Here is a 144,179-nt window from a genome sequence, read left to right on the forward strand (position 1 = left end):
CAAAAATGAGGGAATTCCCACTATAAGGCCTGCATTACAGGAAATACTGAAAGACATCAGCTCACCTAAAACAAAATGACCAAGAAACAAACAAACAAACAAACAAAAAACTTAATTAGGAGGAAGGTGAGTATCAGGCAAATAGAAGCAGAGAAGTGCAACTCTTACTAAGAACAGGGTATTATAAGCTTAAATAATTATAAGAGAATTGCTATAGCAAGATAGTAATGAATGTTCAGCATAAATAGGAACAAATTGAGATAACAATGACTGAAAAGGAGAGGATTCAAAGACCCAAATTCGCAAAGGGGAATGGAGATAAGACATGTGCATGCAGAGGAAAATGGACGACTGCATATATATAACTAGATTTTAGATATTCATAATGGTAACCACACACCAAAGATCCAGAACTGAAGTATATAACATAAAACAAGGAGAACCAGAGGAAAAACCCACAAAAGCCAACCAAAATAAAGAAAACAGAAACACCAGTACAAGGAAGCAATGAAAACACCAAGCTACTAGAAAGCAGAAGATAAAATGGCTATGAGAAGACCTCATATTTTAATAATCTCCCTAAATGTAAAAAGATTGAACTCACCAATAAAAAGACACAGAGTTGCAGAATGGATAAAAAAAGCAAAACAAAATTCAACCATATGCTGCCTCCAGGAGACACATGTCAGTTCTAAAAACACATACAGACTCAAAGTGAAAGGGTGGAAAATATTTCAAGCAAAATGCATTCAGAGAAAAGTGGGAGTAGCGGTACTAATATCAAACGAAATAGACTTCAAAAAAAAAGGTAAAGAAAGATATGGAGGGTACACTTCATAATGATTAAGGGAATCATGCATCAAGAAGACATAACATAGATATTAATATAGACATAGATATTATTATCTACGCTCCCAATCACGGAGCCTCAAAATATGTAAAGCAATTACTAACAGAACTAAAGGGAGAAACATACCAAAACACTGTCGTAGTAGGGGACCTAAACACCCCATTGTCGGATATGGACGGATTTTCCAAACTGAAAATAAATAAGGAAATAACATCTTTAAATGACACATTAGACCAACTGGACATAATTGACATTGACAGAGCCTTCTATCCCAAAACAGCTGCTTATACATTCTTCTCTAGTGCACATGGAACATTCTCAAAGATCAGCCACATCCTGGGACACAGAGATAGCCTCAACAAATATAAGAGGGTTGAAATGACACCAACCATTCTCTCTAATCATAATGCTTTGAAAATAGAGATCAGCTGGAAAAAGAAAGCAGAAGAACCACAAATACATGGAGATTAAACAACATGCTACTGAAGAACGACTGGGTCAGGGAAGAAATAAAAAGAAAGATCAAGAGATACATAGAAATGAATGATAATGACAGTAGAACATATCAAACTTTTGGGATATGGCAAAAGCAGTCATAAGAGGAAAGTTTATATTATTACAAGCCTATCTCCAAAAACAAGAATGAGCTCACATAAACAACTTATCATTTCATCTTTAAAAACCAGAAAAGGAAGAACAAATGAAGTCTAAAGTCAGCAGCAGAAATAAATGAAATTGAAAACAAAAAGTGATAGAAAAAATAAACACGACAAGGAGCTGGTTCTTTGAGAAGGTTAATAAAAATGACAAACCCCTGGCTAGACTCACTAAAGAAAGAACAGAAAGGACTCGAATAAACAAAATCAAGGATGAAAGGGGGAAAATTACGACTGACATCGCACAAATACAAAGGATCATGCAAGAATACTATGAAAAAGCATATAACAACAAATTTAATAATCTAGAAGAAATGGACCAGTACTTAGAAAAATACAACCTTCCTATACTGAATCAAGAACTGGAAAATCTAAATAAACCAATCAGAAGTATGGAAATTGAAACAACTATTAAAAACCTACCAAATGTAGAAGTCCAGGACCAGATGGCTTCACCAGTGAAGTTTACCAGACATTTGAAGATTTTATACATATTCTCCTCTAACTCTTCCAAAAAATCAAAGAGGAGGCAATATTTCCCAACTCATTTTATGAGGCCAATATTCCTCTGATACCAAAACCTAGTAGAGATAATACAAGTGTACAGATGAAACTTATTAGATTTCATAAACCAATGTCACCATTTAAAAAACCCTATAAATATCAAGTGAGTTTAAGAAAAACTCATATCTAAGGCCATGCCACCTTGAACATGCGGATCTCGTCTGATCTCTCGAAGGGTAATTAGGGTCGGACCTGGTTAGTACTCGGATGGAAGACCACCTAGGAATACCAGGTGCTGTAGGCTTTAAAAAAAGATAAAAGAAAAACTCAAAATATAATCAACACACAAAATTAATCACGTATCTATAAACTAGGAATGAAATTAAGAAAATATTTACAGCAGCCTCAACAATTAAAGACAATTAAAGAAAACAATACAATTTATGATAGCTCAAAAAGGGAAACAATTAGATGTGACTTTAACAAAAAATAAACATAAAATGCATGTAGAAAACTATAAAATGCTCATTAAGGAAATCTAAGAAGATGTAAAGAAATGGAGAGACAAGTAGTGCTCATGGATTTGTAGCATCTATATAGTTAGATGACAATTATGCCCAAATTAATCTGTAGATTTAACACAATTTTAACCCAAATTACAACAGGATCTTTTTTGTATTTATAGAAAAGCTGATTCTATAATTTATAGGGAAATTCAAAGGAATAAAATAGCCAAAACAATTTTGAAAAAAAATATATTTGAAGGAATCACACTACTGGAGATTAAGATTTACTTTAGAGTTATCAAGAGAGTGTGATTTTGGTGAAGGGATGACACATAGATCCTTGGAAAAGAATGGAGGGTTTAGAAATAGACCAATAGAAACATGGTAAATTATTTTTTGCAAAGGTACAGATTCGATTGAAAAATAACAGTTCTTTTAACAAATGGTGTGCATACTAAAATCATAAAGAGATTTTACTATACTTGTTAGAATGGCTAACATAAAAAAAGTATGAAGTACACCAAGTGCTGGCAAGGGTGTGGAGCAAGTAAAATTTTCACATGTTGCTGGTGAGGAAGCAAAATGGTACAGCCACTTTAGAAAATATTCGGCAGTTTCTTATAAACTTAAACTTCCATATACCATGACTATTTATGAGCAATCCCACTGCTAGGCATTTCTTTTGAGAATTTAAAACTTCCATTCACACAGAAACCTGCACACGAACGTTATAGCTGCTTAAATCATCATCTCCAAAAGTAGAAACCACAAAAATGTCTTTAAATTGGTGAATGGATGAACAATTTGTGATACATCCATACAGTGAAATACCATTCAGAAATAAGAATAATGAACAAGTCATATATGCAACAACTTGCATAAATCTCAAAGGTGTTAACCTAAGTAAAAAAAAAAGTCTGTCTCAAAAGATTACATATTCTTTGCATCCATTCACATGGCATTTCAGAAAAGAAGAAACTAGATTGAAAGGGAATAAATGAGCCTTTGCCAGGATTTAGGGGTGGGGAGGACTGTGAAACTAAAATCGAATATCACAGGGACTTTGGGAGGTTATGGGATTGTTCTATTATCCTGATTGTGGTGTCATTACAAGAATCTATGAATGTGTTAGTACTCGTAGTATTGTATAGACCAACAAAGTAATTTACAGTGTGTAAATTTTAAAAATAAATCTTTTTATGTATCCAGGTGAAATGAATGTCTACCTGTATAGTTAAGTAAAATATTCATGGTGCAACAATAGCTTATGTCATATGATGTTGTCTGGTAAAAATGTAAAAAATATGTGTGTGTGTGTGTGTGTGTGTGTGTTTGCTTGCACAGGTACAAAATATCTTTGAAAGAATAAACAACTCACTAGGTGGCTAGGATCCAAGTAGAAGATGGAAATATTTTATTGCATACCATTTGTCTCCTTTTTTGTAATTGTTTTTATATTATTTTTCATATCTTTATTATATGATATATACAAAATGATACATGTAATATATTTATAAATTATAAACAATGATGGTATTATGAACCCTTCTGAACTATTTCTCAAGCCAAGGGCAAGATTATTATTAATAAATTTCCAGCTATGAAACCCTTCCATGCCTCCTCTCATCACCTACCCTACAGGTAAACACCATTCTTCAATCTGTATGTCTTTCTTTTTAATAAGTATGTGCTTCCTTTTTTTAATTGATTTAAAGTTTTATCTCATTTTATTTTATCTCTCTATGGGTTTAAATTTATCCATTTTTTCTTATTCTATTTTATACTTCCCCTTCCACTGTTTCAGTGGTAACTTTTAAATATTTATTATAATTATTAACTTAACAATGTCAACTTTAAAAATATATTAATATATTTTAAATATATATTAATATATAAATATAATATGCTAACCTTTCTCCCAAACAATTCAATTCTGATATCCAATTCTGAGTTATATATTTTTGTTCAGAATATTTGAATCACCATTTTTTCAATTCCACAACTCAATCCTGATTATTATGTTTTCATATATAAAATGTTTTTTTAGATTGACACACATTTTTATCATTTTATTTGTTTTCCATTCCTTCTAGTTTTTCAGACCATCCTTCTGGGATGATTTCCTTTTATTCTGAGGTGTAGCCTGTAGGGCAGTAATTTTCAATCTCCTCTGGGTATCAGAAACACTTTAGGGAGATTTATATATATATATATTCTTGACCTCAGCCCTAGAGCTTTAGATTAATTTTGTCTGGGATAGGGCCCAGGTATTGGTGTTAAAAACAAAAAAGAAGACAAAGGCTCTCCTAGTGATTTTAATGGGGACCCAGAGTTGAGAACTACTGTTTTATAAGTACCATATTTATTATATTATTTGGTTTATTGCTTGTCTTCTTCACTAAAATGTAAGTTCCAAGAATGTAAGGATTTTTTTCACTCTTTACGTATGTATCTATGTTGCCTTGAACAGTGACAACCATGCAGTAGTTGAATGACAAATATTTGTTGAGTGAATGAAAGAAAGTGATAAGAATAGGATACATGAGAGAAGCAGAGAAGAGGAGTAGTTGTCTGGTTTTGGTCAATGACTGGAAGGAAAAGTCAGCCAGGTTTCATGAAAGAGATAAAATGTAAGCTGACTTTTGAAAGGTGAATATGAGTTAGCAGAGTGTGAAAGCATAGAGATTTGAGATCTTGGTGTACTTTCTAAATTATAAGCAGTTATGTGAGACTTGGACTTAGGGCGGGGGAGGCTGAGTAATGAGCCATGAGGCTAGAGAGAGTTAGACTATCAAGGCTTTTGTATACCACGGTAAAAAGTTGGGATTTAGGGAGAAATATGGAGGGTCTGAAATAAAATAAAATAGTGATCCTTGTGACTAAGAGAAGTGGTTGAAGTCTATAAATGTTACTCATACATCACCCTTTCAGTGAGCCCTTCTGTAATGGCAACATCCCCCTCCCCATGTACATTGATATTGTACTTACCTGCTTTGTTTCTTCATAGCACTTGTCACCATTTAGCATGTATTTTCTTAAATATTGTATTATTTAACACAAAAATGTATATCCTTTGAAGGCAGAAGTTTGTGTCCAATTTAGTTATAGGTCTACCCTCAGGGCCTAGTGCATATTAATTGCTCAATAAACAATTTGTATGGCATGGAGGGAGTAAAAAATGGCCATGTTTCAATGCCTCTGGATTTCTGGTAATCCACTGGCTATTTTTTCCAGTTCATTTCCCAAATGCAATTAATTCTTAATAGCATAAGCTCCTAATTTTCTGTATCTATTCACCGATTACCACAATATCCTCTAAACCATCCTCTCTGCCTCCAGATTGTACAAGTATAATACATTTTCTATATTTTGGTTTAAAATATTACTATATACTTTCTTGCCTAAAATTTTTTGGTTTTTTGTTTTCCTCATAATTAAACTCAAACTCCATAACATGGAATGCAAGGTTCTTCCTTCTCAGGCCTTTTCTTATATTCAACCTCTCCTCTCATCATGGCTCCTTCCACACTATACTTCAACTCCACTGACATTCTTCCCTGCCATTCATCCATTCAATTATTTATTCAACCTTGAACAAGTCTTTATTGACCACCCTCTAGAGACAGGTTTATTTTAGGATTTTAGTGTTCACTAGTCAATAGGATAGCCGGAATTCCTACATTGTCTTCTCTCCTCTTTACTGATTATTATTGTTATGTTATAGTGATTCTAGCTGTTTACGTGTTTGTTCCCCCTGCTGTTTGGAGGATGTTGAAATGCAGGACTGTGTCTTAGTCTTTATATTAGCAATATTAGGAACAGAACCTTACACCGAGTGGTTGTTCAGATCTATTGGTTAAATGAAAAGGTATGTCAAATGTCGAAATGTACTATAAAAATGTTAGCAAAAGGAAGGAACTTGTGCTGGCCCCTGTCATTGCCCTGGGCACATTTTGGTCATTTATTTATTCAGAAAACATCAATAAGCACCTATTTCATGCTAGGATCTTATCTCTTTAAATGTCACTTTTAGCCCCTACACTGAGGGCTCCTAGTGCAATGCCTCTGGGTGTAGCATAGTGTTTGAGATAGGGTAGGTGCTCAGTATGTACTTGTGGACTGACTGAAAATAACAATAAAAGAAGAACTGAGGTTCCGGTTTTGAGACCAGGATTGCGTTCTGTAGGAAGTGGCAATAGGTAATTCAATGTCGAATTTTTAATCATAGTAAGGATTACTCTTATTACTGTACTGAAACTTTTTGTAAGTTTTCATTTTCTTCATTTCGTTTTTTGAAGAGGAGGGAGTATGTAAGTATACAAGAATGCTTTCTAAACGAGTTCACTTTTATTTATTTGGAAATTTTAATATGGTATGTAACTCTTTGGAAACCATTCTAAGACAAAAATGATTCAGATTTAAGAAAAAAATCTTGAAATCGAAGTATGCCACTAATAAAAATGAACTCATCCCCTGCAAAACGGTATGCCAGTAAACTGGTATAGTAAATATGTGACTGTAGACATCTAAGAGTTAAGGGACTAAGGGTAAGGGAGGTATTTTAAAAGCTGGATCAACAAGGCTAGGTGACAAATTGGACATGAGGGATTTGGTGGAATATTGCAGTTCCCGGGAGGAGGAGAGTTAGGATTTGGAAAAAAACGTTTACTGATTTCCAGCCGGTTTACATTTCTATCTAGATGCTGATCTGGTGAGAGAACCAATGAGCTAAAGTATTGCAAGAGCATGCCAGAGAGGCACAGGAAGTTGCCTGGAGTGAAAGTGGGGGGAACGTGGGTGGCGGCAGAAACTAAAGCTTCCGCCAAACAAAAGAAAATAGCACTTCCGGTCACACCGTCCTCGGCCACGGCTTTCTTCGTCAAGGTGAGTGCAAAGGAAGGGAGTGGTAATTCTCACAAGTGAATCCCCAAACGTTGCCAGAGAAGCTTTCTTCCTTGCTTCAGGGTGGAAAGAAGAATTCATCCCTAGAGTATGAAGGATGTTTCTGACGCTCCTGGTTATAATCGCCTCACTATCTCCTAATCCTCTGGAGAATACAGGCTGTTATCCACGCCCCCTTCTGACCCTCGTGGTCCTTTTATCTATCCTTGTTCTTCACCTCTTCTCTTTATCTCGCATCCTCTTCCTGAGCTTTCTGAGCCTGAGTCACTCCCTCTACCACAGATTACTTTGCTGTCACTTACTCCTACCTTTCGCTCCGCCCCCTTTAAGCCTCAGAACTTTTTGTAATCCCCTTTCCCCACTCTGCACCTACATTCTTTCTTTTTTGCTCCTTTCTGACCCCAATATTTTACATCCCTGGAAGGCTTATTTCTCCTGTCCCCATCCTTCAGAGGCCAGTGAATTATATACTTTACAAAATCAAATGTGACTTCAGTTTCAAGGTCAAGGTGATTTTCTTTTAAAAATAAGCAAAGAAACAAATTTTAAAGCCCTAAGAGACAAAAGGATGTGTTCAAATTATTATGTCATTTTATTTATATTTTTACTCTAAACAAAATTACACATCGGATAGTGCACTGGTTTCAGCCCTTTACTCATAACATTTTTTTTTAAATTTTAAATTGTGGCACAGAACTGAATCTCCACTGTGTAATAGAGTGGCAAGCATAGCAGGTTTTGCCTATAACCTGATGTCAACTTCCAGAAGGTGGAAGCTTTCCCATTCCTTTTAGAACCTCTTAGAGCAGAAATGGTTGATAGATACAACATCCAATTACAGATGTATTATTTCATGAGTTGGGTTTATTATGCAAATACTTTTTTGGTCTCTGGCAGTAACATTGAATTGCAAGCTGGCAGATTTGTTAAAAGATTTTTCCTAGGAGCTTTGCAAGTGTCTATTTTGATGCATTGTGAACAGCCTTCTTTTCCCATTTGTTGCAATGTGAAATGTATTTTTCTGTTTAATTTATCATGTGTAATTTATCCTGTGAGAATATTAGTTAATGATCACAATTTACTATTTCAATTCTTTACCCAAGAGAAGGGAAATGATCATTAAATTTATAATGAAGTTCAGGGTTGTTCAGGCTCTAAGAGGGAATTTAACCAAGTATTTCCTTGAACAAACAGTTTATTACTTCCTCCTCTTGTAAGTAGTGTAAAAAGAGGTAATTCTTTTTTTCTAGGCCAGGTATAATTTTCAGTTTAGAATAAACAATGAGGCAAAGATATTATGACACCAAAACACTTAGGAACTTTTTCAAAGCGTATTACTGATGTCTCTAATTCTCAATTCAGATGGTAATTACACAAGCTTTAAATATCATCACACTGGCTTCAGCCCATTGTGCATCCATCCATCTACTTATTCAATAATTTTTATTAAATAAATTTATGTGCCAGACAGTGTTCTGAGCATTGAGGGTATAACAGTGGAAAATAAAAGCAAACAAACAAAAAATCCCATAAATTTGAAAATGTCGTGTTTCCTTTTTATTTGTCTCAAGATAGTTTTTGATTTCCTGTTTGATTTCCTTTTTGTGCCATTGGTAGTTTAGTAGCTTGTTATTTAGTCTAGTCTCTATGTATTTGTCTTTCTAGTTTTCTTCCTGTAATTGATTTCTAGTTTCGTGCCACTGTTGTTAAAAAATATTTCAGTCTTCTTGAATTTATTGAGGTTTGTTTTGTGGCCTAATATATGATTTATGCTGGAAAATGTATACTTGAAAAAAATTATATTCTGCAGTTTTTGGATGAAATGTTCTGTAAATGTTTAAGATGGCTTTGGCTAATGTGACATTTAAGGCCACTATTTATTAATTTTCTCTCTGAATGATCTACCCATTGATATGAGTGGGATATTAAAATATTATCATATTGTTGTGAATTTCTCCTTTTATATCCATTAATATTAGCTTTATATATTTAGGTGCTCCTATGTTGAGTGCATAGATATTTATGATATGCCCTCTTCTTGAATTGACCCTCAAAAACAAAGTCTTTTAAACTATAGCTGAGAGACAGACAATAAATGAATATATAATAAATATGTAATAGGTTGTTATGGGGAGGGGCTATACAATTTTAGATTGGATGGTCAGGAGGGCCTCCTGGTAAGGTGACATTTGAGCAGAAACCTAGAGGAGGTGAGGGCATGAAAACAGGATATACCTATGTTAGTGTCATTTGTTCGCTTTTGTTCTTACATTCCCCACCCACCCATGGTCACTTTTCTGCATAGCATTAATGCAACACTGCATACTCAGCTAATCTAATCCATCGACATAAATTCCTTATAGTCTCGTCCTCCTGGCTAGCTAGCTTCTTCCTACCATTTAGGTGAATTGTCAGTTACCAGCCCCTCTAGGAAAACATAGCTCTATCTCCATTCTTAATTTATTTCTTCGTGGAGCACTGTGGCCTATCCTATAGCATATTTGTTTACCTCTCTCATTGCTCTTATCACTGTGTCTTCATAATATGTTGCCGATAGATGTTTGGTATGGTAAATGGAAATGAATTCGGTGCTTGTTTGTAACAGACAAGCTTTTAAATATAGTTGGCCACCTAATGTTAAAAACCACCCTCTAAGGTCAGTATTATCATTGCCATTTTACTAATGATAAAAGCAAGACTCAGGTGGATAGTTACTTGCTAAATGGTAGTGGAATTCATGGAGTTAAGGTCTATAACAGAGATCCCCAGCTCTTGGACTACAAACTGCAGACCAGTACCAGTCTGAGGCCTGTTAGGAACCAGGCTGCATAGCAGAAGTTGAGCTGTAGGGGAGTGAGTGAAGCTTCATCTGTATTTGTAGCTGCACCCCAGTGCTAGCATCACTGCCTCAGCCCCACCTCAGATCATCAGACATTAGATTCTCATAGGAGCACTGGTCCCTGGTGACAAAAAGGTTGCAACCACTGGTCTATATACTCATTCCTGGTTCTTTCTTTCTCTCTGTCTCTCTTGTTAATGAGAATAGAAACTATGTAGAATGTCTTATTATTTTATAGGATATAATCTGGATATGGAAATTTCACTTTTTAAAGTTCGCTTTCACAAGTCAGACTATATCAAGTGCTTGAATTACTTCCTAGTTATAAATATTAAGAGTTGAGAGGCATGACGACTTTTTTCACTTGAACATTTTCTAATAAAAATTTAAACAATAAGTTGAAGGAAGAGTAAAGCGAATACTTGTATACTCTGAACCTAGATTCAGCAGTTGTTAATTTTTGCCTTGTTAGCTAACTTGTTCACTCACTTGCTCACTCTGCCCATCTATCCATCTATCCCTTTTTCAATTGAGGCATAATTTTTTTTATCTATATTTCGATCTATCAATTTTGGCTGAACTATTTGAGATTTACAGGCATTATTTTTAAGCAACGTTAAATACACGCAGAATTGTGCACAAATCATAATTGCACAGCTCAAAGCATTTTCACAACATAAACATACTTACATAACTACCATGGAGACTGAGAAATAGGACACAATCAGTATCTGAAAGACCTTGAATGTATTGTCTCCCAGTCACAGCTAAACTCCAAATTAATGACAATTCTGGCTTCTATCACTGTATAATAATTGTACCTGTTTGGGTATTTTATAAAAATACAATAACATAGTATACATTTTGTGTGTGTGTCTAACTTTTTTGGCTTAAGATTTTGTTTTTGAGATTCATCCATGTTATTGGGTGTAGTTATAATTCCTTCATGCTCATTGATATATATTCCATCCACTATGTGAACATACCACAATAGATGGGCATTTGGGTCATTTCAACTTTTGGCCTGCAGACAGTACTGTAAACATTTTAGTACATGTCTTTTTTTGATATATGCACACACATTTCTGTTGGGCCTATACCTAAGAGTAGAATTGCTGAATACAGGTTACCTATATAGTTAACTTTAGTAGATAAAGTGATGGGACTTAGAAACTCAGAAGAGAAAATTTTAAGAGTTCCAGTTGATCAGAATATAGTCAGCACTTGTGATTATCTTTTCTTTTTAAGAGAAAAAGCAGCCATTCTGGTGATTATAAATGGTATCTCATTGTGTTTAATTTGCATATTTCTAATTGATTTTCAGATGATCTTTCTACATATTAAGGATGTGAATACTTTTCTAGATTTATTGCAAGTCTTAGTTGCTTGCATTTTCCATTTCTTAATGGTGTCTTTGATGAACCAAATATCTCAATTTTAATATTGTTTGATTCATAGTCTTCCCCTTTATGGCCAGTACTTGTTTGTCCTGGTTAAGAAATCGTTATCTTTCTCTAGGTCACGTAGATATTTTTCTATGCTGTGTTATTGTTTAATCTCTCATTTATATTTACAATTAATTTGATTTTTGTGTATGTAGCCAGGATAAGTTATGGGTGTGGTTTCAAGGCCCATTTCTTTTGTCAAAATGGACATCCAGTCAATGCCATACCACTTATTGAAAAGATTATTCTTTCCCTCCTATAGTGTCATCTTTTCCACAAATCATGATTAGGTTGTATATGTGGGTTTGTTTCTGGATTCTGTTCAGTTTGGTTTATTTTTCTCCTTGTATGAGTACCACTGTCATAATTAATGACTTTATAATAAATCTTATGTATGGTCATTAAGTCCTACAGTTTTGTTCTTTTTCTTCATTAATACCTTGATTATTCATGATCTTTTGAATTTCCATTTCCATTTTAGAATCAGCTTGTTAACTTCCACAAAAATTCTTCTTGGCATTTTAATTGAGATACCATGTAATAGATCATTTGGAGGAGTACATATTATGGCACTGTGCCCCTAAATATTTCAGCATTCAACTCCTAATATTAGAAACATTTTGTAAATAATTTAATTACTATGATTTCACCAAAAATAATAATTTCTTAATATCAACTAATACTTAATCTATTTAAAATTTTCCCCAACAAGCTTTTTATAACTTGTATTTAAAACCATTATCCAACCATGAATATTGTATTTTGTATTTGAGATTTATTGTTGTTTTCTCTATTTTATTGAACTATGGATATTTATATCTTTAGTACTTTTCGATTTATTTCAGTAATTATTTCTTCTGATGTTCAAACTGTCCAGTCTGGAAGGGGCGAGTTGGCTCCCCTTCACATTGGCCTCTGTCTTTTTTCTTTATTAGTGAAATTTTCAAATATATTTTAAGTAGAAACTGGTAAAATAAACATGCACATATCCATTCCTGAGCTTCAACAATTAATACCATTTTGCCAATTTTGTTTGAATCTTTTCACCTCACCCACTTTTTTCACTGCTGTATCTTAAAACAGTCTCAGGCATCATGTCATTATACAGGTGAATAACTGATTATGCATCCCTGGTTCATAGATGCATTGTATTAAGTAACCACTAGACATTTATACTTAATAAGATTAACAATAACTCCTTATATCATCTAATACTCAGTTCATATTCAAATTTATGTCTTTTTACAGTAGCTTTGTTAAATTTGTATCTAAGCAAGGGCTGTTTATTGCCATTGGATATTTTTCTCTTAAGTCTCTTTTCCTATAAAACCCTCTATAGCAACTTCTATTTTAAAGAGCATTGATTTATTAGAGAAACGAAGTCATTTGTCCTGTTGACAGATGGATTTGGATGATTGCTTCCTTGAGACTGCATTTGTTTTCCTAGCCCCATGTTTCCTGTTCACTGACATTTAGAACTAGGGGCTTGATTGAATTCAGTTTAGGTTATTTTCTATCGGAAAGGATCGTTTTCAGGCAGTGATATGCACTTTCTGTTGTATTTCATCATGTCTGGTTTTACCTTTTTAACTGATATTGAGATTGATTTGTGTTTTCAGATGTTGTTAGCCTGATCCTCCATTGTGGTGTCTCCTACCAAACTTTCTCTTGTTGGGTTGAGCAGCCATTGAAAATAATGGTATAAATTCATTATTTCAATAGTGGTTGAAAAATAGTATTCTAATTCTGTCAACCCTTCTGCACTTATTAGGTGGAATTATTTTATAAAAAAGACTTTTCCTTATAGATCCTTTTTTTTTTATTCTGAAATATATTTCATGAAAAGATTCAGTATAAATGCTTCTTTCTTTCATTTATCAATTTTCAGAGTAATGAGTTGGTTTCCTAGAAACATTCATTGTTTTCTTTAATAACATTTATTGTTTTCTTTAATAATAACATTAAGAATTCATGAATTTTATGTATTTAATGTGTATCTATTGTGAGCTCTCTCTCTCTCTCTCTCTCTCTCTCTCTCTCTCTCTTTAAGGCTAGGTGACTTTTGGCTGCCCTCACAGATTGTAAGGATCATGTCAGTTTACAATCCCTTATTTTTTACACTTATAGCACCTGGTCTTCCTAGATGGTTTCCCATCCAAGTACTAACCAGGCCTGATCCTGCTTAGCTTCCGAGATCAGACAGGATCGGGCTTGTTCATGGCTGTAGACAATGATCTTTTTTAATGCTCAAATTGTGTCATCTTAGAAATTAGGACCCTTTTCTATTTGCCTCCTGTATCCTCTTTACATGATCTCATTAGATCTTGGATTCCTTGCTTTTTTGGGGGAGGTTCCTTTAATTTCCTTCCCTCTCCCACTTCCACCCCTGGTCTATGGATGTTGCCTTCTCCCCTTAAGAACTGAATCTCTGAAGGCGGGTTGTCTCCTCCCACATGCTCTCACCCGGCACCTGGGGCCTTGCGAACCCAGTGCACTCAGGGGGCCTGGCATACCAGGATATGGTCCGTGGCTCCACCTGGGGCGTGAACACAGGACTTTCTGCGTGTAAAGCAGACATGCTAACCACTACACTATGGAGCCACCCAGCTTCCTTGCTTTTTGACACAAGATATTTATATTCATCGTGTACACTCCCTGCCCACACCCTGGAATCAGCCATTTTGTGAGGAATCATAAATTCTTTCAGTAGAGACTGGTACTTAGAAAGCAAGATGTGAGTGCTCAGGGATTGTTATTTTTTAGTGCCCTTTAGTGCCCTTTTCCTCACTATTTTGAATATATTTGAACGGCTCCACCAGCATTCCATTGAAAATTAGCTAAGCGTGGCTGTCATTTGTTTCTTTAATCATTCATTTAGCAAAAATTTATAGAACACTTATTAATATGTATCTAGTCTTATGCTGGGTACAGGGGATATGAAGGTAAACCTGAATGGTTTCCTGTCCTCAATGAAGATCCATTATAGAGGAGATATGAGTAAATAAACAATGTCTAAAGAATATGATCAGTACTATGGTAGGCATAGCTAAATGGGGGGTGACAGGCTGTGGGAACACAGAGAAAGCATCTGAAATTGCTTTAGAAAGAGGAGATAATGTGTGATATTTAATGAGTAGAAGAGATATGAAGGTAGATGAGCTATGAAAACTGAAAGAGGTGGAAGGATCTCGATGTATTCAAGGGAAGGCATCTATGTAGTTGGTTATAATTAGAACAGTAGTTTCATATAGGGAAGGAGAAACAAAACTGAGGCAGGGATAAAGGCCAGGATGTTGAGACTCCCAAAGGCCAGGCCAAAAAAACAGATTTCACTCTGAAGACTATGAGGAAGAAGTAATGGAATTGTCTTAAGCAAACGAGATATGCAGTCTCCCTTGTGATGTATGATGAGACACTGGGTGGATAAATGGGAGTCAGGCAGTAAGGGACTGGTAAGGATGAGAGAGGTATAGCTGTCCAGGAGAGATACTGTCATGTTACACTATGTGTGTATGTGAGTGGTGTGTGGGAGAGTTGTGTGTGTGCATGTATATGTGTTTTATAATGTTAAAATATATGCAAATTATAGATATATGTACACACACAACTCTTCCATATACCACATGACTCTTGCACACACGTACACACACACATAAGATGCAGTGTAACATGACATTATATACATATGTAATATATAATATATATAAAATAGATCTGTGCATACATATGTACATATTGTTGTATGTCTATAATTCTGTATGTGCATGTATATTCATGGGTTGTCTCATTGCCACAGGTCTAAAATAGACAATATTTCAGTGGAGAAACATTTCCCAAGGAAAGCAGAAGAATGGGAAAGGGTTAAAGACTCTCCTTGACCAAACTTTAGTCATGCTCCTTTGAGCCCTCTTTTCAGCTAAACCTTATCCCTGGGCACTGTCTTTGGCTTGGCAGTTTTAGAAAGAATCTTGCTAATTTACTGAGAATCACCCCACCCTTAATATCTGATCACCTTGGTCTGCCTTCAGCAAGAATCCTAAGTCAGTTTATCAAGAATCTTCCTATCCTTGATGTCTCTCCTTTTAGTAATTTTCTACCCACTGACTCCTCCCCCACCAAAAAAAATGTTCTCCTTGGCTATAAATCTCAGCTTTCTTTACTGTATACAGATTTGATTTTAATCTCTCTCCCCTTTTGCAATAGTCTTGACACCTATCACAATAGGCCTTAATAAAGTCTTTCCTACCATTTTAACGAGTGTTGAAATATTTTTTTTCTTTAATAGGCCACATCAAAACTTTTGCTCATTGTGCTCTTCCTCTTCAAAGCTCCACCAGTTTGCACAGAGGCCCAGTTGTATACCTTTGAGTAAACTGAGAATTCAACTTCCTCCTCTTCTTCCTGGGATTTAAGAGTATGAAGAAAGTGAGGCAATTGCTCAGCTTCTTCCTCAATTTAGAATGTAGCTTTAACAGTTGTCTCTGGGAGGGTGGAATGACAATTGAAGATGCTTACTTCTTTTTATGTGTTTCTCTGTCCCAGGTACTTGTATACTAATGAGCATGCATTGCATTCATTTTTTAAAACTATTATCTTGAACTTTTTAATATAAAATATGAAATTTCTCTACATGATTATATAAGATGTAGACTGAGAGAGTTCTGTTAGATGAGGGTTTTAGGGGAAACCTGGATAGTGAATGTATATGGATCAATGTTTGCAAAAGCTAAAGTGCAGAGGGCCAATAATATAATTGGTGAAAGTGTTGATGAAGTGAGTGTAGACTACCATGTCAAGAGTCTTGTCTATGAAAAGTAGAATAGATAAAAGGTGGTGTGTGTGTGTGTATTTAGGATGAGAGATTGGAACATGTTTATATGTTCTTCAGGGGAGGAGCTGATAAAAACAGAGAGGTTGACAATATAGGAGAGAAAGAAGATAACTGGAGAAGCAAGATGTGAAAAAGATTTGGAAAGATTGACCATGAACAAGAGAAAAGGCATCACTTCTGAAGTTGGAGTTAAGGAGATTCAGAAAGACATGTTTTTGGGGTTTGGAAAAGGCAAGAGATTGAGGGAATTTCTTTCTTAGTGCCCCTAAATTGCCCCTGAATAAAGTAGTAAGGACAATCTGGAGTGTGAGAGGAGATGGCCAGGAGCCAGAGGAAAAAGGAGGAAAGTTGCAACCTTGTTTAGGAAATGTGAGAGAAGATTGATGGGCAGTAATGGACACTTGTCTGAGTTGGAAATAAGGTGTTTTTAGTTTTTTTTCCTTTTCCAGGTGTGCTCAGCTGCCAAGAAGTGGGATGAAAGAAGACAGACATTGAGTTTGATTTTAGACTTGTGAATACAGTGGTGGTGATTGTGGTTGGTGGAAGGTTTGAGGGGATAAGTAAGTTGTTGAGGTTACCGATGAGATTTGATCAGGTTGTAGAACATGGGATCTAATCTCATCATAGAAGAGTGTATTCTCAGGAGGATTGTAGGGAACCAGAGAAAGACAAGCTGTGTGAATATGTGGGTGGGTGTGGGGGAAGTTGTATAGCGGTTTCAGAGCCCAAAGAGTGGATATTTAAAAGGTGAATGGCAGACAAGACATTTCAGTCAGAGTAGAATATTAGAGCTTAAGATTTCAGAGGAGAAATAGTTCTGGATGATGAAAAGGTTCAGTGAGTGGGTAAGTTGAAGTAGAGAAGGTCCAGGAACTGTGAAGCTGAGGTGATGGACAAGTTAGCCATGGGATCATCAAATATAGTGGGAAAGATAGGGTATAAGAGAGGAGAGGAAGGCGAGGAAGATGCTATATTATGTAGAATGGGTTAATGTAGCTGAGAGGCAGATGGTATGACAATCAAAGGAGAAGAGATTTTCATAGCAGGGAGGAAGATTTAGGGAATGGAAGCAGCAAGGGCCAGAATGATTAGTTGCCGTTAACCAGTTTTGTAGCAGACCCCTTGGATGGCCCTCTATTGGTTTCAACTTTGTGTCTGCTTCACATTTTTTTTCCAGTGACCAGGAAAGGACTGAACTGGCGCTAAAATCTTGAATGTAATTGGAGCTAAGATAGCATTCTATATCGATTCCTATAGTTGGATGGACTTGAACAACTGCCCTAAGCAACTTTAAGAGAAATGATACTGCTGGTTAGACCCTGGCTTGCCCAGGTATTCCTTTCCAAGAATCCTATTGCAAACAAATGTGGATAGCCAGTTTCCATAGCTTTTACAGAAAGGGGTGGATGCTTTTTATATTACTTTGTTCCTCTTCTCAGAAAGATTGAGAAGGCCTTGGATTCATTCTTTTTAAAAAAAATTGCTTTTAAATTGTGCAGCATAACAAAAATACCAAAAGTTGCATAAAATGTCAATGTACACTATAATGAATGATTATAAAGTAAACCCCCATGAAAGAACCTTCCAGGACCAAAAAGAGAACATTTCAAGTTACCTAGAAGCCTCCAGTCTTACCCCTGTCCCTCTCCCAGAGGTAACCATTTATCCTGACTTTACTTTTATGGAAATCACTTCTTTGTCTGAGTATACAGACACACATGCACATACACACCTACTTATGCACATTGCTGTTCATAGACATTTGGATTGCTTTCCATTTTTGGCTGTTGTGAACACTGCTGCCCAGAACATTGTTGTACATGTCCCCTGTGGCACATGTGCATGAGTTTCTCTAAGATGTATATCTGGGAAGACATTACTTGTTAATAGTTGATGCGTATCTTCAACTTTACTTGATAAATGAAAAAAAATTGATATGCTAAAGAATTGCACCAATTTCGACTCCCACTAAAAGCATATGAGGATTCATATCTTGGTTCTTTCTTCTCCACAGTCTTGAGGCCAGAAAATTACCGGTTGGAGATAATTAGGGTTAGCCAGGACCTGTTATTTGCTGTGGCTTTGGGGTAATTGGTTATTATTTCACATTTCTCCCAGAACAATTGCCCTTAGCCACTTCAATGGGCTTCCATTGGAGAACCTTGGTTTGGTACTTTCTCAGAATCTCAAAGCCCAAGAATTGGGCCCCAGAATTGAATGTGGCTGCCCAGCCTCTGAGGCCACTTGAGAATTCTGGAGACTGAGTTAGCATCCTACAATGCCCCTTTTGTGGAAGGTCCAAACAATTGAATTTAGCAATTAGCCAGGGGTTCTGTAGGTGAGCTCTGACTCAGCTGTCTTCTTCAGACTCAAGGCTCAAGAACCAGAACCAGGAGGTGATCAAAGATAACCAGCATCTGTGGAGGCAGAGTGTAAAGACAGGGGCAGGGGTAGCTTAGATGACCCTGTGTCTTTGGCGAGTTCTTGAACAACCATTTTTAGCCAGCTCCGAGGAGGGAGCTGGCTTGTTCTTTTCTTTCCCAGAGTCTGTCCCTTAGAGAGTCTTCCTTAAGGAGGGCTCTGGCTTGTTTATTTTTTTTCCCAGAATCTCAAATACCAAGAACCTTGGCTGGTTTATTCCTATGGCCAGCTAGAAGTGAAGATGTCTGGGTTAGCCTCCTAGAGCTTCATCTGATATTTGTTTGTTTATGGCACACTGTTACTAACATGAATTTTGTAGGAATACATTTGTAGTGATTAAACATTGTCTATGAGTTAATCAACTTTTGGAAAATTGACAAAATGTTCTATATGGAAATGTGAAATGTTATATATATGCATTATTGATTTTTTAAAGCTAATGGAATAATAATTCCAAACTTTAATAAAAAATAGTATTTAATGTACTTCTTGGATCTGACTATTTTTTTTAGTTATTTAGCTAATATTAAAGCATATTTACAATTAGGAAATGCTTATTTCATGTTTTAGTTCACTGTTTCTTTTTACTATTATTATTTTTGCTTTCTCTACACATGTCGAGAATTTGACTTTTCAAAATGTCTTTGAAAACAATGGTATAATTATTATGGCTCTTCATTTGATATTCTTTCATCCTTTGGCTACTATTTGTGTCAGGTCTTTTAATGATCCAATGGCAGTCCCTTACATACTCACAAGACGAAGTTATTCTAGAAAACATGTCGTCTTTCTTTATTAGTAATTGGACACTACACTAATCCTGTTACTTCTTACATGTTGCATTCTGTTCTTTATCACATGGAAACCACCTGATAATGTCTGTGTGACAAATATTGTTTATTTGGCATATCAGTGAGCCTCAGCTTACCAATGGGGAATTTTGGGAGCAGGGGTGTGGGAGAATCATCGGGCTTAGGAGAGAACTATCTCATTTATGACTAGGAAGTGAAGGAGATGTTCTATAAATCAATGAAGGGTATGAGTGAGCTTATTTTTCAAAGTGGGGGATTCTAGAGATCACGAAGGAAAGACTCTAGGTAGGAAGGAATGTAGTGAACCTATAGCTTCAAGAGAAAATGAGTATGACTTCCTACTGTTCATTCCTTCTCTTTGTCTTCTTGGTTATCAGAATATTTTCCCAGGATCCTGGCAGGTAAGAAGTATGAGTGAACAAAGGAGGAAGTCAGAAGGTGAGAGAAGGAACTGTACACAGTCTGAGAATGTCAGAAGTGCTAGGATACCAGTGGGCAAGATAGATTGATAAGAAGCCTAGAAAACTTAGATAGACCATTAATTAATTCATTAATTAATCAGCCAATCAAGTAAGTAAAAATGTAGTAATCTAGACTCTGCTGGATGATGAGGACACACGGTTGAATTAGATGTATTTTCTAATGTCTCTGGTGGGTGAGATATACACAGAAGTTGTAACAGGGAGTACTGTGATGGAGAGACCAGGGTGTGGTGCTATCAGTAGAAATATGGAGGAGAGTCCTCTAACCCATCCTAAAGGCTCAGGGAAGGCCTCCTGGAAGGCACCATGTTAAGAATTTAATTTTACATAGAAGTAGCCACTAGCCACTAATTTGGCAGTGGATGAGAATCCTCTGAGTGGGGACCAGAGAGCAAACTGTCATTTAGAATATGTATAATAGCTGCTGGATACATCATCTAGCCTTGCATTTTGGAAATACCTGAATAAATGGGCAGATGAGAGGCCACTCTATGATCTAGTAGAGCTAGGGAAAGGGGGCAAGTAGAAAGGAATAATTTCATAAATGGTTAAATTTATGCTATACTATTGATTACTTTAGCCCTCATGGAAGAGCAGCTTCTTCTGTTTTCCCCAATATACCATGAAATTATTATCATTTTCTATATATGCCATGTGTTTTTCATCTTGTTTAAGGGATCTTTTTTTTTTTAATGCCTACAGCACCTGGTCTTCCTAGGTGGTCTCCCATCCAAGTACTAACCAAGCCCAACCCTTCTTAGTTTCCAAGATCAGACAGGATTGGGTTTGTTCAGGGTGGCGTGGACGTAGAAGGGATCCTTTTACCTGGTTTCATAAAGGTGTTCTATATTCTCCTGTAAAACTTTTATGATTTTTTCACAAATCAGTTTATGGTCCACTTGGAATTTATTTTTGTTTATTATATGATGTAGAGATCTTCATTTTTTTCTGGATGATTAATCAGTAGCTCCAGGACTGTTTACTAGCTAGTCTAGTGTTTCTCCACAGATTTCTAATGCTGTCTCTGTAATACACTAGATTATAAGATGTGTCTGCTTCTAGACATTCTATTCTGTTCCATTGGTCTATTTGTCTACTCCTATACTAATACTATACTGTTAATTATTATAGCTTTGTAATGCATCTTCATATTAGGTAGGGAAAGAGCCTTTCCTTGTTTCTCTTCTTCAAAAGTATATTCTTTGCCTTTTATTTTTTCATATGAATTTTAAGACAAGTTTAACATGATCTGTAAGAAACACTGAAATTTTGATCAGAACTGCATTTTATTTACAGATTATAGAGACAGAAATGGCACCTCTACAATTAAATATCTTTAATCTAAGTATTTTTTATGTCTTTGAAAAAAGTTTTATAATTTTCTCCGTAAGGGTCTCACACATATTTTGTTAGACATATTTCTGTGTACCTGATAGTTTTTATTGCTATTACTAATGTTTTTAAATTACATTTTGTAATTGTTTGTGACTGGTATATGGAAATGCTTGATTCTGGTGTATTGTTTTTATTTTTATTTTTATTTATTTTTATTTTTAATTTATTTTTTCTATTTTCTAATTAAAATAGTTAATATACAATATTACATTAGTTTCAGATGTACAACATAGTTATTCAGCATTTATATACCTAATGAAGTGATCACCACTATAAGTCTAGTAACCATCTGACACTGTATAAGGTTATTACGATGTCGTTGACTATTTTACCTGTGCTGTACATCACATCCCTGTGGCTTATTTACTTTATAACTGGAAGTTTGTATCCTATTCTCCTTCACTTTTTTCCACCTATCTCTCAACCCATTCCTCTTTGGCAACCATCAGTTTGTTGTCTATATATGTATATATGAGTCTGTATCTGTTTTGTTTTGTTTATATTTTTATAGATTTCACATATAAATAAAATACAGAATTTGTTCTTCTTGGACTTACTTCACTTAGCATAATACCCTCTAAGTCCATCCATGTTGTTGCAAAGGGCAAGATTTCATTTTTTTATGGCTGAGTAATATTTCATTGTATATATGTACATCTTATTTATCCATTATTCTATTGATGGGCACTTGGATTGTTTCTGTGTCTTGTAAATAATGCTGCAGTGATAATCGGTATATTAGATTTAGATCCTTACACCTTGCTAACCTCTTTCTTCAGGTCTGATTGTTTGTTTTTAGATTTTATTAAGTATTTATATAAACTTTTAAGTATTTACATAACTATTAAATATTTATGTAAACATATTATAAGTTCATGAGTCATAAGTATACAGCTCAATGATTTATCATCAAGTGTAATTAGTGAATAATTGTAATTTTACCTTTCAGTCCTTATATCTTCATAATTTGATGTTATTCTGTATAAAATAAAGTAGAATTTCTTTTTCTGAAATGATGTTACTACTAAGTATCCCTGAGGGCTTATGCTCTAATTAGCTGTTTTTAATATGTAAGTACTTTTGAAGTTATTAAAGAAAGGAAATTGCCTTTACTTGGAAATGCCAACAGAAGTTAATAAAAGAGCCTACAGGGTGGTGATATTTCAGTTAGTTGACCATAGCCCAGGATTTGGTCTTCAGCATTTATGAAATGCTGAAATGAAGTTTGATGACAAACAAGTACAAATTATTATATTGAGACTAAAGTAGACATAGAGATAAAAACACACATCCTTCATCATATATCCAAAGTCCCATATGCCATGTAAGGTAACATATTCACAGGATCAGGACCTAGTATATGTATTAGTATAATATGTTTTTTTCCAGTGACTAGAATACTCAGGGCCTCTCTACAGGACATGTCAGTTCCGGTACTGGGGTACTTGGGAAGTGAAACCGAGAAAACAGTGTATTGCTTACTGTGAACATGGAATCAAAGCAAGGAAGGTAGAGAATCTTACAAACATGGAGTCTTTTGTGCAGATATGAGTTATTTGATGAATGCATTTGGATAGTCTGCCCTCTTTTCATCACACCCAAGCAGTGTGTGAGGCAGGCAGCTAGATGTAGTGAGAAAATATTGACCTTTGTAGACAGTCGACAGGGATTTGAATCCTACTTCTTTGTGCATTGATCGACTTTAGGCAAGTTAGTTCTTGAGAGTTTCATTTTTCTCACTGGTGAAATAGAATCATGACACTATTGATTTAAAAGAAATATATCCTTTCAAAATATTTGTTATATAGTAAATCCAAGAGAATCGTGGGTTTATATTTGTTTATCCATGCCTGTGGGTGAAGAGGAAACTGTCAATGATCCTGTCCTAATTTGTCAAAATGATCTTAGAAGTATTAATCTGTTTCCAGATATAGAGATGACAATTGAAAATTTGTCACCGGATGTATTAACTTCCTTTTGTCGTAGCAATAAATTATGACAAACATAGATAATAAATACAGATTTATTGTCTTACAATTCTGGAGGTCAGCAGTCCTAAAATCAAGTTGTTGGCTCCCTCCAGAGGCTGTAAGGGAAAATGTTTCCTTACTTTTTCCAGCTTTTAGAGGCTGCCTGTATTCTTTAGTTCATGGTCCTTTTTTCCATCTTCAGATCCAACAGTATATATAGCATGTTAAACTCTTTGACTCTGACCTTCTTTCATTGTCATGTTTCCTCCTCTGACACTGATCCTCCTCCTTCCTTCTTATAAGGGCTCTTGTAATTACATTCAGTCCATTATGATAATCCAGGATGATTAACCCATCTCTAGATCCTTAATCATATATACAAAGTCCCATTTGCCATGTAAGGTAACATATTCACAAGATCAGGACCTAGAAATCTTGGGATGGCCATTATCTGTCTACCACACAAGGTTAATGAATTACCAAGTAAGATACCTGATTAGTATTACACATTTCTTTTATATGTCATTTTCATAGAACAAAGCATCTGTTTCCGAAGTTATAGGAGTCTCACAAAATGCCTTTTTTAAAATAATACTTCCAAGGAAAGATATATATATATATATATATTAACAGTGAGTGAGTGGAACCAGTTGATAACAGTTATGAATATTCCTAAGTCTCCATATTGTAAAAGAGAACCATATTGACATCTTTATTAAAATTATCAATTTAACATCTTTTAAATTTAGATTATTTGAAGTAATGGGGAAGCAAAATCGGCTCCGCCCCTCCATTGCTGCAGGGAAGAAAATATAGAGCCTTCACATCTTTTTAAGTTTCCTTTTGTTGATTGTGGAGATCTGCATTTATAAAGGTAGGCTCTGGAATTTCATTATCTATTTTTAAAGAAAAAACAGTTCTGGAGCTCAGTTTTGCTTGTAGAAATGGAAAAAGGGCTGAAAATGACTTTTTTATTTTCAGTGAAATTTTGTATTTTGTGCCTTGTACAGCAGTTGTTAAGATGAGGTTTGTTTACTTTTACAAGGCCCTGACACCTGCTTGCTGAACAAGAGCAGTTTTTCTTTTACACTTTTTTTGTACCTTACACATTTTTATCTCTTTGTCCTGTACCCTAATGATTTCCTTTGACCTGTCTTAAATTTTAACAAATTATTTTCTTTTTTATTGATGTAACATAGGTTAATAATATTATATAAGTTTCAGGTATATTATATTATAATTAGCTATCAGTGCACACTATCATGCTCACTACCAAAATGCTAGGTTTCTATCTGTCATCATACATTTGACCCCCTTTACCTATTTCACCTTCCTCCTCCCCCACCCCCTTTGCATCTTTTAACTTCCAATCTGTTCTCTGTATTTATGAGTTTGTTTTTGTTTTGTTTGTTCTTTGTTATTTAGATTCCACATTTCCACATATGAGTGAAATAATACAATTGTCCTTTTCTATCTGACTTATTTCACTTAGCATAATAATCTCAAGATCCATCCATGTTGTCTCTGTGAGGGCTAAAAAACAATTAATATTTTCCTCTCACCTTCTAAGTTCTAGCTGGGCTAATAATCAAATTAACTGATTGATTAACAAGAGAAAATAAAAATTTTAATGCATGCACATGTGGAATTCACATATGCATGAAAATTCCAAACACAGTGAGGCAACATTGGGTCTAGCTGACATTTGGACAAAGGAGAAAAGGGGGAAATAGGGGAGGTCTTAGAGTTCAGAATTGCGAGCAGGTGATTTACAGGTAGTTGAGGAAGAGGGGAACACACATGGCAGACAAGTTCTTGATAGGCAACTCAGGAGCAACGGAACACAGGGTATCTAGCTGAAGCTTCGCTATTTACCAGGCCACTGGCTGAAGCTTCACTATTTACCATACTTAATTCAGATCAGGCTAAGGCAACATCCTAATACTCCCTTCCTGAAGCAGGTTTTTCTTGGACAGAAATGGGGAGGGTGAAAGGTTCCTTCTGAGTCTTGTCTCTTAATAAACAGATTAAAAATCAGTATCCCGAAAAAGGCAACTTCATGGTGGCAAAACTTTGGTTTCCTTCATCACAAATGGCAATATTTCACCTTTTTTATGGTTTAAATTGATAGCTTTTTATCCCTTTTCATTTGAGATACTGTATTTTATTCTAAAAGTTTGATCAGGTTTAATTATGGTATACTATTTGTTTTGGTTTCCTGCTGTTTGGAAATATCTTCAGGTGTGTTATTGATTTCTTTATCCATAGTAAAATAGTTATAGTTTGTGTTTGCTAACCCCAGGGTTTGAAGTCTTTTCTGTTATCAGCTGATCCTGCTGATTTGCTTCTTTATCTAATTCAAAGCTCAAGGATCCCGGGGCAAGTTATGTAATTCAACCTGAGTTGCAAAATGACCTGCTTTCCATCCATTGTAACCCTGAGATGGGTAGCCCTTTAGGGATACAATCTTATCATAGAGAGGGTCTCCTGTTGGTTTTCCTATTCTGTGTTTTTCTGGGCTTTTTAATCTCTATCTCCTTTGCTTTTCAAAGCAACCAAAATGAAACTTATTTGGGGGGGGGGGGGGAGGGGTGGAAGGGAGAATGGACAAATGTGCTCAGGGCAGAAATTTGCCTCCCAGCTTATTTACTTCTTTAGGATCCCCTTATCCCATGGTGTTGCCCTGCCTGATGTTTCCATATTTTTATTGTGCTGTTCTTTTATTCATTCTATGTAGATGCTACTTCTTTTTCATCAGGATTTTTTAAAGTTGTTTTCAGCATGAGAGTTTGTCCAAACAACCTGATGGGCAATTACCAGAACTAGAAAAATTTCCTATAACTCTTTGCTACATTTTCTTTGACATTAGATTTAGGCTCAGAAATTCTTATTACTTTTGGGATTTTATTTCCTTTATTTTATAGTGGAAACATCTAGTGCTCAGAAAAGTAAAGATACTTGTCCAAGGCTACATACGAATAAGTAATAATATTGAGACTTGAGCTCTATTCAACTCTGAAACCTTTGTGCTTAACTGGTCTAATGCACTGTATCCTTTGGATCCCACTGTAAAAGTTCCTGAATTGTGGGACATCTTTCTTCTAAGAAGAGAGTAAATGACTCATTGTATTTTCTTTATCAGGTTTTATTCCTCAAGGCCGACATTCTCCCTACCTCTGGGAAATACATGCATTTCTATGCCTCTTTCACAAGGCCCTTGCCTGTTCCTAAGATATCCTAATAAATAAGAGACCTCCTTTCAACACCCTCCCTCTACCTTTCAGAACAGAATTTATGGACATTCAGTACCCTAGCTCTAACCACAAAGTTTCATTTCTGTTTCAACTGCAGAATTTTCTACCTCAAAAGACCAAAATGAATTCCCAGCTGAGTTTGGACAGAACTAAGGACAGAGGGATCCAGGAAGAAATCTTAGGTGAGAGAAGGAGGGAGAATGAAACAGGTAGGGGCTTACGAACTTTACAGCTTTGTTAGATACTGTTAGGCAGTTTTGAAATATTGGTCGATGAATGTGCACAAGGCACCTTACATGGTAGAAGACACAGGAGCTTTGGACCCAGACACATGAGTTGACTCTCAGTTCCCCTACTTACTAACTCTAAAATATTTGATAAGTCAGTTTCCCTCTTTGACCATCAATTTCTTTATGTATACAATTGGAATAATAATACCTATCTCTCAAGGTTTCTATGTGAAATATAGATAATGTATTTCAGTGAAGTGTTTATGTTTGGTACATGCTCACTAAATAGTTGTCATAGTTGTTAATCATTGTTGTTGCAACTGTAGGGGCAGAAAAAATTTCCCTTCTTCCTTTCTATGTCCTTTGGCTGCTCAATTTAATAATTAAATTGATGTAAGATCAGATTAACAGGAGAAAAACTAATTTAATTTTGTATATACAAGAACCACATCAAAATATAAGACTCAAAGAAGTGACCAGAGCAGAAAGCTTTAAGAAGCTTTTATAACTTTTAGACAAAGAAAAGGTAAATTTGTGAAGAATTGACAAGGCAGACAGGTTTGAGCTGGGGGCAATAAATGGTAAAAAATTAACAAGGTTTGTTTATACAGGCTTCTCTGCCCTAAATTCCCTATCTCTGGTGATAAGGATGCCTTCTACCTTTCCGTTACAGGGAGGTACTTGTCACATGGGAGATTTATCTCCTGCTTTCAGAGGGACAAAGAGGATCAGAGTATCCCTTTTTTTACCCACTGTTTCTCAAGTACCTTTATTTCAAAATAGTCTTCCAGTGTATCATATTTTTGGGTGACATTCTGAACCCCTATACCCCTCTCAAATTCGTCTGGTGGGTGCCATAACATCAGGCAAGAAAGAGTTCTTTCTTTTCCTGTTTTCTTTGTGGTCATCTTTTATTTGCATGTCAAGTTACTTCTCCCTTCTCTAATGCTTCCCCTTTTGTAGTACCCTACAAATGAATCACTTGCTTTCTACCTTTCAAATCCTTGCTTTTTGCCTAGTTCCACATATTCAACACCTCCTTTGTTCAGATAATTTCCCCATTTCCCTACTCAGTTGAATCTCTTTCATTGTCTCTGCATTGATCTCCAAACAAACCAGTCATCCTCATATCACTGTTTCTCCTAGTCCATTTCTCCCTCTGTTGGGAAGTCAGCTAAAAATACAACAAAGCCATCAAGTTATTGGGTCTTAGCAGGCCTTAATTTCCTGATTAATTTTCTTTCTACCTTATATTGGCAGCTTCTTTTATTCAAGTAAAAGTTATATATTTCTTTATTATTTTAGACTTTGTGTATGGTTATATTTTGTATTATGAAAGTAGAGACATGCTCGTGAAAAATTTGGAAAACAAAACTATAAGGAAGGAAATAAAAATCTATTTCATTACCTAGAGATAATTACTATTAACTGATATATACAGTTTTGTATCTTGCTATATTAGTTTGCCAGTCCTGCCATAACAAGGTACCACAGACTAGGTAGAAAGAGGAAATTATTAATTCTACTAGGTGGGATGAAAGGTATGTACATGTTGTCAGTGTTAACTGCTGGTGCTGAGGAATAGAAGAGAGTCATTCCAAGCAGTAGTGATATGAGCAAAGAGACATTATATGAAATAATTTAGTGTTTACAGTAATTTTATGGTATGTTCAAGCAGTTTAGTATAGTTGGAACATAGAGAGTGAGAGAGGATGTAATGAGAAGGAGATAGTGGCCAGATCATGCAGACCCTTAAATGCTATACTAAGAACAGTGGGGAGATATTTGGGGATTTTAATCAAGGGATTAACAGGATCACATTTGCATTTTAGAAATATTAAGTGGATGAGAGTATGTTGGATAGACTGAGGACAGGGCTGGGTACAGAGAGATTAAATCAGAGGCTATTGAAAAAGAGGAGAGATGTTGAAGCCTAAGTCAAAACAGTGGGAATGAAAAGAGAATATATATATATATGAGAATATATATATATATATATATATATATATATATATATATGAGAAATTAAGAACTCAGTCACTAAGTAGACATAGGGGCTGATGGAGAAGAATGAATCCAGGATGTTCCTCCGTTTTCTTTCTGCTTTGGTTGGTTGAGAAGATATAAAAGCCATTTCATGAGCCGGAGAACTCAGAATAAGGAGCAGGTTTGAGGGGGAAAATGATGAGTTTAATTTTGAATGTACAGATCCTGAAGCACCTTTGGAATGTCCAAGAATTATCCAGTAGGCAGTCAAGAATTTATTCTGCAGCTGTGAAGTAAGTAGAGTTACAGATAGATTTGGAAGTCATCAAGTATAGAGGTGGTTTTAATTAAAGTACGAATGAGATTGCCCTAGAAGAGTGTGTGGAGCGAGGACAAAAAAAAAAGAAGGTAGGCAACATCCAGGGCAGAATCTCAGAAACAGGTATTTTAAGGAAGAGCAAAGAAAGCTGAGAATGAGCAGCAGGAGAGGTTGGAAGGGAACCAGATGAAATACTACATTCTAACTGTGCCCTCTCTGGCCATCTGAGTTTTCTTATCCAGAATGAATGTCCTCTCTCTTGTCTTCGGTCTTCCTTGTTCCTGACTATTTTGGACCCATAATTTCCATTTTTACTGTACTTGTGGGACCGGAGCTACTAGGTTTCCTGGCAGTCACCTCTCAAGTGTAAAACTCTTCTTTGATTATTGCTACTATTTAAGAGCAACTTAGAACATACCCTACCAAATGTTGAAAAAGAATAAAAAGCAAACATTGGGGGCCCTTAATTCTCTATATATGTGTGCCCCCACCTCTTTTGATTTATTCTGTTAGCCATTTTAATTTCAGTAAATCCAAGTTCTCATTGTATCCTTTTCCTTTATAATTAAATAGCTCCCTTTATAATAAGAATATGTTTTATTTCGTATTTTTATTATAGTAAGTATAATATATGGATATAATATATTCTGTATTATAGTAAGAACTATATTTGGATTAAAAACCAAATAGTAACAAAAAATCGCAGTATTTACCTTTACCCCTTCTCATCCACCAGGGTCAAATACCTGAAGTAGCCAACTTTGAAATATATTAGCTGTTTCTTTTGGTTATCTCAGTAATTCTAAACAATATAGCTCTACTATTATTTCTTGAGTTACTAATTTCAGAATTAGCTGTTGATTTCTCTTTATGGTAGATTAAGATTAAACTCTCATATTTTCTCTCCTACTTCCCTTCCTCATGTTTCTAATATAGTTATAGCATATATTTTGGTTAATGGTAATGTTTATATTCTTGTGACTTCTCGTGATTGTGCAAACATTGTTTACTACAGAGACAAGTAGTGAACTGTGATTACACTTCTTTCCTTGTACAAATTGCTTTCATTTCTAGAGTTAATAATTGCTTTTAATCTGCATATTTTTATACTTATCCTTTCCATGAGATATACCATGTTTTTTTTTGAAACATGCTCAAGTAAGTCAGACTATTTTCTGGAAGTCCCCTTTCTAGAGCATTCTCTTCTGTTCCAATCTTGACTAACCCTGACTCCTGGAAGCTTTTATATTTCCATTTTATCACTGATATTCTGAAATTCCATGATGTTGTCTGGATATTTGTATGTCTGTTGTGCCAGACACTTGGTAGACTCTTTCATTTTGCATGCTCTTGTACTTAGGCTCTGGAAAATTTTATTATTTCTTTAATAATTTTCCAGCTTCATAAGGACATATTTTCATCTATTTTATTTATTTATGTGTGCCCAGTGCCTAGAATAATGCCTGATACATGATAGGCACTTTTTATTTGTTGAATAAATTTATTACTATTTACATTTAAAATAATGCCAATAAACCCATCATCCAGGACAAGAAATAAAACATTAACAGTACCTTAGTCCCTTCTTCTCCAATCACACCCTTCTGTCTGCCTCGACCTAGAGATAACACTACCCTGACTTCTGATTAACAATCCCCTTGGTTTTCTTATGGTTTTATCACCTATATGTGTGTCCTTAAACAATATGTTATTTAGTTTTGAAAAAATTGAAAAGCAATCACGAATTTAGTTGTATGAGAAAAAGGTAGTATTGTCCCTATTAGATAAAGTCCTCCAAGAAAACAGAGATTATGAGTCAAAGAGTGACTTCAGCTTCCATAAGAATTTAGTAAAGCCATTTCTGGGAAAATTAGTGTATGCAATCATAAAATTTAGTGTTACTCATGAAAGTCCTATGTCCATCTAATTTTTCTATTGTAGGTAATTTTTTCCTTCTGTCTATAAGCTTGTAAGATGTTTTCTTTATTCTTTGAGTTCAGGAATCCGTTCAGGGTATGCCTAAGTGTCTTAGAATGTAACCTCCATGAAGGCAGGGATTGTTGATTGTTGTTCACTAATATATCTCAAGTGCCTAAAACAGTGCCAGGCACATAATAGGTCCTCATTAAGTGTACTGATTAAATTTATGAATAGAAGCATAAATTAACAAATGGATAAATTAATCAGTCAATGAATCAATCTTGTCCAAAATTCAGAGGGCCCACTCTTTAGTTCGGGATAATTTTCTTCTATCATTTTTTAAATATTGCTTCCTTTCCCTCTGTTTCTTTTCTCCTTTAACACCCCATCCACCCAAACCATATTAACATGGTAGGTCCCCTGGAACTACCTAAATATATTAACTAGTCCCTTATTGAATCGATTGCTTTATAATTATTATTATTATTATTACTTTTTGCTCAGTGCTTTCATATAAATCTTACACTTGATTTTCTAGTCCATTAATTCAAAGCTCATCAAGGACCTTCATCTTTCATTCTATTTTTTAATTGGGTTTTTTAAGCTTTGAGCTCCAGAAAGTTTTTGTTGTGTCTGTACTGTACTTGACTTTCTTTAGGTCTTCTTACTTTTCACTCAGGTTTTCATATATCTTGTCCAGTAGTATTGTTTCATTTCTCTTTGACTTCTGAGATATTGTTTGTTTATACTTTTGTTTTTATGTATGATCACTTTGTGAGCCTTGATGTAGGTTTAAAAAAGTATATTTGGGTCAGTACCGCTAGAACAGTAAATATGTGTAGTATAAAAAGTATTCCTATGCAAAAAAGATTACCTGCAAAGCTGAATCATCACATTGCTTTATTTCCAGAGAATGGTTGTCATTTCTTTACAACAGTGATTGTCCTATGGTAAAACTATGACAATTCCAATGTTTGGGACTATTTAATTTGGACACAAACTATACTCTGAAATGGTGTTCTTTCACTGAGAACAGACAAAGTATTTAAGTTTGTATGGAAGGGTTCCAAAGCTAGCACAAAGATAGCTAGCAAAAAGAAAGAGAGCAAGAATGACTGTTAGATCTAAATTTCCAGAGAACTTGTTTTAACAAGAACAGCCTATCAGACTAAATTTTAGTTTTTTATTCAAAGGGGTTTTTCTGCCTCTCAAAAAATGATTCACTTATGTGTCTTTCTTTAATAAGGCTTCCATACATCTGGATGAATATCTAAACCCTTTTCTAATATTCCATATAAAGGTTTGCCACCCCATCCCATGAAAGAGCTCTTTTAGTTATGCCCTCCTAGGACTTAGCAGTACAGCCAAAGAAGACATATCCAACTAGTGTCTACTCCCCACCATCTTGAATAATTAGGTAGCACCACCATATTATGATAACTCTACCCCTTAAACATTTGGACTGCCTAATCCAGGGGAAACCAGGAGTCTAGGTGTGGTAGACATACAATTTCCTTATTTAGACCTACTCTTAATTACTGCCAAGTGTTTGTCTCAAGTGTTAATCAATACAAAATTTTACATAGAAAGTTCTCTGTATTAAAATTCATATAAAGCCAGTAAAGAGAATTTACATGATATCAATGGTCTACATAGTGTAGTAATTGTAAGAGATCAACATGTATCACTTATCTTCTTTGCTTAGGTTCAGAACTAATTGAAATATGAATTTAAGAATCAGCTAGATGGAGATCAGAATATTATTATCATTAGTAAATAAATATGATTTGAGAAGATCATTTTAGTGTGGACTTCCTAATACTGGACTACAGAATTAGGGAGACTTACTCAGACAATTGCAAACAGTGCTGAAAAAACACAAGACTCCAGGCCAAAATTAGGCCCCCTATTGCATGGCAAGAAGCCAGTCAGAAATTATGTTTTCTATAGGCATACAGAACCCTGAGAGAAGAGCAGAAGGCAAGAGATTAAGCCAAGCACACTCAGATATTTCTCTCAAACATAATAATCATATAACTCATTCCTCCCTCTGTGAGAAGAAAAGCAGGAGTGTTAGTCTAGTCAAAGTTCTTCCACATGGAAATATGAGAAGTCAAGATTAAGGGTTCCTTCTAACACAGCTCAGTGGTATATTCAGTATTGCCATTTGTTTGAACCTGTCTATCTCTTCAGGGCCAAAAATATCACAATTTTGGTGCAACAAAAAAAGCTACTAGGATATTTTAGGAAAACTTAAGTATAGTGCAAATAGCTTAACTGCATAGTATCATATTAAAGACATATCAATGGAATATTTAAAACTCTCATCTAAATGCTATAACAAAACATGAAGAAATGCTTCTTAAAGGCAAATGTATGAAAAGAAATACATTCAGAACTATCTACCAAGTGGTAACACTACATATTGTATGTACCTTTTGTGTATGATGTTTCTTTACTGGCTTTACTTAGAGCTTTGAAATAAGGCTTCAAGAAAGACATTTCTCCATTAATCTGGGTTCATGTAATATCCATATATTGAGAAAGTGTGGGGATGAGGGTGGAGGTGGGAGAAAAGAGGAGAAAGAAAGGGACAAAAGAGAGACAAAATGAGGAGATGTCAAGGGATGGGAACCATGTGTAAAATCGTAGATTATCTGGGCCATGTGTTTGATACAAAGAAGGAGAAAGTATTGAGAGTATTGACAGCAGGGGTGATGTGTGCAAAGTATGTATGATGATGGTGACAATGCGGACAATGTGAGTAATGGCATAGAATGGTATGAAGTCATTGTGAAAATGAAGCAAGGCAATGTAAATGATAGTGACAGTATAAGATCAGAATGTGTGTGATAATGGTGGCATGGACACAGTGTGTGTCATACTGTGGAAGATGAGAATTGTGCATATGTGTGTGTGGTTGTGTGGGAGAGTGGGAAGGGAGAGAGAATAGTGAGAAAGAACACATTGATAATGATACACTGGGATCACTATGCATGTGAAAATATGGATGGGGCATTTCAAGTAATAATAGGAGGATGTAGACATAGGTGGAATGGGGAAAGTGTAATGTGGTGATGGAAGATAAGTATGTGGTGTAAGTGATAAAGTTATAAAGTTAGTGTGTTTGTGCGTGTGTGATACTGGGGGAAGTAAGAAGTGTATGTATTTGTGGAGGCAGATAGGTACAGTGAGAATGTATGATAATGGGGGAATGGAAAAATGCATGATAATTTGGAGTGTGGAAATCATGAGTATATGAATGGGATTGTTGAATAAAGTGTATGATATGGAAAATACAGAGTTTCAAAGTGTCAGTGAGGAATAGGAAGTGTATGTGTGCGAAAGTGGAGATGATGTGGATGTCAATTCTGAGTCTGTATAATATGGAGATGGCATAAGCGTACGGGAAAGAAGTTTTAGAGGATGTTGAAGATTTTATAGTGGGGATGTGAACTGTATATATGATAGTGGATATGGGCAGACATTGTCATAATGTAGGGATGAAGTTAATGTAGTTGTGACCATGGGTAATGGAGATGGTGTATGTGATAATGGGGGTTGGTTAGAGCTAATTGTATTTGACGGTGAGTATCATGATATCGTATGGACTTTGTGTGTATAATAGTACAGGATAAGATGGCATGTGCAGAAATGGAAATAATAGAGACAGTGTATGTGTCAGAGGGATAGTTTGGAGAATTAGGAAAGTGCAGGGAAATCATAAGTCATAAATCATAGTCATTATCATATAAGTCGATAAGTCATAGAAGGAATTATGTATGAATGAGAGTGTATTAAAGACTGTGTGTGTGAGAGAGAGAGGGAGAGAGAGAGAGCGAGAGAGTGCGAGAGAGAGAGAGAAAGAAAGAGAGAGAAGAGCAGGGGTGAAGGGAGGGAGGGAAAGGAGAGAGATTTCCTATATTGTGATGGGCATTTGGAATTGTATTTGGCTATGAGTAATAGATCTGAAAATGAGTTGCTTAAAATGATGAGGGGATATCTTTATCTTACCTAAAACAAATCCAAATTCAAGACCTTCATGATTTCATCAATGTCTCGGGCCCCTCATATATATTTTTGGTTCCATGATCCTTAGTATGTGACTCCCATCTCTCAGGTGCTTCAGGGTTTCAGGATGCCTACTGCAACTCTAGCCATCATTTCTGCATTCCAGGTAGGAAGATGAGGAAGAGGAGAGGGCAAAATACCTTGTCAGTAGAATTAGTTTCCTTGATATGGAGCTTTCCGCAAAATCTTACCAAATAATTCTCACCTACATCCATTAGATAGAACTGTGACGCATGGCCACCATTATCTACAAGGGTGTCTGCAAAATGCAAATTTACAGTTGGGAACATTGTCACCCATAATAAAAATCAAGATTTATTTAGTAGGGAAGAAGAGATGTTTCATGGGTTACAGCCAGTAGAGAAGGAGAAGTTGAAGATATAGGAGAGGGTATAATTAATAGATCAGAATCCCAGAGGTGGCAGATACAGACAGGATTCAGGGTGCAGGGCCACTCTATGACTGGCACAGTTTGAGATGCTGAGGATATCATGGTAAGCAAAAACAGACATGTTTTCTTTACATTCAAGGAGGTTGCTGTCTTGTGAAGATGACAGATATTAATTACATACCCAAATATTTGTGAAGTTGACCCTGTCATAAGTACTGTGGAGGGTAAGTAAATGTTTCTCTGAATAGGTTTAAAGAGGATTTGATCTTTTCAGGAAGGTCAAGTAAGGAGGAAGTGATGATTGAGCTGAGACCAGAAGGCAGATTCAGAAATAACTGGTTGATGGATGGATGGATGATTAGGATGGAGGAAAAGTGTTCCCGGAAGAGGAAACAGAATGAACAAAGTCATTTATGCTCTGTTTTTACATTTTATTTTATGTTTATTTCATGTAGCATATTTGCTTTTTTCATGTCTTCAAGTTCAGTAATCTTTACTAGTTAATTTCATCCATGTATTTTTCAGATATTATGATTTTTGTCACTAGATATATGATTTGCACCTTACTAAATATATCTAATTTCTCTACTTAACATGACCATTCTTCTAGCTTTTGGACATATGTAACAGAGTTATAATAAATTTTTAAATGTACTTGCCTGCTAAATATAACATTTATGTAAATTTAGTTTGTATTGATTGATTTTTCTCCACATGATGGATAACTTTTTTCCACTTCTTCACATGCCTAATTATTTTTTTATCAGATGCCAGGCATTATGAACTTTACCTTTTGGTAAAATTTTGGTAAATTTGTACCTTTTGGTGCTAGATATTTTTGTATTATTACACATCTCCTTGAGCTTTATTATGAAATACAGTTATTTGGAAGCAGTTAAATCTTTTTCAAGTCTTGCTTGTAAGATTCAGTAGGCAGGACCTCTTTTTTTGGTATTCTGTTCACTGAACACTAGCCACCTTGGTCTTTCAGCCTCTTGTCTATGACATCTCAACTGGGCTCTGACTGTATTCTACCTTATTGCACCACATATTGTAAACTTCCAAGTAGAAAAGGCTCACCTCATTTCCCCATCTCTCAGGGATCACTATTCTTCATGGCCTGATGTTCATGTCCAGTGTTTTGAAACCCATTATTCCATATTTTTGTCCCACCTTTTTAGTGTCTTTTTTTCAGATTGGAACATAAATCCAGTCCCTGACTTGCCTTTTAAGAAGCTATATGGTGGAGACTTATATAATTTCTTCCCTTTTCTTTTTCCTTTTCTCTCTTCCTCCTCTCTTTTTTGAGCTGGTCGTTTTCTTCAGCTGCCAAGTATCAGATATAAATAACAGCTGTACTTTTTATCAGATGAGGCTAAAGAGTCTGAACAAGAACAATAAATTCATTCAAAATCAGGGATTTGAGGAAGAATTTGGATCACAGGGAAAGTGACCACATATTCCAATGGTTGCTCTTCATGACTCCAAACTTAAAATTCTGAGTGTAAAGACAAGCTAAAGAGGCAAATTAGCCTCCCTTCAAAGGATAAATGTTTAAGACTTGGAATAGATACTCACAGAGTTGGCTCCCAGCCTTGGAACTTCCATGACTGTAGTATAAGAATAAGTGTGCTCTAATCTCAGACACTGTCCTACATGAGGATGAACAAATACATTGGACAGGCAGCCCATGGTGTGGGTTACATGTTCATAGCTTCAGCCCAGTTTCAGAGATTATAAATCACCAAAAAGGTCATGATGGTGAGAAAACATGTGCGAAGAACATTGAAGAGCCAAAAGATGTATTAATATCAGACAGCATTTTCAGTTGAAACATTATTTTAGATAAAAAGTTCATTATGTGATGTAAATAATATACAAATCATAATTTAACAGATGGGCAAGAAGAAATCATAGCATGATTATAACACCCTTTTCTAACTGAATGACAGAATAATTATATGAAATAATGGGTCCTTCTTGAAACTTCCACATATATATTATACACTGAGGCCCCAACATAAAGTATTATGGTGCCTCAAAACAAGCACTACAGAATTTTTAAATCCTCTTCTATGTTTTCTGGACTGGAGCTGGGCTTTAGCCAGGCTTCATATTTTTTTAACATTAGAGAATTTATCAAGTAGTAATTTATCAAGAAGTAAACCCTATGAATATAGTGATCATGGGTGATCTTTCAAACCAGAGTTCAAATGTTATTTAGTATAGTTGAATACACAGTGAAGAGAAGCCATAGGAATGTAGTCAGTGCAGAAAAGCCTTTAGAAGCAAGTCAAATCTGAGTGATCATCAGAAATTTCAATCTGAAAAGAAACTGTTGGATACCCAAAATGTGATAAAATACTTCCCTCTGTTCTTATCTTATGAATATTTTCCCAGTCTCTCTAAGTGATCCTCTGGATCCCTCCTCAAATGCCTTTGCAAGGGAGTTGCATGTCCCTGACCTTCAAGGGAGGAGAAAACACTCTTTCCCAAACCAAGGACTCACAAACACTACAAATTCTTCTCTAATTCTCTCTAGTCTCTATGTAAATTTGGCCTGAAAAGAAATGGAATGAGTAATCAATCAGTAAGTAGCATGACTAGTCAGCTGTCCCTGTGTAAGCCCTAAAGGACTGTGTTCAGAACTCCCTGGTGGCTCTCTTTAGAGTTCGAGGGTACTTGGAGAATATTTTTTTTAGCTATGTGTCTTTAACCAAAATTCTGGAGCCACTATAAAGTCTCTTTCAATATCATGTTAAATTTGTATTGTGTTTTCTTACTTCATACTGCAAAGAAAGCATGCTTCTGTCATTAAAAATATAAATCATTCAGATTTTATAATTCTCTACTTAGAACATAATCTTCAAAGGTAAATTACTGAGAAAGTATAGATATATTTTAGGTCCTAAAACCACATTTCCAAATTAACTTCCAGGAAGGTGAATATTTATTTGGCTTTTCGATAGAGAAAGACATCCCTAGCATTAAAAAGATGGAAGAAATGACACTGGAAAGAAAGTAATGGTTTACGTTGTTTGCCTATATCAAGAATTCGTAAACAAAATTAAGAAACAAGCCACAAATGAACAATATATTTGCAGCACATATGATAAACATAGGTTAATATCCTTAGTATTTAAAGAACTCTCACAGCAGAAGTACAAAAGACTAATAAACATAGGAAAGTACGCTCTCCTTCCTTAACCATGAAAGAAATATAATTTAAATCAATTAAATATCATTTTGTCTAGCAAACTAGAAAATATATTTTTAAAGCAGATGCTCAGTACTATCAAGGGTACGTGAGAACTCTTCTACATTACTGGTGTTGATAAAAATCTTTCTGGAAAGTATCTTGGTCTTATTGAATAATGGCTTTAAAATAGTTCATACCACTTTGACCTAGTAATTCCATTTCTAATTATATGCTATAAGGAAATAATTGGAGATAGGCATAGCAGTTTGTGGCAGGAAGGGGGGATCACAATGACAATCTAATGAACAATGGAAAATAAATGGAAATAATGTTTTTGTTAATTAGTTAAATAGGTAAAAATGTATCATGGGATATTACATAGTTATAAAAAATTTACAAAGCCTTTTTAATGTCATAGGATATGTTATGTCAAAATAATTGTGATGTAACATTATGTGCTAAAAACAGTTTCAGATAGCGTATATTAATTCTCATGGCACCCATGGGTAGGTGTATGCAATGTTGGAGTTGGTATGGACCATTTCCCCAATGTTTTTCAGATGATCTTTGTTTCACAAATGAAACAGAAAATTCCATAAGCTGAAGTATATAGTGATTTATCTAAATCCAGCTTCCTATCAGTTATAGTTATTGTTAATGCTTCATAGTTCTGAAATTAAGCAATTCATAAGTTTTATATTGATGCTGAACCTTGAGGACACATATGGAACTAAGTTATATTCCAGATATATGAGAACATTCAGATATACCTCTGAATTTTCCAGTGCAAATGACAGAGGTATATGATTCCAGAGGCAAATGATATCTAATGAGATATCAAACAAATATCTTTAAGCTATGGTTCGGAGGTGCTCCTTACAAGTGTCTTTATATTGTCTTTTCTGATAACCTTCTTATTAATGAAATGTTCATTTCTGTGGTGATGGGAGTGAAGAATTAATTGGAAGGGAATTGTGCAGTTTAAAGGAAGATGAAACCTAGTTAAGTCTATGCCAAATTAATTTGATGTAATCTTGAGATGTCACTTTGCCTGATGTCATGATGCAGATTGGCAACAAAAACTCACTAAAGTTTCTTAAAATTGTGCAAATCTGACTGGACTCAAATTTATGTATATTAGACTGAGATCCATTAGTCCTCCAATGTAGGTAATACATGTGTTTTTGCTCATCATTATTACTCCAGCAGTTATCACAATATATAGCATCTAGTAGGCATGCTTTAAAATTTATGTAAATGCATATATGTAAATAAAAGAGATAGAGTCAAGATAGCTCCAGTCCAGAAAACATAGAAGAGGGATTTAAAAATTCTGTAGTGCTTGTTTTGAGGCACCATAATACTTTATGTTGGGGCCTCAGTGTATAATATATATGTGGAAGTTTCAAGAAGGACCCATTATTTCATATAATTATTCTGTCATTCAGTTAGAAAAGGGTGTTATAATCATGCTATGATTTCTTCTTGCCCATCTGTTAAATTATGATTTGTATATTATTTACATCACATAATGAACTTTTTATCTAAAATAATGTTTCAACTGAAAATGCTGTCTGATATTAATACATCTTTTGTTTATTAATTATGTGCCATAATTTATTCCATCCTTTTATTTTTATCCTTGTTATATGTTTGTTTGAGAATTGCCTGTAGTTATTTAATAATAGAAAAATGTATTTCACAAATTTCCTTTGATCGAAGCATCCCGATTTTATCTATAAATGGAGTTTGGATTTCCTCTTTGAAGGAAAGCTTCTTTTATCCCCTACCAATGTGCTTCCTATTTTTCTCTAGTTCCTAAGTTTCTCTCCTGTATCATTTTTCTTCTACCTGAAGAAAATCTTTTAACACCTCTTACAGGGCAGATCTACTGGTGATGAATTTCTTCAGTTTTTATTTGAGAAGGTCTTTATTTGTCTTTCACTTTTAAAGAATATTTTTAGTAGACAGAAATCTAGGTCTGTAGTCTTTTTCTTTTAGCATTTTAAATGTTTTGCACCATTTTCTTTTTGCTTACATGATTTCTAATGAGACGTTTTCTGTAATTATCCTTGGTCCACTATAAATAAGGTATTTTTTCCTCTGGCTTCTTTCAAGATTTTCTCTTTGTATTTGGTTTTCTGCAATTTGAATATGATGTACCTTAGTATAATTTTTTAATATTTACCTATTTGGTGTTCTGTGAGCTTCGTGGGTCAATTATTTGTTATCTTCATTAATTTTGGGAAAATGTTAGCTATTATTATTAGTAATATTTCTTCTGTTTGAATATATAAATTTGTCTGCTATACTCAGCATTTATTTTCTCTTTCTTCTCCATCTGGTGTTCCAGTTATACTTATTTTGCATCTTTTGAAATTGTCCAACAGTTCTTGAGTATTCTGGTTTTTTTTTGTTGTTTTTTGTTTTTTTCATTCTTTTTCTTAGACCTCTAGTATAGAGATATATGTCAATCTTACTAGGACTTGGCCTTGTTTAAAGTTTCCTTTAGCAATATGTGTCAGAGGCTCCCTATTCCTCTAGTGTCCTTAATTTTCTCTCCTCTCTTGGTTTTGGGCTTCCTTAAGTACTCTTCCTTAGAGAGTCTTTGCCTTGCAGCTCATTCAGCTATAATCTAATGTTGTTATACTGAAGCCCTATTGTTGTGGTGGTATGGTATGTAGGAAAATGAGTGTTTTGTAATATTCCAACTAAATCTCACTGTTTTAGTGGGCCTATGACCTTTATAAGTATTTCTTCATGTATACCCATTCCCCCTCTGCCCAGTTCCTGCCCCCACATCAGGTGAGACAGGAAAGCTGGTGAGAGGAATATCCTTCCTGCATGGCTCTGGGATGGGCTCTGGTAGTCTTTCTTCCTGGAAAGTCAGTCTTTTTTATGAGAAGTCCCTGGTCATATTTTACAAGGATATTCACAGAGACTCTTCCCCTAGTCCTGCTAGTGCCACAAGGGTGTCTTTCTTGAATCTTTGCGGTGAGAACCTGGTGAGAATCCTAGAAGTAAAGCCCATGAAAGTATGCTTCCTTCCTCCCAGACATCCACTCCTAGGAGTTTCTCATTCTCATTCTAGTCCACATTCAGCTTCCAGAACTTTGTCAAAATTATCATTTAAGTGTTTCTACATGTTTAAGGCTCTGATGACTTCTGCTTCAGGTAGGCATATCTTGACTGTGACTCTGTCTTTCAAATTTGAGGAACGCAGTTTGCTCTGAAACCTTATTTCTCTATCGGGTCCAAGAAAATTCATTGATTTTTAGTTCATCTGGCTTTTTTCATGTTAGCACTTTTTTTCAGGGCTCTATCTCCAGCCTTACATTCTGTTTGGAAGAAAAGCAGGGGAGAAGCAAGGAGTTGGTAGATATTATAGGCCCTTTATTCCAGGGGTGGGAAGAAACCCCAGATATTTCTGTAAGATCCTCTGGCAGTGTGGCCTTGTGCCTCACTTCCTGGGTAAGGCCAGGAGAGGACAAGACTACAAAATAAAAATGGTTATGTGGTGTCTATAGGCATTCTTAACCTTAGGCCTCCTCCCATAGTTTCCTCTGCTCAGGGGTATCATTGGAATATAAGAATATGTTAGGCAAAGACAGCCTCACAGAGATGAAAAGCACCCAGCATATGATAGGAGTCCCAGAATATTTCCCATGTGTATGAGTGGCATATGACACCCTCAGAGTCAGGCCCCAAGGGGACTTTGTAGTAAAGAATGAGGCTCAACTCAACAGCTACCTGCTTGGACAGACTTTGGTGAACCAGCATGGATACATGATACTCAACAGTATAACCCATCCTGATGTTTTGACACTAAGATCCCATAACTTAGTCACAACCCCAAAGAAAGAAGTGAGAGAAATTCCATACTTCTGGAGATGAAGTTTCAATGACTCAATAGATTGGGAACTTGATATAGAATTTAAATTGAGTTGGAGAGAAAAAGAAAAATTACATTTCCTGCAGACTTGAATTTGCAAGATAATATCCATACCTGATGAACAACCAGCAGCTGAAAGGATGTAATAAATGCTGAGTATAGCAGACAAATTTATATATTCAAAAGGTGGGGCATATGGCTAGTTGAAAACCTGCAGTGGTCTTATCTCAGGGCAAGAGTGACATCATGTGAGAAGTGATCTCTGATATTTTGATGGGTACCAAATATAAAGGGAACTGGGTATTTGAGGGAAAAAAAAGAGAGCTGACATTCAACATTCTTTTGCAGAATGTTGAATGTCAGCTCCATTAGTGAGGTAACTTTACATCATTTTTTCTCCTCCTCTTCCTCTTCCTCCTCCTCCTCCTCACCCTGTCTTTATCCCTTACTTCAAATGCTTTTCTTTTCTCCCTAATGATTTCCTCTACTCGCTTCTCTTTCTTCCTCCTCTTTATTTTCCTTTCTTCTTCATCTATTCCTTAACCTTTCTGTCTCCTCTCATTTTCCTGTCACTCTCTTTCACCTTTTACTAAAGATTTCCATGGAAAGAAATCATTTAGGACAACAAAATAAGTGCTATATATAGTAAAAGAAGTGATAAAATTATTTCTTTTTTCTTATAGTATGATTGTACATTAGAAATCCCAATAGTTATAATTTTTTTAAAAGCACTAAAATTGGGGACTTATGTTCCCAACAGGAATGGGTAAATGGTGTATATGTACTTTTCTCTATTTATCCATGAGCATTATATATAAACCAAACTTGGAAAAACCCTGAAAGTTGGAGATAAAATGACATACTCTCTAGGGGTCTTGGCTCCCAAGGCACGACTTGGTGGTGAGTTCCTTGGCTTTATATATATATATATATATATATATATATATATATATATATATATATATATATATATATATATAATGTCCATCCCAGTTAGATGCTGGAGAAGCTGGCAAACTGGAAACACCAAAGAGCACAGAGCACAAAAATAGTCCTAACATAAGTCTGCTCTCTCTATATATGAAAGATAAAGACAACATAGCAAGACAAAACAAAAATTAAGACAATAACTGCTTTACTATAGCTAAATTCCAGAGGAAAGTCTATGGCCTCACCCCTACCAGCAAAAGCCACCTAGAGACCCTGTACTTCCACCCTTGCCAGACTTTGAATGAGGTCTCAGAATCCCTGACAAAATGTCAGAGAAGAGCAAATAGAGAATAGAAACAGCCCAGTCCTCACGATGTCATAGACCATTTGGGGAGCCTGGATCTCCATTTCTAATGGATGATAATGAGAGGCTCCCTTTCACTTAACCAATGGAGTGGTGTCAAAAGAAGACCTAATGGAGAGTAAGAATTTTTATCACCACCCAGCACTAACAATGGTACCCATTCACCATGTAATTAGGCACCTACGTCTCTCCCAGTCAGGACGATATTAGAAAAAGCTTAACATGGAGCTGGAACTCTCACTTAGCCCTCAGTAACAAGGAACTGTCCCTCCCAGGTGTCAACGGAGGCCAAATAGATATGTGCAATTTCACCCACAAGTAACAAAACAGAAGATTTAAATGAGATTCAGATCTTCATAATAAGCAAAATACCCAAGATTCAATCATATCACTTATCACATCAAGGACTATGATAATCATAACTCAAATGAGAAAAGACAGTCAACAAACACCAACACCAAGATGATACAGATATTAGAATCATCTAACAAGGATTTTTAAGCAGCAATCATAAAAATGTTTTAATGAGCAATTGTGAGCATCCTTAGACCAAATAAAAAAATAGAAAGTCTCAACAAAGAAGTAAAAAGTTTCCAAAAGAAATAGAAAACATAAAGAAGAATCAAAAATAAATTTAATAACTGAAAAATCCAATAAGAGAACTTAAAAAGAAAAAAAACTCAGTAGATGAGCTCAACAGCTGACAAGATGACAGAAGAATGAATCAGTGAACTTTAAGAATAATAGAAATGATCCAATCTGAACAAAAGATAAAAATATAGACTTAAAATCAAAAATGAACAGAGCCTCAGGCACTCAGACTGTTATGAAAGATTTAACATAGGAATCATCACAGTCACAGAAGAAAAAAGATGAAGGATGGAAAAAGTGGCTGAAAATCTCCCAAATTTGGAAAAATACGTAATCTCATAGATTCAAGAGGCTGAGCAAACTCCAAACAAGATACAGTCAAGGAAATTCACATCAAGACAAATTATTTTCAAACTTCGAAAGCTAAAGGCAGGAATAAAAATATTTGAAAGCCACCAGAGAGAGAGAAATGACACTTTACCTATAGGAGAACACCAAACCAATGACAGCAGATTTCTCATAGAAACCATGGAGACCACAACATTTTAAAGTGCTTTAAGAAAAAAACTATCAACCTGGAATTATATACTTGATAAAAATATTCTTCAGTAATAAAGAAGAAATCAAGACATTTTCAGAAGGAAAACTAAAGAGAATTTGTCACTAGCCTACCTGTTCTGAAAGCATGGCTAAAGGAAGTTCTCAAAAAAGACAAGAAATGATAAAAGAAAGAATCTTGGACCATCAGTAAGGAAAAAAGAACAACAAAAAGTAAAATATGAATAAACATAATAGACTTTAAAAATTTTGTTTTATTAGTTTCAAGTATACAATACATTGATTACATATTTATATAGTCCTTGAAACAATCCCCCTGATTACTCTACCCTCCCTCTGGCTCTACACATAGCCATTACCTCAGTGCTGTCTACATTCCCTGTGCTGTGCTCCTTAACTCCCTGACCCTCTATCAACTACCAGTTTCTACTTCTTCAACCTCTCACCACTTTCTCCCAGCCTACCACTCCCTCTGGCCATGACCCAATTGTCCTCTATATTTGTGAGTCATTTTCAATTCATTTGTTCTTTCTGCTCCTTAGATTCTGCATATCAGTGAAATCATATAGTATTTGTCTTTCTCTGGTTTATTTCACTCAATATAACCACCTCTAGGTCCATTCATGTTGCTGCAAATAATAGGATTTCATTTTTCTTTATAGCTGAGTAATGTTACATCATATATAGACTTTCCTTTTCCTCTCAAGTTCTCTAGATTGATGATTGAAGCAAGAGTTATAACTGTAGTTCTCAATTTATGTAGAAGAAATATTTAAAACAATTATATATTTAATATAAATTATAAATATAAATTCTATTATAAATGTCGGTAAAAATGTAAGCAGAGTTAAGGTTTCTCTACTTCTCTAAAATGGTAAAATATTGACACAAGTAGACTGTTGTACATTACATATAATAGTGTGATACCTATATCAACTATTACAAAAGTCTAGCAAATTTATATACTCAAAAGCATTACAGATAAATCAAAATAGAATTTGTCTTAATCCATTTGGACGACTATAACAGCTTGCCACAGATGGCATAACTTATAAACAACAGAAGTTTATTTCTCATAGTTCCGGAGGCTGAGAAGTCCAAAATAAAGGTACCAGTGTGGTCACAGTTGATAAAGGCCCTCTTGCTGGATTATAGCTGGCACCTTCTTGCTGCGTCCTCACATGGTGGAAGGGGCTAGAGATCTCTCTAAAGCCTCTTTTATAATGCACTAAGTCCATTCATGAGGGCTCTACCTTTATGACCTAGACAGGCTCAAAGGTTCACCACCAATTAAATCATCTTTGGGGATTAAGATTTCAACATATGAATTATGGAGGGTCACAACATTCAGACCATGGCAGAATTCTACAAAAAAAAAGTTTAACTAACAGGAAGTTAAAAATATGAGTAAAACGGAAGTGAAAAATAGAGGGAAAAAAACATAAAACAAAAATAAAAAGGCAGCACGAAGCACTAATATAGCATAATTTAATTCTATGTAAATGTTCTAAATACACCAGTTAAAAGACAGATTGGCAGAGTGGATAAATGCACATTACCCAATTATATGCCGTCTATAAGAAACTCAGTTCAAATATAATGATAAAAGTAGGTTGAAAATAAAAGGATGTTAAAATATATTCCATACAAATATTAATCAAATGAAAACAGTAGTGGTGATAGAAATAGGAATGAGACTTCAGGGTGAAGACATTTACCATGGATAGAAAAGGATATTACATAATGATGAAAGGATCAATTTACCAAGAATACATAGCAATCCTAATTGTCTGAACAGCAAACAACAGAGATGCAAAATATCCAAAAGAAAAACTGATAGAACTGATAGTAAAAATAGACAAATCTACACTTATATAGTTGGAGACTTCAACATCTGTCTCTCAACAATGGACAGAACAATTAGAGAGAAAATCAGCAAAGATATAGAAGAATTCAACATCATCAACCAACAATCTGATCAATATTTATAGAACATGCCACCCAACAACAGCAGAGAGCACAAAACTCTAATGAAAAAATTTAAAAAGATCAAAATAAAAGGAAAGACGTACTTTATTCATGGATTAGAAGAATCAACACAGAAAAGATATTAGTTCTCCCTAAATTGATATGCAGATTGAATGCAATTATTATCAATGTCCCAGCAAGATGTTTTATAGATACAGATTATTCCAAAATATATGAAAAAACGAAAGAACTAGAATAATAGGTAAAATAATTCTGAAAAAGAAGAATGAAACTGTACCCAGTTTCAAGACTATTATATAGCCGCAGTAATCAAGATTGTATGATATTGGCGGATGAATAGACACATAGATCAATTGAACAGAAGGCTCAGAAATAGGCCACGCACAAGTACAGTCAACTAATTTGTTACAAAGTTACAAAAATAATTCAATGGAAAGATTGTCTTTTAAACAAATTGTGCTAAAATGGCTAGTATCCATAATCCTGCCACCCATATCTCCCCAAATGTACCTTGACCTAAACTTTACTTCTCATTCAAAATTAAATCTAAATGTATGATAAACTTCTATATAAAAGTTAAATTCATAAATCTTTTAGAATATACCATTGGATAAAATTTTCAGGTCCTAGGTCTTGAAGAGTTCTTAGAAATGACATAAAAACCAGTCTTTAAAAGGAAAACAAAATCAATAAACTGGACTCTTCAAAATGTTACTTTATGACTCTATTAAGAGGATGAAAAGACAAGCTACAAACTGGGAGAAAATATTTACAAACCGCATATCTGGCAAAAGATTCATGCATAAAATATATAAACTCAAGATTCAACACTAAAAAGAATAAAAAAAAACCAATCCAATTAGATAGTGGGCAAAAGGCATGAAGAGACATTTTGCTAAAGAGCATACATGGATGGCAAATAAGCATATGTAAAAATGTTTCACATCATTAGCCATTAGGGAAATGCAAATTAGAACCACAATGAGTTATCACTGCTCACTTATCAGAATGGCTAAAAAGTACTGACAACAGATGCTGACAAGGATTTGGAGACAGTGCATCACTCACACATTGCTAGTAGGAATGTAAAATGATAAAACTACTCTGGAAAAGTTTGGCGGTTTCTTATAAAACTAACATGCTCTTATTCTACAACCCAGCATATTGCACTCTTGGGCATTTATCCCGGAGAAATTAGAACTTATGTTCACAAAAAAATTGTAAACAAATATTTATGGAAGCTTTATTCATAATAGCCCCAAATTGGAAAGCAATCAGATGTCCTTCAGTGGGCGAATGGTTAAGCCTGCTGTGATACAGCTGTCATGGAATAGTATTCAGCAATAAAAAGGAACAAATGATTGATACACAAAACAACTTGGATGTATCTCACAGGCATTATGCTGAATGAAAAAAATCTGACTCTAAATATGATGATGATTCCAATTTTATAATCTTAAAATGTTAAAATTAAATAGATGGAGAACACATTAATGGCTGCCATGGTTTAGGGATAGTGGAGAGAAGTGAGTGTGACTATAAAGGGGTAGTACAGGGAAATCTTTGTGGTGATAGAATACTTCTGTATCTTGATTGCTGTAATTACCATAGAAACCTCTATATGGGATAAAGGGACATGGAACTATACACACATGTCATATCAATGTCAATTTCCTGGTTTTGATATTGTATTACAGTTATATAGATGTACCCATTGGTGGAAACAGCTGAAGAGTACATATGATTTCTCTGTATATGTTTGCAATTTCTTGTGTATCTATAATTTAAAAATAAAAAGCTTCTAAAAATTGTTTAAAGTAGCAGAATTAATAAACTAATTTGCTAAGAGCCTCTGGCACAGCAGTATTTCGAAAATCATGCCAAATGTGTTAGCCAGTTACTGCCACCACTGAACACTGAATGGATGCTGCCTTTGGCCCTGCTACCAATGCTGCTTCTAAAAACTAGATTTTTCTACTGACTGCTGCTCCTACCAACACAGCTATGGCATTGGATTCCATCTTTCCATCTTTGAATCAATGTTTTCTGACCAAGTGTTAGGTTGGTGTTGTGACTGTTTGTGCAGTTAAAGAGTTGGCTCAGCAGGTCTGGGATGTTCAAAGCCTGTGTATTCCACAGAAAAAATTTTTCCACATTCCAAAGAAAGGTCTGGCTCTTGACAAAGTCTTGGGAGATAAGCTCTAAGTCCTTGAACTATTCTACCAGATTAGAGTGTCTTTGTTCGCCTAGGGCTTTGGGCCATAGCAGAGAATTTATACTAACAGTGCAATTTATACTGGGGCCTTGGACTTTGTGGTATTAGTTTGACTTTTGCATATGCTGGAGACTGAGTAACTAAGGTCAGCTACTCAAGTGTCCCATGCCTACAGACTTATCCCCAGTAAGATCCTGGGTACCAAGGGTCAGGCAAGCTTCCATGTTTGTCACACATCTTGCTGGGAGAATTAAATACTGGCCATACAACTCCAGTGAGAGAGGACAACTGGAAGCTCATGCCTGGTCTTGTCCTGGACTCTGCCCTATGTGTTTTTAGCTTTGATGATTTAAATCAGTATCCTTTCACTGTAATAAGCCATAGCCATGAGTATAACACCTTTTCTGAATTCTGTGAGTCCTAGCAAATCATTGAATCCAATGGTGGTCTTTAGGACCCTGCCATAGTGGTAGATCCTATAGATCATATTCTCTTACTTGATAAGGGAATGTGAAAAAATGAATATCTGGCCGTTGTGGCTTTTGCAGTTGTAACTATTATGTAATAGATTATACACACTGTATTATCTTACTAATATGTGAAAAAATTGAAATACATCTAGCCCTAAGGGTTTTCAATAAGGATTTTTGTAGGACTGTGTAAAGAAGTCCTAAAAGTTAGTAAGTCAAAGTCAGACAACACAAGAGAAATAGGTAAAAGACTTACACAAATACTTCACGAAAGAAATTTAATAGGTCCATTAATATATGAATATGTGTTCCACTACTTACTTATTAGAAACGTAAATTAAAACCAGAAAAAGAACCAGTAGAACACACATCGGATCAGCAAAGAAATTGGAAAGATTTTAATACTAAGTGCTATAGAGTATGTCAGTCTTACTCCCAGGCATCTGATGTCATAGGAATAAAAAACATTAAGCATTAAAATATAAAAATATACGTACAAGTATTTTATCATATTGTTGTTTGTATGTGCCAAAAACAAAAACAGACAAACAAAAAACCCTGAAACTAAAATAAATGACCACCAGTGGGGAAATGATTGAATATATTGTGGTACATCCCTATCTATGAAATATTACGCAGCAGTGTTAAAGAATGAATCATTGTTAGGCTAGCATTAACTAAAACAAGTCAGATGCATTAAAGTGTTTATAATCTTATTTTTTATAAAACAAAGGATGACGTTTTGAACACGGAAGGATATAAAAATGGTTGTTAAAATGCATGTCTGGCAGATGAGAGTAGAAGTGAAAGAAAGGAGTGGGAGGCAGTAAGCAAAAGCACGATTTAAAATATGGCATATATAATTCCATTTATATAAGAATATGGATAAAGTGTTATGTCTAAATCTTAATAGCAGTTATCTCAAGGTAGTGAGATTTGGAGTAATATTCTCTTAATTTCTAAAATATTTAGGCAATGTTTGCATTTTTAATAATTAATATGCAATATTTGTATAATGAGAAAAAGTAAGTGAATTCATCACAGGAAAGAAAAACAATATGCTTCTCAGGTTTCTTGTTTGAGCAAAAGGGTAGATGGTGGGATTCATTCATTCATTAAATATTTTTTGAGAATATCAAACACGCCAGGCATCATTCAAGGCCCTGGGGATACAGCAATGAATAAAAAAAAGAAAAATCTATCTCCTCAAAAGACTTTTAATCTAATGTGGAGAGAAGAACATGACTAAAGGAGAAATACACAATGTTAATGAAGAGAATATATAGAGGAATCAGTTTGTGACCTGTTAATTTTGAAAACACTACCTGAAATTTATACAATGTTACTAACCAATGTTACCCCCAATAAATTTATTTTTTTAAGAAAAGATAATAGATACATATCCACTTGAAGAAGAGATGTAGGCAGTTGGATTATGGATCTGGGATTCAGAGGCCAAGTCAAGACTGGAGATATAGATATGGAAGCAGCATATAAAATAGTGTTTCAGACCTTTCTGAGTCTGATCACGTCTCACTGCAGACACTTTACAGAGGAAGTGCTGAGGAAAAACAGGCAGCTGACAGGGGAGGTTGCTATGCAACAGATGAGGGAAGTCATCCAGCCAGGCAGAATTGATGTTGGCCCTTGGGGACCAAATACTGTGGGCTTTCCTAGCATTAGCTTCCTTTCACACTCAGACTCCTGGCAGGAGCTGATGCCAGAACAAATGTGAAATGTACAAAGATCTGCCTTTGATTTTTGGAAAGTGTTCAGTTTGGGTCACCTCACATCTGTATGTCATTTTCTGCCTTTTTGAGTCTCTCCAGTCATTCTGGAAGGACAGGGGCATGTGTGTGTCCTTGGACAGGACCCCAGTATGTGCTCCTTGCACTTCTGTTTTGCATATTGAGAAGCCGGGCTCAGAAAAGTGGAGTGACCTGAGTGGGCTCACATGGCTACTAACAGCCTGGCCCAGCACTTTATCCCAGGAATTGCCCTGGAAGGAACCAGGACAAACATTTACTCTGAATCAGGGCTCGCCATGGCTCAGACACACAAGTGATTGTCCCGGCTGCTCCAGCAGGTGCCACGAAGACCTCAGGGACAGCGCGTTTATGCCACTCACGAGAAAAGGCCTGACAGTCAGAGTGGGGAGTGGGCCCCTTGCCTCATACACCAGCTCAATATACTGTTTCTGAAGTGGGCCTCTATTCTATCCCTCCCCTCTCATGGTCCCTCCAGTCAGGTTGGCATGCATCTCCGCTCCCTTGCCCAGCACCAGTTAGGTCACTATTAAGGAGGTCTCTGTGGAATCTCTAATTTCAACAAGTGCTAGGCTCCTGCTAAGCTCATGTACTTTGGGGCCCAGGAAAAGAAATGCCCAGAGAAGATACACTATTGGAGGTAGAAAAAAGTTTGCTGGAGTGAACCCTACTCTGTGTAGGATGGACTCAGGTAGAGTAGGCAAGGGTGGGGGTGTGGATCTCTACCTGTGTCCTCCTAGGTGCAGATCTAGAGCTTAGGTCTCAGAGAACACAAACTTATCTTGTTTGGGACAGATGTTGACAGGGAAGCGGGGGTGGGGAGTGGAGCTTTCACTCAAATGAAGAGGGGAGGGCGTCTCAGTCCTCAGGCCCGCGCTATTGGAACATGGGTTTGGGAATCAGGAAGAGCCCCAGGCCCACATTTTGGATTTTTTGTTTGCTGGCTCTGTGGCATATCTATGCCTCAGCATCTTGATCTGTAAAATGGAGACATTTGCCTCCCAGGGCAGCTGCGAGAGAAGGAAAAGCCCTAGCAAAGATCATTCTGTGATGTACAAGTTGTGCCCTTCCCTCCCCTTCTCCCTGCCTCCACACACAAAATAAGCCCAAGGCTGGAACTGCACAAAGGGCAAGAAAGAAGCTAATGTTTTTGAGTCTCGGAGCTTTTGAGAGGAATCATGTAGAGTCACGTGGCGAGCAGACTTTTCCTACCTCCAATAGTGTATCCTCTCTGGCATTCCTTTTTCTGAGCCCCAAAGTAGAGCCTAGCACTTGTTTCAGTTAGAGACCCTACATCGAGACCTCCTTAATAGTGACCTAAGCGGTGCTGGGCTAGGGGGTGGAGATGCATGCCGACCTGACAGGAGGGGCCCTGAGAGGGGAGGGATAGAACCGAGACGCATTGCGGAAAAGATAGGGACCTGGTGTTTAGGGCACGGGGTGGGACCTAGAGGCACAGTGCATCTGTTTTGGGGAGGGGATGTTGAGGAAGGGGAGGGATTGTTGTATACTGTAGACCTGGTTGGTGGTGGGGTGGTGTGTTGGCAAAGGGGCGGCACTGCCTCCCGCTGCACATGCGCACCATGGTATTCAGAAGGAGGCTTTTGTTGGGAAAGCGGCTAGGACTCTTATTTGGTCGGTCTGCTCTTGCACATGCGCACAATCGTGAGGCGGTGGGTGGTATATTAGGCGAAGAGGCGGGGTCGTTCTAGCTGCCGCGCTGGCATTTTCTCCTGGACAAGGAGAGGGTGCGGCTGCTGAGAGCTGAGCACTGCAACCCCGATCCTCTGAGTCGTGAAGAAGGGAGACAACGAGGGGGTTGGGGTTGGGGCCTGAGGCAAGGTGAGAATTAGCCCCCAGACAGGGCATCTGCCCCCTGGTGCGGGCCCCCCATTTTTCATCCCTATTCCTTTACCCCAGATTCTGATCCCCTTTTCACTCCTCAAACCCTGATTCACACCCCTCACCCAATCCTACCTTATTCAGAACCCTCGTTTGCTCTCAACCCTTCCCATCGTTCAAAATCTCCAGATTTCTCGACCTCGATCTGCACTGTTAATATGATTGATCTATTCTTCCTTATTCGAAACCCATTCAATTTCCCAAGTGCGACTGCCAACCCAATCCCTCTAGATTCAGAAGAACTCTTATATGCTTTTTGAACTCTGATTTGAAGCTTCTCCCCATAGTAGCTTCTCGAGATTCAAAACCTCCATTTGGACACCCATTCACATTTCCTACATCGATCCAGCGCATTCTCCTCACATTCAGCACCTCACCTGTCCCCACAATCAAACCCCAACCATCCCACCCACAAATACGGTTCTTCGTATTTGTCCTCCGTAGTATAACACCCGGCTCCTCCTCCACACCTCCCCCCAGGCTCTGCTCTTGCCAGAGGGACAGAAGCCATGGCTCAGAAAATGGACTGTGGTGCAAGCTTCCTCGGCTTCCAGGTGAGATCTCCACTCCTCCCCATTTCCCCAGCGGACAGTTCCCCCTGGGCCCCTAGCTGCCCAAACTCCTAGATTCGATTTGCCCTCTTCGTGCTAGATACTGTCGTCTTTCAAATTCTCAGGGTTTATCGAGGGGGGAGGGGCGACCCTTTTCAGCCATCAGTCCCTGCTAAGAGAAAGGGGAGACCCTGTTAGTAGTCAGGGCAATCTGCCCAGATAATGCGGGTTGGATAAGGAACCATTTTTCCCATAGTCCTGACGTTTGTAGAGCAGTCTGCCACCCCCTCCCCCAACTTCCTAACTCCGCCCTCCGTCTCTCTCTCATTCCCTGCTCTCTGCGACCCCCCCCCCATCCTCAAGTCCTCACGGTGACACCCTCTCACCATCCCCAGTCCAGAGCTCCTACCGCACACCGCTCTGCTCTAACCTCATTCCCTGATCACCCCACAGTTCCACTTTGCCCCCACTCCTCTTTCCACCCCACCCCTCTTTTAGTCCCTGCTCCAATCAGCCCCTGCCAGTTGTTTTGTTACCACTACGACTCCCTTGCCTTCCTTCGTCCTTTGCCAGCTGCCGACATCTCTACCTCAGCCCTCCTCTTTAAGCGCCAACCACCCTACTGTACCTCCCTTGCACTGCTCTACCTACTCTTTGGCTCCTGCTTCGGAGGCCCAGAGATTTCATTTTTCCCCCTGTATTTGCAGGCTGAGGCCTCCGTAGAAGACAGCACCTTGCTTATGCAGACCCTGATGGAGGCCATCCAGATCTCGGAGGCTCCACCTACCAACCAGGCCCCAGCAGCTGCCTGCGGACTGAATTCTATTCCCCAGAGTTCACAGCCCCCAGCAGCCAGTGAGATGGCTGATAATCAGGTTTCAGCAGCTGCAGCTAAGCCTAAAACAGCCTTTAAGGCTCAAAATGCCACCACAAAAGACCCAAATGCTGCCTATGATTTCTCTCAGGCTGTTAATGCCAAGGAGACACTGCCTAAGGCAGCCTTTATGACCCAGAAAGCCACCCCAAAGGGCCCAAATGCTGCCTATGATTTTTCCCAGGCAGCAACCACCAGTGAGTTAACTGCAAACAATTCTGAGATGGCATTTAAGGCCCAGAATGCCACTACTAAGGTGGGCCCAAATGCCACCTACAATTTCTCTCAGTCTCTCAATGCCAGTGAGATGGCCAACACTCAGCCTAAGACAGCCTTCAAGGCTTGGAATGATACCACTAAGGCCACAACAGCTGATACCCAGACACAGAATGTTAACCAGGCCAAGATGGCCACTTCCCAGGCTGACATAGAGGCCGACCCAGGTACCTCTGAATCTGATGGTGCAGCTGCACAGACATCAGCAGATGGTTCCCAGGCTCAGAATCTGGAGTCCAGGACTATAATTCGGGGCAAGAGGACCCGCAAGGTGAGATCCCTGCTAGCTGCACTTTGCTTTGGGCTCTCTCTTCTCTGAGGTTATTTGTTCTAAAAACAGAGTTATCTATGTTTATATTTATGTCAATATCTGCCTGTGTTCAGCTAGATTATAAGGGATGATAAGGTGAATGTGATAATTCCTGCCCTCTGAGTGTCTGAGTGTTCACACACACTGATTAGAGATGAGACATAATATATACATCCTGTATGTAATTCAGTTTTCATTTTGATAGCAGTCTCCACATGTTAGGTCTTGAGCCAGGCACATTCACACAAGTTATCTCACTTTTTAAATCTTCAAGGTACCTCATATGAGTTAGGGATGATAGCCTCAGTTTTACAGAAAAGGAAACTAAGTCTCAGAGAGGTGAAGTGACTTGAGTGACTTGTCCAGGGTGGTACAAGCAGAGCCAGTGGTGGACATAGGAAGAGGAGCAGCTTCAGACCCCACCCTTGGGTTGCTCCTGGCCTGGTTCAGAGATGAAACTCCTGCTTGGAAGACAGTGAAAGACAAGCCCAGGACTCAGGGTGACAATTGGCTAGTGGGTCAGGCTGTCACTCACAGGTGAGGGTTTTAGGGGACCTTCCTGGAAAAGACGGGGTGAAGACACAAACACCTGGTGACTCTGGACCTTCCTTCTCTTTGATGATGCAGATTAATAACTTGAATGTGGAAGAGAACAGCAGTGGTGATCAGAGGCGGGCCCCACTGGCTTCAGGGACCTGGAGGTCTGCACCGATTCCAGTTACCACTCAGAACCCCCCTGGCGCACCCCCTAATGTGCTCTGGCAGACCCCATTGGCCTGGCAGAACCCATCAGGCTGGCAAAACCAGCCAGCCAGGCAGACCCCACAAGCACGTCAGAGCCCCCCAGCTAGGCAGACCCCACCAGCCTGGCAAAACCCAGTTGCTTGGCAGAACCCAGTGATCTGGCCAAACCCAGTGATCTGGCAGAACCCAGTGATCTGGCCAAATCCCATTGTCTGGCCTGGTCCAGTTGTCTGGCCAAACCCATTGGCTTGGCAGAATCCACCTGGATGGCAGACCCCACCTGGATGGCAGACCCCACCAGGCTGGCAGGGTCCTACAGATTGGCAAGGCCCTCCAGACTGGCCGCTACCACCCGACTGGCCACTCCCACCCGATTGGCCACTTCCCACGGATTGGCCACTCCCACCTGACTGGATCCCCACCGATTGGCCAGTTCCACCTGACTGGCAGAACCTGCGACCTTCACCAAACCTGCGACCCTCTCCCAACTCACGTGCCTCACAGAACCTGGGTGCCTCACAGCCCCGAGATGTGGCCCTTCTTCAGGAAAGAGTAAGCACTATAACTCCTCAGTTACTTCTCCTCTCTTGTCATCCTTCCTTTTATAACTCAACCTAAGTTTTCTGTAAATATAACTTTAAAGATTTCCTTTTCCCTTTCCAGGCAAATAAGTTGGTCAAGTACCTGATGCTTAAAGATTACACAAAGGTGCCCATCAAGCGCTCAGGTAGGCATCCAGTGCCCTCTTCCAGGTCTTTGCCCTTATCTACCCCTTCCTTTCAGTCCCCTCCTTCCATGGCTGATTCTTCCTTTTTTCACCCTTGAGGACACTGACTGCACTTCCCAGCAGGGCTGGCAAAGGAGCTGCAGCTCTGTGGCCCCTGCTCAGCCCAGGTGTTCCCTCCTCTCTCCTACAGAAATGCTGAGGGATATCATCCGCGAATACACTGATGTTTATCCAGAAATCATCGAACGTGCGTGCTTTGTCCTGGAGAAGGTAAGAAGGCAGCCCTAAGAGAAAGGAATGATGGGGAAAGTCATGATTTTAAAGACTCATGGGATTCTTACTGGGAGTTTAGAGCAAGTCTCACAGGAAGGTGAGCAACTTGAGTGTGGGTAGCTTATGCTGGATTTTGTAATTTCATAGTCTGTTTTCTTTTCCCTGTAGAAATTTGGGATTCAACTCAAGGAAATTGACAAGGAAGAACACCTGTATATTCTCATCAGTACTCCCGAGTCCCTGGCTGGCATACTGGGAACGTAAGATGGGAAAGGAGGTGGAACATTGCCTTTCTCAGTGGTGCTTTTTTTTCTGGAGGCAGGTCAGGTCCAAGATTGATGGTCACATAGAGGGTCACAGGCAGAGCTGGGTAGAATTATCATCCCCTAGCCGAGGAATACTGGGGAAGCTAGATGGTTAAGCTGCCTGGGGTGTCATGTGCAAATGGCTGCTGAAAGCATATTCTTTTTGTACTCCTTTAGGACCAAAGACACACCCAAGCTGGGTCTCCTCTTAGTGATTTTGGGTGTCATCTTCATGAATGGCAACCGTGCCAGTGAAGGTGAGTGGCTGGATCTGCAGCTGGGGGTCGGCTACAGCCTGATTTCCATGCTCATTTTTTGTCTCTTCTCTCCCCTTGCCTCCCATTGCAGCTGTCCTCTGGGAGGCACTACGCAAGATGGGACTGCGTCCTGGGTATGATTGAGCTCTCTCGTCTTTTGCCTGTTTATACTATCCATTGACAATAGAGAATGGTCTCAGGATTTCATCAGCCTGGTGGTCTAGGGATTTTGGGGAGGTACTGAGCCCAAGAATGTGACCTGGGTAGATGGGGAAATAGTCCTGAACTCTGCCTCTTCTCTCATCCCTGACCTCTGTGTTGGAAAGCTCTTTTCTTTGGGCAAGGTCATAGTCTCTGATTATGGCTTCCTTTTTTTTTAACTATTAGAGTGAGACATCCCCTCCTTGGAGATCTAAGGAAACTTCTCACTTATGAGTTTGTAAAACAAAGGTAAGTGATGGCTGAGGGGATGTGTCTGGTCCTCATGAGTTCAATGTGCTAGTCAGCCTCAGAAAGTCCTTCCCATGCCCATTTCTTACACTAACTATACCTATACATATGCATACAGAAACACACGTCACTCTGAAGTATTTATTGAGTATATTCCTTGTGTTCGAATTTTTCTACAGTTTAGTTATCTTGCAAGCGAAGTTGTCCACCATTCCCATAGTAGACATCTCCAAGGCAGGGTCTGGTTAAGGTTTTTGCACTGCAGTGTAATCATTGCATTGGGCCTATCTGTGGCTCACTGACAAGATTGTAAGAACCTGGAGCTAGAACTGTGACGGGGTGGGATTAAGTGTTGTCCTTTCTATGGCCCTACATAAGCCTTTATTGCAGCTCTAGGAGACTGCTAAGTGTAGTAATGCTGACGTAGGAATTCAAATGCCTGATTATTAAGAGGGTCAGTACTCTGAGTGTGTTTAGGAATGAGTCTTGGGGGAGCGGACATTGCTACCTGGAGTTTCAAAGTCTAGGACTATTAGGCATTAATGGACTACCAATCTCCTTGATATAAACAAATATCTTCTTTCTGTTTCTAAGGTACCTGGATTATAGACGAGTGCCCAACAGCAACCCTCCTGAGTATGAGTTCCTCTGGGGCCTCCGTTCCTATCATGAGACTAGCAAGATGAAAGTGCTGAGATTCATTGCAGAGGTAAAAGAGAACCTGCTTCAGACTTGATGGGTCAAAGGGTGAGGTGTGACTGGCTAGGAATGGTCCAGAGCAGGAATGCAATTTTAGGTATTGCACACGGTAGATGCTGCATTACTAATGGTATTTGATGTTATTAAACAAACAGCACAAAGTGGGGTGTTAAATACGTAGTAGGTGCTTCGTAAATATTAACTAATACTATTATGGGTTTTGTTTTATTTTCTATTTCTTATCTCAGGTTCAGAAGAGAGACCCTCGTGATTGGACTGCACAGTTCATGGAGGCCGCAGATGAGGCCTTGGATGCTCTGGATGCTGCTGCAGCTGAGGCTGAGGCCCGGGCTGAGGCGAGAACCCGCATGGGGATTGGAGATGAAGCTGTATCTGGGCCCTGGAGCTGGGATGACATTGAGTTTGAGCTGCTGACCTGGGATGAGGAAGGAGATTTTGGAGATCCTTGGTCCAGAATCCCATTTACCTTCTGGGCCAGATACCACCAGAATGCCCGCTCCAGATTTCCTCAGACCTTTACTGGCCCCATTATTGGCCCTGGTGGTACAGCCACTGCCAACTTTGCTGCCAACTTTGGTGCCATTGGTTTCTTCTGGGTTGAGTGAGATGTTGGGTAGGTATATCACTTTGGTTTGGGCAACTTGGGTCATTGGGAGATGTAGGGTATGTGTGAATGTATTTATGTGCACAAGCTGGGAGTTGTAGGAAACCTATGGCGGGGAGATGAGAGTAGTATGGGGAAGCACTGTTTGGTATTTATATTTATTACTATTTGATATATATAGATCTTTAATTTTTTTTCTTATGTTCACAGATATTGCTAATCAGTTGCAATAGTCTTTCCCCTGAGTGAGGCTGAAGCCTCGGAGTCCTTCTAAACACAGCTATCTAGAGAGCCACATCCTATTGACTGAAAGTGGCATGCAAGATAAATTTATTTGATGTTCCTTGTCTGTTGCTTTTTTCCCCTTGTGTGCTGTCAAGTTTTGGTATCAAAAATAAACATTGAAACTGCAAAGTGAAATAGTCGTGCTCCCATTTTTCCCTGTGTTTGGGGAGAGATCAACATGTCTGCATGGGAGAGACAGAGCCTCAGTTCTAGCCTGAGGCATAAATCAGCTTTTCACAGGTGGAAAAGGGAGTTGATTGGCTAAATGGATTAGGAAATGAAGGAGCAATTAGTAAGCATGAGTGTTAATGAGATCCAAAAACTAATAGGGTTTATAAATGCCATTTAAGTGATTCATATGTGAAAGATATGTTCCTAGGTGTCCTGGAGTGATGCTGAAAGATGAAGTAATGAGAAAGGGTATAGATGGTCAAACAGTTATATTTAAAGAGACAGGAGGTAAAATTCCAGGTAATGACAAAGTTCAGAGAATGGGTGGTTGAAGGGGAGATAACTATTCCCAGAGATGATGTTGCTGGGACTCCAGGGTGTTGGTTGTATTATCCATGTGGAAAATGAAATAACTCCAGGATGGGGCAGGAGTAGAAGCAGAGAACAGTGAGCTAGGTACCAAAGTCTCCTGTATAATAAGGAAGATCTCATACCCCTAGCCACATTGCTCACAAGGCCCCCTTCTCACCTCTGGAAATGCTACCCGTAGCCTGTCCCTCTAGAAAGGCCTCACAATCCCCATGCCACAGGACCAGGGCCATGTCTCAAAGACAAGGTCTTAGGGACAGTGGAGCCGGCACAATGGCTTCTTCCCTCCTGCAGGGAAAAAGAAGAAACTTTGTTGCTTAGAGAACAAGAATTGAGAAAGACAAAGCTCTATGCAGAGCTAGACAGCCTTTTGGCTGTAACTGTAAACAGGGACCTGGCTGGAGCTGCAGGTCTTTGCTGAAAGCAGAGCTCTCACTGAGGATGAAATTAGGCTTAGGCCATAACTTCCTCAGTGCCTTGGTAGTACCTAAGCATGTGGGCAAGGGCAGAAGCAGAAGGTCCTGGGATAAAAGAAACCAAGAGCAAAGGCAATTTAGTCTCCTGGGAAGGACTAAGTGGGCGGGGACAGTGTCCAAGACTTCTTCAGGTTCTCTGGTGATATCCACATTCTGAGAGAATTAATAGGAAGGAGACAACAGTGTGGAGTTCCAGCCCCTCGTCTGCTGTCCTCACTGTTAGTCTCCCCTCCTTCAGATAGGCCTGGATCCTGACTTTTTTCTCAGGCAGGCCTTGGGGAATTTTAGCCTGCGTCCTTATTGGCCCCGCACCTCTATGGTACCTCCAAGTCTGGGCTGTGGTGCCAGCATTTCTGGGTGCTGGTTATTCTACTTGATGGTGTGAAACACACAAGCTCTGTGGGACTAGGGTGGCCTTTCTGTGGGGAAGGGTGCTTTCATCTTGTGCAACCTATTCTTACTCAATCACTTGCCTTTTTGTTGGCCTTTGACACAAGAATGGAAAAAAATGGTTTATGTGATTTTATACCCAGGGCAGCATCATGATCAGACTGTTTCTGTCTTTGTGCTTTCTATCCAGTTTTCAAGTTATCTTCTCCAGTCTCCCTCCAGTTCTGTGAGTCTCTGATATCTTTCTAATAAAATCCATTTATTTATGCTAGCAAAAAAAACAACCTTTATAACCAGTTGATATGTTGAGGCCAGCTTGCACCTGTGTGCACCTCGTCCTGCCTTTGCATGCAATAAAATTGGTAACTTGAAACTGGTCATGCTAGGATTATTTATTCCATTAAAAATCTCTAGCACCAACTAGAGATTTTTTTGTTTTGTTTTGAGAACCAATTGTTAACCATTTACCAACACCACATTGCTTACAATCAAAATCTTAAGTGATGGAACATATGAGTATATGGAAAAGGGCTGGGATACTGTGAGCTCTAGGAGGACAGAAGCAGCAGGATGTTGTAGAAAGAAGTTGGATTTTGCCATCAAAGAGCCCTATCTTCTAATTCTACCTTTTCCCAGTAGTGTGATTTTAGGCAAGTATTTTCTTCTCTCTCTGTCTTACTTTACTTATCTATGAAAGTATATGATAAAAATACAGCATTTGGCAAAATATAAACAACAACAACAAAATCTAGTGCTTATTAAATTTCCATGAACTCCCCTACATTTTCCAGCCACCTTTGAAGTTTTATTTGGGTCCTGTGACTATTTCTAGCTAATGGGTAGTCACTACTAGTCCTGTGATCTGTGCACTGCCAGGACAACACCTAAGAGCCTGTATATGTTCGAAATAATGTGTGCCCAGCAGAGTCCTGGGGGAGGGTCCTCGAGTAGGTAGTTGGATGTCCTGGTGGAGGTGGAGGTGGTAATGATAGGATGAAAACAGAGAAAAACTGTGGCATCTAAATTGTGGGCCTGGCCCCAACTTTTTTTGTCTCTGCCAGAGCACTGAACTACAAAAGGGCTCACGTGTAGAACGAGTTGATCTTAATAATTTGGTTTGGTGTGGAGAGGGGCAATTGAAAGACATAGGCAGATTGCATTGGGGGGCCCAGGCCAACGGTGATAAGAGGAAAAAATGTAGGTTGGGGCTAGATTGAAGAAAAACCTCAAAGACAAGCCTCAGCAGCTTAGACTCTCCTCTGGAGCATTAGTCAGCCCAGCACATGATGTCAGTTTTTTCATCCACCAGTTTTAGTATCCATTGATGATTCTTGCCTCATTCAATCATTACCATGTGTTTTGTCCAGAGATGACTTTCTATTTTCATCATCTGTTCTACTTTTTAAGTAGAATTCAAAAAAATACTGTAGATTTTTTTTTGCTATAAAGAGATTTCCCTTCTCATGCAAGAATGTATGTGTTGACTCATTGATTATTATTCTATTAAATACATTATATTTTTTTACTAAGCTTATTTATTTAAATATGCAAATAGTTACAGATTTCATTAGTTAGTGGAGACCCCTTCAAGTTGACTCCTGAGTCCATTTGATACAACCCCATCATTTTTTGAGCATTTCTTATTTTGGGGCACAGCAAGATGTTACATACATATTTTGTATATTTCCCATACATTTCACCATGGACTTCTGTTTATTTTTCTAGTGGCTAATGGTATTTATAAACCAAGACCTGGGTGCTAAGTGTGCTCACTGCTATTGAGGTATCTATCATTGCTACTAGGTCCTCTCAGAGGACAGATCTAGGAGATGTGTATGTCCATATTTTAATCTATTTTATATTCATATTAAAAACCATGGATTCGTACTGTTACCCCAATTCCAGTTCAACACAGGATTCATTTCAATCTTCTCCCTTTCAATGATTATAACCCCCTTTGCTGACAGGGAGAAACTTAGCTTCCATTATCCACTGTGTATATAATTTATTTATGTGCTCAATGTTAGTCTGCGCAGATATCATTTCTGGAATTTTTAACCCATGCTTTTTGAAGAAAAATCAAATCAGCAACAAAAACAACAATGAAACTATTTCAGCCGATTTTTATTGTTAGTCCTGAGGCATGTAATACAAATACTTTTCAAGAGTCACTTAGGGCACTCTTGCTTCCAGAAATATGGAGCAAACATAATTTTTTAAAAATTCCTTCCAGGAATAAAACTTTTAGACGGTAACTACCAAACACCATAGAAAAAACTGCAGTGCATCCCAACCCCTACCTCCTGTGAAGTTCAAGTAGAGAGCCTAGATTTCTACCTCTGCATGGATGTAAAGAAACACTCCAGATTCTGACCCTGCCAGGGTGATGTCAGAGAAAGGTGAGTGGGGAGCCAGAACTTTTATCCTCTCTGGGTAAAAACTAGTTCCACCCACCACCTCAAATGTCATAAAGACCATGAGGAGAGACTGGACTTCCATTCCCATCCAGCAGTAATGAAGAGCCCTTCCCCCTTCTAATTTTGGTGGTGTTAGAGAATAGCTAGTGGAGAGAAAGAAATTGTACCACCTCTAGGGTAAAGCGTCCACCTTGCCCCCAATCCATGGCAGCATCAGTGGAGACAATGCGAGGAGCATAGACATCTATAGCCACTCGGCAACAGTGAGGCACTCCTCCATCCCCACTGGGGTGGTGTCAGGGAAGGCCTGTAGGGAACCAGGACCATTATTACCCCTTATCAGTAAAAAGGCCACCATCCCATTATATCAGGCCATATGGAGTGCAGTAATAAGGCTTCTGCCTCTCCAAGACAGGTTGGTATCAGCAGAAGCCTAATGGGAGTGCCGAACTCTCAACCTTGCACAGTAATAATAAGGAGTCTCTCTTGCGCTCTGGGTATCAACAGAGGCCAAATGAAGAAACTACACTTCCATTCCTACCTAACAGGAATGAGGCAATGCCACCTTTCAAATACTGGAGCAGTGTCAGAGGAAGCCTGCTAAAACATAAGCTTTAAATAAGATAAAGAGTCTTGTCACAAAATATCTTAAATTTCCAGAAATTCAATTCATTTTTTAAAAATGTTCTCTTTTTAATTATTTATTTTCATTATTTTATATTGTAACAAAATACACATAGAACTTACTATCTTAATCATTTTAAATGTACAATTCAGTGGTATAAAGTACATTCATATTGTGCAACCATCACCACTACCCATTTTCAGAATTCTTTTCACTGAAACTCTGTACTTATCTAACAATAATTCCCCATGATACAGCCCAGGTAAACACTATTCTACTCTCTATTACTATGAATTCGGGTTTTTGGTTATTTTATTAATTCTACGTATAAATGAGTTCACGCAATATTTGTTTTTCTGGTTCTGGTTTATTTTACTTAGCCTAACACCCCAGATCTATCCATGTTGTCACAAATATCAGGAGTTCCTTCTTTTTAAGGCCAAATATTACATAATGTATATAATATTTTCTTTATCCAGTCAGCTGTCCATCTGTTGATAAACACTTAAGTTATTTCCATGTGTTGGCAGTCATGAATGATGCTGTAATAAACATGGAGTTGCAGATATCTTTGAGATAGTGATTGCATTTCTTCAGATACAAACCTAAAGGTTGAATTGTGAAATTATATGTTACTTCTATTTTTAATTTTTTGAGGAACATCCAAACTGTTTTTCCCAGTGGCTGTACCAATGTACATTCCCACCAACAGTGCATAAGGAGTCCCTTTTCTTCACAGCCTCTCCAACACTTCTTATCTCTTTTTTTAATAATATCCATTCTATTGGTATGACATAATATCTCATTGTAGCTTTGATTTCCATTTCCCTGATGATTAGTGAAGTCGAGCATCTTTTCATGTACCTGTGGTTCATTTGTATGTCTTCTTTGAGGAAATGTCTATTCAAGTCTTTTGCTCATTTTTAAAACATAGGATTGTTTTTTTCTTTTTTGTTATTGAGTTGAATGAGTTCTTTATATATTTTATTTATTTTATATATTTATATATTTTTTTCAATTACGGTTGACATTTAATATTATTTTATATTATTTTCAGGCATATAGTATATAAATTACAAAGTGAACCCCCTGATTTATCTGTTACAATACCTGGCACTATACATAGTTATTACACTATTATTGACTATATTCCTTATGCTGTACTTTACATCCCCATTTTGTAATTATCGATTTGTACTTACTGTAATTACTATTTTGTAATTCCCAACTTGTACTTCTTAATTCCTTCATCTTTTTCACTCAGCCTCTCAACTCCACCCCTTTATCTAATAACCATCAGTTTGTTCTCTGGATCTATGAGTCTGTTTCTATTTTGATTGTTTATTTTCTTTAGGTTCTAAAACGTAAGTGAAATCATATAGGATTTGCCTTTCTCTGTTTGATTTATTTCACTTAGCATAATATCCTTTAGGTCCATCCATGTTGTCTCAAATGGTAAAGTTTCATTTTTTACAAACTGAGTAATATTTCATTGCATATATGCACCACTTCTCCTTTATCCAATTGTCTATTGAGGGGCACTAAGACTGCTTTCATACCTTGGCTATTGTAAATAGCATCGCAGTGAACATGGGGGTGTGTGTGTGTGTGTATATATATATATATATATATATATATATATATATATATATATATATATATCTTTTCAAATTAGTGTTTTGGATTTCCTTGAATAAGCACCATAAGTGGAATTACTAGGTCACAACATAGTTTTAGTATTAATTTTTTTTAAGGAACTTCCAAACTGTTATACATGGTGGCTGTACCAATTTGCAATCCCACCAACAGTGCATGAGTGTTTCCTTTTCTTCACATCCTTGCCAGCATTTGTCTTTTGTTGATTTATTAATGATAGCCAATCTGACAAGTGTGAGGTGATATCTCATTGTGGTTTAAATTTGCACTTCTCTGATGACTAGCAAACTTAAGCAACTTTTCATATGTCTACTGGCCATCTGTATATCCTCTTTGGAGAAATGTCTGTTCAAGTCCTCTGCCCATTATTTATCTGGGTTGTTAGTTTTCTTTTGGTGTCAAGTTGTATAAATTCTTTATAAATTTTGAATATCAACCCCCTGTCAGATGAATCATTGGAAAATATCTTATTTCATTGATCATATCAATAAATACAGAAAAAGCATTCGACAAAATCCAGCATTCATTTACGATAAAAACTCTCAGCAAAGTATTAATAGAGGGAATATACCTCAACATAGTAAAGGCCATATATGACAAATCTACAGCTACTATCATACTCAATAGAGAAAAGCTGAAAGTGTTTTCCTTATAATCAGGAACAAGACAAAGATGCCCACTTTCATAATTATTATTCAACATAGTATTGGAAGTCCTAGACACAGCAATCAGACAAGAAAAAGAAATAAAAGGCATTTGGATTGGAAAGGAAGAAGCAAAACTGTCATTATTTGCAGATAACACAATATTATATGGACAGAATGCTAAAGATTTCACCAAAAAACTAAGAGAACTGATAAATGAATTCAGTAAAGTAGCAGGATGCAAAATTAATATTTAGAAATCTGTTGCATTTTTATTCAGATGAGTGGAATGTTTTTACTATCAATGTTTACTTTATTGACATTCAATATTATTTTATATTAGTTTCTGGTATATGCAGTGGTTAGACATTTATAATAATTTATAAAGGGTTTCCCCCAAATGGTCCAGTACCTACCCAACACCATACATGGTTATTACAGTATCATTGACTATATTCTATATGCCATACTTTACATCCCCATGACTACTTTGTAACTATCTGTGCTTCTTTTTTTTCTTAGTTTCAAGTATACAGTACATTGGTTAGACATTTATATAGTTTATTATATGATGCGCCTAATGGCTTCTCTCCTCTGGTTTTCCACCTAGCCAATGTATTAATGCTAACTGCATTCCCTATGCCATGCTCCCCATCCCTGTAACCATCTATCAACTATTAATTTGTACTTCCTTAAACCTTCACCCCATTCTATCAGATCCCCAAGCACCCTCCTCTCTGACTATCACCAGATTGTTCTCTATATTTGCGAGTCTGTTTTTGATTAATTGATTCTTTTTGTTCTTAGATTCCTCATGTAAGTGAAATCACATGATATTTATCTTCCCCTGTCTTACTTATTTCACTCAGCATAATAACCTCTAGGTTCATTCAAGTGGTTGAGAATGGTAGGATTTCATTTTTAATGGCTGAGTGATATTACATTGTATATATGAACCATAACTTCTTTATCCAATCATCTATTAATGGGCATTTAGGTTGCTTCCATATTTTGGCTATTGTAAAGTGTGCTGCCGTGAATATTGAGGTGCATAGATCTTTATGAATTATTGTTTTTGTTTGCTTTGGATAAATACCCAGAAGTGCAATTGCTGGGTCAAAAGATATTTCTATTTTCAATTTTTTGAGAAACCTCTGACTGTTTTCCATAGTGGCTGTACCAATTTACAATCCCACCAACAATGTATGAGGGTTCCCTTTTCTCCTTATCCTCCGAACACTTGCTATTTTTTGATGTATAGATGATAGCCATTCTGACAGGTGTGATAACTCACTGTGATTTTAATTTGCATTTCTCTGATGATTAGTAAATTTGAGCATCTTTTCCTATGTATATTGGCCATCTGTATTTCCTCTTAGAAGAAGTATCTGTATAGGTCTTCTCAATTTTTAATTTGACTGTTTTTTTGTTGTTGAGTTGTATGAGTTCTTATATATTTTGGATATTTACCTTTTATCAGATATATCAGTAGAGAATACATTCTCCCAATCAGTTGGTTGTCTTTTTGTTTTGTTGATGGTTTTCTTTGCTGTACAAAAACTTTTTAGTTTGATGTCATCCCCTTTGTTTATTTTTTCCTTTGTTTTCCTTGCCTGGGGAGACATATCTGAAAAGATTCCTGTAAGTTACATCAGAGAGTTTACTGCCTATGTTTTCACCTAGAAGTTTTATGGTTTCAGGCCTTACATTTAAGTCTTTTATCAATTTTGAGTCTATTCTTGTATGCAGTGTAAGAATGTAGTCCAGTTTCTTTCTTTCTTTCTTCTTATTTTTTTCGCATATATCTGTTCAATTTTCCCAATACCATTTATTGGAGAGACTATCTTTACCCCATTGCATAGTCTTACTTCTTTTGTCATATATTAACTGAGATTTATATCAGGTAGTATGATACCTCCAACTTTGTTCTTCTTTCTTAAGATTGCCATGGTTATTCAGAGTCTTTTCTGGTTCTATATAAATTTTAGGATTATTTTTTTCTAGCCCTCTAAAAAATGCCATTGGTATTTTGATAGAGATTGCATTGAATCTGTAGATTGCTGTAGGTAGTATGGCCATTTTAAAGATGTTGATTCTTCCTACCTATGAGGACAGTATATGCTTCCGTTTATTTGTATCTTCTTCAATTCCTTTTTTCAATGACATAATTTCCTGAGAACAGGTCTTTTACCTCCTTGGTTAATTTATTCCCAGGTAATTTATACTTTTTGATGCAATCAGAAACAGGATTATTTTCTTAATTTCTCTCTTTGAAAGTTCATCACTGGTGTATAAAAATCCCACTGACTTCTGAATATTTATTTTGTAACGTGCTACTTTATTGAATTCATTGATCAGTTCTAACAGTTTTTTTTTTGGTGGATTTGGTGGAATCTTTAGGTTTCTCAATATATAGTATCATGTCACTGGCAAATAATAAGATTTTTACCTCTTCCTTTCCAATTTGTATATCTTTTATTTTTCTTTCTTGTCTTATTGCTGTGGCTAAGACTTCCAATATAATCTTGAAGAAGAGTGGTGAAAATGGGCATCCTTGTCTTGTTCCTGCTCTTAAGGAAAAAACTTTTAGCCTTTGTCAATCGAATATGATGTTAGCTGTAGGTTTGTCATATATGGCCTTTATTATGTTGAGGTATGTTCTATCTATTCCTACTTTTCAGAGAGTCTTTATCATAATTGGATGCTGGATAGTGTTGAATGTTTTCCTGTATATATTGATGTGATCATATGTTTTTTTTAGTTAATTTATTTTTTATGATGACATTGGTTAACAAAATTCAATACGTTTCAGCTGTACACTTTAACAGTAACACATATATATGTTTACACTGTGTGTTCACCTCCCATAGTTAGATTTCTTTCTTCCAGCACATATTTGACCCCTTTTACCTTGTCTATCTCCCCCCTCTTACCCTACACCCCACCTCTGGTTACTACTAGTAGGGGTCTTCTTCGATATGTTACCATCTTCTTCTCCCTGGCTTCCCTGAGAATTCTGTCTTTGTCATTGATTTTTGATAATTTTAATACAATGTGTCTTGGTGAAAGCTTTTTTGGGTTGAGATAATTGGGTGTTTTGTTGACTTCTTGAATTCCAAGTTCCAGCTCATTCATTAGATTTGGAAATTCTCATCAACTACTTGTCTGAAAATGTTTTCTAGTCCCTGTTCCTTTTCCTCACTTCAATAATGCCCATTATTTTTATTTTTCCTGTCCTGATGGTATCAGCTAGTTCTTGCATTTCTTTTTTATTATTTTTTATTCTTTGGTTTCTTTCTTCTTCCTTCTGATTTATTTCTAGATTTCTGTCTTCAATATCACTGATTCTTTCCTCCATTTGGTCGACTCTGTTTCTATTTTGGTTTTCAACTCTTGCGGTGTGCTTTTAATCTCAAGAAGTTCTATTCAGTTCTTTTTGAAGGTTTCAGTCTCCTTGCTAAAGAACTCATTCTGCTCATCTAGTCATTTTTTCAATTCCTGAAATTGTTGTTATGATTTGTTTCAGATCTCATTGAGTTTTTTTCAGAAGTACCATCCTGAATTCTCTGTCATTTAAGTTGCATATTTCTAAGTATGTAAATTTATTTTCTGGAGATTTTTCTCTTTCTTTCTGAGATGCCTTGTCATCTTGTTTGCTTATGGTGTTTAATAGACTATTTCTTTGCCTGGGCATTAATGGAAGTGTATTCTGTTGTTTTTCTAGAAAGAAGATTTATGATATAAAGTTCTCTCTTTAGCCTGCTGCAAAGAAGGCACTTTTCTTTTGGTTTCCAGTACATGGCATCTAAGCCTCTTGCTCCCTGCTTTATATACAGCCTTAATAATGCCTTTTTTTTCTTATAGATGTTTAATCACGTTCACTACTTTGTCTCAGTCCCTCTTAGTGTTAGCGACAGTTTTGGTAGCATTTGCTAAGATTCCCCTGGGCTCCACAGTTTTCAGTCTTGGAAGATATTTTTGGGAGGGGACCTCTGGGTTGGGGATGGAGACTGCAGCTCAACCTTGGTTTTGCAACCGTGGCTGGTAAAGGTCAACTGTTGTTTTTCTACTCTCCTGCTTCTCTGCTTTCTGCCCTGATGACTGGGCCCTGCCGCTAGCTCACAACCCTCCCACACAGGGCTGTTCAGGGAACTTGCCTTCTCTTCTCCCCCTCCTCCTACAGGGAGCTTCATTGGCTGTGAGAGGTAGCTTCTTTATTTCTCCCAGTCCACTGCTCAACAGCTGAGGTTCTGACCTATGGTAGCTCTTATGCACCGATCCCAGGCTCAGGCATGCTTGTGTGGAGTTTAGGTGTTTATTGTTGAGTTTTAGATGTTCAGCTTATTGCTGTTTCAAGAGGAAAGATCTGGGGATGTTTCTCACTTCACCATGTTTTTCCAAACTCTCAATATCTTGTTCTTCTTTTCCAAGGAAGGCCTTCACCAAGTTTCCTTTTCCTGAGACTGCCTGAAGATTTTGGCTACGCTCATTGGGAGGATTATGATTTAGATTTAATGATGTCACTCAGTGCTCCCAAACTTCCTTCGGTCAAAATCAAATGCAAATCTAATCATATGGTTTTATCTTTCAATTTGTTATTGTGATGTATCACACTAATTGACTTGTGGATTTTGTACCAAACTTTCATTACAGTAATAAATCCAATTTAACCATGATGTATGATATTTTTAATGTATTGCTGAATTTGGGTTGCTAATATTTTGTTGAGGAATTTTGCATCAATGTTCACAGGAGATATCAGCCTTTAGTTTCTGTTTTTGTAATGTAATGTATTTGTCTGGTTTTGTATTCAAGGTAATGGTATTCTCATAAAAGTAGTTACAGAGCTTTCTCTCTTCTTGAGGTTTTTTGAATAGTTTGAAAAGAAGAGGTGTTAACTTTTCCTTAAATGTTTGATAAAATTGATCTATGAAGCCATCTGGCCAATAACTTTTGTTTTGGGGGGAGGTATTTGATTACTAATTTGATTTCTTTGGTGGTAATCAGTTGGATCAGATTTTCATTTTCTTCTTGACTCAGTCTTGGAGAATTGTATGTTTCTACGAATGCGTCTGTTTGTTCCAGTTTATCCAATTAGTTGCCGTATATTTGCTCATAGTATTTTCTCATGATCCTTTGTGTTTCTGTGGAGTCTGTAGTTATTTCTATTTCATTTCTGATTTTACTTATTTGAGTCCTCTCACTTTTTTTCTTGATGAGTTTGGTTAAGGGTTTGCCAATTTTGTTGATCCTTTCAAAGAACCAGCTCTTGGTTTCATTACTCTTTTGTATTGTTTTTCTAGACCCTATTTCATTTATTTCTGTTCTGATTTTTATTATTTCCTTCCTTCTACTTACTTTGGGTTTCGTTTGCCATTCTTTTTCTAGTTTTTGTAAGTGTAAGGTTAGATTATTTATTTGAGCTTTTTCTTGTCTCTTGTTGTAGACCTGTATCGCTATGAATTTCCCCTCTTAGGACTGCTTTCACTGTGTCCCATAAATTTGGAGTCATTGTGTTTTCATTTTTATTTTTCTCTAGGTAGCTTTTAATTTCTTCTTTGATCTCACTGTTAAACCATTCATTGTTTAGTAGCATGTTATTTAGCCTCCATGTGTTTGTGTATTTTCCAGTTTTTTTCCCTTGTAGTTGATTACTAGTTTCATGCCATTGTGATTGGAGAAGATGGTTGATATGATTTCAATCTTCTTAAATTTACTGAGATTTGTTTTGTGTCCTAAAATATGGTCTATCCTGGAAAATTTCCATATTCACTTAAGAAGAATGTATATTTTGTTGCTCTGTGGTAAAGTGCTCTGAAAATATCTATTAAATCCATCTGGTCTAGTGTGTCTTTTAGGCCCATTGTTTCCTTGTTGATTCTTTGACTGGAAGATCTGTCTATAAGTGTAAATGGGATGTTAAAGTCTTCCACTATGAGAGAATTACTGTAATTCTTTCCTTTTATGTTGGTCAATACTCGCTTTATGCATGTAACTGCTCCTAGGTTGGGTACATATATGTTTACTAGGGTTATGTCCTTCTGATTTATTGATTCCTTTATCATTATGCAATGCCCTTCTTTGTCTCTAATTATAGCTTTTGTTTTAAAGTCTATTTTATCTGATATAAGTATCACTACCACGGCTCTTTTTAATTTTCATTTCTTGAAATATCTTTTTCCATCCCTTTACTTTCAGTCTATGAGTTTCATTTTATCTGAAGTGGGTCTCTTGTAGACAGCATCTGCATGGGTCTTGTTTTCTTATCCATTCAGCTACCCTATAACTGTTGATTAGAGCATTTAATCCATTTATATTTAAAGTGATTAGATAGATATATAGTTACTGCTGTTTTAATATTTGTATTTGTTATTTCTCTTTTCTTTTTTATCCCTTCTCTTTTTACAGAAGTCCCTTAAACATTTCTTGTAATACTGGCTTGTTGGTGATGAATTCCTTAAGCTTTTCTCTGTCTGAGAAGCTCTTTATCTCACCTTCCATTTTAATCGAAACCCTTACTGAGTAGAGTATTCATGGTTGTGGAAACTTGTTTTTCATAACTTTGAATATTTCTTGACTGTCCCTGTGGCCTGCAAATTTCCAATGAAAAATCAGCAGACATTATTACGTGGGTACCCTTATAAGTAATTAGCTGCCTTTCTCTTACTGCTTTTAAGATTCTCTCTTTGTCTTTGAACTTTGGCATTTTAATTTTGATATTCCTTGGTGTGGGTCTGTTTGAATTCCACATGTTTGGGACTCTTCGTGCTTCCTGAACTTGTATGTCTAATTCATTTGCCAGGTCAGGGAAGTTTTCTGTCATCGTTTCTTCAAACAGATTCTCAATCCCTTGCTCTCTCACTTCTCCTTCAGGTACTCGTATGATGTGGATATTGTTGCACTTCATGTTGTCCCACAGGTCTCAAACTATCTTCATTTTTTAAATTCTTTTCTCTTTTTGTTGTTCTGATTAGGTGTAATCTTCTGCCTTGTCTGCCAGTTCACTGATTCAATCTTTGGCTTCCCCCAATCTACTGTTGAATCCTTCTAGTGTATTCTTCATTTCAGTTATTGTATTCTTTATTTATGTCTGGTTCTTTTTTAAGGGTTCTATGCCCTTTTTTATGCTTACTGTCTCTCTCTTGAGGTTCTCTTTGTGCTCACCTATTCTCCCCATAAGTTTATTGAGCATCCTTATAACCATTACATTGAACTCTTTCTCTGGTAGGTTCCTTGTCTCCATTTCATTTAGCTTATTTTTTGGAGTTTTCTCCTGTTGTTTCTTTTGTGGAATGTTTCTTTGTTTTTTTTTTTCATTTTATTAGCTTCCATGTGTTCATTTCTATGTGTTGAAATAGGTTGCATTTTTAATACACCAATAATGAACTATCAGAAAGAGAAATTATGAGAACAATCCCATTTACAATTATATCAAAAAATACCTAGGAATACATTTAACCAAGGATGTAAAAGACATATACTCAGGTTATTTTCGTCTGAGATACTCTTTCTCTGTCCTTCAACTCTAAATGATAGCATTGCTGAATAAAGCATTCTTGGTTATAGATCTTGGGTTTTCATCACGTTGAAGATTTTGTGCCAAGCCCTTCTGTCCTGCATAGTGTTTCTGTTTTTGTGTTTGTTTTGGAGAAATCAATTGCCAGTCTTATGGGTGCTCCTTTGTAGATAATTAACAACTTTTGTCTTGCTGCTTTCAAGAATCTCTCTTTGAATTTAACTTTTAGTATTTTAATTGTATTGTGTCTTGGTGTGGGACTGTTTGGGTTCATCTTGTTTGGAACTCTCTGAACTTCCTGGGATTGTATGTCTATTTTCATTACCTGGTTAGGGATGTTTTCCATCATTATTTCTTCAAATATCTTTTCAGGTATCTTCTTCTTCAGGTACCCCTATGACACGGATGTTTTCACATCTAATTTTGTCCCATAAGCTCCTTAAATTATTATTATAGTCTTGGCTTCTTTTTGCCATTCTGATTGGATGTCTTTGGCTTTCCCGTCCTCTATAGTGGTGGTTTGATACTCTTCTTCATTCATTCTGTTGATTCCCTCTAATATACTCTTCATTTCAGATAATGTATTCTTCATTTCTGACTGGTTCTCTTTTATAATTTCCATTTCCATTTTTATGCTTTTTATCTCTCTGTTAAAGTTTTCACCAAGTTCATCTACACTTACCCTAAGATCATTGAGTATCTTTGTAATCAGTGTTTTGAACTCTGCATCTGTTAGATTGTTTGGCTCCATTATTCCTGGATTTCTGTTCTGTTTTCTCATATGGTTTCTGTTTCATTGTCTTCCAATTTTGGCAACCTTAGTGTGTCTGTTTTGATGCACTAAGCAAAGGTTCTAAGTCTCCTGGTCTTATTAGCATAGCTTTGTGTAGTAGGTGTCCAGTGGCACAGTCCTGAGAGGGGTTCAGCTTCAGGCCACGTTTAGCCCCAGCCTGTGCTCCTCTGGGGCTACCTGATAAGATTTAGCAAGCAATCCACAGATGTTTTTATTATAGTTGCCTCAAGAGGCCATGCCAGAAACCTAGGTCAGCTGCCACCAGTGTGAGTTCAGGGTTGGCTCAGCAAGGAACAATGGACTCACAGAAGACACACCTGGATGTGGCTTTGGAAGGGCCGTGAGTTGAGAGAGATGGAGTTTTAGGGAATCCTCCGGGCAGAGAGACCTCTGTTATCCAATTTGATGATGTCTCAGCTCTGGCGGCACTGATTCCGCACACTGGGAGTGGAGAGGGCACAACAGAGGAACAATGGATACTGCCAGCACTTCTGCATGGGAGAAAGCCTCACCTCCTGCTCTTACTCAGACAACTCAGTGGCCCTCTGTAAGTCCTTGGTGCCCCCCGCCCCAGCAGCTAACCTAAGGTTGGTGCTCAGAGCAAGTGAGTTTATCACTGTGAATGTCCTGTCACAAACACTGCCATTTTAGAAGCATCTGCAGCTGCTGGCTGCTGCTGCCACCGTAGCCTCTGTCCCACTCAGCCACTCTGACACTCCAGATGGACAGCATAGCGACCTTGCCTCCACCTGTCCCCTAGCATGGCAGGGTGATTTTTTATTTCTCTCCCTAGTTGTAGTGCTTTTGTTCACTAGACTCAAGGCAACTCTGCTTGCTCTTTGCTCCATGTTTCTGTCACAACTTTGATTTGGTCGCAAAAGGTATGAACAAAGCCTCTATCATCTATGCCATTTTTCCTGGACCATCGTCAGTCTTTGAGTACCTTTGAAATAACTTTGAAAAGAACAAAGCTTTTAAAAAAAAATCTCTGCAGTCAGGAGTCCACTTGGGTAAGATGAAGTAAGGGATATATGGTACGATTTTTCCCATTACGTCTTTTAACCAACTTGTTTCAAAGGAGTTGGCCAAGTTCTTGGAGCAGCACTTAGCCACTCCCTCAGCCCTTCCCCTTCCCCAGGGAAAAGTGCAGTGCCATAGCCTCTAGGTCTACCAGGTTTGGTGTCCGAATGCATCCAAAGCCCTGAAGCGATGGTGGCAGCAGCAGTGTGACCAAAGCTTTTTGAATATTTGGTACTTTTTAATATATTCTATCTCTTTGTTGAAATTCTCACTTTGTTCATTCATTGTTCTCCTGGCTTTAGTGAGCATATTTATAACCATTGTTTTGGACTCTGTCTAGAAAATCTGTTTTCTCCATTTCATTAAAGTTCATTTCTGAACAGTTATCTTGTTCTTTTGTTTGCAACATATTCTCTTGCTTCTTCATTATCCCTGAATCTCTATCAGTTTCTGAGTATCAGATAAAACAGCCACCTCTCTCAGTCTTGACAGACTTGTCTCATGTATGAAATGAAACTTGTCAGTCTGTCCAGCCTGAGATCCTGGGCTTTCAGTCTTTTGTGTTTGTCCAAGCCACTCTCTTTGTTCTTAGTGGCTCTCAGTAGATTAAGATGTGCCAAGACCCATCAGTGTCTCAAATGCTTGGAAATTCTCACACTTCTGTTCAAGCTCCCAAAGACAAATCAACTGTCCCTTTGGTTCCCTGTTTCAGGCTAATTGGAGGCTTGACCTTCAGGTTGCAGGTGGGAAGGTCAGAACATTAGATATATAGTCTGGCCCTTCTTAGGGAGAAACCAAAAGCTGGGTATTTGTTCCTACTCACTCTGCTAAGCCAGCATAAATGGTCACTGAAGTGCTTATATACCCATATATAACCACCTTGTCTGCGTGTGTGTATGTGTGTATGTGTGTGTGTGTGTCTTTGTGTGTGTATTCCCAAGGGACTCAAAAGTGCCAAGCCCCATTAGCAACCAGAGATAGGTGATTTGGGAACTTATTCCTCAGGTGACAGTTATAACAGTTAAGATCTTAGATATATGAACAAGATCCTTCTAGGAAATAGCTGAAGATTTCATTTTACTGTTCGAATGAGCCAGTGGGAGAAGGTGGGAGAAATGACCACCAGCTCTTTCTGCCTCCCAGAAGCATCCCAGTCAGATCCCATGCACAGGTTGGTCAAAAGCTAGGTCATCAGGCAGCAGCTGCTAAAGTATGCAGTGAAACTTCTTCCGGAGAGAAAATAGATGAGTGTTTTTGCCTGTTCCCTCTGTACAGAGCTCAGGGACATAGCTGTAGGAAGTGATCACACACCAATTTAAAAATTGATTCTTTGTTTAATATGCTACTGTGGGACTCATGAATGCCAAGTTCCATTGGCTATCAAAGCTAGGTGATTTGAGGATCCATGACTCAGTTTTCTGCCTGGCAATGGCATTTGTTAAGACATAGCTGTTGCCCCTCTGTATTTGGTCTCTGCCATGACCACTGGGGTGTGCCACATGGAATATACTGACCACTCAGTCAGGACTGTTCAGGCTTCAAAGACTGAGAACCACCACCTAACTCCCTCTCCTTGTGTCTTGCAGGGGGTTCTGGGCTGCATCTGCAGCACCAATCTCCAGATCTGTCCCTGCTCCTTTCCTTTTAATGTTGTTTTTTATCAGGTGTCCAATGGACAAGCGTCACTCAACTAGTTTCTGGATTTCTCTCAGAGGAAATTGGTCCATGTGTAGCTGCATATGTGATGTGTTTGTGGGAGGAGGAGATGTCAGGAACCTCATAGCTCAACAACCTGGTGATTTCCCATTCCTTCAAATTGTTTTCTTAATTTTTATTTTTATTGTGGTAAAATGTACATGAGATTTTCCATTTTAACCATTTTAAGTGTACAGTTCAGTGGCATTAAGTATATTTGCATTGTTTTTCCTCATCCCAAACAAAAGCTCTGTACCAATTAAACAATAACTCCAGTTTCTCCCTTAGCACTTCATAACCTATTTTCCTTCCTGTTTCCATGAATTTGCCTATTATAGGTACTCACGAAAATGGGATAATACAATAATATAATAATACAATTTTTGTTTCTTGCTTATTCAACTTAACATAATATTTTCAAAGTTCATCCATGTTATAGTATATATAAATAATTTACTCCTTTTTATGGCTAAATAATTTTCCATTTTCTGTATATACCACATTTGTTTATCTGTTCATCTGTTGATGGAAATTTGGGATGTTTCCACATTGGCTATTGGTAATAATGCTGTTATGAACATTGATATACAAATGTGTCTTCAAGTCTCTGTTTTCAATTCTTTGGGGTATGTACTCAGAGCCGTAATTGCTGGATCATATGGTAATTTCATGTTTAACTTTTTGAGGAAACACCAAAGTATTTTACAAAGGTACTTCATAATTTTGCCATATGATATAATTGCTTGAATATGACAATAAAAGCACAGAAAGCAAAAGAAAAAACAGATAAATTGAACTTCATCAAAATTAAACACTTTTGTACATTAAAGATCTACCAAGAGAATGAAAATACAAAACACAGTGAAAATGAGAAAATATTTGCCAGTTTGCATTTCTTTAATGATTAGTAATGTGCATCTTTTCATGTGCTTATTGGCCATTTGTATATCTTATTTGAAGAAATGTCTATTCAAATCCTTTGTCCATTTTTGATTAAGTATGTTCATTTTTTTCAATATTTCATTTTAGGAATTCTCTGTATATTCTAAATATTAATCTTGTATTGGATATATGATTACTTTTATTTTAAAATATTTTTTTACTTTAAAATAGTTTTGGATTTATAGAAAAGTTGCAATGATAGTACAGAGAATCTCTATATAGAATCTCTATAAGAATCTTTCTTACCCATATTCTTCTATGTTTAACATTTTACATTACTTTAGTACATTTATCACAACTAAGGAATCAACATTGGTGAATTATTTTTAATGAAAATGTACACTTAACTCAGATTTTGTTACTTTTCCCTAATGTCTTTTTTTCTATTCCAGAATCCCATCCAGGATACCACATTATAATTGGTTGTCATGTCTCAGCCTATTCTGGTTTGTGACAATTTCTCACGCTTGATTTTTTTAAATGGCATCTTTTCTATTTTGCAGTCCTTAATTTCAAAACAAAACAAACAAAAAACCCCACAACACACAACATCCACACCTTATGTCAAATGTGGGAAGAGAAGGCTTGAGACCCTTGTGTCCTGCCTTAGGCAGAAAGACAGGAGAGGGTAAAACCACTAGACATCAGTAGAGGAAACCAGGTGTGCTATGGCCATTCAGGGAGCAATGAAAACACTATACAGAGGTCACAAGGTCTGCATGTAGAAAATCTTAATCTACTTCTCCCATATGAGAGGCATCCTCATCATCCTCAAAGAGGAGGATCTTATCAGGAACAGCTGTACTGGGTTCTTCTGCTGCCATTTCATCTTTATCAATGCCAAGGCCTAGCTTGATCATTTGGTAGATGTAGTGAGTCTGAGATTCCTTACGTGAGAAGCTGGAATGAGCAGTGCAACAGCAGCATCAGCCTTGTCATTCTTGTCTGCCTCTGCCTTCTGCTGTAGAGACTCCACAGTGGGTGATCTCCAGAATATGCTGGTATGATTTCACTCTTCTTAAATTTATGGAGGATAGTTTCATATTTCAACATGTGGTCTACCTTTAAGAATGTTCCATGTGCACTAGAGAAGAATGTATAATCTGATATTTTGGAATGAAAGACTCTGTAAATATTGATTATGTTCAGTTGGTCTAATGTGCCATTTAAGGATGATATTTTCTCATTGATTTTCTGTTTGGATGATCTATCCATAGCTGACAGTGGGAGTATTTAGGTATCCTACTATAATTGTGTTTCTGTCAGTTTCTTTCCTTAGTTCTGTTAGTAGTCTCTTTATATATTTTGGTGCTCCCTGATTGGGAGCATATATATTGATAAGTGTTATGTCTTCATCATGTATAGTTCCCTTTATCATTATGAAATGTCCATCTTTGTCACTCATTATCTTTTTTATCTTGAACTCTGATTCATCAGATACAAGTATGGCTACCTCCACTTTTTTTGGATGACATTTCCCTGGAATATTGTTGTCCACCCTTTTATGTTGAGTTTATATCTGTCCTTGCAGCTGAGATGTGTCTCTTGAAGGCAGCATACAGTTGGATTTTGTTTTTTTGTCCAATCTGAAACTCTATGCCTTTTTTATTGATAAGCTCAGTCCATTTACATTTATGGTGATTATTGAAATAGAAGGTTTTCCTATAGCCATTTTATTTTTTGTTTTCTCTTAGCTCAGTGTCTCCATTATTTCTTTATCCTTGTGATCCTGCCTGTTACTTTAATTTGGTGGTGTTCTATGGATTTTCCCGGTTTCCTCTTGTTTTATGTTATGTGTCTCAGTTCTGGATTTTTGGTGCATTGTTTCCATTAAGTTTATGTAAAGGAAAAGATACACACACACACACACAATAATCCATTTTCTTCTGTGTGTACCTTATCTCCATTACCCTTTGCATATTCAGATCTTTATTCTTCTCCATTTCTGTGTTGTTGTTGTTTTGTTTTGTTTTGTTTTGTCTCAAACTATCTCTATTTATGCTGTGAGTTCAATTCTGGGTTGCAGTAGCTGTTGTCTTCTCTTTTTAAACTGTTTTTTTTTTTTACCTTTAAACATTTTGCAACATTTAAGTATATAATACCCCATTCTTGCAGTTTCCTGTTTCTGTCTGTCTGTTAATCATCCTACTCACTATTTTGTATTTTTCTGTCTTTGTTTCAGGTAGAAAAAACCCTTTAATATTTCCTCTAATGCAGACCTCGTGGTGGAAAATTCCCTGACCTTTTGTATGTCTGGAAATATCTTTATTTCTCCTTCATATCTAAAGTAGAGCTTTGCTGGATATATTATTTTTGGCTGATAATTTCTTTCTTTTAATAATTTGAATATTTGGTTCCACTCCCTCCTTGCTTGTTAAGTTTGTTAAGTTTGTTCAATGATAGTCTAATGTTTTTTTTTCTTTATAAGTTAGTTTTTCCCCCTGGCTGCCTTGAGAATTCTTTCTTTGTCATTAATTTTTGACAGTTTTAATATAATGTGTCTTGGAAAAGGCCTTCTTGAATTGAGATAATCGGGTGTTCTGTTTGCTTCTTGGATTCAAGGATACACTTCTTTCCATAGGTTTGGGAAATTCCCATTGACAGTTTGTTTGAATATGCTCTGTTTCCTTCTCCCTCTCTTCCCCTTCTGGAATACTCATTATTTTTATATTGCTTTTTCTGATGGTGTCAGTTGGTTCTTGTAGTTATTTCATTTTTTCAGTCTCAAGTCTCTCTCTTCTTCCTTTTGTGTCATTTCCAGATTTCTGTCTTTGATATCATTAATTCTCTCCTCCATCTTGTCAGCTCTATTGTCTAAGCTTGCTGTTTCATTCTTCGCCTCTTTTAATATTTTCATTTCCAGTTCTATTTGGTTCTTTTTTATGATTTCAGTCTCTTTGGTAAAATATTCCTGTTGTTCATTGATTTTGTTTCAGAGTTCATTGAACTGTCAGTTAGATTTTTCTTGCATCTCATTGAGTTTTTTCAGAAGTGCAATTTTGAATTATCTGTCATTTAAATCGTATATTTCTGTATCTTTAAGCTTATTTTCTGGAAAGCTTTTGTTTTCTTTCTGGACTGCTTTGCCACGTTGGTTGTTCCTTGGTTGTTTGATAGACTATTTCTCTGCCTAGACATTAATGGAAATGTATTGTCCATTTTTTTTTAAAGAAAAATTATTATATAGTGATCTCTTCTTAGCAGATTGATAAGAAGAGGTTTTTCTTTTGATTTCCAGTAGATGGCACTCAAGCCTCCTGCACTGCCCAAGCCTCCTGGCTCTCAGCTTTGAGTTTAAAAATTCCCTTTATTCTCTGAGGAAGTGTGTGTCTCTTTTGTGACCAGGTTGCCTTCGACCAAAGACTCCACCCCCATGGGAGAATATGAAAGTGACGGGTATGAGGCCTATGAGGGAGTATAGAACCTGGGAAGAGCCCCTGTAAAGGTCTTGAAGTATTAATTCTGCCCCAACAGACAGATACAATGCTCTTCTGCCTCTTTCTAAATTAGCCTGACTTGGTGGGGGTGTGGTGGATTGGGTGAGGCCAGCAGTGTGTGTGGCTGTTTTCCTTCAGATAATGCTGGCCCTCAAGCTTCAGCTGCTTTGTTTCTGTATCTCCACTCCTGTCACTGTAACCGGCTGCAGTATCTTTCAGTTCAGGTTGCTGCAGATTCCCCTAGGGCTTGATGCTAGCTCTAGGAGTGTATGGGGGTGGCAGCACTGTGGGATGGTAGGGGGAGGCAGCCAGGATCCATGACTCAGTTTTCTGCCTGGCAATGGCATTTGTTAAGACATAGCTGTTGCCCCTCTGTATTTGGTCTCTGCCATGACCACTGGGGTGTGCCACATGGAATATACTGACCACTCAGTCAGGACTGTTCAGGCTTCAAAGACTGAGAACCACCACCTAACTCCCTCTCCTTGTGTCTTGCAGGGGGTTCTGGGCTGCATCTGCAGCACCAATCTCCAGATCTGTCCCTGCTCCTTTCCTTTTCCTCTTCTTCTTGCTGGATTCACCCACCCTCAGATTCTCTAATGTGCAAATCTCTCAGATATGTCTGCGTATTAGGCAGTGTGTTATCTGTTGTTTGTTGGGTCATACCTGTTTGGTTTGTTGTAATTTAAAGAAGAGAGATCAGAGGAGATCCCTCACACCGCCATGCCTTTGATGTCACTGATTTTTAGACTATTTTTTCTCAAGGCACTTCTTAACAATATTTTTATGAATGACCTTCAAGATTTTGTTCTGTTGGAGCATTTCTCAGGAGATGTTCAGGGGCAAGTCATCATAGTCAACCACACCACAAATGAAGCTGAGGTGCTCTGGTATCAACCTATCGCAGCTGAACATGATGAACACATTGCAGACACAGAGAGTTTAATGCCCTTCTCGCTCTCAAAGAGATCCAAAAAAAAAAAAAGCCCAATAGGGAATGAATAGCAATGCTCTGAATTCACACTGATCTACAGAGAAGTGCTTGACTGCCAAGTGATCTTCCCAGTCATTGGCAAGGCTCTTGTAGAACTCTCCATATTCTTCCTGGGTTATGTCATGAGGGTGTCTGGTCAAAATGGACTTGTTCTTGTTCGGTTATTCTGGATAAATATATTTCTTCTTAATCTTCTTTGTTTTCTTTTCTGTTTTTATATTAGCACTATCATCTTCCCCATCTGAGCCCACATCTTCAATCCTGGGCTTCTCCCATCATCTTTATCTTTTTTCTCACCTTTTCCTCTGCTTCATCATTACTGATTTCTTTCTCTTGTTCCTTCTCCAAATAAAAGATGATAAGATAATGTATGAACTGTGATTGCTTCTTCACCACTTCTTTGACCTACCTCTCCTCGAAGTACTCTGGTCATTCTTAAGGTGAAAGATCACTTTGGTACCCCGGCCAATGAGCTTACCATGGTCAGTTCGTACAGTGAAGGAACCTCCAGTAGGAGACTTCCCAGTCATGATACTCCTCATCATTGTACTTTGCGATCACAACCACTTTCTCTGCCACCAGGTAGGCAGAATAAAAGCCAACACCAAACTGTCCAAAATGGAGATGTCTACACCAGCCCAAAATGTTTCCATAAATCCTTTAATACCAGACTTAGCAATGGTTCCAAGTTTATTTATGAGTTCAGCTTTGGTCATGCCAATGCATGTGTCCACCAGAGTTAGGGTGCATTCCTAGGGTTTTGAGATGATGACAATTTTCAGCTCTTTACCACTGTCCAACTTAGAAGAGTCAGTCAGGTTCTCATAGTGTGTTTTATCCAAGGCATCAGAAGCATTACTGATCAGTTACTATAGGAAAATGTCCTCGTTGGAATAGAAGGTATTGATGATGAGAGGCATGAGTTGGACAATTTCTGCCTGGAAGACAAGTCACCATCTCTTTCTCTCCATGATGCACTTCTTCAGGCATCTTAAAAATGAAAAGATGCAAGTACTAGAGAGCAAGGTGGGTAGGAGCTGTGCTGGCTCACATACCACAAGAAACATGCATGAGGGTGACTGAAAAGTGAGGCTGTGACTTTCACACTTGATTTTGATGTCCTTGACAGTTTTTGATAATACTGGCCAGATATTTTGTAAAAGGTCTCTCAATTTTGGTTTCTCTAATGCTTCTCTCATAGTAAGACTAGAAGTAGTGTAAATGCCTGACATTAAGCTTTTGATTACTGAGCCATCCATTTTAAATGACATTCATCTTAAATAAACATATTGCCAATTATATAACATAGCTACTAGCAAAACAACAACATAAGGAATTACGCCATTTTTACCTGTGAAGGGCCCTTTTTCAGAAAGCCCTGAGTAACTTAAATAACTGACTGCTTGAGCGACCTCACTTCTCCTTTCTTGCGCACTAATTCCTGTTCTTATGTTTTAAGTTCACCAATAAACAGTGAACCCATGAAACTCTAGACACCTTGCCTTGGGATACTAATAAAAGTAGAGCTCTAGTTCTATGCTCCCTCCCTTTCTTTGCCCATGTTCTCATTGAATGGCCCATGGGTATGCTATGTACTTTTCAGAACCTATGAGTAATACAACTCATTCCTCAAATTCTCTGATGAATTCTTTGTGAAGTACATCCTACAATCATAATAAGAATCACAAGAGCTGGCCGAGGTAAAAATTGTGGCCCTAGTGGGAGAAATGTCTTTGGAACACTACAAGTGATGTATGCTTGGACAAGTGCAGCAGACATTCCTAAACAAAGGTGCTAACATCAGCTTGGGTCTGATGGAATACTAGGGTTATGTGTTTGGGGAAGGAAGAACTCAGAGGTAAAGTGGCATTTCCATCATAGTGGATTAAGAATACATACTATTTATATCATTAAATTTGTGTGATATTTCTCTTCCTTTCAGACAAATTCGTGTCCTTATTTGTAAAGAATGCATGGCCCACAGATAACAATGATAATTTAGTGTGCAATTTCCTCCACTTTTTTTGGATTATTTTTTCTTTTTGCTGTTCTGATTGGGTGTTTTCCACTACCAAATATTCTAACTCATTGATTTGATCCTCTGCTTCATCCAATCTGTTGGTTCCCTCTAATGTACTCTTTCTCTCAGATATTGTATTTTTTGATTTCTGATTGGTTCTTTTTTATGTTTTCTATCTTTCTTTTATATTTTCTGTCTCTTTGTTAAAATTTTTACTGAGTTCATCTACTCTTCCCCTAAGTTCAGTGAGCATCGTTAACCAGTGTTTTAAACTCTGCATTTGGTAGATTGCTTATCTCCATTTTGTTTAGTTCTTTTTCTGGAGCTTTGCTTTGTTCTTTCATTTGGAATGTGTTTCTTTGTCTCTCCAGTTTGGTAACCTCCCTATGTTTTTTTCTATGTATTAGGTAGGGATGCTAAGTCTCCCAGTCTTATTAGAGTGGCTTTATGTAGTAGGTGTCCTGTAGAGCTCAGTGGTGCAGTCTTCCCTGGTCTCTTGAGCCAGTTGCTCAAGGTGTGTCCCTGTATGCATTGAGTATTCCCTCCTGTTGTAATTCAGCCTTGATTGCCGTTTGCATTTCAGTGGGTGGGATTGAGCCTAGGTTGATTGGTTGTGAATTTTGGCCCGTAAAGGGCCAAACCTATGGAGCAGGATTCACTTTAACAGGACTCTGATGCTTGCCCAGTCTGTCATTTGGGTGTGTCCTCCACAGATGCAGTACTGGTTAGTGCTCAGGCTCTGGTGGAAGCCAGCCACTGGGTGTGCTGGCCCAAGGGCCACTTGTGAGGAGCCGAGTTTAGCTTCAGCTTGTGCACTGTCCAAAGCCACCTGGCATGAGTCACCAAGCAATCCACAGATGGCTGCCACCCATTCTGGGCTTAGAGGTGCCTTGAGAGACCAAGTCAGGACCCGAGGTCACCTCCCACTAGTTCCAGGCTTCAGGCAGCTCAGCAAGAAGTATTGAACACATCGAGGCTAGATGCTGCTTGCTTTTGTTTTGTGAACATTAGAGAGATTTTAGGAAATTCTGCAAAATGAGCCAAGACAGACTGTCATATAAAAAAAAAACAGCTTTGGTAGGCCCACATGTTTCAAAGGGCAAGGCGTCAGGGAATCACCTGGGTGGAGCAACCTGTGTTATCCAGGTCTATGGAGTCTCAGATATGGTGGCTGTCTGCCTCAAAACACCAGGAAGGAAGAAGGGCTCAAAAGGAACAATGGATTCGACTAGCACTTCTGTCCAGGAGAAACCCTCCCTTCCAGCCCTCACCGTGAAGCCAGACAATTAAGTTCCTTCCAGCATGTCTCTGGAACTCCTTAAGCAGCTGCCTCGGTGCTGGAGCTCAGAGTGAGTGATTCTGTCAGTGAATAAGTCCACAAGAAGGTCCTTTAAGAGGAATATCTGTGACTCCCACAGCCTTCTGTCTCATTGAGGCACAATCTCCAGTGGTTTTCACAGCCAGGGGTTATGGGACTTCTTTTCCTGGCACTCGACTCCTGAGCTGGGGAGCCTCATGTGGAGCTGGGACACCTTACTCCTTCAGGGGGATCTCTGTAGCCAAGATATCGCTCTCAATTCTAAGCTGCACGCGGTTGTGGGACCAACCCATTTTGCGTCTCTATCTCTCCTACCAGGTCCCAAGCTGGCCTCTTATGTGTGTCCCCAGTTGTAGGACTTCTGTTCAACCAGACTGCAGGTGATTCTTAATGATGGTTGTTCTGTGTTGTGAGAAACGCCTGCAGTCCTGGCGGGATGCCTGGTGCTTGGAGCAACAAGGTCATCAGAAGCAGATGTGCACTTGCACACAAGGACACTTTGCAGGGAGAGGGCGCACATGCCTGACCTATTCTGGGACTTCTTGCTCTAGGGATGAGAATGGGAAAAAGATACCTGAGAAGAAATAGCTGAAAACACAGTGGTGGCCTTGAGGCTGAGTCTGGGAATTGGCTGTAGTTTGTAATTACTAACCTGATAGTAACTAATACTAAATTACAAAGCCAGCTTTGTGAGAGAGAATAAAAAACCATGGAAGCAGGGGTGGAGGCTGCTAGCATTGCCATTCCTTGCCATTCTTCCTCTCCCTTATCCATGTTAGTAAAAGCATTTCCGGACTCCGCCTCTCCTTCCTAACCGTCTCCGCAACAGTTCTGTAATTTCATTGTAATTTTGATGTGGAGGCAAACACAGCATCTACCTTCTTTGACATCTTGACTAGAAGCCTCACAATGTCATCCTTTTAAAACATTATTAAAAGTGATAAGCCTCCAGCTAATCTGGTGAGAGAAAAAAATGCCAATAGCTGGAATAAAAGAGAAGCTATCAATGCAGACCTTACTGACATTAAATAATAATACAGAAATACTACAAACAACATTGTAGACATAAATTCAAAAACTTAGATGAAATAGAACAATTCTTTTAAAAAACAATTATTAAAACCCATCCTAGGTAACATAAAATCGTTGAACAAGTCTATAACTATTAAAGAGTTGGATTCATGGTTAGAAATTTTGTGGAAAACAAATCTCTACATCCAAACTGTTTCACAGGAGCATTCTATTAAACATTTAAAGAAGAAATAACACCAATCCTACACAATATATAGCAGAAAAGAGGAGATGAAGAAACACATTATAACTCACTTTATGAGGTTCTGTTTCTGGGGTGGAACTCTGACTATTGCATATAGGTACAAATCCAGCAAAAGATAAACAGGATCTGTGCACTATAAAAGACAAAATGCTGATGAAAGAAATCAAATAAGATGTAAATTAATGACAAGACATACTGTATTAATGAATTCAAAGACTCAACATGATTAAGATATAATTTCTTCTCAAATCAATTTATAGGTTTAATGCAATTCTCATAAAAATCTCAGGATATTTTGTAGATATAGACAAGCTGATTCTAAATTAATAAGGAAAGGGACTAGAATATCTAAAATAATTTTGGACAAAGAATAAAATTAGAGGAATAAGACTGTTTAAATCCTGGTGCGTTGGGTCAGGACTCACCACTGGCAAACCCTGGGAATATGACTGATCACACATTCTGCTTTCCGTTTCCAACGCCCGCTGTACGTCGAGCCCATGTATGTGCAGCAATAACATGCCTGCCCCCTTTCCAGCCACTGTGCCTGATCCCCAGAAGGCAACACTGTGGTGATTTTTCTTCATGAATTGGGAGATGGAGGGCACGGACTGACAGAAGTCTTTGTAGGTATCAGTAGTTCACATATCAATATATCTGCCATTCTGCACCTGTTATGTCAGTAACATTAAATATGAAAATGGCTATGCCTTTTTAATTTGATGTTATTGGGCTTTCACTAGAGTCACAGGAAGATGAACCCAGAATTAAACAGGCAGTAGAAAATGTAAAAAATTTGATAGAACGAGTGGTGAAGAATGGCATTCTTTCAAACAGAATTATTTAGGGAGGATTTTCTTAGAGAGCTTTATCTTTATACATTGCCCTTAAAACACAGCAGAAACTGGCAGTTGTCACTGCACTCAGTGGCTGGTTTCCACTGCAGGCTTTGTTTCCACAAGGTTCTGTCAGTGGCATTAATAGAGATAGTTCTAATCTTCAGTGCCAGGGAGATTGCAACCCTTTAATTCCTCTCATGTTTAGTTCTCTTACTGTTGAAAAGCCAATAACATTGGTAAATCTAGCCAATATACCTTTAAAATCTATGAAGGCATGATGCGTATTTACAGTCAAGAGGAAATGATGGATATCAAGCAATTCAATGATAAACTCCTACTTCCAGTTGATTGACATCACTAAGGGGCTTTGTGTAGATGTACACACCAGAATCATCATGGTAGAGTATAAACCTTTTCCCACGCCCATCTTGAAAATTGTAACGTCTGCAGTGCTGAAATGTTTTGCAAATACACACCAATGACAGACTAAATAATATTTTCTCATGGGAAAATATATTATTTTAAGTTTCTATATGTGTATTTGTATAATATGATCTAGAATATACTAGCTTTTTTTACCCAAACGTTAAGTCAGAAAAATAATAAAATACTGTAACCATATTTTTTATTATATCAGTTGAAAATTATTAGTATGTTTAATGAAATCTTGTTCAAGTATAAATGTGCAGGTGAGACATAACAATTTATGAATGCCGTGCCTTAGTCTATGGATTTATTCCAAAATTACATAGTCACCAGAGTAACTGTGTTTTTATATATGTAGTCATATATGCTTAATAATTTTAATATATAATAATAATGAGGTCTTATTATGTTATTCCTAATAATAGAGATGATTCTAAATGTGGATAAAGAGTAATATTGCTCTCTTCAGTTAATGGTTCTTTTATTTTGGGGATCAGGCTTTTATTTTATAATTTCAATATTATTTCCTTTCTAGAAAAGAAATGTATCATTTCTTCCATTTTATCCTTATAACAGACAAATATTGTCTACTCATCACAGAAATCTGCTGTCAATACATGCTGTAATTTGACATTCTGAATCAGAGATATAATGATATTTAAAATGTATTTATACTTAAATAAAGAAACTAAGCATCATTTCAAAATTTCTCCACTACTTACTCCTTAAACTATATTTTAGTCTAAAGTTAGACCTACAAAGTTATTAGAAACATCAATCAAGATAGAGAATAATTCTGTGGTTGTATACTTTTCTGTAATTAACTGAAAGAATAATTAGGTCATATTGTAGTATATTCTGGAATATTTAAGACTGACGTTAAAAACTAATTTCTAAAATAATTTGCTCTAAGATTATTCTCCTTGTAAGATAGAGTTTTAGTTTACTTATTTTGTACATATGCTTGAAATCAACTATTGTAGAAAATGAACATTCCATTAGAAAAATTTGCTTTACTTTTATCTGTCAATAGACTTATTTGAAATATGCACTTTAACATGGAACATTCTAAAGGACTGACCACATACTGGGACACAGAGATAGCCTCTATAAATAAAAGAGGGTTGAAATTGTCCCAACCATATTTTCTGATCATAATGCTTTGAAACTAGAGATCAACTGTAAAAAGAAAGCAGGAAGAACCACAAATACATGGATTTAAACAACATGGGTCAGAGAAGAAATAAAAGAGAAATAAAAGAGAGATCAAGAGATACATAGGAACAAATGATAATGATAGTACAACATATCAAAACTTTTGAGAAGCAGCAAAATCGGTCATAAGAGGAAAGTTCATATCATTACAGACCTATCTCAAAAACAATAATGATCCCAAATAAACAACCTAATGTTTCATCTTTAAAAAACTAGAAAAGGAAGAACAAATGAATCCTAAAGCCAGAAGAAGGAACGAAATAATCAAAATTATAGACATCTTTGGAAACATGGTGGAGTGAGAGACATCACAAGACCTCTCCCCTTGAAATAACAATAAGCTGAACATCTAAAACAAAACAACAACAACAACAAAAAGATGCAAACTGCACACCAGCACGACTGAGCGTGGTATCTGCGCGTAAGAGCTACCACAGGTCAGAAGCCAGGTGTTGGGTAGTGGACTGGAAAAAATAAAGAAGCTGCTTCTCACAGGCACCAGAGCTTCCTGGAGGAGGAGGGGGTGGGGAGAATGAGCGGTGAGTTCTCTGAACAGCCCTGCCTGGGAAAGTTGTGAGCTCCCCATGGCTAGCTGGTAGCATGGTTCAGTCATCAGGGCAGAAAGCAGAGAAGTGGCCAGCAGAGAAACAAAAGTTGAATTTTACTGACTGTGGCTGCAAAACTGAGGCTGATCCACAGCTCCCAACCCCTAACCCCAAAGGCACCTCCCCCTATACCCTCTGAGACCGATCACCATGGAGCCCCAGAGGAATTTGAGCAAATGCTACCGAAATTATTGCTAGCACTGACAGGGACTGAAACTGGAGGTAGCGAGTGTGATCAAATATCTACAAGAAAATTTTTTAAAAGGCATTTTAAGGCTTTATGTAAGAAGGGATCCAAGAGGCTTAGACGCCACCTACTGGAAACCAAAAGAAAGCGCCTTCTTTGCAACAGGCTAAAGAGAGACCTTTATATAATAAATCTTCTTTGTGGAAAAAAAGCAGAATACATTTTCATTAATGCACAGGTAGAGAAATAGTCCATTAAAAACCATGAGCAAATAAGGTGACAAGGCATCTCAGAAAGAAAGAGAAAAATCTCCAGAAAATAAGCTTACATACATAGAAATATGCAACTCAAATGACAGAGAATTCAGGATGATACTTCTGAAAAAAAAAACTCAGTGAGCTCCAAAATGAGTCATATCAACAATTTCAGGAATTGAAATAACAACTATATGAGCAGAGCAAGGAAATTGAAATCCTCAAAAGAACAGAATAGATCTTCTGGAGATTAAAAAAACACTGCTGGAGTTGAAAAATGAAATAGCAAGTTTGGGAAAGAGAGACAACCAAATGGAGGAAAGGATCAGTGTAAGAAAACAGAAATCTAGAAAGGAATCAGAAGGAAGAAGAGAAAAACCGAAGAATGAAAAAGAATGAAAGAGAAATACAAGGACTAGCTGATAACAACAGGAGAGGAAACATAAGAATAATGGGTATTACCAAAGGGGAGGAAAAGAGTAGGGACTAGAAAGCATTTTCAGATAAATAGTGGACGAGAATTTCCCAAATCTAAGGAATGAGCTGAAGCTTGGAATTCAAGAAGTCAACAGAACACCCAATTTTCTCAACCTGAACAGGCTTTTACCAAGGCTTTAGGCTTCATTTGTTCTTTCTTTTCTAGTTTTAAGATGAAGTGTTAGGTTGTTTATTCGGGCTCATTCTTGTTTTTGGAGATAGGCCTGTAATGATATGAATGTTCCTCTTATGACCACTTTTGCCATATCCCAAAAGTTTGATACATTATACTATCATTATCATTTGTTTCGCTGTATCTCTGGATCTCTCTTTTATTTCATCTCTGACCCAGTCATTCTCCAGCAACATGTTGTTATCCATATATTTGTGGTTCTTCCTGATTCCTTTTGGCAGTTGATCTCTAGTTTCAAAGCATTATGATCAGAAAATATGGTTGGTATGATTTCAGCCCTCATATTTGTTGAGACTATTTCTGTGTCCCAGTAAGTGGTCGATTCTTGAGAATGCTCCATGAACACTAGAGAAGAATGTATAAGCAGCTGTTTTGGAATGGGAGGCTCTGTAAATGTCAATTATGTCCAGTTGGTCTAATATGGTATTTAAGGATGTGATTTCCTTATTAACTTTCTGTTTTGATGTTCTGTCCCTCTCCAACAGTGAGGTATTTAGGTCCCCTACTACAGTAATGTTTTGGTCTGTTTTTCCGTTTAGTTCTGTTAGTAATTGCTTTACATATTTCAAGGCTCCCTGATTTGGAGCATAGATATTAATAAGTGTATGTCTTCTTGGAACATGATTCCCTTTATCATTATGAAGTGTCCCTCAGTATCTTTCTTTACCTCTTTTGTTTTAAAGTCTATTTCATCTGATATAAGTACCACTACTCCCAACCTTCTCTTAATGGCATTTGCTTTAAATATCATTTTCCACCCTTTCACTTTGAGTCTATATTTGTCTTTGGAGATAAGATATGTCTACTGAAGTCAGCATATTATTGGGTTTTGTTTCTTGAGCCATTCTGCAACTCTGTGTCTTGTTATTGGTGAGTTCAATCCATTTACATGTAGGATGATTATTGAAATATGAGGTCTTTGTAAAGTCTTTTTGTCTTCTGCTTTCTAGTAGCTCAGTATTTCTATTGCTTCCTTGTCCTTGTGTTTCTGTTTTCTTTAACTTGGTTGGCTCTTGTGGGTTTTCCCTTTGGTTCTTCTTGTTTTATATTATATACAATGTTTCTGAATCTGTGGCGTGTGGTTATGAATATATAGAGGATAATATATATATATATACATACACATACACAAACACAGTCACCCATTTTCTTTAGTGCATGCCTTATCTCCATTCCCCTTTGAAAATTTGCATCTTTGAATTCTCCCCTTGTCAGTCATTGTTATCTCAATTTGTTCTTATGTATGCTAAATGTTCGTTGCTATCATGTTATAACAATTTTCTTCTTATTATTTAAACTATAATACCCTGTTCTTAGTAAGGGTTGCACTCCTCTACTTCTATTTGCCCAATAGTCACTTTACTCTTAATTATGGTTTTTTTTGTCATTTTGTTTTAGGTGAACTGACCCCATTCTGTACTTCCTGTAGTGCAGACCTTATAGTGGAGTGTCGCGGGCTGTTTTGACTAATATGGCTGCTAGGCCAAAAATGGCTGCTCAGCAGGGCTTCCCACCAAGGCCACGTAAGCCTCCTGGATGTATCTGCCTCGCTTCCCGCCGAAAGGACTTTTCGCGGGTCTTTTCGCCCAGCCCCTTTGTGTTACACAGTATATCCTGACTGCCTCTGGCCAATCAGCCCCGCTAACGCAACATCACCCAATCACGCCCTATATAAGCCTGCAGTGAGCCTTAATAAACGAGACTTGATCAGAAAGCCTGTCTTGTCTCCATTCTTTGCGTCGTCTTGTCTCCCTCCCCTCCCAGCTCTGTCTTAGGGGTCCCTGTTGACTGTCCCGCGGGCCGGGACAGTGGAGAATTCCCTCAATTTTTGTATGTCTGGAGAAGTCTTAATTTCTCCTTCGTATCTAAAGGAAAGCTTAGCTGGATACTTTATTCTAGGTTGGTAGTTCCTTTCTGTTAGTACTTTAAATATTTGATTCCATTCCTTTCTGGCTTGTAAGGTTTGCGCTGAGAAGTCCGTGGATAATCCAATGGGTTTTTCCTCATAAGTTACCGTTTTTTTTTCTTTCTGGCTGCCTTGAGAATTCTGTCTTTGTCATTGATTTTTGATAGTATTAATACAATGTGTCTTGGTGAAGGCTTGTTTAGGTTGAAATAATTGGGTGTTTTAATGACTTCTTGAATTCCAAGTTCCAGTTCATTCCTTAGATTTGGGAAATTCTCATCAACTCTTTGTCTGAAAATGCTTTCTAATCTCTGCTCCTTTACCTCGACTTCCATAATGCCCACTATTCTTATGTTTCCTCTCCTGATGGTATCAGCTAGTTCTTGAATTTCTTTTTCATTAATTTCATTCTTCTGTTTCTTTCTTCTTCCTTCTGAGTTGTGTCTAGGTTTATGTCTTTGATATCACCGATTCTTTCTTCCATTTGGTCAACTCTATTTCCCAAGATTGCTATTTCATTTTCCAACTCTTGTGATGTGTTCTTCATCTCAAGAAATTTTATTTGGTTCCTTTTGAGGGGTTCAGTCTCCTTGCTCTGCTCATCTAGTTCTTTTTTCAATTTCCGAAATTGTTGATCTGAGGGTTTTGTTGTTGTTGTTGTTGTTGTTTTTGTTTTTGTTTTTGTTTTTGTATCTCATTTTTCCCCCCAGAGGTACCATACTGAATTCTCTGTCATTTCAGTCGCATATTTCTAAGTGTGTAAATTTATTTTCTGGAGATTTTTCTCTTTCTTTCTGAGATGCCTTGTCACTTTGGTTGTTCATGGTGTTTAATGGATTATTTCTCTGCCCTGGCATTAATAGAAGTGTATTCTGTTATTTTTCCAGAAAGATTTATTATATAAAGGTCTCTCTTTAGCCTGCTGCAAAGAAGGTGCTTTTCTTTTGGTTTCCAGTAGGTGGCATCTAAGCTCTTGGATCCCTTCTTTATATAAAGCCTAAATGTCTTTTTTTTATTTTCTTGTAGATATTTAATAACACTCGCTACTCTTGTTTTCTGTCCCTGTCTGTGTTGGCAACAGTTTTGGTAGCATTTGCTTAGTATCTCCTGGGGTTCCGTGATGATCAGTCTTGGAGGGTAACTGGGGAGGGTACCTATGGGTTGGGAGTTGGGGGCTGCCGGTGAGCCTTGATTTTGCAACTGGGGTGGCAAAAATTAATTGTTTTTTTCTCTGCAGTCTCGTCCTGCTTCTCGGCTTTCTGCTCTGATGACTGTGTCCTGCTGCCAGCTGCTAGAAGTTCCAGCACCTTGACAAAGGCTGATCAGGGAAGTCGCTGCACCTTCATCCCTTTCCCTTCTCCTGCAAGGAGCTCTGGTGGCTGTGAGAGGCACCTTCTTTATTACTCTCAGTCCACCGCCCAACACCCAGGATTCTGAGCTACCTGTGGTAGCTCTTATGTGTAGATCCCACACTCAGACATGCTGGTGTGCAGTTTGGGTGTTTTTTGTTAAGTTTTAGATATTCAGCTTATTGTTGTTTCAAGGGGAGAGACTTGGGACATCTCTCACTCAGCCATTTTTCCAAAGTTCACCATCGATATTTAAGCCGGGTAATTCTTTGTTGTGGGAAGCTATCCTGTGCATTGCAGGATGTTTATGGCAATCCCTGGGTGCTGCATACTATATATGTCAGTAGAAATCCTCTCTTCCAATTGTGACAAGTAAATGTTTCCAGATATTGCTAAATGTTCCCTGGGAGCAATATCATTTCCTATTTTTTCTACTTGGTATAGTAACCAAGACAGTGTGGTGTTAGGAAATATATAGACACATAGATCAGAATACAGATTTAAGAAATTGAGAAATAGATCCACACAAATATGGCCATGTGATTTTAACAATAGTGCAAAAAATAAATAAATAAAAATAAATAAATAAAAAGGGGACATTATTTTCTCTTCCTCTTCCTCCTCCTTCTTTTGGCTGAATTTCATTTGTTATTGAGAGATTTTTACAATTTTATTTTATTTTAGTTTCAGGTGTACAGCACAATAGTTAAACATTTACATAATTTATGAAATGACCCTCTCGATTACCATCCACCTGGTGCTATACATAGCCATTACAATATTATTGATTATATTCCCTATGGTGTACTCCACATTCCTGTAACTTTTGTACCTACTAATTTGTACTTCTTCATCCCTTCACCTGTTTCACACTGCCCCCACCCTCTCCCATCTGGCAATCACCAGTTTGCACTCTGTATCTACAATTCTGTTTTTGTTTTGTTCATTTATTTTGTTCCATAAATTCCACATGTAATTGAAATCAAATGGTATTTGTCTTTCTCAGTCTGACTTATTTCCCTTAGCATATATCCTCTATATCCATCCATGTTGTTTCAAATGGTAAAATTTTATTGTTTAAAGGCTGAATAATATTTCATTTTGTGTATGTGTGTCTATGTATATATATATGCACATACCATAATTCTTTATTCAATTGTCTATTGATATGCACTTAGGTTGCTTCCATATCCTAGCTATTGTGAATAGCACTGCTGTTAACATAGGGGTGCATAGATCTTTGCAAACTAATGTTTTGTTTTTGTTTGGATAAATATCCAGAAAGGCAATTGCTGAGTCATAAGGTAGTTCTGTGTTTAATTTTTTGAGGCACCTCCAAACTTCTATAGCTGTTGCACCAATTTTCAATCTCATCAACAGTGCACAAAGGTTCCCTTTTCTCCACATCCTCCTCTACACTTGTTTTTTGATTTGTTAATGATAGCCATTCTGACAGGTATGAAGTAATATCTCATTGAGGATTTAATTTGCATTTCTCTGTTGATTCATGACCTTGAGCATTTTTTTATATATCTTTGGCCATCTATATGTCTTCTTGGGAGAAATGTCTATTTAACTCCTCTACCCAATTTTTAATTGGATTGTTTGTTCTTTTGTTGTTGAGTATATAAGTTCTTTATAAATTTTGGGTATTAACCACTTATCAGATGTACCATAGGCAAATATCTTCTCCCATTTAATAGGTTTTCTTTTCAATTTGTTGATGGCTTCCTGTGCTGTGCAAAAACTTCTTAGCTTGATGTAGCCCCATTTGTTTATTTTCTTTCTTTTGTTTCCCTTACCTGAGGAGATATATCAAAAATATTACTAAGAACAATGTCAGAGAGTTTATTGCTTATGCTTTCATCTAGGAATTTTATAGTTTGGGATCTTACATTTAAGTCTTTAATCTATTTTCAATTCATTCTTATATATGGTGTAAGAAGGTCTGGTTTCATTTTTTTTTTTTTCGCATGTATCTGTCCAGCTTTCCTAACATCATTTTTTGTTTCTTGAGGTAGGCATGTATTGCTATGAATTTCCCTCTTAGGACTTCTTTAACTGTGTCCCATAGATTTTGGGTTGTTGTGTTTTCATTGTCATTTGTCTCAAGGTATCTGTTGATTTCTTATTTGATCTCGGTGTTAACCCAGTCATTGTTTAGTCATTGTTTAGCAAGTTATCTATCCTCCATGTGTTTGTGTGTTTTTCAGTTTGTGTCTTGTAATTGATATCTAGTTTCATACCATTGTGGTAGGTGAGGATGCTTTATATGGTTTAAATCTTTTTAAATTTACCGAGACATATTTCGTGGCCTAATATGTTCCATGCATACTTGAGAAGAATGTATATTCTGCTGCTTTGGGGTAAAACACTCTGAAAATTTCAATTAAATCCATCTGGATTAGTGTGACATTTAAGACCACTGTTTCCTTGTTGATTTTCTGTCTGTAAAGTCTGTCCATTGGTGTCAATGGGGTGTTGAAGTCTACTATGAGTGTATCATTGTCAATCTCTCCTTTTGTATTTGTCAGTATTTGCTTTACCTATGTAAGTATTTCTAGGTTGAGTACACAAATGTTTGCCAGTGTTATGTCCTCTTGTTGGATTGAGCCTTTTATCATTATGTAATGTCTTTCTTTGTCTCTTATAATCGCCTGCTTTAATGCCCATTTTCTTTTGATGTAAGTATTGCTACACCAGGTTTTTTTTTTTTCATTTTTTTGCATGAAATATATTTTTTATTGCTTTATTTTCAGTTTGTATGTTTTTGATCTGAAGTGGGTTTCTTGTAGACAGTATATGTATGGGTCTTGTGTTCTTATCCATTCATTTGCCCTCTGTCTTTTGATTGGAGCATTTAATCCATTTACATTTAATGTGGTTATTGATAGGAAAATGGTTACTGCCATTTTATTATTTATATTTGATTTTCCCCATCTTTTTTTTTCAAGAAGTCCCTTTAACATTTCCTGTAATACTGGCTCGTTGATGATGAATTACTTTAGCTTTTTCCTGTCTGAGATGCTCATATCTTACTTTTCATTTTAATTGGTAGCCTTACTGGATAAAATAGTTTGGTTGTAGGTTCTTTCATTTCACTTTGAATATTTCATACCAGTCCCTCTGGACTGCAAAGTTTTGTTGAGAAATTAGCTGACACTTTTATGGGAGCTCTCTTCTAAGTAACTAGTTACCTTTCTCTTACTGCTTTTTAGAATTCTCAACTTTATATCTCCATGACTATTTTGTATCTATCCATTTGTACTTCTTAATACCTTTGCCCTTTCCCACCACGCCCCCATCCTCCCTCCCATCTCACAGCCCTCAAAATAGTCTCTGTATCTATGAGTTTGTTTCAATTCTGTTGTTGTTTATTTTGTTCTTTAGATTCCACAAGTATGTGAAATTATGGGATATTTGTCTTTATCTGACTTACTCCATTCAGCGCAATATCCCCTAGGTCCATCAAGGCAATACCTTTTTCCAATCCCTTCCTTTTAGTCTACGTGTGTCTTTTAATCTGAAGTGAGTCTCTTCTAGGCAAAATATGGAGGGGTCTTACTTTCTGACCCATTCAGCTACTCTTTCTTCGGGTTGGAGCACTTAATTCTTTTCCATTTGAGGTACTCGTTAATAGATATGTAGGTATTGCCATTCTTTATTCCTATTTTTGATACATGTTTTTTCTTCTTAAAAAAGTCCCTCCAACATTTCCTGTAAAACTGGCTTGGTGTTGATAAAGTCCTTTAGCTTATTTTTGTATTCTTTTTTTACTGGTTATTCTTTTATGGTTTCTATGTCCTTTTTTATATTTATTCTCTCTCTGCTAAAGTCCTCACTGAGCTCATCTATTCTTCTCCTAAGTTCACTGATCATCCATAGAATCAGTGTTTTTAACCTTGTATCTGATAGGTTGCTTGCCTCCAATTCATTTAGTTCCCTTTTTAAAGTTTTCTCTTGTTTCGTTTGTGACATATTTCTTTGTTTTCTCATTTTGGTTGCCTCTCTTTGTTTGTTTCTATATGTTAGGTAGATTTGTTAAGTCTCCCAGTCTTGCTCATGTGGCCTTATGTCGTAGGTACTCTTTGTAGACCAGTGGTGCAATCTCCCTTATCACCTGTGCCAGGAACCCCAGGAATGCCCCTGGTGTAAATTGCGTGTGCCCTCCTCTTGTAGTTAATCATTGTTTCCTTGTTAGCATGTCAGAGGATGGGGTTTATTCTCTAGCTCTCCTGCTGTGAGAATTGGCCACACCCACAAGGTATGAGCTGCTATGTGGGGGCTGACCCCACAGAGTAGGATTTGTTCGAGTGAGCTTGTGCTGCTTTATAGGGCTAATCAGGTGGTGCTTTGATTTGATCTGATGCCAGACTCTAAGTGTGTTGGTCGTATGGCCCCTTTGGATGGTCTCTGGTGCAGGCCAAGATCAGCTGCTGCCCGTGACCATCCGGGTCTACCTGGTAGGAGATACAAATGATCCGTGGGTGATCATTGCCTGTGCTGGACCTGAAAACAAATGCAAGAGACTACACTGTGAACTGTGACCGATTGCCACTAGTACTAGGCCTGGGACAGCTAATCAGAGGTCCAGGGAACCCCAAGGCCTAAGGCTGTATGCCAGCTGCTTGTAAGGCTCAGCAGCTGAAAGAGCCTTTGAAAGGTATAGGAGTTGGGTGGGGTGGGTTCCCAAGGAGTCACCAGAGTAAAGTGAGTGGGTTTCAACAGGCCAATACAGATTCAATATTGGTGCCTGTGCTGAGCCTGTGGCCTCTTGCAAAAGTTCAGTGCACAGTGAGTCTAGCTGCTGCCTGACTCAGGCCCTCAAATACCTGAGATTTATTCAAGAAACACTGCAGCTCATGCTGGGGCTGGTTGCCCATCACTGGAATTGTTTCATGAGGTGGGAGAGCAGAGGCCTGTTGATTGTTGCTAAAACGGCCTCCTGCTGAGAAAGATGGGCAAGGCTTGTTACCCAGCTATGAATATGCTTCAGGCAATTAGTGAGTTGGGTGAGGTGGGGTCTCAGGGAGTCACTGGGAGAAAGCAAGTGGGTTTCACTTGGCCAATGCAGATTCAGATTTGGTGCCACTGCTGAGCCTGTGGCCACTCAAAAAGATCTGAGATCACACCTAGACCAACATTTGCCTGTCTCAGGCCCAAAAACCCTAGAGATGGGTTCAAGAGATATTGCAGCCCTGGATAGTACTCGTTCCCCACCAATGAAAGTTTGTCTGGAGATGAGTGAGCCAAGGACTATTAATTGATGTCAAATGAGCCCTGACCAAGATCATAGGGTGGGGCTTGTTGCCAGGCAATGAGTTTGCCAGGGTCAATTTTTAACTTAGGTAGGGCGACGTCTCAAAGAGTCATGGGGTGGAGTGAGCCTATCTCACCAGGCCAATGCAGATTCAGAATTGGCCATGTTGGGAGAGGCTTCAATGCAGGCAAGATGGTGACCACCTGTAGGCTGCACAGGAGAAAAGCCCAATAAAGGGACAATGGCAGCTGTCCCTCAATCCCAGAAGAGTAAAATATTTTCAACAAATAATGTTGGAACAATTGAACATCCATATGCAAAAAAAGAAAAATTTAAACCTTGAACTAAATTACCCACCTTATACAATAGTTAATTCTAAATATATCATAAAGCTAAGTATAAAATTATAAAATTTATAGAAAAAATAGGATAAGTTTATTGTTACTTAATTTAGCAGAGTCCTTAGGTATAACAGCAAAAGTATCACTTGTAAAAGAACTTGATAAATTAGACTTCATTAAAATTGAAAACTTTTGCTTTACAAAAGACACTGTTAAGAGAATTAAAAGACAGATTATAGATGGAGAAAATATTCAAATCATATATTTAACAAAATGCTTGTGTCCAGAATATATTTTTAAAACCCTCAAAATTCAATAATAAAACAAAAACACTTAAAAATAGGCAAGAGAGATCAATGCAGTTTTCAACGGTTAAAATGGAGCAAGATGGGAGGGTAAGCCCATGGAAATTGGGGCTCAGGATTAGGCTTTAAGAAATTTAACAAGGGGAGGGCCAAAAAAATGAGGTAGATGATAGAGTCTCTATTCATCCTTCTGGCGACCAAATCGAAGCTGTAATGGGAACAAGGAGCAGCAGCAAGGAAAAATTACCTGGGATATAGCTGAACAAGCCATATAAATAGGGAGAAATACAAGAAATCACCCTGCTATGGCAGAAGGTAAGATGGAGCAAGGACACAGGGCTGCCTGGTTTTGAGAGCTGAGTGAGATGGAAGCTGCAGTGGCAGCAGCAGAAGCCTCTTAAAGGGGCCGCAGCTGAGAGCAGATTTTCGCAGTGACGGACCTGCTCTCAATGAGCACCAGTGCCAATTCGCTTTTGTTTGGGGGCACCAGGGATTTACAGGGAGGCATTGTCAGAGTGAGGGCCTGGGCGAAACTTGCTCTGTACAAAAGTGCCTGCAATATCCATTGTTGCCTGTTGAGGCCTCCCCCATACCAGTGTGCCTGACACAGAGCCACCATAGCCGTGACCTCATCACACTGGATAACAGAGATCACTACACCCAAAAGATTGATTCCCTGAAACTCTGCCTCCCCCAACTCATGGCCCCACCCAAGCCAGATCCAAGTGTATCCTCAGTGAGTCAGGTGCTCCTTGCTGAACAGTGCCTAGACTCACACTGGAGGCAGATGACCTCAGTTTCTGGTGTGGCCTTTTGAGGCAATTAGAAGCACAGCATCTGTGGTTCGCTTGCTGAATATTAACAATTGGCCCTGGAGGGGTAGAGGCTTGGGCTAAATTTGGCCTGCAGCTGAACCCCTCTCAGGACTGTGCCACTGGACAGACTCCTACTTCACAAATCCACACTAATAAGACTTGGAGCCTTAGGAGCTTTGCTTAATACGTAGAAACAGGCATGGAAAGATAGCCAAAATGAGAAGACAAAGAAGCAAAAGCCAGATGAGAGAACAGCACAGAGATCCAGATATAATGGAGTCAAGTAATCTAACAGATAACAGAGTTCAAAACACTGATTATAAAGATGCTCAATAAACTTTTTGGAAGTATAGAGAACTGCAACAAAGAGATAAAAAACATAAAAAAAATGGAAATGGAAATTAGAAAAGGAAACCAGTTTGGAATGAAGAACACATTGTCTGACATGAGTATATTAAATGGAATAAACAAAGGAATAAACAAAGTGAATTTAAAAAAGGATCAAATGCCCTATCTGGAGGATGGGAAATCCAAGGACATGCAATCAGAATGGCAAGAGATAAGATGCCAAGACTATAAAAATAATTTAAGGAGCATATGGGACACTATTAAAGATTCAAATATCTGTCTGATGGCGTAACTGAAGAAAATCAAGATATTGAACAGCTTTTTGAAGGAATAATGATGGAAAACTTCCCTAACCTGGTGAAGGAAATGGACATAAAACCCCAGGAAGCTCAGAGAATTCCAAAAATCAGGGATCCAAAGAGCCCCACACCAAGATATATCATAATAAAAATGCCAAAGCTTAAATACAAAGAAATAATATTAAAAGCAGCAAGAGAAAAACAGACATTTACATTTAAGGGAGCACCCATAAGACTGGCAGCTGATTTCTCAAAAGAAGCTATGCAGATCAGAAGGGCTTGGCAAAAATATTCAACAGGATGAAGACCCAGGATCTACATCTAAGGATACTTTATCCAGCAAAGCTATCATTTAGAGTTGAAGGACAGATATAGAGCTTCTCGGACAAAAAATAAGTGAAAGGAATTTATCACCACCAAGCCAGTATTACAGGAAATGTTGGAGGGCCTTCTTGAAGAAGAAAAAATACAAAAGACTCACTTTAGGTTAAAAGACACACACAAACTAAAAGGCAGAGGATGGAAAATCCTATTGTATTTAAGTCAGAGAGAGAAAGATATGCACTACATAATTTCACTTATATGCAGAATCTAAGGAATAAAAGGAACAAACTAATCAAAAACAGATTCACAAATAAAATGGACAATTTGGTGACAGGGGATTTAAGGTATGAGAGAGTGGGGCGAAGGGTTAAAGAAGTACAAATTAGTAGCTGATAGATAATCACAGGGATGGGGAGTGTGGCATAGGGAATGCAGTTAGCATTAATACATTGGCTAGGTGGAGGGTCAGGGGAGGGAGGGAGAAAATGGGGGTATCATTTTATGAACTATATAGATGTCTAACCAATGTACTGTATACTTGAAGCTAATTAAAATAAATAAATTTTAAAAATAGGCAAGAAACTTATATAGACATTTCAACAAAGATAATATATAGACAATAAATAAAAACATGAAAAAATGTGCAACATCATTAGCCATTGGCTAAATGCAAAAAAAAAAAAAACATTTGAAGCGCCAGTGTGTAAAATATAACCATTGGGGGTAATTGAATGAGGGGTACACAGTATCCTTTCTGTACTATTTTTTACTACTTTTTATGAAACTATAATTATTTCATACTAAAAAAAATTTTTTTAATTTAATCATTAAACCATATGCTGGAGAGAATATGGAGTAACTGGAAATCTTACATATTACTGATGAGAATGCAAAATAGTAAAAACAATTTGAAAAATGGTTCGGAAGTTTCTTGTAATGTTAAATGTACATTTGCTAAATAACCCAGCAATCACTCTTCTGGGTATTTACTCTTAACAACTGAATTTATGTAAACAGAAACCTGTATATGAATGTTTCTACCTGCTCTATTCTTCTAAATGTGGAAAACAGTCAAATAAATAAATTGATTAAAAATCTTAAGTGTAGCCAATAATTGGAACATACCTTAGCAATAGAAAGAAGTGAACTATTGATAGATGTAATAACTCAGATGAATCTCAAAAACATTCTTAGTCAAAGAAGCCAGTCTCAAATAGTTACAAAATGTATTATTCTTTTTAGATGATATTCTCAAAAAGATAAAAGTAGTGATTTAGAACACATAGTGATTATTGTCAGGACAAGGACTGAGAAAGGTGTGACTATAAAGCAGTGGTTCATAACTGGGGGACATTTTGTCTCCTCCCAAGGGGCCTTTTGAAAATGACTCCAGACAATTTTGATTGTCATAACTAGAGGAGGGCCGCTACTGGCACCTCGTGAGCAGAGACCAGGGATGCTTCTAAGCATCTTACAAAAGTATCCCCTGCAAAAGAATTATTCAACTATGTGAATTATGTCAGGAGGGCCAAGGTTGAAAAATCTTTTTATTAAGACATAGCACAAAGGAGTTTGTAAAATGGTGGTACTATCCTGACTGTGCCAATGGTTACATAAATGAGTATACATGTTAAAATTTAGAGAACCAAGAGAAAAATGCATTTTAACATAATTATTTTTACAATAAAATAAACTAAAATTTTATTCCACCTGAGTTGTCCCAAATAAAACAAATGGAAGCTATTCAATACAGGTCTAGATATATAATAGCAATGATAAGAGGGGCAAGCTAGAGAGCACAGAATGCTGTGAAAGTATGTGCAATATTTTACTGTCCCAGTTCGATGTTTGTATGCACAATAAATTGAGAAGCATTGAGAACTAGCATACAAATTCATAGCCAATGGCTTTAAACCCATAGTGATTTTGAAAATCTTTTGTTTTTCAAACTTAACAGAACTCTTTCAGGAACTTATATCTCCCAAGTTAAAGAAATATTTATGCAAATTTCTCCTCTTTTTGGTTTCAATTCAATTTATTTCGAAGTCTAAAGAAGTTAATGTATTCCTTTTGATTCTGAATAAAATGTAGGGTATAAGCCCATTGTTGTCAAATTCATTTCTGTCAAGTTCTCTTTCTATCTAGCTACCTATGTATTAATCTATCCTTTTATTTCACGAATAGAAATATGTATCAGTAAATTTTTTTAGTGTCTCAAAAATCAGTAAAAATTTATTTGCTTCCATTCTTCTGCCATTGACAGAAAACCGAAGAAAGAAAAAACGTTTTGTGTTTACAAAAATAAATGGACTGTTTACCCATTGATCAAAACCTAAAACTACAACAGGGAAGATAAAAACGCCCTCCCTTGCATCCCCTGAGTTGACCCTTGTCATCTTATGCAAAGTCTTCAGTCCTCTGGCCAGGAACTCTTTATGGAGTCAATTCAAGATGAGGGCCAAGAAGTCAGACCAATCTGTTCCTGTGATATAAAGTTGAACAGAAGCTACACCAAGGGTCAAGTGCCTGTATTTAACAGGACACAAGAACTAGGCAGCTACTTATAAAAAAAAGAAGAAGAAAAAGAAGAAGGAAAGAAAGAAAGAAAGAAAGAAAGAAAGAAAGAAAGAAAGAAAGAAAGAAAGAAAGGAAGGAAGGAAGGAAGGAAGGAAGGAAGGAAGGAAGTAAGGAAGGAAGAAAGAAAGAAAGAAAGAAAGAAAGAAAGAAAGAAAGAAAGAAAGAAAGAAAGAAAGAAAGAAAGAAAGAAAGAAAGATTCATTCCAGGCACAACTTTCTAATTGTTTTGTTTTGTTTTTAGGTCAGTTAAAGAAACTGGGTCTTAGAAGATGCAGTCATCTAAGCAGCAGCAAGTTTGTGCATTCATCCTTTTTTGTTGTTTTTGTTTAAATATATCTAAAAATTTCACACTGCTGGGACATCTCATTTACATGTAATTCTGCACTGTACATACTAATTTTAGTAAAGTTTACCCCCTTTCCATCCAAAGGGGAAAAAACTACTCTGGAAGATAATTTTTATTGAAATCTAACCAAACTTTATTGGGTGGAATGTGACAAGATTATAAATGATATAAAAAATAACATTTTAATATTTAATAGACTGGTTTGTCTATAAAACTTTTTGTAATTTTACATACATTCTACCCTCATATGGTCCTCAGAATTAAAGCATAGTAAATATGAAAGAAAAAGAAAAGAATGCAACTGAGTGCCAAGGCAGAACATCTTGCCAGAAGTAATGAAGGTAGAGTCTATACTAAATACCAAGTGCAGAATTTCATAATGCCAACAAGATCACAGTTTATATTTTTCACTTACACAGGCAAAGTGGATTTTGCAATTACCAGTTGTGTTAAACACACCAAATAAAGCTCTTAAATTGATAATAGAAGGTACTGCCTTAAGTTTTCCAGGCTGTAACTGCAAAATTTTAAAATGGTTTTCTTAAACATTTATTTAAAAAAAAACATATCAGGAGGAAGGTGTTAAAACTGGGATAATAGCTCAATAGAATAACTATTATAAATTGTGGGAGGGATAAAGAGGGAACACTTCACCATAATCCCTCCCCTCACCCCAAATTTGATCGCAGTTGATTAATAATGTTTTTGTATGTGGGGTGTGTGTGTGTGTGTGTGCGTGTGTGTGTGTGTGTGGTTAGTTAATGACACCAGCCTGATGGATTTCATTTCTGTACCAAATCCTATTAAGTTATCTGGTCCCCTTGGTTGACAAAAAAAAAACATTAGATAAGGAACACTGGCATCATCCAGGATGATGTTCTCCAAGTGATTCACCAACCTATCAGGTCATGAATCTCCAACAGATGGGGCCCTCACATACTCACCAAACATTACAAGCGTTGCATTTGCCAGGGTGGTGATTAAGAATCTGGGTATTCCACCTCATCTCCAGCCTAAATCTCAACGTCATTCTGAACTTTTTTCACATGGAAAAAGAGTTTCGTGCTATGTCCTACTTCATAGTTAATGAAGCTTAACTGATCTTTCACACATTCCACTATGCAGGGGTGTGATGTTAGAGACCATAGTCTGTGCATTTTGGCCTAGATCATATAAATGGAACTTGACACTCTGCAGGCAAACCCATTTATTGGCCATTCCACCTATGCCAAATGGATAGACCCCACCTTTTACATTCCCTTCCTCTATGATCTCAATTATTCCTTGGTACTAAGTTTGTGTTATATCAACACTCCTCCAGGGACAAATAACTTTACCAGAGTAAATGATAGGATCAGTGTCCTCAGTAATGCCATTCACCAAGTGTGTTTGTTGACTTTTTCTGCACTGACATTGTTGCCTTTGCATTTGGACAAGCAGTACTTGACTATGTCCCCCAGTTCCAGGCTATTAACATCACCAGAGAACTCATCGTAATGGAAAAAGATTTTCTTATCATGATTAGCTTTTTAATAAATCCAAAATTATCCTTCATAGTGGCCACATAACCCAAGAGCCTATTGGAGTTAGGATTACTACCTAGAATTTGCATACCAGTTGTAATCTGCTGTCCAGACCTCTATCATTAATACTGAATTCAAACTTATCTCTTATTTGAGGCAAAGTAAATTCTTCCAAATCCTTGGCTTGAAAAACGATAGTCAATTTCATCCCACAGTTATCATAAACAATAATGCCATCTTCAGCCTCCTTTTCTTTGCCTGTATTAGAGCTCGTGGTTTTAGGATTGGAAAAAGTGGCTTCTTTTTCCACAGTGCCCAGAAAATGGTTGAATTGAATGGGAATGGAATGAAACCATGGCTTTAGAAAGTTTTAAATCCTAATAACATGATCTCTTTGGGTAGAGAGCATATCAGGAACCACAGTTAACTCTACTTAATCTGAAAAATGGAGATGGCTCCCATCCAGAATTGAATATAGTAGAACATACAAGCACCATGGTCCGCATACTTGATAAAACCAAAACCATCTCTAATGGCAGCAGTTACACACATTTCTCTGGCTTCATTAATAAACCGAAATGTATTTAATAGAATTTCTATGTTGGTTACTTGTTCTAATATGTCACATTGGTCTGTTGAAATATTAAACCTAACATAATCACCTTCGAACCAGGTCACCTTAGATTTCGTATCGTTGTCTCCAAAGGTAAGTTCTTTAGGAATCACAAAATCAACTTTGATGCATCCTGATAATGGGTCATTCTGGTTTTTACTGCATAATTTTGGATAATTTTGGTTACAGTTCCTTCAAAATGTGCTATGCTGATATCTTAAAAAATGACTGTTCCTTGAGGCAATAGTCTGACATCCACTGCAACTTCTTTACCATTTCTGTCCTTCATTATGAATTACACATTATCTCCAGGGTGTAAGGCTTCTAAGTCATCTTGTATTTGCTATAATGAAAGAATATTTTACATCATCACCTCTTTCACAAAAGCCAAACACCTCTTTCATGGCACAAACTACTTCCTGAAAGCAGGCTTGTTTCTTTTTCAACGGTATAATGTTTCAAGCATTTACAGCACCAATATATTTATTCTTATAGATTACAAAGTTTATTTTATCTCCAGCTTCCAACTGAATGTTTCTTTCCACAACTTTAGGGGTGTAAGTCAGATAAAATAATTACCTATTATATTCATAGTGTACATTCCCTGTTGGACTCTGACCTAGGGCAGATGGAGACTTACTCTCTAAGTTATGAGGAACAGCACACACAATTTGTCCATTTATTTGTTCTTCAGGAGGATTTCTGGTTTTACATTCACTGGTTTAACGGCAATGGATTTCTCAGTCCACCAGTCAGATGATATTTCGAATTCAACATTATCTACTTTTAAGTCTTACAGAAAGAAAAATCTAACTTGACATTCAGAACTTTGAATAAATCCATAAGAGGTTAATAGTTTTCAATAACCAAAGTTTCATACAGGGCTGCTGAAGTACCATTGAGGTACCCATTGTGTCCATTGTTGTGGAGAAGGTTCAGCTCAAAGCTCATCTTGCAGCGATAATCAACTATTGCACTTTCAGCGGTGTTCACTGATTCTTCTTTTAGCACATGTTTCAAAGGATGAAGTTGTTAGTATTAAAAAACAAGAGCGAGAGCTGGTCAAGATGGCAGAGTAGGTAAACACTGTGTTTGCATTCTCTCGCGACTACATCAAAATTCCAACTAAACTATAGAACAACCATCATTAAGAATCATATGAAGTCTAGCTGAACAGAAGTCCTACAATTACGGACATAGAGAAGAAGCCACCCTGAGACTGGTAGGAGGAGCAGAGATGCAGAGTAGGTTGGTCCCATAACTCAGTGTGGCAATTAAAAATCAGTAGGGATATCTCAACTGTGGAGGTCTCCTTGGAAAATCAAGGAGTTCCAACACCACACAAGACTCCCTAGACTAGGGTTCCAGTGCTGGGAAGCCCCCAGAACTTCTATCTGTGAAAACCAGTGGAGATTGTGGCTGAGTGAGACAAAGGATGGCTGGAATTCCTCTTAAAGGGCTGGTGTGAAGATTTACTTGCCGACAGACTCACTGCTACACAATAACAGTAGCTACAAAAATAGGGGATGTAAAATATAGCATAAGATATAGCAATTGGGGGGATCGTTTTATGAACTATATAGATGTCTAACCAATGTACTATATACTTGAAACTAATTTAAATAAATAAATTTTTAAAAAAGAATATTGTATTAACTATATATGGTGTCAGATGGGTTCTAGATTGATCAGGTGATCACTTTGTAAATTGTATAAGTGTCTGATCACTATTGTACACCTGAAACTAATATACTCTTGTGGGCCAACTGCAACAGAAATTTTTTTAAATATCAAAAATAAATAAAATAAATAAACAAATCAAAATCAATAAGATCACCTGTGGAAACTTTTTAATGCCAAATCTAATAAACAAAGTTGTCAAAACTTTGAGCTTATATAAGAAGTCCTGTGGAAGAAAAGAGAATTGTTGTTTTTGAGGATGAATATGAATGTATAGAACATGCAGTGATGAAGAGAATTATAGTCATATATATATAATTCCTTTGTTCTTAGGTGGATTTATTTAAATTTTGGTCTAAATGTTTTATCAATTCTCATAAAACATACATTGTGACTATCTTAAAACAAATAAATAAAATAGTGAGAGAAAATGATCTATCAAGCTAATAAAGAACACAACTGTTAGAGGGAGCTCAAGATGGTGAGCTAGGTAAAAGAGAGGTTTTCTTCTTCTCAGGATTCCATTAAAATCACAACCAAATTATAAAGGAATCAATGTGAAGAACCTTAAGTCTAGCTGATCATAACAAATACATCTGAGGATATAAAGAAAAAAACCACATCAAGACTGGTAAGAGGGGCGAAGACACATGTGGGGTTTGAGTACCAGGAGGGAGGGTGTGGCTGCAGAGGTCTCCCCAAAAGAGTGAGAGGTCTTAACCCCACACAGGGGCTACCCAGCCCAGAGCTCAAGTCCAAGAAAAAGGAATTCCCACAAAATCTGACTGTAAAAACCAGTGAGGATTCTGGTAGTCTTGGTGAGAAGGAAGGAATCAAAAACTCGAATATCCTCCTTAAAAGTCCCACTCACAGATTCACTCGCTTGCAAACACTCACTCTGAGCTCTTGTGGAGGATCAGCAGCTCAGCAGGTGAAAGAGACATACAGGAAAAGACTGAGTTGTGTGGCAGCAGGCAAATACTGGAGGTATAGCTGTTATTGTTCCTTTGTTGGTCCCCACTCTGGGGCACTCTACAGATGCATGCCATCTTGCTTGTGTTGAATCCTCTCCACTACAGAGCCAATTCTGAAGCTGCATTGGCCTAGTGAAATCAGACTGCTTCACCCTGTGTCTACCTGGGACCCCACCCCGCCCAACCCACAAATTACCTACCCACACCCTGCTCCTTCCCAAGGCTGGGCATTTGTTGCAGTCAATACACCTTACTTGCATGACCCACACATTTCGGGAGAGACATTTGGTGGAAGACCGTTGGCGCCAGCACAAACTGCATTGTCTCGGGTAGATTATGGGGATCTGTGGCTCTAAAACAGATAGCAATTGGCCTCACTGTGACTTTTGAGGGAACCCACAAACTCAGGACTGGCAGCAATTCTGATATTGCATTGGTCTGATGGAATAGGCTCACTCTATCCCATGTATCTCTGAGTCCCTGCACCACTCAACCAACAAATTACTCAAGGCAAGCCCATTTTCAGGAAACCAGCCCAATGCTGTGCTTTCCTTCAGCCATGAATTCGACATCAAACATCAGGATTCAGCTCATGTGACCCATTCGCAGCCTGTGCATCCTGGGTGGCAGGCCACAAACCCTATCCCAAGCTACAGTATTTCTTCGGCAGATCTTGATTGTCTGTGGGCTCAAGACAAGCAGTGGTTGGACTTGCTGCAATCTGAGACTTTTTTCAGGAAGCCCCAGAAAAAGCACAGGCACAAAAACTAATACTGCATTGGCTGGAGGAAATCTTCTCACTATACTCTGGTGATTCCCGGGGTCCCCACGCCACCCGATTAGTGTACCACCCGAAGACCCTTCCAGCTTCAGAATGAAGTAGCAGGATACAAAATGAATATCTAGAAGCTAGTTGCATTTTTATACACCAGTGACAAACTATCAGAAAGAGAAATTAAGAAAACAATCCCATATACATTTGCATCTAAAACAATAAAATACATAGGAATCGATTTAACCAAAGAGGTATAAGACCTTTTCTCAGAAAATTGTAAGTCATTGAAAAAGAAATTGAAGAAGATACAAATATCTGGAAGCATATATTGAGCTCATGGGTAGGAAGAATTAACTGTTAAAATAGTTAAATTACCCAAAGCAGTCTGGAGAATCAATGCAATCCTTATCAAAATACCAATGGCATTTTTCAGAGAACTATAAAAAAAAATCCCAAAATTTATATGGAACCATTAAAGATCCTGAATAGTCATGGCAATCTGAGAAAGAAGAACAAAGTAGGAAGTATCACACTACATGATATCAAGCTATACTACAAGGCCATAGTAATCAAAACGGTATAATACTGACATAAAACCAGACACATAGATCAATGGAACAGAATAAAGAGCTCAGAAATATATCCACACCTATGTGGTCATTTAATCTATGAAAGAGAAGCTAAGAATACACAGTGGGGTAAATATGGTCTCTCCAACAAATGGTGTGGGGGAAACTGTACAGATACATCCAAAAAAATGAAACTGGACTACCTTCTTATACTTAAAATGGATTAAAGAGTTAAATGTAAGACCTGAAACCATAAAACTTCTAGGAGAAAACATAGGCAGTAAACTCTGATATTGCTATCAGTAATTTTTTTCTGATATATTCCCTGGGGTAAAGGAAACAAAAGAAACAATAAACAAATGGGATTACATCAAACTGAAAAGGTTTTGCACAACAAAGGAAACCATCAACAAAATGAAAACCTACTGAGTAGGAGGAGATATACATCTATGATACATCTGACAAGGGGTTAATATCTGAAATATATAAAGAACTCATATATCTCAACAACAACAAAAAAAACCAAATAATCCCATTAAAAATGGGCAGGAAACCCGAATAGACATTTCTTCAAAGAGAATATACAGATGGCCAAAACACATATAAAAAGATGCTCAAGGTCATGAATCATCAGAGAAATGCAAATGAAAATCACAATGAGTTATCACCTGACACCTGGCAGAATGGCTATCATCAATAAATAAAAAAACAGGTGTCGATGAGGATGTGGAGCAAAGAAAACTCTTGTGCACCGTTGGTGGGACTGCAATTGGTACAGCCACTATGGAGGTTGGGAAGTTCCTCAAAAAAATTAAACAGAGAACTACTTTATGATCTAGCAATTGCACTTCTGGATATTTTTCCAAAGAAAATCAAAACACTAGTTTGTAAAGATCTATGCACTCTTATGTTCACAGCAGCACTATTCACAATAGCCAAGTTATGAAAGCCACCTAAATGCCAATCAATAAAAGATTATATAAAGAAGTTATAGTTCATATACATAGTGGAATATTACTGAGTCATAAAATGAAATCCTACAATTTGCAATGACATGAATAAGCCTAGAAGTTATTATGCTCAGTGAAATAAGTCAGAAAGAGAAAAATAAATACCATATGATTTCACTTATATGTGAAATCTAATGAACAAAAGGAACAAACTAAACAAAGAAACAGACCCACAGATACTGAGGACAATCTGATGATGGCCATAGGTGAAGGGGCTTAAGGGTCGGGGGTTAGGTGGAAAAAGTAGGGATGAAGAAGTATAAATCACAAATTACAAAATAGTCACAGAGACATGTAATATAATATAGGGAGTATTTTCAGTAGTATTGTAGTGGCTATGTAGAACTAGATGGGCGCCAGGGTAATCAGGGGATCACTTCACAAATTATATAAATATCTAATCAATGTACTGTATACCTGAAACTAATATTAAATAAAAAATTAGGAAATAAAAAAATAAACTACAAATGCCACTTTTAGATAGTCTCACGTAGTATGGTCAGAAACATCTACATTTTTATTTAAAAATTAGGTAAGACTGACAGGTATAATGTGGGGATAGAATTGGCACTTCTGAGTAATGAGCTGTGTAAAGCATAACTCTGTATATTGGTACATCTGATGATCTGAAGACACAGACCATTAAAATTATTATTTGCAAAAAAGAAGGAGGAGGAGGAAAAGGAGGAATAGGAGAAAGAGGTGGAGGAGGAGAAGAAGACTATAACTGTTCCTGAACTGGGCAATCTCACAGTACAGCATTGAAAAAAATAAATACTACTAGCAGTGATGGGAAGTGTGTTTTCAAAGCTGTTGAGTAGGCACAAACTTCTTGTTTCAGATCAAGTGTTGTGTCTTTAACTTATGTGTATTCTTCTTTGGTCTTGGTAGTTCTTTTGAGGTGTCTTCATTGCCTGATCTGAACTCGAAGCAACAATTTCAGGTATTAAAGTCTGTTCTGTTATACTTCATACCCAACAGTTTAGCGCCTCCTCTAGCACCATTATAAGCAGCACAGCATAGGAATAAATCTGTTTCGGTGAAATTTTTAAATTAAAAAATTTGATTTTGAGATAATTGTAGATTCTCATAAAGTACATAAGATTTAGAAATTGACTTTTTAAAAACTTTGCATAACATTTTAAAGATGGATACATGTTTGTTAGCTCCTTTTAATTACTTAGCAGTATTCCATGGTGCGGATACACCATAATTTGTTTACCCAGTCACCCATTGGAGGATATCAGAGTCATGCCCAGTTTTTAGCTATTATAAATACAATGCTATGAAAATCCACGTGCAGGTTTCTTCATGAGACTAAATATCCAATTCCCTTGGATAAATGCCTAACGGTGGAATTTCTGAGTTGTATGGTAATCGTAGATTGATATATTTCACTGAATTATAACTCATATGTAATAAATTTCACCATTTTATAGTGTGTAATTCAGCGATTTTTCTTATATTCATAAAGTTGTGCATCCATCTTCAATCTGTTCATCACTCCCAAAAGAAAACCATTAGCAGTCATTTCCCATTTCCCCTTTCCTTCAGACCCTGGCAACCACTCACCTCATTTCTACCCTATGGATTTCCCAATTTTGAATATTTCATATAAATGGATACATATAATAAGTGCTGTTTTCCAACAGGATTCTTTCACGTAGCATAATGTTTTCAAGATTGATCTATGTTATAGCATGTATCAGTACTTTGTCCCTTTTATAGCTGAATAATGTTCCATTGTATAAATTTATCATATTTTGCTTGTCCATTCAGTAGTTGACAGACATTTGGGCTGTTACCATTTGCTGGATACTATGAATAATGCTGCTATGACCATTTGGGTATAAGTTTTTGCATGGATAAATGTTTTCAATTCTCCTGAGTGTATACCTAGGAGTAGATTGCTGGTTATATGATAACTCTATGGTTAACTTTTTGAGGAACTGCTGAACGATAATTCAGAGTAGATAAATCATTTCACATTTCCACCCACAATGCATAAGAATTCAAATTAAATTTTGGTAAAGATTTGATAATTTGATTTCTCATACATTGTGGGTGGAAATGTAAAATGATTAATCTTTACCAAAATTTGTTATTCTCCATATATTTCATTATACCCATCCTAATGACTGTGAAATTACCTTATTTTGGTTTTGGGTTACTATCTATTGGCTAATGATAATGAGAATATTTTTACGTACTTATTGTCAATTTGTATATCTTATTCAGAAAAAATATTGATTCGAATCTGTTGCCCATTTTTAACTGGGTTATTTGTTTCTTTGTTTTTGAGTTGTAAGGGTAATTTATATATTTCAGATAGGAGTTTCTTATTACATATATGACATGCATATATTTTATCCCATTGGATGGATTGAATTTTCATTTTCTAGATGGAGTCTTTTAAAACATGAAAGTCTTTAATTTTCATAAAGTCTAATTTATGTTTTTCTTTTGTCACTGTAATTTTTGTGTCATATCTAATAAACGACTGCTTAAATTAAGATCACTAAAATAAACTGTTATATTTTCTTCAAAGAATTTTATAGTTTTATTTCTTAAATTCGGGTTTTTGATATGTTTTGTGTTAATTTTTGTTTGCAGTATGAGGAACGGTTCCAATTTAACTATTTTATTTATGAATATCCAATGCAACAAGCATCACTTGTTGAAAAGACTATTCTTCCCCATTGAATTGTATTGACAGTTTCAAAAAATGAATGAACAATAATATAAATTTAATTGTATTCCATTGATCTATATGTTTATCCCTTTGCCAGTATCACATGATCTTGATTTTTTTCTGGCTTTATTAAAATATAATAGACAATTAGTTGCTCATATTTGCATTGTACAATTCAATGTGGATTTTTTTTTCAATTATAGTTGGTATACAATAATATATGAGTTTCAGTTGTACAGCATAGTTATCAGAGATCTATATAACATACAAATGGATCATCCCACTAAATCTAGTATTCCTCTTCCCCCTTACATGTTTATTACAACATAATTAACTATTTTACTTATGCTACACTTTATATGTACATGACTATTTTGTAACTATCCATTTGTACTTCTTAATCCCTTTGTCCTTTTCCCGCATCTATCTCAATCCCCCTCCATCTAATAACCTCAAAATATTCTCTGTATCTATGAGTTTCATTGCCGCTTTTGTTGCTGTTGTTTACTTTGTTCTTTCTATTCCACATGTATGTGAAATAATGTCATATTTCTCTTTTTCTATCTGACTTATTTCATTCAGTGCAATACCCCCTAGGTCCACCAAGGCAATATCTTTTTCCATTCTCTTCCTTTTAGTCTGTGTGCCTTTTAATCTGAAATGAGTCTCTCGTAGGTAGCATATGTAGGGGACTTGTTCTCTTGTCAATGTGGCCACTCTATTGTTTGGTTGGAGCATTTAATTCTTTTCCACTTGAGGCATTCATTGATAGATACGTAGTTATCACTACTCTTTATTCATGTTTTTGATATGTTTTTTTTCTTTTAAAAGAAGTCCCTCCAACATTTCCTATAATACTGGCTTGGTGTTGATGAATTCCTTTAGCTTATTTTTTGTCTAAGAAGCTCTTTATCTGTCCTTCGACTCTAAAAGATAATTTTGCTGGATAAAGTATTCTTGGTTGTAGATCTTGGGTTTTCATCACATCAAATATTTTGTGCAAAGACCTTCTGTCCTTCAGAGTTTCTTTTGAGAAATCAGCTGACAGTCTTGTGGGTGCTCCCTTGTAGGTGCTCTCTTGCTGCTTTTAAGATTCTGTCTTTGTAGTTAATCTTTGGCATTTTAATGATGATGAGTCTTAGTCTGGGCGTCTTTTGGTTCCTCCTACTTGGGACTCTCTGAGCTTCCTGGGGTTGTATGTCTATTTCCTTCACTAGGTGAAGGAAGTTTTCCATCATTATTTCTTCAAATAGCTCTTCAACTCCTTGTTTTTCTTCAGGTACACCTATGACCTGCATGGTTTTTCATTTAATTGTGTCCCATCAACTCCTGAAATTATTATTATAGTCTTGGCTTATTTCTTCTTGTCATTCTCATTGAGTGTCCTTGGCTTCTCCATCCTTTATGGTTCCATCCTCTTCTTTATCCACTGTGTTGATTCCCTCTAATCTGCTCTTCATCTACTCTTCATTTCTGACTGGTTCCCTTTTACAATTTCCATTTCCATTTTTGTTTTTTAAATCTCTTTTTTTAAAGTTCTCACTGAGTTTATCTACTCTTCCCCTAAGTTCACTGAGCATCTTTATAACCAGTGTTTTGAACTCTGCATCTGTTAAATTGCTTGACTCCATTATTTCTGGATTTATGTTCTGTTTTCTCATATGGTTTCTGTTTCTTTGTCTTCCCACTTTGGCTGCCTTTCTATGTTTGTTTCTATGTACTAAGCAAAGCTCTAAAGTCTCCCAGTCATATTAGTGTGGCTTTGTGAAGTAGGTGTCAACTGGCACAGTCCTGAGAGGGGTTTAGATGCAGGCCAAGTTTAGCCCCAGCCTGTACCCCTCTGTGGCCACCTGTTAAGATTCAGCAAGCAATCCACAGATGCTGTGCTTATAGCTGACTCAAGAAACCACACCAGAAACTAAGACCAGCTGCTTCCAGTGTTAGTCTAGGTGCTGCTCCACAAGGAACACCAAACTCACTGAGGACACAACTGGATGTGGCTTGGGTGGGGCTGTGAGATGGGGGGGGCAGATTTTCGGGGAATCTTCTGGGTGGGGTGACCTCTGTTATCCAGTTTCATGATGTCTCAGCTATGGTGGGGCTAGATTCACACACTGAGAGAGAGGTGGGTTCAACAGACAATGGATACTGCAGGTACTTCTGCCTGGGAGAGAGCCTCACACCTGGCCCTCACTTCAACAATTCACTGTCACCCTGCAAGTCCTTGGTGCCCCACCCCCTCCATACAGCTAAACCAGCTCTGGTGCTCAGAGGGAGCAGGTCTATCACATGAAAATCCGCTCATGGACACAGCCCCTTTAAGAGGCATCTACACCTGTCACTACCTTAGACTCTATCACACCAAGCCACTTAGGACCAGGCAGCCTCGCATCTTCACCCCTCTTACCTTCTACCATTGCAGGCTGATTATTTCTCTCCTTGTTATAATGCTTCTGTTTATCTAGATTCCAGGCAACTTACTTTGCTGTTTGCTCCTTGTTCCTGTCACAACTATGAATTGGTTGCAAGAGGCATGAACAAAGCCTCTATCATCTATGGCATTTTTTCCATCTTGTCCCACATGGTCTTGATTATTGTGGCGTTGTAAGTTTAAACATTTCAAAATGTGAGTCCTCTAATTTTATTCTTATTTTTGAAGATTGCTTCAGCAACTTTTGAATCATTGCATTTTTCTCCAGCATTACTGAGTTTTGTTTAAAAAATTAAACTTGTATATATTCAGGTCTTACATGATGTTTTCTGAAGTGATTATTATAGTCAAACTAATTAACATATCCATCACCTCACATAGTTATCCTTTTTTACTCTATTTTAATTTTTATTTTTTAATTAAGTTTATTGGGGTAACATTGGTTAATACAATTATATAATTTTCAGGTGTACATTATAATATATTCTATTGTGTGTTTACCACTCAAAGTCCAATTTCCTTCAGCTACCATATATCTGATCCCTTTTACCCACTTCACTCTCCCCCTACCTCCCTATATTTGACCCCCTTTACCCCATCCATCTGCCCCCTCCTCCCCCACTCACTGTCTTCTGGTAACCACTAATTCATTGTCTATATCCATGAGTCTCTGTTTGTTTGTCCTGTTCATTTGTTGCTTTTAGGTTTATATCCCACATATAAGTGATAGCATGTAATTATCAACGTTTTCTGTCTGGCTTATTTTGCTTTGCATAATTATCTCAGGGTCCATCCATGTTGTCACAAATGGCAGTATTTCATCTCTTCTTATGGCTGAGTAATATTCCATTGTATATATGTACCACTGCTTCTTTAACAAATCATCTATCATAGGACACTTCAGTTGCTTCCATGTCCTGGCCGCTGTGAATAATGTGGCTATGAACATCGGTATACAAATATCTTTTTGGACATGGGTTTTCAAGTCTTTGTGGTAAATACCCAGTAGAGGGATTGCTGGATCATATGATATATCAATTTTTAGTTATTTGAGGAACCTCCATACTGTTTTCCATAGTGGCTGTACCAATTTGCAGTCCCACCAGCAGTGTATGCGGGTTTCTTTTTCTCTGCATCCTCTCCAACATTTGGTGATTATAGCTATTTGAACAGGTGCGAGATGATATCTCATTGTAGTTTTGATTTGCATTTCCCTAATAGCTAGCAATGTTGAGCATCTTTTCAAATATTTGATGGCCATTTGTACGTCCTCTAGAAAGAAATGTCTGTTCAGGTCCTCTGCCCACTTTTGATTGGATCATTCATTTTTTGTTGTTATTGAGTTGTATGATTTCTTTGTATATTTTGGATATTAGTCTCTTATCGAAGGCATTACTTGCAAATGTATTTTCCCATTCAGATGGTTGTCTCTTTAGTTTGTTGACAATTCCTTTTGCTGAGCAGAAGCTTTTTAGTTTGATGTAGCCCCATTCATTAATTTTAGCTTTTACTTCCCTTGCTTCTGAGGTCAAATTCATAAAATTGTCTTTAAGTTCAAGGTCCTTGAGTTGAGTTCCTATGTTTTCTTCTATGTGTTTTATTGTTTCCAGTCTTATATTCAAGTCCTTAATTCATTTTGAGTTCATTTTAGTGTGTGGTGATAGAGAACAGTCTAGTTTCATTCTTTTACAGGTGGCTTTCCAGTTTCCCCAGAACCAATTATTGAAGAGGCTTTTCTTTCTCCACTGTATGTTATTGGGGTTTTTGTCAAAATTATTTGCCCATGTAAATATGGGTTTACTTCTGGACTCTCAATTCTGTTCCACTGGTCCATGTGTCTGTTTTATTGCCAATACCATGCCCTTTTGATTACCATCGCACTTTAGTATAATTTAAAGTCAGGCAGAGTGATGCCTCCAGCCTTGTTTTTTTTTTCTTTTGTCCTCAGGATGGCTTTGGCAATTAGGGTTCTTTTGTGCTTCCATGCACATCTGATGATTTTTTGTTTTATTTCTTTAAAAAGTGGTGATGGAATTTTGATAGGGATTGCATTAAATCTGTATAATGCTTCAGGTAATATGGTCATTTAAACTACGTTGATTCTTCAAATCCAAGAACACAGAATATCTTTCCATTTCTTTGTATCTTCTTCAATTTCTTTTACTAGGGTCTTGTAGTTTTCATTATATAGGTCTTTCACATGTTTTGTTAAATTTATTCCTAGGTATTTTATTCTTTTTGTTGAAATTGCAACAGGAATTATTTTTTCCACTTCTTTTTTTCTGATGCTTCATTATTAGAGTATAGGAACACTATGGATTTTTGAACCTTCATTTTGTTTCCAGAAACTGTATTTGCTTATTTTTTCTAGTAGTGTTCTTGTGGAGTCTTTAGGGTTTTCTATATAGAAAATCTGAAAATAGTGACAGTTTGGCTTTTTCATTTCCTATTTATATGCCTTTTATATCTTTCTCTTGTCTAATTGCACTCTCTAGGACCTCCAATGTTATATTGAATAAGAGTGGCGATAGTGGACGGCCTTGCCTTGTTTCTGATCTTAGAAGCATGGTTTTTAGTTTTTCACCATTAAGTATAATGTTTGCTGAGGGTTTTTCATAGATGGCCTTTATTATGTTAAGATACTTTCCTTCTATATTGATTTTGTTAAGTATTTTGATCATAAATGGATGCTGTATCTTGTTGAAGGCTTTTTCTGCATCTATTCATGTGATCATATGATTCTTCTTTTTTAAATTGTATATGTGGTATATCACATTAATCAACTTGTGTATGTTGTAGTTATCCTTTTTTAAATGGCAAGAACACTTGAGATCCACTCTCTTAGAAAATTCAAGTGTAAAATATAGCTTTATGAATCATCATGCTATATACTAGGTCTGCAGAACTCATACATCTTGAAAGTTTGTACATTTTGTTCAACAGCTTCTCCTTTCCCCTGCCTCCTACTCCCAGATACTGGTAACCACCATTTTATTGTTACCATGAGTCTTATTTTTTTAATTTAAATTCTACATATATATGAGATTGTGCAGCATTTATCTTTTTGTATCTGGCTTATTTTACTTAATAAAATGTCCTTATTTACCCATATTCTCACAAATGTCAGAATTTCCTTCTTTTATATGACTGAATAATATTCCATTGTATATTCTTTTCATTCTTCATTGGAAATTTAGCTTTATTCCATATCTTGAATACTGTGAGTAATATCACAGTAAACATGGGAGTTCATATAGCTCTTTGAGATAGTGACTATTGTCTTTGGTAATATACACAGAAGTGAGATTTATGTATCATGTGGTAGTTCTATTTTTAATTTTTTCAGGAACTTCCATACTGTTTTCCGTAGTGCACCAATATATATTCCCTCCAGCAGTGCACAAGGATTTTTTTTTTGCTCTATATCCTCACCAGCATTTGTTATTATTTTTTTTATAATAACCATTCCAACAGGTGTGAAATGGTATCTCATTGCTCATTGTGGTTTTGATTTGCATTTCCCTGATGACTAGTGATTTTTTCACATACTTATTGGCCATTCGTTAATAGTTTTTTTTATGTCTTTAGCATTTTAAATTCCTCTTTCATCTCTCATTGCCTTTCTTTGTATCATTGACATTTTGTAGTGAATTATCTTTATTTACTTTATGTATATTCCATAGATATTTTCTTTGTCATCACCATAGGGATTATATAGACATCTTAAAGTTATAACTACCTTTTTAAACTGATAATAACTCCAATGGTATGCAAGAACTGTAGTCCTTCATAGCTGCATCTCCAATTTATGTTATTTATGTCAAAAATTACATCTTTACATTTTATCCACCCCTTAACATAGATTTATATTGGCTTTTATACATTTATTTTTAAATCCTAGAAAAGAATTAAAACAGGAGTTATGCCCAATGTAGCAAAATATACATTCTTCTCAAGTGCACATAGAACATTTTCAAGGATAGACCACGTATTAGGACACAATCGTGTCTCAATAAATTTAAGAAGATTGAAATCATATCAACCGCCTTCTCTGAGCACAATGGTATGAAATTAGATATCAACTACAAGAAAAAAAAATGGAAAATACACAAACGCATGGAGGCTAAATAACATGCTACTAAACAATGAATGAGTTAAGAATGAGATCAAGGAAGAAATCAAAAGATACTTAGAGACAAATGAAAATGAAAACACAATGGCTCAAAATTTATCAGACACAGTGAAAGCAGTCTTAAGAGGGAAAACCATAGCAATACAGGTCTACATCAAGAGACAAGAAAAAGCTCAAATAAATAATCTAACCTTACAAGAACTAGAAAAAGAACAGCAAACAAAACCCAAAGTAAGTAGAATGAAGGAAATAATGAAGATTAGAGCAAAAATAAATGAAATAGTGTCTAGAAAAAAACAGTACAAAAGACAAAAGAAACCTAGAGTTGGTTCTGTGAAAGGATCAACAAAATTGACAGACCCTTAGCCATACTTATCAAGGATAAAAGAGAGAAGACTCAAATAAATAAAATCAGAAATGAAAGAAGAGAAATAACCATAGACTTCACAGAAATACAATGGATCATAAAAAAAATACTACTAGCAATTATATGCCAACAAATTGGACAATCTGGAAGAAATGGACACATTCCAAGTAACATACAATCTCCCAAGGCTGAGTCAAGAAAAAACAGAAAATCCAAACCAAAAGATACCACCAATGAAATAGAATCAGTAATCAAAAAACTCCCAAAAAACAAAAGCCTTGGACCAGATGGTTTCATAGGCAAATTTAACCAAACATTCAAACAAGAATTATCACCTATTATTCTCAAACTATTCCAAAAAATTGAAGGAAAGAGAAGGCTCCCTAACTCCTTTTATGAGGCCACCATTACCTTGATTCCAAAACCAGACAGATTTTACAAAAAAAGAAAACTATAGGCCAATATCTCTTATGAATATTGATGCAAAAAGCCTCAACAAAATATTAGCAAACTGAATTCAGTAACACTTTAAAAGTTTCATACACCATGATCAAGTTGGATTTATTCCTGGGATGCAAGCTTGGTACAATATCCACAAATCAATTAATGTGATACACCATATTAACAAATTAAAAGATAAAAACCATATGATCATATCAATATATGCAGAAAATTTCAACAGAATACAGCATTCATTTACAATAAAAGCTCTCAGCAAAGTGGGAATAGAGGGAACATATACCTCAACATAATAAAGGTGATATATGTCAAACCTACAGCTAACATCATACTCGATAGAGAAAGTCTAAAAACATTTTCCTTAAGATCAGGAACAAGACAAGGATGCCCACTTTCACCACTCTTCGACAATGTATTTGAAGTCTTAGCCAGGGCAATAAAACAAGAAGAGAAATAAAAGGAATCTGAATTGGAAAGGAATAAGTAAAACTCTCGTTATTTTCAGGTGACATAATACTATGTATAGAGAACCCTAAAGATTCCACCAAAAAACTGTTAGAACTGATCAATGAATTCAGTAAAGTAGCAGGGTACAATATAAATATTCAGAAGTCAGTGGCATTTTTGTACACCAATGATGAACTTTCAGAAAGTGAAATTATGAAAACCCATTTACAATTGCATCAAAAACTATAAAATACCTGGGTTTCAGAAAATTATAAGTCACTGAATAAAGAAATTGAAGAAGATAAAAATAAATGGAAGCATATACACTGTTCATGAATAGGAAGAATCAACATCTTTAAAATGGCAATACTTCGCAAAGCGATTTATAGATTCAATGCAATCATTATGAAATACCAATGGCATTTTTCAGAGAGCTAGAACAAATAATCCCAAAATTTATATGTAGCCATAAAAAACCTTGAATAGCCATGGCAATGTTGAGAAAGAAGAACAAAGATAGAGGTATTACACTACCTGATATGAAATTATACTACAAGCCTACAGTAATCAAAACAGTATGGTACTGGCATAAAAATAGATAAATTGATCAATGGAACAGAAGAGAGAGCCCAGAAATAAATCCATGTCTATACACGTGCTTAATATTTGACAAAAGAGGTAAAAATACACAATGGGGTAAAGACAATCTCTTTAATAAGTGGTGTTGGAAAAATTGTACAGATACATGCAATAAAAAAGAATCTGGACCACCTTCTTAGACAGTATGCAATAGACTCAAAATGGATTAAAGACTGCAATGTAAGACCTGAAATCATATAACCTGTACAAGAAAACATAAGCAGTAAACTCTCTGATATTACTAACAGGAATTTCTTTTCAGATACGTCTCCTCGGGCAAGAGAAACAAAAGAAAAAATGAACGAATGGGATTACATCAAACTAAAATGATTTTGTACAACAAAGTAACCATCAAGGAAACAAACAAACAAAAAAAACCCGACTGTTTGGGAGAAGATATTTGCTAATGATACATCTGATAAGAGGTTAATATCCAAAATATATAAAGAACTCATACAACTCATAACAAAAACAAACAAACAAACAAACAAACAATTTAAAAATGGGCAGAAGACCTGAGCAGATACTTCTCCAAAGAAGAAATACGAATGGCTAACAGACATGTGAAAAGATGCTCAAGGTCACTAATCGTCAGAGAAATGCAAATTATAACCACAATGAGATACTACCTTGCACCTGTCAGAATGGCAATCATCAATAAATCAAAAAACAGCATGTGTTAGCAAGGATGTGGAGTATGTATATATACATGTGTGTGTGTGTGTGTGTGTGTGTGTGTGTGTGTGTGTGTGTGTAGTCTTTACTGGAGCACTTTATAATTTTGTATGGCTTCAGGTTACTGTCAAGCTTCCTTTCATTTCAACCTGAAGGATTCCCTTTGGCATTTTTTGTAGGACATTTCTAGTGGTAATGAACTCCTTCGGGTTATATTTATCTGGGAAAGTCTTAATTTCTTCTTCAATTTTTAAGGAAAGATTCACTGGAGATAGTATTTTTGGTTGACAGGTATTTTCTTTTAGCACTTTAAATATACCGACCCACACCCTTCTGGGCTGTAAGACTTCTGCTGATATTTCTACTGATAGTCTCATAGAGGTTCCATTTTAAGTGATTAGTCACTTTTTTCTTATTGCTTTCGAAATTCTGTCTTTGTCTTTAAATTCTGACAGTTTAATTATAATGTGTCTCAGTTGGTTATTTTTGAGTTTATCCTAGTTGGAGTTCACTTGGCTTCTTTTATTTGTATATCCATTTATTTCCTGAGATTTGGAATAATTTTGACCAATTAACAAAAAATAAGCTCTCAGCCCTTTTTGTTCTTCTCCACCTGGGACTCATATAATATGTATATTGGTCAAGTCAATACTTCCTCATAAGTCTTTTAGGCTCTGTTCACTTTTATTCATTCTTTTTTTTTTCTTTTGCTCTTCTGACTCAATGATTTAAATGACTTACCTTCACTGATTTTTTTATTTTACCTGATAAAATCGGCTGTCAAACCCCTCTAGTGTTTTTTTTTTCCTTTTAGGTATTATATTCTTCTGCTCTAAAATTTTAGTTTGGTTCCTTTTTATAATTTTTTTCTGCTCATTGATATGCTCATTTTGTTGATGTCATTTTCCTGATTTTGTTTGTCTGTGTTCTTTTTATATCTCATTGAATATCTTTAAAATAGTTGTTTTAAATTTTTTGCCAAGTAAGTCAGATGCCTGTGTTTATCTAGGTAAATTTCTAGACTTATTTTGATCTTCTGAATAAGCCATCTTTTTCTTTTTCTTTGAATACTTTATGACATTTTGTTGATATTTGAGCATTTGAAAAAGCAACTACCTCTCCAAGTCTTCATGGACTGAATTTATACAGTGAAAGAGTTTCAATCATCTCAGCTTAGGCTCAGAGTCTCTCAAGAAGTTTTTGATATGTGTCTTCACTGAGCATGTGCTTTTACTTTTATTCTAGTTCCCAGTGTACATGATGCTTTTATATGACTTAGTTTCCTTAAGAGATTCATCCTTGTTTCTTTTCAGAAGCCTAGATTTTATATTGAATTCCTCTGTTTATAATATCTAGCTTTAGTGCCTGCAGTATGCAGACATCTTGCAGCTCTATTGCATTCACCGCTACTCTCTGTGACCTCCAAACTGATATCCAAATCATGTTATAATACCCATTAGTACTCTCATTCAAGAGAGACAGAAGCCAATCTCCTGGACATTCCTGAAACAAGCCAGAATTTGCAAACAAGTTCTACATTTTTCCTTCCATTCCAAGGGAGGAATTGGAAATTGGGCGGTTTATTCCTGACCATGTTGTGCTGTGCCAAAGAGCTGGTGAGACGAGAATGAACAAAATGCCATGAAATTTATTACCATCTTAATTGTAGCTTTTTCTCATTTAGGTGTTTGCTTTATTGCTGGCACTGCTCAACTAGTTTCCTATTCTTCTATTATCTGTAAGAGATTGTGTAAAACCAAAATTAATTGTCTAAATATTAGGTTATATCCTCATGCGAAGTTTTCTGGGCCTATAGTTTCTTCCAGGAGATTTTATAGTACAAATCATTTTCTTTAATAGTCATATCTTTTTCATCTTGGTGGAATACTGATATCATGTAGTTTTTGAGGAATTGTTTCATTTCTTCTAAGTTGTGGATTTTATGAGTGTTAAGTTCTTTGTGACATTCTTGTTATCCTTTTAATGCTTTCAGGATCTATAGTGTTATCCTTTATCTCATTCTTGATATTGGTAAATTATAGCTTCCCTCTTTTTGTCTTTGTAAATTTTGTTAAAGTTTTGTCAATTTTATTGATATTTTCAAAGAACCAGTTTTTCATTACATTGTTTTTTTTGTATAAATTTCATCTTTATTATATTATGGTTTTCTACTTTTATCTGTATTATTTCCTTCCTTCTGCTTGTTTTGTGTTTACTTTATTCTTTGTTTTCTAGTTTCTACAAATAGAATCTAAAATAAATGATTTTATACTTTTGTTTTTTTGATGTAAGAATTTAGAGCAATAAATTTTCCTCTCATGACTGCTGTATCTATATCCCACATATGTTGATGTATGTTGATGTCTTGAGGTTTTATTTTCCTTCGGTTCCCTGTAATTTAAAATTTTCCTTTGGGACTTCTTCTTTGACGAATGAATTATGTAGAAGTGTGTTCTTTGATTTATAAGCATATGCATATTTTCTGTTATTTCTGTTTTACTGATTACAAATTGGATTTCTCTATAGTTAGAGAATATACTTTCTATGATGTCGATTTTTTTAATGTTGTTGAGGTTTGTCTTCAAAGTATGGGCTATCCTATTGAATGTTCCATGGATTATTGAAAAAAAATGTTTTCTGCTGTTGTTAGGTATAGAGTTCTTTCTATGTACATCAAAACATTATGTTAGTTGATTGTATCATTCAGTTTTTCAATGCTCTTGAAGATGTCTGTATCAAACTTTTATGAATTTCCAAGAGTGTTGTGTTGAAGTCCTCTAATATAATTTTGGATTTGCCTATTTCTCTTTTCATTTCTATCAGTTTTCCTGCATATATTTTGAAGCCTTGTTGTTTGATATATACTCCTTAAAGATCATAATTTTGCCCTAGTGTCGACACTTTATCATTATGTACTGTCCCGCTTTGTCTTCACACTTGAAAATTCACATTTGTTTTTCTCAACAGGCCCACATTTTTAACAGTTTCAATAATTGGTACATTTGAGATTTTAACAACAAAATCAATTTTTACACATGACTTATTTTTTTCTATGGTCGAGTCGGTTGCTAACCATGGTTCTAGATCTCTGGGGGTGGGGACAGGCTTCTCTTTCCACTACTCCTCACTCCAGGGAAAGCCCTCTTCTCCCAAACCCTTTCCTCACTCCTCCCTTAGAAGAAAGACTGGGGTGATGGGCCAGATTCCTGAGCACTGTGAGCAGTGCCACTGTGCACTGTGAGGTGGCACCCATGCATGTAGGACATGTCCATGCTCTTCTCTCTCATGATGCTAAGCAGGAAACTGAGCCAGTGCCTACCTGTGAAGGCTGGGAAATGCCATATTACTCTCTCTTTTGTTCTACTCACTGGGGATTTGGGGTCCTTCCATTCTTGCACGTTAGGAGTCAGCTGGTGGTAAGATGCAGAATTAGAGTCAAATGGATCCTGCTTCATTCTTGAGCCCATGCCTGTGCATCGACCCAGAAGGCTCTACACTGAGGAGTACTGGGAACTGGCCAGGTGAATGATGTTCTGCAACCTGTGTATATGTCCCCTTTATGGAAAGCTCTGAGAGAAGGCAGAGTGGCAGTGTGAGGTAGGAGGAGGGCACTGTTGTGTTCTCTGAACAAATAGTGGTCCTATACTATCGGATTCTCAGCAGGAACCTCACTTTCTACTGCAGATGGTAAACACAGCCACCCAAATGTCATACCCACATTGAAATGCCACATGTACCCATGCAAATAGACATGCCCTTCAGGTATTGCCACGCTCTCACACAAAGGTCAGCACTTGGTTGGTGGACTCTATGTGAAAAGATAAGGTGCATTTTTGAGGTTCTTAGTTGTTTCAGCCGTTTGCAATGTCATCCTTCCTTCTGCTTTTTCTCCATTCATTCCTTAGGGGATTCTATCCCGCTTGGCCTGTTGGGCATCTGCTCTCAATTTTTGGTTCATATCAGGATGTCACCAGTGCCCTTCTGCCTTCCTAAGACTCACGGTAATGCAAAGGCAGGTCCGCTCACAATCTGAATGTGAGGATTGCTTGATAGGAGGACTGGTCAGGCCTCCTGAATTCTGGTTTTTAATCTGTTCTTACAGTAGAAAGATTGCCTCATTTGGACAACATTTTATCTCTCAGTAGTTTGACCTTGACATTACCTAAACTGGGAAACATGTCCCAGGCCAACTTCCTGGTTTCTGCTGTTTCTCAGTTGTCTCAATTACAGTTAAAATTGGACACTTTGTCCACCTTCAGTAGCTACTCCTACATGCCCAACTAATTATTGTCTTTCCTTGTACACACTGTTATTTTTATGCACCTCACATTTTATAATTGCTTCAAAATAGAAAAAACATTGAGAAACCCCTTTCAGCTATCGCTAAGTCATACATTTTCAATTTTGTCCTGCAGCATTGTTGTCACTTTTCAATATATACTTTCCCTTGCACAATAATCTCACACTTACAGGTTCATATCAACCATTAATATCAGCATAGTCAAAATGGGGTAGATAAATTTCTCTTTGGTGATCAGTTGCCAAATGTGTCTCCACAAGAGCAGGTGGAGACTGCTCTATGGTCTCTATAATCCATCCAAACTTCTTGTTTCACAACAGTTTATTCAGCGTTGAAAGATCAATTCTCTGTCACCATAGGCTCTGTTAAAGTTGCATTCCTCTGCCATCCCAAAATAAATCCACCAATGTGATCACATCCATATCACATGATGCCATTACTCAAATTGAGACCTAGTGGGGTGGTCATACACTAAGTACTTCCTAATACATTTAAGGGAAGGGTGAACAAAGATGTCATGATAAAGCTAAGATGGATACAATAAAGTGGTTTCAAAATGGGAGGAACAGTTACATTTCAGTTTATCTAAATAGTGAAAATCTTGGCTAAAAGACTCTTTATTATCTTATGTTAATAATACTGGTGAATTATAACACGTATAACTTAAGAAATATATAACACCATCTTACAGCTTTGCACCAAGATTATCTTGGTGTTTAATTATCACAGTCAATATTATTTATATGTACAAAGAGAACTAACATTTTCATGTCTCTTGAATATAAGTTTCCTATTGAGTAGATTTATTTTTATCTAATGAAATAAAAATGTTGGTCTATTTTGCTAAGAGAAAGGATTAGATAACATCCCAGTGTCCCAGAAAGGGGAATGGATACTTCATCATGAAAAATTCAAAATGTTCCCAAGAGAAACATTTTAACAATGACAAATGCAGCAGTTTATGTTGTTCATTAGGTGAGAGAGAAGGTATCCACCACTGTTGCTCATTCCATATAATGGTGGCTAGCATGCATTTTGCAAAAACACATCTTTGTTAAAATTCTTTCAACTGTCCTATAGGTGTAGGATAAAGATAAAACATCTTAGCATGTGACTTGTAAAGACTTTGTATGTTATGACCAAACTGCCCTAGCAGCCCCACTTCCCCCCCTCCATTCTCCAGAGGGTCACCACTCCCTCTTACTTGGCACCCAACAACACAGACCTCTGTCTTTTTCAAAGTCACTAATGCATTCCCCACTAAGGATCCTGGGCCATGCCTTATTTTTCATGGCTCTGTCTTCATTGAAGGTGCCACAGTTTTGTGCTTGCCTATGCTAAATTGTCAACATTCCATGGTTATTCGCTTTGTAACCTGAGGGGAAAAAAGAAACTCTTTTAGGGTCAGGAAGAAAAGAGAGCCCTCTGACGAAGTAGTGCTGCTCTAGGCAGGGCTGGAGACTAAGCAATAAAATTTTTCCTTACTTTGTTGTGTGGATTCCCTCTTTAGAAACATTTTATCTGTGACTTTCAAATATTCTCACTTTGGGGGAATTAGATACATCGCTACACCACAATCATGGAACTTTCCAAGCTAAAACCCGCCCTGTCTGATCCTTCTGACCTAATATAAATTTCTTCTGGTCTTGTTGTGTTTCTAATCTTTTGTATTTCTTTGAGACTCCTAAATCTTCTGTGAGAGGTGTTGGGGTGCAAAGGAGTAAACAAAAATAAGTCAAGGTACCAAGCAGGTGCCATCAGTAGGAGTAATGGATGAGGTGTGAGTCCAATTCCCCATCCCTTTCCATCTCCATGACCCTTGTTCCTGTGTAATCTAAGCTACTTATTAATTTCATAATTGGGTGACAGGAGAGAGCACATGAAATGCTCACCAAGATAGATTATATTCTGGGCTATAAAATATCCATATACATTGTGAATATATATGTATATTCATATTCACCTATAAATATCAAAATTATCATGAAACAACCTGGAAGACATCTAGAAATGTCTCCAAATATTTATAAATGAAATAACACACTCCTAAATAAACTATTAATTAGGGAAGAAATCACAAGTGAAGTTGAGTATTATATAATTACGACTTATCAAAATGTGTGGGAAATAGCTAGAACCGTGCATAAAAAGAAATTTATAGTTCTAAATGCTTATATTGGAAAAACAGATTCTTAAATATCAGTCACTTAAATTTCCATCTTTAAAGGGTGGGAAAAGATGAGCAAATTAAATCCAAAGTAAGTAGAAGGAGGTAAAATAATTATAAAAAAACAGAAACCATTAAAATAGAAAATAGACTAACAATAAAGGAAATTAATAAAGTCAAAAGTTTGTTCTTTGAAAATATTAATAAAAATTATAAGTTCCCAGTGAGACTAACCAGAAATGAAGAAAAAGTCAAAATACCAATATCAGGAATAAAAGTATACATCACCACAGATTTTATAATATCAAAAGTTTAATATGTTCTCTGTCCATGTAAAATTAAACTAGAAATCAATGTTATTAGTAATAACTAAGATTTCCTCTAAGAATGAGAAACATAGTTTCTTCTTCCAGTTGTATGTCTGATTAGCCTATGTATTCATTTGTCTGATCCCATATTACCTGAGTAGTTGGAAAGAGAGTTGAGAAAAAGATGGTTTGTGGGAATTGCCTGGTAGAGACGGGCTAAGGACTGTCATAGCCTCAATGAGTGAGAAAAGTTGAAATTGAGGACTATAGTGTTTCTAGTACTGCCACAATATGTGGGTGGGTAGCCAAGAGGAACAAATACTAGAAGGATACTATAGGAAAGCTATTAGTTGTAGGACAATGGGGAGTAGTGACCAAAGTTTCCAAGAAACTTTGAATAACAGAGGAGTTGCACTAGAGTGAGACCCTCATCAATAAGGCATTGATAGAATTACAACTCATTCTCATGAAGCTCTTGAAAGGAGTTACATGAATCATAGAGTGGGACTGAAACACTTTTTCTCTCTAACTTTTTTGTATCCTACCACATCATAGAGGAGAAGGTAAGTGACTTGAAAGGAGGATAATAAGGGAAGAGAATGTGCAACCTTGACTTCTCCAACTCCTCCTACACACTATATATGAAGCTGGAGTCACAGCCTGGTCTAACATGACCTGGGACAGGCAAAGAGATCTGAGATTTAAATTGAGTTCAAAAATTAAATTATAAAATAAATGGGAAAATGTCATAAATATCAATATGAGATCACTCTAATAACTTAATATCAACAGCAAGTTATGGAATTTGCTAGTCCGCACAAGTGTGAAAGGAATCTTTCCAACTTTGCTAGATAGAGAGCAGTTACTGGAAAAAATAAAATTGTTTCATGATTGCACTTCAGTGAGTTGAGAATCCTTAATATACCGACTTAGAGTTGAGACATTACTCTATCTCAACCATTATTCCTCTTCCTGTCCTTATCTTTTTGCTTATTCCTCAGTTTGTTCATTTCTCTTTTTTCTTTTTTTGGTCCTTTATTCCCTTTCTCAATTTTTATTATCCATCCTAATCTCTTCTCCTACCTCTTCATATATTCTTCCACTCTCCTTACTCTTAAAATTTTATTCCATTCTCCTTTTCCCTCTTCTTTCCAGCTTTATTCTGACTCCTTCTTAGGGTATATTGGATCTCTACTTAGACTTGACTACATACTTTATCAACCAAGTTGTGTCACTTTTGTGAGTAATTGAGTGTGCCATTTATAACTTTGCAAAGGCAACAGGCATAAACCAATACTATCTAGGAAAATTAGGATGTAGAATCCCACTATCTGTAACAAGGCCCCAATTTAGACAGGTCAAGGTAGTCAGTGAAGGCCATCTGAAAAAATGGTTCTAAGTTGATTTATGTAGAATGCATAAAAGCTAGCTAGGTGAAGAGTGGGGAGAAGTATTTCACTGACAAAACAAATGGAAATACAGAAGGCTGAGGAAATAATGAAATTCAGAGTAACTGGAGAATGAAAAAAGATGGGAAGGATGGCATGGACTGAGGCTACAGGCAAAGATAGCAATATAAACCATATCAGAGAAAAAGCTAAACAGAAGAGTTTCCAGAATTTCTCCATGGTGGGTGCTTAGATGAGGCTTTCTGGTTGGAATAAGGAGATCATGTTAGATTACTTGTCACCAAGCTGAATTCTTATAGCACACATAGGGATTTATTTAGAATTGCATGTTATAGGACAATAAAAATCACAAATTGCATGGGCCAGAGAAACATGAATTTTTAGTGAAGGATATTATTAGTATTTGAATGAAGTGACTAGGAAATGATGATGAAGAAAAGAAGACAGAAGAAGGTTAAAACCCTGCCCAAGACACGGCTTGGCCAGGATAGGAGTTTGCAATGAGACGACAATAGAAAACTTAAGCAGTTCCGTGGCATATGATTTATATTTTTACAAGTTTACTCTAATTACTGTGTGGATATCTGATTGTAGTAAGAAAAAGATTTTAAGCATGGAGGTCAATTGAAAGTCTCCTTCAGTACATCAGGTTAAAGAGATAACACTGGCCCAGTTTAGGATGATTGAAAGGGAGAGAAATTTTGTATATTTGAAATAGAATTCTCAGGATTTGGTGATTGTTTGAAAATGAGAAAGGACATGAGGGAAAAGAAGCAGTAATAGAAGACATAAGTTTCCGGATTGAGAATCCAAGTGTATGCTAGTAATATTTACTGAGGTGAAAAAGTCAAGTAAAAGAATACATAATGATGGTAAAAAAAAAAAGACATATTATTAGAGGTCAGTTCAGGACATGTTAAATTTGAGAATATCAAGAGATATCCAATTGGAGAAGTGAGATAGGCATTTGGATTATGGATCTAGAATTCATAGACCATGTCAAGACTGGAGATACAGATATGGAAGCAGATAACATATAAAATGGTGTTTCTGACCTCCTTTCTGAGTCTGATCACGTCTCACTGCAGACACGTTACAGAGGAAGTGCCGAGGAAAAACAAGCAGCTGACAGGGAAGGTTGCTATGCAACAGGTGAGGCAAGTCATCACCCACGCAGAATTGATGTTGGCCCTTGGGGACCAAATGCTGTGGAAACTGGCAGAGACATCCCTTCTTTGAGTCTTTCCAAGTCCCTGGTAGTACAGGGGTGGGGAAGGAAATGAGAGCCCCATCAACTGCTCTCATGGTCTGGATAGAGATCTCCCAGGCCTAGGAAGAACGGAGGGAATTGTCTATACTTAGTGACTCCCTTACTGGGGATTATGGAACTTTTTCAGGGAGCAGAACTTCTGAAATCTGGCTGGACCCGAAGCTTGTGTCAGAAAATTGAGGATACTGGAAACCTCTACAACATAATAGAGGCTACAGGGTGGGAAGAGGGGAAATGGGTTACGTAGTGGTAATCCTGGATTCAGTGGACATGGTTTGAAGGTAAAACAAATTGTCATTAAGAAGGTAGCTAGGGTACAAGGAACATAATCTCCAAACCATTTAGGTGCATTGTGGAGGCTGAGAAATTCCAGGTTTATGTTGGGCTGCTCTACAATTTCTATCCTCCTCCACCAGGCAGCGAGTGCCCAACAAGGCAGAACTAAATGGAATGTGCTTTTTAATCTCTGAACAGGGCCTGTGTACCTCAGAGGAAGACAAAGTACACACACACTTCTCTGCCTTTCTGTTTGTCTCATCCATTGTTCCCAGACATGACAGGACACAGAGAACTTGGTTACCATGGTAACTGAAGCTAAGTGATGCATTAGATTGTGGGAGAAAAGCAGAGGTGGTTCTAATATAAAGGTCCTTTTAAGAGCAGATTTAAGTAAAGCGCTTACATTGAAAGAATCACCATTTCCACAGGTACATTGATCCTTGTGATTATCATTACACACAAAACACTCAGGTGCATGTATACACACACACACACATACACACACACACACACTCATTCTCTACATTATGCTAGTTGGCCCATAGGATTCTTGTGGGGCAGGCTGTGCTATGAACACTTCAATGTATATCATCACCATCTCATCTTTCCATTTTCCTTCATCCCTCCCTCACTCTTACCTGCACTGTCTTTCAGTTTCTCCTCCCTCTGTCTTTCCCTATCCCTTACCTCCTCTCTCCCTCTTAATCTTTCATTCTGCACCTCCATTGTTCTGCCCTCTTTTTTCCTCATCTTTCTCTTTATACTTTGTTCTTGCTCTCACCGTCCCTTCCCTGCCCCTACCCAGCTAATTAATGGAGTGAATAAGAATTAATTCATTTAATTATGATGGGCCATGTATATCAAGATTTCAGCCTCATAAGTCAGTGCAATCAGAAAATTAATCTCAGACATCACTGCTTCGTTACAAATTATGATAAGTGAGGTGAAATTAAATGACATGGAGCTATGAATGCAAAAAAATATGAGAACTAATTTCCATGCTGGGTTCAGTGAAGGAAGTGTCTTTGGTATTTGGTTTTATGCCATGCAGCATCCTCTTGTTGCCTCTTTAAGTAACTGCCTTTCTTTTTATTTTGGGAGAAACCATCCTCTTCCATTTTTGAAGCCTGACGGGACTATCATCTTACGGTATTCTGCCTTCCACTAGCCAAGGTGTGAACATGAAGTCCAATCAGATGCCCACACCTGATCCAACTAACAGACCATGATGGGGTAGGGAGCTGTTTCCTCTTGTCAGTAGACCCTTGTTCCTGCTACCAACTTCCCAGAGACACTTTTCATGACCTTGATCTATCCTCTTTCTCACTCTTTCTGCTTTCCTCTTTTCTTCCTCTTAACTCCTGGATAAATCCTTTTTTATTAGAGGCCGAATCCCACAAGGACAAAAAGGATGGGTGAGGAAACAATATAATGAAGTGGTACAAGATAGATCTAAGCGTGCTTAATTCTAACCCAGCACTTAGGAAAGCCCCAAAGCAAATGTCTTTAATGTCCCCTCACCAGACCTTCAAATTGTCTGCGAGCATGGTAGTAGCATGTACCCCAACATGTTAGGGGTAATGGTGGAGTTGCAAATTCCATGATAGTTCTAGGGTCAAGAAACAATTAGACAGCCAGAACACTCTTCACATCCCAGTACCTGGGAAAATTGCTTTCTCCAAACATTTGGGGGTGTGAGGAGAAACTTACTCACTGAATGGGATGAGCCAGCAGATTTATGGACTTTGGAACCTCAGGCATCCAAAATCCATCTACCTCAAAGTTCAATCCTTAGTCTCATTGTCAACTTGAAGCACAAACTGCTGGCATCTTGCCTTTTCCCATAGATGCCAGAGATTCTCCCCCGGGTAATCTAATGATCATGAAATGAGAGATTAATAATTTTAGCAGGCAAAAGAATCCCAATGTTTCAATATTAGTCAGTTCAAAATATTTCCTAATTTCAATGAGATTTCTTCTTAGAGCCATGGGTTACTTAGGAGGTGTGTCTTTATTCACAAACATATGAGAGATTCTCTAATAATCTCTATTATTAATTTATAGCTTAAACATACACATCACCTAAGAATGTTTTATGTATACTCCTGGGAGTCTATTTATTAAAATTCTTTATGTAACTTTTCAGTGAGATACAACACAAAAATGGAATTGCATGAAACAAAAATGTACCACTCAGTAACTTATTACATCACAAACAGCAGAGTAATTGCAATGCAGGTCAAGTGATTGGACATTACCAACAACTCAAAAGGACTCTCATACCTTTACTGGGTCACCAGCATCTGCAACATCAGCAAATCTAACCAGCATTTTGACTTTTAACACTTTAATTGAATTTTGCTGGTTTCTGAATTTCATTACATATAATTGATAGTATAGTTACAATACATATTTCCATAATCTTGTTTTCTTTTGGAAACACTGTATTTTTATTTATTACTATTCATTTAGGTTATAGTTTGTTATCGATAGTTCATTGGTATTTATTACTGAGCAATATTTCAACATGTGTGAATATAGCACAATTTATTATACATTCTGATCCTAATGGACATACCATAGATCCTGTCCAGAGTATTAAAATTGCTAGTGTGGTTAACATTCATATACATGTCCTTTGGTTCACAAGAGTTTGTATGTAAGGCTATACATGCTGGGTGACTTTTATTAATTTTATTATTAAGTAAACTCCATAGTTTGCATTCAGGTCCACTCTTTGTGTTGCACTTTTGAAAAATGTATAATGACATGCGTCCATCGCTACTGTAACACAGGGAATACTTTCACCACTGTCCTGAAACTCTCTTTTGTGCCACCTAGTCTTCCTTCCTTCAGTGCTCCCAAGTCCTGGCAACCATTGATCTTTTTACTGTCTCCATAGTCTTGCCTTTTCCAGAATATCACATCGTTGGAAGTACACAGTAGTTAACCTTTTCAGATTGGCTTTTTTTCATGTAGCAATGCACTTTCAGGTTTCTAAACGTCTCTTTATGGTTTGATAGCTCATTTCTCGTTATTGCCGAATAATATTGCATTGTATGCACGTACCATGGCTTATCTATTCACATATTGCAGATCATTCTTTTGTCTCAGTTATAATGAGGTATGATTGACAAATAAAAATTGTATATATTTAGGTGCTATAACGTGATGTTTTGATATACATATTCACGGTGAAATGACTGCCATGATCAAGCTAATTAACATCTCCATCATCTCACATACTTACTCGTGAGTGTGCGTGTGTGCGTGCGTGTGTGTGTGCGTGCGTGTGTGATGAATACAGTTGAGGTCTACTCTTTCAGCAAATTTCAGGTATACAATACATTATCGTTACCTGTAGTCACCATGCTGTACAATTGCTTCCAAGTTTTGGCAATTATGAATAAAGCTGCTACAAACATTTGTGTTCAGGTTTTTGTGCGGACAAAAATTTTCAACTCATTTAAGTACATACCAAGGAGCATGACTGCTGGATTGAATGGTAAGAGTAAGAAACATTCACTTTTTTGTCTGAAAAATGCTTTTATTTCACCTTCATCTTAAAGGACACTTTCCCTGGTTATTGAGCTCTAAGTTGGTTGTTAAATTCTTTGGGCACTTTGAAGATAGTGTTCTACAGACTTCTGGCTTCCTTGTTTATGTCGAAAGTCAACTGTCAGTCTCATCATCCTGTTTTCAAGACTATGGCTTCATTTTCCCTAGTGGCTTTCGTGATGTTCTCTTTGTTTGCCTTTCAGAAGTTTGGCTATATAGGTTTAAGAGATATTTACTTCAGAATTATCCTGCTTGGGATTCTCAGTGTTTCTTGAGTCGGAGGCGACATGCTATCGGTCAGCTTTGGAAACACCCAGGTCCTTCTCTGTTCAAATATCACCTAGGCATTTTTCTCTTTGCCGTCTCTTCATGGAACTCCAATTAGAATGTGTTAGGCCTCTGCATCCAACATATCCTTTCCTGCCCATGCCATATTTTCCATCCTTTTGTCCCTATACATTTTATTCCAGATATTTTTATCTGACCCATCATCTAGTACACTCATCCTCTCTCTTCACCATATCTTACCTGTTGAAAATGTACCCCTTCAGTTGTTGCTTTCAGATATTTTACTTTTTGTATATGTAAAACATCTGTCCCATTTATTTCTTGGTTTCGTTGAGGCCTAATGCATATTCTATACCCATTTTAAGTTTGATGAGTCCTCACAAATTGAAACCTCCGTGTCACCACTGCCGATATCAAAGCATAGAACACTTCCAGTGTCCCACAAAGTTCTGTCGCGTGCCTTTGCAGTCATTCCCCTCAGTCGCCTCCAGCCACAGGCAACCACCAACCTTCCTTCTCTCATTTTAGTTTTGACTTCTCAAGAATTGTATGTTAAATGAATCAGACAGTATGCAGTATTCTGTTTCTGGTCTTCCACTTAATGCTTTTGATAGTCCCATGCATTGCATTACGTACGCCGGTAGTTTGTTCCTTTTGATCTTTCTGTGGATATGTGACAATTGGATGATCTATTCACCAATTGATGGATGTTTGGGATGTTTTCAGTGTGCAGACATTATGAATAAAGCCACTGCCATTGTTTGTGTCCAAGCGTGCCGTGGACATTTTGTTTATTACTTGGGTTAAAACCCTAGGAGCGGAATGGCTGGGTTACATGGTAGTTGTGTGCTTAACTCAATAAGAAGCTGCCGAGCTTTTATGGAAGGTACCTAGTCTTTGCACCGACATGTATGAAAACTGTAGCGGCTCCCCCTCACCAGCTGTTGCCATTGTCAGCCATTTTAAAGCCATCGGTAGGCATCCTAGTAGTTACGGTGTGCTCTCTCATTTCAGTTTTGATTTGTATTTCCCTGTTGACTAATGATTTTGAGCAACTTTACATGTGTTTACTTGCCTTTCATGCATCTTCCTCAATATTTTTCCCACTTTTAAAACAAGTTATGGGTTCTCATTATTGGGTTGTAAAAAATTGTTATATATTCACATGTGCAAGTAAGTTCTTTGTTATGCATGTGCGCTCCCTCTGTGTGACTGGTTTTATTTCCTAACAGGATCTTCCAAGCAGCAAAAGTTTTAATTTGCCTTTGAATTTTTTTTTATAAAATCAGTTTACTCATCTTCTTTTATCGTTCATGCTTTTTGTGTTCTAAGAGGTCTGCTTAACTTAACAAAGCCTTTTCTCCTGTCATCATGAACAAGTTTTATAACTTTATCCTTTACATGTATGCTTATTATCCATTTTAGGCTATATCTGTATGTGATTTGAAGCAATGTGAAAGTTGCATTTCTTTCCATCTGCACGTTCGATGTTTCTTCAATATTCGTAGAAAGTATGTTTTCCCCCATTGGATTCCATTAGCACCACTGTCGAGCACCAATTGTCCATACGTGTGTATGTTCATTTCTGGACTTTCTATTTGCTTTCCATATATTCATATGTCTATACTTGTAATGCTACCACGCTGTCTTGATGACGGCAGCTTTATAGTAATTTATGAAGTTAAGCAGGGTGAGAACTTCAAATATGTGTTTCTCTTTCTGAATTGTTTAGGTTATTCCAATCCTTTGTATGCCAGTAAAAGATGCAGAATCACCGGTTGCTTTCTAGTCATTTGCATTGCTTTGAGTCAATAGCCCAACTGGGGGAGAATTTACATCTTATCAATGTTGACTCTTAAAATCCGTACTCATCATCTATCTCTCCCTTCATTTACATTGTGGGAATTTCTCTCGGCAATGCCTATTGGGTTTCATTTTACAGCTTCGCGTGTATTTTGTTAAATTCATTGCTAGGTAGTTCATGTTTTGTGTGTATTATAAATGGCATTTTTATTTTAAATTCCAATTGTTTGTTCTTATAATTACTGTAATTGATACTTTTTGTTGACCTCATCTTGCATCCTTGCTTATCTTATTAGCGGTAGCTTTAGTAATTTTTTAAAAACAGAATCTTCAGAACTTTCTATGTAGACGATCGTATCATCTGTGAATAAAGACAATTGTACTTCTTCCTTTCTACCTTGTATGCCTTTAAAAAAACTTTTTAAAAAAATCCTGCCTTAATGCACTAGATAGGACTGCCAGTCCGGTGCTGATTAGGAGTGGTGAGAGAGGTTGGGGTAAAGCTTTCCGTTTTAAACCATGAAGTACGTTTTAGATGACCTTTATCAGGTTAGAAAACTCTCTCCTATTCCTGGTTTGCAGAGCATTTTTAAAAATCTGGATGGACGTTAAATTTTGTTGAACGCTTTTCTTGAATTATATGAGTATCCCGTTGACGCTACAACAAATTACGACACGCTTTAGTGGCTTAAAACAACACAATTTGTTATCTTATTCAGTTATGGAGGTGGGAAGTCCAAACTGTGTCTTACAGGCCCCAAATCAATGTGTCTACAGAGCTATGTTCCTCTGCAACCACGAGGGGAGAATCTGTTCCTTGTCTTTGCTGTGTTCTAGAGGTCACCCGATTTCCTTGGCTACTGCCCCTTTCTCCGTGTTCAAAGCCAGCAGCATAGAATCTCCCAATCTCTCTTCTCTCTGACCTCTGCTTCTGTCATCCCACCTCCTTCTCTTCATGTTCATTTTCCTGCCTCCCGCTTCTATGGACCTTTGTGATTGCATTGGTCCACCCAGGCAATCCGGGATTGATGTCCACACCTCAAGATCCTCACTTAATCACATCTGCGAAGTAACTTCTGCCATGTCCGGTGACATATTCACAGGTTACAGGGATTAATGCATGGATGCACTTGGGTATCATTGTTCCGTCGTGTGGCATGCATCCATCGGGATGATGGTATGGTTCTCTTTTGTAGTCAATTGATATAGTTGTAACGTTCTGTGTATTGATTTTCAAATGTTCAAGAGCACTTGTGCTCTGAGAGAAACCCCATTTGGTCATAAAGAATCTCTTTGCTATATTGTCGTTCTCCTTTGCTAACATTTTGTTAAAGATTTTTGTGTCTACGTTCTTGAGGGATATTGGTTTGCAGTTGTATTTACTTGTAATGCCTTTGTCTGGTTTTGTATAAGGATACTTTGGTAGAAGGATAATAGCTTCACAGAATGAATTGAGAAGTATTCCCAGCTCTTCATTTTTTCTGACAGAACCATATAAATTTGGTGCTAGTTCTTCCTGAAATATTTTGCAGAACACACCTGTGGGGCCAACTGGGCCTGGAGTTTCCTTCGTGAGAAGGCTTTAACTCGCAAATTCTATTTCTTTAATAGATGTAAGGCTATTCAAGCATTCCGTATCTTCTTGAGTGAGTTTTCATAGATTGTGTCTTCCTAAGAATTTGTCCATTTCTTCTACGTTGTCAATGTTTTTGGAATAAAGTCGTTCATAGTATTCCCTTACTATCGTTTTAGAATTTGGCACTCTAAAGTCGTGTCCCCGCTGTTCTTCCTGATACCAGTTATTAGTTTCTTGTCTGATTTTTCTTGATTAGTTCACATAGAGTTTCATCAATTGCATTAATCTTTTGAATGAACCAGCTATCGACCTCATGGCGTTGTTTCTATTGTTTGTTTTCTATTTTATTGATATCCTCCCTGTTTCCTTCTTGCTACTTTCTGTTGGCATAATTTTTACTTCTTTGGTTAGCATCTTAGTTTTGTAGTTCATTGGTCTTAGACCTTGCCTCTTTCCTAATATAAACATGTAAAGCTAAACCTTTCTCCCTAAGCGGTGCTGTAGCTGAATCGCACAAAAGTTGATATGTTGTGTTTACATTTTCCTTTAGTTCAAAATTTCCCTAGTGCCTCTTCTTTGGCTGTGTGTTATCTTGAAGTCCATTGCTTAATTTCAAAGTTTCATTTATTCTCTAGAGCTTTGCTTATTTAATTCCACTGCGCCCAGAGAACATCCTCTACATGACTTCAACCATTCTTCCTTGATGGAATTTTGTTTTATAACCAGGATAGGATCTTTCTTGGTGGGTGTCCCTGTGCCTTTGAAGAGAATGTGTATTCCACTGCTACTGGGTGGAATGTACTAACATTAGGTCAATCTAGTTGATAATTGTTGTTAGAGTCTTCTTTATCTTCATCGACCTTCTATCTATTTGCTATATCAAAATCTCAGAGAATTTTTGAAATTTCCAACTGTTAAATAGATTTGCGTGCTCTAATCTCTTTTTAAGTTACCTCAGTTTTCACCGTATGTAATTTTAAACTCTTTGACCCAGTGCACTGAGAATTGTTATACTTTCCTGATTAATTGACACTTTTATTATTACTAAACGTCCCCGTTTAACACTAGTAATGCTTTTGGTCTTAAAAACTACCTTATCTGTCATTACACCTTTTCTTTTTTCTTACAATTCACTTTCACATGGTGTATCTTTTTCGATCCTTCCACACTGAACCGATCCCTGTGCCTACATTAAAGTGAATTTCTATTCAACAGCATATTGTAGTATCTTGAAGTTATCCTACCCAGAAATAGCTACCTTTTATTTGGGAGTTTAGAATATTTACATTTAGTTTTAAGTATGAATATTATTGGCTTTAAATCCATCATCTTATTTTGTGTAGATTCTTTCCTTCCTTCTTTCCTTTCTTTCTTCCTTCCTTCCTTCCTTTCTTCCTTCCTTCCTTCCTTCCTTCCTTCCTTCTTTCCTTCTGTCCCTCATTTGTCGTTTTATTGTTTCACCCAGTTCCTTTGTCATCTTGTGCATTACTGAAGTATTTTTCAGTATTCTATTTTTAATCCGTGTATTGGTTTTTACCTATTTCGTTTGTTTTATATTTCAGTGGTTCCTGTAAGATTATACTACCCATATTTAATTTAGGTTTTTCACCTACAAACAATAATGTTCCACTTCATGAGCAAGGTAAAAATCCTAAAAGTGTGCTTTTATTTCTTCATTCCCATCCATTTGCTTTTGTTTCCAAACATTTTATATGTTCACGTGATAGCCCCCACAAAGTGTTTTTATTGGTTTTGAAAACATTCAGTTAACTTTCAAAGAGAGTCACTTTAAAAAGATTTCCCCGCCTCCACATATTTACCATTTCTATAGCTACTCATTCCTTTGTGTTGATCCGGGTTTATATTTGGTATGGTTTTCCGTCATCCTCAAAATTGCATTCAATATTTTCTATAGTTCGGGCCACTGGTGTGCAATTCCGATGGTTGTATTTTTTGACTGGAAGAAACTGTCTCCCCATTATTTCTTTAAGTTTATATTTAAATTAACATTCAGTGACATAGACTTCTTTTGGACGGCCAGTTTCAGGAACTTTAACATATGTATAGCTTCTTGTAACAACCACCGCAATCAATATTCAGAACATTTCCATACTCCCATGAAATCCCTTTGTAGTGCTATTCCATTGTAGCACACTCTCTCCACACCTAACCATGGCACCACCAATCTGCTCTCAGGATTGTTTTGTCCTTGCAAGAAGGTCGTATAAATGGAAGCCTTTAAAATGTAACCTTCTGAGACTGGCTTCTACCATTTAGCATAATGACTGTGAGTTTCATCCAAGTTGTTGATTGTATCAATAGTTCATCCCTTTCCACCACCTAATGGTATCCTGTTGTGGCGCGTTCAAATCTA

At 37.0% G+C, this 144,179-nt stretch overlaps 1 protein-coding gene and 4 pseudogenes across 6 annotated transcripts; 2 read left to right on the plus strand and 3 right to left on the minus strand.

Moving 5' to 3' along the window:
- Positions 1 to 7,334: 7,334 nt before the first annotated feature.
- Positions 7,335 to 60,171, plus strand: MAGED1 (MAGE family member D1). 6 transcript variants are annotated; one of them, XM_016135624.2, is made up of 14 exons: positions 7,335 to 7,400; positions 26,965 to 27,076; positions 54,141 to 54,214; positions 54,919 to 55,632; positions 56,299 to 56,967; positions 57,079 to 57,142; positions 57,333 to 57,412; positions 57,584 to 57,675; positions 57,898 to 57,977; positions 58,069 to 58,111; positions 58,365 to 58,427; positions 59,022 to 59,136; positions 59,375 to 59,760; positions 59,962 to 60,171. In XM_016135624.2, the coding sequence occupies exons 2-13, from the start codon at positions 26,989 to 26,991 to the stop codon at positions 59,750 to 59,752; spliced, it is 2,460 nt and encodes an 819-aa protein (XP_015991110.1). In that variant the 5' UTR covers positions 7,335 to 7,400; positions 26,965 to 26,988; the 3' UTR covers positions 59,753 to 59,760; positions 59,962 to 60,171. The 6 variants fall into 6 exon arrangements, with proteins under 6 accessions (XP_015991110.1, XP_015991112.1, XP_015991115.1 ...); XM_016135626.2 differs by having other exon boundaries at positions 26,965 to 27,049; XM_016135623.2 differs by lacking the exon at positions 7,335 to 7,400 and adding an exon at positions 24,367 to 24,487.
- On the minus strand, positions 20,942 to 21,060 carry LOC118608318 (annotated as a pseudogene).
- Positions 60,172 to 82,937: 22,766 nt separating the features above from the next.
- Positions 82,938 to 84,171, minus strand: LOC107505450 (annotated as a pseudogene).
- A 4,128-nt stretch (positions 84,172 to 88,299) lies between these two features.
- On the plus strand, positions 88,300 to 88,986 carry LOC107505452 (annotated as a pseudogene).
- Positions 88,987 to 99,622: 10,636 nt separating this feature from the next.
- On the minus strand, positions 99,623 to 108,948 carry LOC107505451 (annotated as a pseudogene).
- Between the last annotated feature and the right edge of the window lie 35,231 nt (positions 108,949 to 144,179).

This window comes from Rousettus aegyptiacus, unplaced genomic scaffold, assembly GCF_014176215.1.
Source record: "Rousettus aegyptiacus isolate mRouAeg1 unplaced genomic scaffold, mRouAeg1.p scaffold_m13_p_9, whole genome shotgun sequence".
Taxonomy (NCBI): Eukaryota; Metazoa; Chordata; class Mammalia; order Chiroptera; family Pteropodidae; genus Rousettus; species Rousettus aegyptiacus.

Coding starts and splice junctions, on each gene's coding strand:
- MAGED1 (XM_016135624.2), top strand. CDS start 26,989: ATGAATTCCCAGCTGAGTTTGGACAGAACTAAGGACAGAGGGATCCAG. Junction 56,968..57,078: donor TGGCCCTTCTTCAGGAAAGA/GTAAGCACTATA, acceptor TTCCCTTTCCAG/GCAAATAAGTTGGTCAAGTA. Junction 57,978..58,068: donor TGGCAACCGTGCCAGTGAAG/GTGAGTGGCTGG, acceptor CTCCCATTGCAG/CTGTCCTCTGGGAGGCACTA.